This window comes from Diadema setosum, chromosome 18 (genome assembly GCF_964275005.1).
Source record: "Diadema setosum chromosome 18, eeDiaSeto1, whole genome shotgun sequence".
NCBI lineage: Eukaryota > Metazoa > Echinodermata > Echinoidea > Diadematoida > Diadematidae > Diadema > Diadema setosum.
In genome coordinates, this window is record NC_092702.1 from 28,216,927 (window position 1) to 28,361,105 (window position 144,179).

A 144,179-nucleotide genomic window follows, 5' to 3' on the forward strand; every position below is an offset into this window, starting at 1 on the left:
TAGAGTAGATGACCAGATCTGATGTAGAAACTATCCCCTACAAGATTCACATTATTCATATTCATAAAATGGTGATATGTATCCTTATCAAATGATTGACTGAAAGCAACCACTTGACCAGTTGTTCATATTGCCTAACACATCCAGCGGGCATAAGCTTTGCTAATGACCGGTGCTAATGACCATTACTAAAGACCGCTCAGAGACATCATTGCTCAAATAAGTGACTTTGTTCATTCAGTCGTTGCTTTCTCTAATCAAGCTCACTGACTTCACAATTGCATACTTTAGCAGCGTGCGCTCCCTCAGTCACAAGCGCATGCTCAATCACTTATTTATTGTAAACAATTCCTAAGTTTGTATTTAGTGTGTTTGGAACATTTCTTCAAATCATCCTGGCTTATGAGCAAGTTCTACATGTAGCTGACGGTTATTTGCCCGTATACGTAAATGGAAAATAGTTCATAAAGCCATTTTATAGAACAAATAATGCACAGGTTTAAGTTTGGGATGTTATTGGAGATGCAGAGCACTCTCGGATATTCACAATGTTGTGCAATAGTGAATGTTACACCATTGTAAATACCTTCAAGTGTGCTGCATCTCCACTAATGCACTCTAACCTTTGCATTATTTGTAAGCTTAAAGACATAATTTACCATTTGCAGATGAAACAAAAACCCAGCATTAGTGCTTTAAAATAGTTCTAAAATGTGGGTTAGGGATAGAAACAACCACTGTAAAAATTTGAATGCGTAAAATTGATCTTAAGTATTGTTGAATATACAAAACGTGAACAATGGTTATAATAAAAATGTTTCCAGACTTAACCGTCTACAGTTACGGATTATTGAGAAAAATACAGATATCTCCTTATATTTTAGGCTTTATCGAGAAAACTTTATATGATAGGGTGTTTTGTGTCACAACAGACCTACACATATGCAGAGACTCCAACTCTCCCGTTTTCGACGGGAGATCTCCCGCCGAAAACCCATTTTTGCAAAATCTCCCGTTCTCCCGTTTGAGATTTAATTTCTCCCGCCCTGGCTCTGTGTCTCCCGTTTTAAAGGATTTATTACTTATTGCTATTTTACTTGAAAAAAATAAGCCATAGATAGCACCAGAGAGCATCTAGAACCCTAGGAACTTCGCGCTTCGCACACATCAACTTGGAGTCTCCCGTTTGCTAGGGGTTTCAGGCGGGAGAATCTCCAGATCAGAAGGTGCTTTGGGTTGGAGTCTCTGCATATGCATTAATTGTCGTATCTTGAAAATTTTTTAAATCACTGTTCCCAAAGGTAAACTGGAACTTTAAGTAATGATGTGGTTTTTAAGAGATGGTCCTACTCTCTTGTGTCAGAAATTAAGGAAAGGTATCAAGGAACAAAAATTTTCACATCCATAGATCAGGGAGGTGCTAGAGAAGGAGAGGCAACTAAAGCTCTCCTTTGAAGTCATGCGCGGCACCGCCGAGAAGTTATGCGTTCAACTACAGGTGTTACCCATGTGCTTTGACAAAAGAGAGCATCAATAATCGGGACTAGCGCTCTCACATCTAGAAATATTTGCTCCTACTGCAATTCGCTCTCTCTTTCAATATGATGGCAACAATGAATTTGTGTACCTTGAATTGGAGCAGCGAATCAAAATGCAGTGTAAAACTCACAATTTTAACAGCAAATAGTTTATAAACACGCTGGAACACGCTATAACGGAGTACTTTATTTGAAAGATCAAAATATCCCTTATTAAAAGATAGAAAATTAACATATGGAAATGTGCGCATTATAGAAAAAATTAGGTTTTTAAGAGTGCCTAATTTTCATTTCCTTTCGATTTGCGAATTTCAATGAAACTAGAAATACATGTTAATAATATTGAATTCTTTCCTAAACTATTCTAAATCAATTCGAGTATTTCATATAAAATTTTGCGGTGAAATAAAGCTTGTAATTCAACGAAAGGTGAAATGCGTTCTTCGTCTCCGAACTTCGTCTTGCAACTAGAGCGGTGCCGAGCATGACTTCAAAGCGTAATGGAATGCTAGACATCCCATTGTAACGCCTCGAACCCAAACATGTGTTTGCATGAATTACAAAGAGTTGCCACTCCGTCTCTGTAACACCTCCCTGCATAGATTCTGTAATAGCAGCTGGCGTATGGAATGAATGCAGGGCAGTGAGTTGTGGGAATCTGTAGTATGCAGGATTTATTTCTATAGTGAAAGCCAGGTGCAGATCAGATGGCCATTAACTCAAAAGACTCTGCATTATAAATCTGTCTTGTTCACAACAGAGGATACCCCATGCCATCATTGAGCCAACACTCATTCCCCATCAAGCAGTGAGCTACAAGTCTCTGTCCAAGCAGAGGCATCATGCATTTTGACATCAGTCAAAATTTTAATACTACCAATTTGTAAGTTCGTCTTGTGTGAACGCCTTCCTTGTCCATCCAGTTTGCTAGAATTTGGGTTGCCTTCGTCTTATACAATTGCTTCACTCTGTGTAGATGAGCGAGTTGATATATGAGCTGTTATATATTGTGAGGGATTAATTTTTGTGAATTTTGCGATTCACAATTGGATCACGAATTAATTGACACGCGAAAATGTCGCCATGCTCTAGTGCATTTTCGATAGTGTCAGTGTCAATTCATGACAACAGCATCTTGCGAAAATGTCTTTGACCTCCTCATTCTCGAAAATATCATTACGAAAAAATAAGAGCTTATACAGTAGTGATTGCTGCACAAATATTTCTTTCATGGGAACTTAATCTCTTCCCCTTCTCTCCAATACCAGGTAAGGGGATTCTTTTATTCTTTTCTTTGTTTGCCTAATTGTATGCTAGCAATCAAAGCTGTCTCAAGAGTATCAAGCAAAGGATCAAAATCACATCAAATATCACGTCATTGTAATCACACCAGGTCCTCAAATATGCCTCCTTTCTCTCTCTCTCATTTTGATGACGTGCACCACGTTTTACAGTCACGTCATCCATGTGTAAAATCTGCAAGTGGGAGACAGATCTGTGGTAAGGATATGAATGTAAACGCTGAAAGTAACTAGTTTGATATGTATAGAGATATTTGATGTGACCAAAAAAAAAAAAAAAAGCAACCTTACACTAAGAAATGAATGACACAAATTATCAATGGTATTTAAATTTTATGTTATAATTAGTAACTTCCGTGCTTTTAAGACGAAAAAAAAAAAAAAAGAATGAAAAGCACTGACGTAATCATTGAACCTTTCCATCGGGTAATTGTGAATAAAAAGTGTGAAAAAAAAATTATGGTCATGATAGTTCAGGAACTACTGCTTCTTACAAAATATTCTGTTGTTTGAGTAGGATAAGAGAGAAGTGGACATTGCCATCAAAATGAGTTACCCATTTGATTTGCTCATTGCACTTTACTCAAGATCAGTCGCTCTGAGATGAATGTTAGACTTGCTCCATTTCAATAGCATGAGTGTGTCCATGTTAGGAATCTTTATTTTTCCCCCTTTATCAGGTCCCCATAGCCAGCTGCCGTTGTGCCATTTCACAGCTAAGATGTCCAATTGATTGTTTCGTTATACTAGTACTGCATCCCCCCATTCTTTGCTAACAATCATTATGTTCAGTACAAGTCATTATGTTGAGTAATGTCCAGTCATATTCTTTATTAATACTGTAATCATCTTTCATATTTCCCCCTCTGTGCACACTTGACACATTTGCATTGTAAACATTGATTTTATCTTTTCAGTGTCCTTTTTAAATGCTGATGGCATTTGAGTTTTCAACAGAGTAAACCCCAGCAGTGTAATCAGGCCTTGTTTATTGAGTTTATCATTTTAATTTCCTGATCTGCCTGTTTATAGGGCTTACTGTGTGGTTTCATGATGTCAGAGGGCTTGTGCTGTTGCATATGCTTCTTGAATATTTTTTTCCCTAAATTGATTCATTTTAACTCTTTATGTGCCACGTTCGCACGTCCGGCTCAGTCGACGGCGTGCCAACTTCGCATATTCTGCTCAACAAACAAAGCCGCCAAAACCGATCGATAAATCGCTAATCCCGCGGTACAATCAAAGCGTTTCTCGCGCTTTTGTTCCTCTCACATACGGCTTGCATTCTATGTGGTGATTGACGATCAAGCGGTGTTCCCAACTAGATTTGCGTGTACATTCTAAGTTTCTGTCACTATTTTATGTGCAAAAGTCATGCCTTTACAGTAATGTAGCAACTGATAATTCAAAAGAAAAATTGAAAATAGAATTGTTATACATTGTATATAGAAACAAAGTTTGGCATTCCTCTTTAACTTTGCTCACTATTATGTCCAGCTTTACAGAAATTTGTAGAAGTTATACAAATTGGAAAAACAGAATTCTTTCTCAAAGCATGGCTACCTTCGTGTCTCAGAGTAACGTGGCACACAGGGAGTTTCCACCATGGCACATAAAGAGTTAAAGATTACTTGTTGATTTAGTAGGCAAAAAATGATATTGATATGAACTTCATTTTCCATCATAGAAGAGTCTTATTTTAATGAGCTTGATTTAACATATCTTTATCTTGTTTTAAAAAAAGCAACAATGAAATGAAGTATTTAAATGGCTTTGTGTCACACGTCACACTGTTGTTCAGTGTCTGTAATTCTGCAACAAAACCACTCATTCTTTCAGCAATGCCTTCTGAAATTAAAATATCCAAAAGTGCAAAAGAAAAAGAGGAGAAAGAGGTGGAACACATGCTGCTGTTGTTGTTCAAAGAAAAGAGAGCAAATAAACAAAGTGTGTGAATGAATACACGTCAGAGCATAGCGTGTCTGCTGTAGCTAGAAGATTGGTCATTCACTACTGTTAGTTTAATAGCTTGTGTACCTGATACATGTATATTCCATTACTTGTCTCAAGCCAACCAAAGCCATACAAATCTTAATGTGTAATTTTACTGAAATGTTTTCTTTCGTTACAAGCTTTGCTGGTTTTTCTCAGAGTTTGGTGACTTCGATACATTCTCTCTCACATGTCATAGATATGTGCCCAGGAAAGACGGAGAGTGGTCATTGTCCTGTTTATTTAATTCTCCCCAGATATGTTATCCCCTGTGGACAAAACCAGTTACAATGTATTTGTCATGTCTATAATCAAATAAATCCATCAACACTGGACCCAGTTTTTGTGTCCGCATTTGCCAGTTGTGAATGATTAATTTGCTTCTGTGTGAAACCTTAGTGCTCCACGTGACATATATTCAGAGAAAATCTGGACTACAGTGCAAATCTATTCAGTAATTAGTACTATCAGAAATGATGAACCTGCTTTCAGGGTATATTGATTTTTAGCTCACCTGAGCCAAAGGCTCAAGTGAGCTATTGCGATCGCCCTTCGTCCGGCGTCCGTCGTGCGTCGTCCGTCGTGTGTAAACTTTTTACATTTTCATCTTCTTCTTGAAAACCCCAAGACCGATTTTCATCAAACTTGGCAGGTAGCATCCCTAGGGGGTTAGGAACTCAATTTGTTAAAATGGGCACCATGCCCCACCCAGGGGGCCCCCAGGAGGGCCCAAACCCCCCAAAATTAAGGAATCTGTAAAAATCTTCTTCTCTAGAACCAACAGTGATAGAGTTAAGTTAATACTATGAGTTAGTACATTGATGACTGTAGTTTCAAGTTTGTTCAAGGCAGAATCAGGGGTGCCCCCCTTGGGACCCAGGGGAGGGGTCCTAATGGGGCCTAAATTGTGCATTTTCATCTTCTTGAGAACCCCATAACCAATTTTCACCAAACTTGGCAGGTAGCATCCCTAGGGGTTTAGGATCTCAATTTGTTAAAATGGGCACCATGCCCCACCCAGGGGCCCAAGGGGGGCCCCCAACCCCCCCCCCCCAAAAAAAAAAAAAAAAAAAAAAATGAAGGAATCTTTAAAAGTCTTCTCTAGAATCAGAAGTTATAGAGCTAAGATAATACTTTGAGTGAGCACATTAATGACTGTAGTTTCAAGTTTGTTCATAGCAGATCCAGGGGTGCCCCTCTTGGGGGCAGGGGGGGGGGGGGGTTGGGAAGGTCCCAATGGGGGCCTGAATTGTACATTTTTATCTTTTTCCTGAAAACCTCATGATGGATTTTCGTCAAACTTGGCAGTTAGCATCCCTAGGGGGTCAGGATCTCAATTTATCAAAATGGGCACCATGCCCCACCCAGAGGGCCCCAGGGGGCCCCAATCCCCCCAAATTAAGGAATCTTAAAAAATTTGGGCCCTTATTGTACATTTTCATCTTCTACATGACAATGCCTGGTCAAATTTTAGTAGAGCTGTGAATAATTTAGATTAGTGACTGCGTGAAAGGTGAACTTGCGATACTCAGGTGAGCGCTAGACCCGCGGGTCTCTTGTTTAGAAAAGCCAGTGATCTAATAGAATGTTGAAAGATGTTTGTAAAGACAACATGTCCAGATAATGTTACACTTTTGGTAAAAGAATTAAAAAGAAATGCACATATTCCAAGTTAACCTTGCACATCTAAATTTCTATCTTTTTTTTTTCTTTTTTTTTGTATGAAATTGTTAGGCAATGTTATTTTTTTTTTCATAACTATTATAATTTTTTTTGTCTCCAATAAATGAGATATTGCTGTTAGAGCCATGAGAAGCTAACCAAATAGCAGCCAACATTTTGTAACCAGACAGTTTTGTCACCAACCTTTTTTTAGCCCCACTCGAGATATTTAATGTAAGTTTCTCTGAAATCACCTTATAACTGATAGCATAGCAAGTAAGTAGCACATTACATCTCATCAAGTTTCAGAGTGCACCTACCAAGCAAACCAGTTGCTTTGCAGATCAGTGCAGAGTGACGCCAACATGTCGGAATAGATCCAGCATTGTGTCATAAATTTGAGAAGGATTTATTCCTGGACATCATCATTTTTCCAAATCAGGCTGTGTGATCCATTACTAGCGTAATTGCCTTGGCTATCAGAAATTTTCTCATCGTTTACATGTATGTAGTAGTCTAATAACAGTGTCAAAAATTCATGAGTACTGTGATGCAGAGTAAAGTGTATGGACAGTATGTTCAGACTCTGCAGAACTTCTTCCTCAACATATCAAAACAACTTTCAGGTTTCACTAAGGCTTCTCTAGTCTACAGCTCCTCACAAATCCAGACCCTAACTAGCCATCTCCAAATTCACCAATATTGTCTAAGTAGACAGTCTCTCTGGTCCATAGTCTCTCTGTGCGTGTTTATCGTTTTCAATTTTGTGTGTGAAATGCAACAGAATTGCTCTTTTTCACTACCCACCTAGCATGTTACACTCATGTGTTAGACTGCTGCTGAATGAATGGAATGCTAATTTGATTAAATTATCGAACAAATCTATCTGGGAATATGTAAGTCTGGAGGGTTTCTGCATACAGAACTCATTTTCTACCAATGAGAATTCTCTGCCCACACATTTTCTCTTTGCCATGTTCTACAGAACTGCCATGCTTGAATTTTGTAGGCAGCAATTTGTAGGTGTGGGTACTCGCTCTTGAGTCAGACATAAATATATATAGCATAATATGTCACCTTTGATTTCTTGTATGTAAAGATGTCCCATGAAGGAGAAATCTGAGATTATCTATCTTATTTTCTCATATGAACATCGGTAAATGTGACAGTTTGGAAGGGGGGAAATGGTGGCATGTGTCTGATGACAGTAGTACTCATCTAGTTATTGAAAAACAGGGTTATTGACTCTCCAAATTTGTGTAGAATTGCAAGAACATTCACTTGCAAAGCTTGACAAAAGTTTGGTTACCGTGCAGCAACATCTGAACATCTGTTCTGCGAATCCATATGTGCAGATCTAGATTGCTGCAATGGCGACCGTTGTGTTGGCGTCAAGAGCATGTTTTAGACAATCTCACCGGCTGAGAACTGTATTTGCACATGAAGGCCAGCTGTAGAGACAAGGTGTCCACAAAACTGTGGCTGACTGTTGTGTGTGTGTCTATTCAAATTTGGAGATATCAATGGCTCCATAACATTTGCTCGTGCAACAATTGCTCCCGTGGAATGTCTCATGCTAAGCCAAAAACACATTCTACCCACAAACATAACCCTAACCCTAATCCTGATAATCACATCAAACTACACCTTCAACCATATCACAACCCTAACCCTAAGTCCTTGGAGAAAGTAAGACTGGAGCAACTGTCGCAGGAGCAAATGTTGTGTAACCGATATCAGTATCTGCTCTCGGATAAGAGATGCAATCGACAAAGAAGGTTCAATTTCTGGATGCTCAAGTGTGGACTCGAAAGACAGCATTGGGCAAAGGGGAAGTCTTGGACCCCGTTTACAGTGCGAGGCTCGGCCGCGGCCGAGCCCAGCCCCGCTTCAGTGTAAATGCACAAAAGGCCAAATGCGAGGCCAAAATTGGCCTCGCATATGGCCTCGCTCTGGAGGTGGTCTCGGCCGCGGCTGAGCCGCGACCGAGCCCAGCCTCTTCTTGGTGTAAACGCAAACTGGGCCAAATGCGCAGCCAATTTTAGTCTGGCTTCCAGACCCTCTGCCCGTACTATTTCGCTATTCACGATGTTAACCCCCTTAACGTGGAAAACTAGTCTAGTTTAAAGTGGTTTTGTCCTGCAAAGGATTTTTCCTTCGGCAAAGGCCTTTGCCCAAACGGCGACTTCGTCGCCACGGAATCCAGTTGGCAAAGGGTCTGAAAACCAGACAATACCAAATTGCATTTGTTTACAAGCAGAGCGCCACTACGACAACATATTGAAAGGTTTGAATCAAAAGCGTGGCCAAGCCCGGCAGTGTAAACGGACAAAATTGTGGGGCCCGGCCCCGCACTGTAAACGGGGTCTTGGTCTCTATGTGGTCATGAATAGGCCCTGTATATGTTTTTTTTTTTTTTTCTCCTTTGGTCATTGAAATAAAAATGTAATATGACTTTTAAAACTACTAAAGCTAATTTGTCTACTCTGTGCTATGTGGAGCGGTTTAGCTGTCATGTGCATGTGGTCGTTGGCAAGTTTCAAAGTAGAGGTGTCATCATATATATATATATATATATATATATATATATATATATATATATATATATATATATATATATATATATCGTCGCTGGGGTGACAAGACCTTGTATCTCAAATTTTGGTGAAAATGACTTTTTTGCATTAGTGGTCAAATAATCGGTTAAGTGATGTCCTGTCCAAATCCCAGCTGTCTTACCCCAAAAATGAAGCCACCACGGCATGTCAAAGGAACGGCTATCCCATTCAGTATAGTGCTTTGGCCGCTTTTTTTTTTGGCTCTCCTGAACATTTGACATTTTTGAGATACGAGGTCTCGTTGCCCCAGTGACGATATATATATATATATATATATATATATATATACACATACATACATACTTACAGGTACACACACACACACACACACACACACAACCCACACCCAGTGTTATGCATGCATAGAAACATATTTCATCATGCATGCGGGTTCTGTATGAGATTATAAATGTGCAGTTAAACGAAACATATTTTCTAGTCAACCTGCTTATGACAAGGCAAACCATTCATATCTCAAATTATGGCCAGTTTATCTTTGCATAACCTTTTACCACCAACAGAATGTAAGATATTAAAGGTATTAGCCCACATTTGTAAACCTGCAGCAATTGGTCTCATAGTTAGCATGGAGTTTGGGTATGATTGCAGTAACACCTGTGCAAAATTTTGTTCCAATTAGTCCATTACTTTCATAAAAATAAATGAAAATGCACCGTATGCATGCGTATAAAAACGCTCGCTAGCTCCGGTCAACGCGCGTACTACATGCATGCGATACATGTGTAAGTTAATGTATGCAGCTATAGCCTGCGCTCGCAATTCGATTTTGGGTCGGGTTGACCCGGTTTGAAAATTGATTTTAAAACGATGATTTTCTCTCTTTTATCGAATGGTATAGACAAAGAGCAACAGGTGAGGTATGTTACTGTTATAACTTGTACTTGAAGTCATATTGGACCTGTTTTATGCAGTTTTGATTTTCGAGGGTTTGCAAATGTGGGCTAGAGTACCTTTAAAGGACAAGTTCATCTTCATAAACATAAGGATTGAGAGAATGTAGCAATATTAGTAGAACACATCAGTGTAAGTTTGAGGAAAATCGGACAATCCTTTCAAAAGTTATGAATTTTTGAAATTTTCGTGCAGTAACCGCTGGATGAGAAGACTACTGCAGTGTGTGAATAACTTAGATGTCACATGCGTACAACAATATAAGGAAAATATAAAGAGAATTTCACAAAATTTCATCTTTTGAAAAAAGCATGTTTCCCCGACTCGTTACCGACAAATGTTATGGGTAATATTATTCCCCCTGCCTTTAGAAAGAGGCAAGTCAAGTGCTCTTTTATTATGCGAAAAAAGTGAAAATATGTTGAATTTTCTTTACATTTTCTTTACACTGTTGTACGCATATGACTCACAAGCTGTAGTAGTCTCCTCATCCAGCGGTTCCAACACAAAAATTTTAAAAATTCATAACTTTTGCATCGATTGTCCAATTTTCCTCAAATTTTCACTGATGTGTTCTACCAATATTGTTGCATTCTCTCAATCCTTATGTTTTTGAAGGTGAACCTGTCCTTTAAAAGGACACGTAATCCATTTTGAAACTCAGTGGCCCAATCAGGCCACCACAGCATAACTTTTTGCTATCGAGCCCCGGATTTTGATACCAATTTTAATCTAGCAAAGCTGTGGTGATGATTTCCTTTTCATGCAATATTCCCAGCTAATCATTGTAAAGTTTCTCCAGAATTAGCAACATGGATACCACTCAGCAAATCTCTGATAAGTTTGGTGGTACACTGTCACATATCTTCTATAATTCCACAAATTGACACAGACAAAAGGAGATGGTGACATGACATATTTTAACATAAAGTGGCATATATCTTTTTTATTCAGTTTTTTCAATTTTTATTTGTCAAGCCTTGACCTTCACACATAAAACACAATGACATTCACAAAAGGCACATACTCTACAAAAAAGGAAAAAAAAAATCAAACAAATATATTGTACACACATAAATAATTGTACACTTCTGTTCTGTTTCGATGCTACAAGTACAATGACATTTCAGACATAATTTTAGCAAGAGAGAGTCGACACAATATTCCAACATCAGATTCCTCTCTGTATAAAGCAGTGCCCCCAAACAAACAATATCAAAATAAAGTCTGGCTACATGGAATATATCAAATCAAGCCGATGGAAGCCCTCATAAACAAATGAAATATAAAGTAGATCTACACGACATTACAAAAGGAGGAGAATTTAAGTACGATTTGATGAAAATCATAAAGTATGATCATAAAACTCATCGTCGATTACCACTGTATGGGGAGATGCAGAAGTTAACATTTTACTTGCCTTGAATGTAGGAATTGCCATGATGATGAAGAATATAACAGGATGCCTGAAGCATCCTTTGAGATAACATCACAACTTTCACACACACACACACACATTTTGTTGCATTCACAAAATAAGTTCAATATAAGTGCAAACCCTAACAGCCCCCAAATTTGTATGGTATTTCAAACAAGTCACATGGTACCCCTGTGTAAAAAAGAAAGAAAGAAAGAAAGAAAGAATAGAATGAATAAATAAATTTATTAATCTTCAAAACATGCAAACTCATCAGAGCTTCGCATGTTATGTTATGTATGTGGTGGAGATGGTAGGCAGACATAATGTAGCATTACAAACAAAGGGGGAAAAAAGAAGAACTGAAGAGAAAAATCTTCTATTCACGTTTTTTGAGGAACGTATGCCAGCGACCTTCTTTGCCACTTTCATCCATACGTTCACAAGACTTTAATTTAAATTTCAACCTGTTAAAAGGTTTGACTCATTGCATATCTTATGAACAGAACATTTACAGTGTGGTCATTTGAAGGAATCATGTTTGGTTACTGCTTTTGTTGTTTTGACTTCTTTCTAGTCTGAACAGATGCCAGTCAGAAAAAAAAAAACAAACAAACACAAAACAACCCCCCCCCCCACCAAAAAAAACAAAAAACAAAAACAAAAACAAAAACAAAAACAAAAAAAAACCTACTGACTAAACCCGACTATTGTACCGGTCTCTACCGATCTCTCCAACTCGTGAAGCACTTACTGGCCACTTGAGGTTTCCACACAGAATGTGTCTGTTGTTTTCATAGCTGCAAATGTTGAGATTAATTACAAATGATACCACAAAACAACAAAAAATACCAGGTACTAGTTGCGGAGATAACATGAGGTGAAGAAAAACTGAACTTTTCAGCTCACACTGTTGACAAGACCGAATTAGTTGACACAGCTACGCCCGTTAGTCTGATGCCTATGTACACTGCATTTGATACTGTACAACAATCCAGTGACCATCACTATACATAATATATTACATTTGCAACCATGATACATTTACATTTTCTGTGGATACACTACACATTCACAGACAACACATTGCTCAAAATACTCTATGCCAAGGAGATGTGTCCTTTATGGTATCAAAATAGTTTCACAGTCCGCATCTACCTTTGACTCCCTAATTTCTGCAGAAATGGAAATTTCAGCACAATTGGCCCGTCAGATGAGCATGAAACAATACCTCCACAAGACAAATCTCCCCATTTTATTTTCATTGTAAGCTTCCTAAATCCCATGTCCGTTCTCATTTTTCTTGTTGTCCATAAGCACCAAAATTTCTAATTTACATGCAGAGTGAAGTTTTCCCTGTTTACAGTGAATAAATAGTAAGACAACTGTCAGATGCATTCATGGACGGTAAAAAAAAAAAAAAAAAAGCCAGTGTAACAAAAAATGAACCAAAAAATACACAATTTGTCATGGCAATCCAACAATGAAAGGCAAGTCATTTTATTTGGGGAATTGCTCACACCAAAAATAGAAACCAGAAGTGTTGCTAATGATGTCAGTGGAATTTGGATACGTGATACAATTGTAGATTGCAGCAGTGCAGAATCAGTCACACACAGGTCATCGTCACTGTTTTTATTTCATTTTTATTATGCCACACAATTCTGGTGAATGGATGTCTACTCAGTCCACCTTACATAGGTAAAAAAAAACAAAAAAAAAACATATCACATCAGATAATGTTGAAAGTTAACTCATCAAAAACTACAGGTAACAGGGTTTTCCCAGATTTCTGAATGTAATGAGAGAGAGAAAAAAAAAACCCAAAAAACCATCAGCAACATGTGCATATACTATGCCCTTATCAATTTAGGGTGGCGGTGGCTGACGGGGTTGATGTATACATGGAGCATTGGTAGCAATGTCAGCAACTTCTTTATCATACCATTTTTATCATCAGCATCATTATAACCATTACTGTCGGTATTATTATAGGATCATCATTTTCATCATCTTCTTCATATTCATCATCCACGTTTTTGTCATCATCGTCATCATCACCATCATTGGCACCATTGTCATCCTCATTGTCATGATCATCATCATCATCATCGTTACCATCAAGGTCATCATCACCATCATCATCATCATCCTCACTGTCATGGTCGTAGTCATCTTCACCATCATCTCTAAGAGCATCAGCAGCATCAACAACATCAACGTGATCATCGTCCCCCTCTTCACTATCGTGGTTGTCATTATCATCACCTTCATCTCTACGAGCATCAGCAGCATCAACTACATCAACACAATCATCATCGTCATCATTACCAAGGTATCAGTGTTATCACCATCATCACTCTCATCATCAATCTCTGTTTAGAATCTGAGGTGGGATGTTCCTTTTTTTGTAAAGCTAACCGCCAGGCAGTCTACTCTCAGAATGTGATAATAGGATAAGAAAAATTTTCAGCGAAAACTCACACTCTGCTGAATACACATCAACAGCCACAGGTCAATTTTCTTTCTCCTATCCAACATCACAGAAATCACATGGCCTTGCAATGACTATGATGCATCTCTTCTCTCCGAACACTAGAGTTTCCAGACTCTGTATGAATGTGTCCACAGACATAAGTTTACCACAAGCATTCTGTTGTCAAAGCAATGAAACACACACATAAAAGAAATATGTATATTATATACACTGAACGCACACACACACAGAAGCTGTCTAGACGGAGTTGTGATATTGTGACAAAAATCTTGAGTTTACCACCAAGTATCAAAACAAGGTGTTCAATTTTGCACATCCGACATTCAAATGCTGAACTTCGTGGACCGAGTTACAATATCGTCCATCATTATCTTCTTGAAGTTACAACTTTCCATGCCACAAACAAAACAACAACAATATGATGAAGTAGCCCATCAGAATTAAAATCAAAAACTGAAAATAATCAATGATAAAATATACATAGAAATTTACAGTAACCCATCAACTAAGTCTTGCATATTTGGAGAGGTGTGCCGTGTCAGCATTCACAAAAAACAACCTGCATATTATAATGTCTTATTTACATTATGTTGTGTTTGATATCTGATACTAACACACAAGAACATCATCTTTGTGCTCGTATAGTATTGCAAAAACCAAGATGAAAAGGAAAGCAATGAAAAAAAAAATACAATGAAGAGCTTAAAAAGTCTACAAGAGGAAACATCCAATGTACATAATACGAACATAATCTTCTTGATTATCCACATCATAGTTTTTGTATCTTCAAAATATACAAATAATACAGAAACAATGCAAGGCAGCAAGTGAATTCTTGTAAACTCGATTTCACAGAGTAAAAAACAAAGAAACAGACAAAAAGAAAAGACCCTGAACAAAAATAATTCTTATATGCCACGACAGTAAAGGTTAAGTGTTAGTGTACACCAAATACAATGAAACTGAACCCAAATCGTTTTTTTGTTTTTTTCATCCTGTCACACAGGTTTGCAATTTGTTGACAGTTCTCTGGTTAAAAAAAAAAAAAAAAAGTGGGGGGGGGGGGGGGGGGGAGGTTGATACACAATACAGTACAATGATCTCATTTAGCCCTGAAGAGTAGAATATATACTGTACACGCACACTATAAACCTATGCGTGGGACTATTAAGCTGTGTGCAGAAGCATGTGTGTTGAGGGTTCAGGCCTACAACGCTATGATACCACAATGGGAAACACCATCTCCACCTTTAAACAATTCTAGCTGATGTTACAAATGATGATGTGATAGCTACCTCCAATATCTGACATAACTGCCAAGTCCTGTTGTTAGCGAATGCTTTGAAAATTTTTATGAAAATTTTTGAGTTTTTCCCCCTCAGGACTGCACAACCATACAAGCAACAAATCATAGAAGGTTCAAAGGTCAAATATAAAGTTTTGTACAGTTAAATATCTATGAATCATATTCCATTTTGTCGAATGGACACCTCTAAATGTCTACTCTTGTCATCACAGGACTTTCATGTATCTTGCGTAGTACAGTTGTAGTTCTAATTTACTCATGTATGCAGACTTTAGTTTCTTTCAATTTTCCATCCATTAAGTTGTATCCTCTCTCTCAAGAACAAGACTGAGGAGTACAACATACATTGGCTGAGCAGAATCCCAGATAAAACATTCTGGCCTGCATTCACAAAGGTAGTTCAAATCAAACCCAAGGTTTAAATCCAGTCCTTGGGACTATTGAAACAAGCATGAAAAAAGAAGAAAAAAGAAGGGTGTACCGCTATCTCTTACATGTGCGTGTCAGCATGCATTCATTATTGGATGTCTCTGCTGGCACACGCGATTTGACACCCACAGTTACTTTTAGGTATGAAGACAAAATTTGCATAATCCATGGACTCGAAGTAAACTACCTTAGTGAATTTCGGCCTTTGAGAATATGTGGAATTTGGTGAACAGTGGGGAAAAGTCCACGGAAAACTGCTTCCTGGCATGATTATTTTTTTTTTTTTTGGTCTATTTTGAAATGTCAGAAACCACATGGGGTAGTGACAGCAGGCAAGGACATGCATTTAACATTGATCATATTAAAGCAGCAACTGACTGTTCATGCTGGAAGGGTGAGTTGACACAAAACACACACAAGTTCCTACTGCACGTGGGCATACAAGAACCTGACTGCACCGGGTTGGCGCATATCTTGATTGAGCTGTAAAAGGATGCCACCAAGAGGATCAATGCTCCCATGCATACATAATGATATTTGGTTTTTACTTTCATTTGTCTGATTGTTTTGGGGGTTTTTTTGTCTCTCTCTGTCCCTCGTACATTTTGCTGCCTACAGCGATGTTTCGAAATATGGCGGAATATCAGTCCTTTCCTCCTCCGACCCTGTCATATCAGCATCATCCTGCGCTTTGCAAATCACAAGAAAAACAAAATAAACAGGCAGAGTGACAGACAGATAGACAGACAGACAGAGGAAGAGAAGAAGGAACAGGGATGGGGGGAAACAAAACCGACAAAGACTTTATTCGGATGTGAATCGGACAAGTCATCTACAATGAGCACTACATGCATGCATGTTGGCAGGTGCTGCTATGATGTCATAATAAGCAGTGGTCTTATCAGCAGTATGAATGTGGAGGGAATGAAAGAAAGCCAGGACAGGAGATAGATAGCAGAATGCAGTGAACTCCCGCTATAACACACACAGCTATTACCAAATTCTCGTTACAACAAAGTAAAAATTCAGGTCCAAAAATCATCATCTGCATATCTTTATATACTTTACTGTTCTGCTGCAATGACATTTCAATGTAACGAAAGAGATTCGCTGGTCCCGAGGACTTTGTTATATCAGGAGTGCACTGTATTTGGGTGGATGGATGACTAATAAGGTCTGTGAAACTTTACGGACAAGATGACACACAAAGAACACACACATACAAGGGAACAAAGTATCTTGGCTCACTTGCTCAGCAGGTAGGCATGATAAAAATGACAATACTTAAATAGATTCAAATAATGTTAACTAGTCTGGATGCATATACGAATAGATGTCACAGGAACACACAAACATTTTTGTCGACAATGTGACCAGCGTACCCTGGGAGAAGTATCTGGCAACAGCAGAGATGCATCAAGGGTTTCAAAACAGCGATCGTAAATTCACAATCACAACACCCAGTGAATTTATTCTGATATCTGTTTATTTGTTGCAGTACTGGCCTTCCTGGCACCTTTATCTGTCTCAGACACTTCTCATATCTTTTTCAAGTTATATCTACTGCGACATCGACAATTTTTTTTTCTCCAATTTCACCTGCCCTTTGTTGATAGCGAGTACCAGACTCTTCGTTGCATTGTTACTTTATACTGTAGATGTTACACCACTCAAGTAATAAATATATCTACACAATAAAGTGTTTGCAAGTGTATTGGACACAAACGTCTTAAAGATTGCAAATACCGTACCTCTAACAATTTCCTCTTCTACCGGTATTGGAGATGTACATATGTTCTTAGAGAACGCATCGTTGTGTAAATCTTGACGTTTGATTGCATCAGTGCACCATTCCGTATCTATGCTTTCTGAAAAACTGTCATCTCAGTGAATGACGCAGAATCATCTTATCGCATATATATTCACTACTTTACTCACTCTTGGTATCATATCAGAGAGTAAATGCATTTACAGTCCCTCATCCCAAGAGAAACAATACACATCATGTTACAGTAAAATGAGCACCGTTCCATGGTTACGATCAATGATTACCATTAACTTCTTGAATTCCAAGACTTTGCTTGAATGGTCTTTTCTGTATTTCTTTGTTAATTTGCACCAAGCTTAGGTATGATCAATGCTTCCTTCACACTATGATGTATGATATGTGTGTCTTGTTTATTGGTGTACAGAATTAGCAACACCCGAAAAACATAGCTACAACCTCACACACCCTCAGCTGTTCTGTTACTGTATCAAGCATAAACTTTTGACTCTTGCAGAATATGACACGGCACAAAGTCTCAGCTCTCCAAAAATGCAACAAATAATGTTTCCCCCTCATCCTTCTTTGTTGCAAATTGGAAGCATACATTCAGAGCAGAGAATTCAGAGCGAGCAGATTGACCGGAAACTTGTGTAATCAAGTCAAATCACATTTGTGACACTGAAATCCTACAATGTATTTGTGGGTAAATGACTCAAAAAGCGTGACTGAATACAGTTGATCATGTGACAAAACACAGGTTAATCACATGATATCAATCATATTAATAGCCTCCATTTAGACACACTGTAAGTTTGTCTCAGTATTCTCAGTAATCCACCATGACCCATGGGCCCTAATTCACGAAGGTGGTACAAGTGAAACCATGGTTTAAACCATGGACAAAAACCATGGAGCGCCAAGTCTCGCACGGAATATTTCATTACGAAATTGGTCATTTCGTCGACAAAATGACCGTTTTGTTCAACAAAATTATCATTTCGTGGACGAAATGTTCATTTAGTTACAAAATGTTGTCATTTTGTTACAAAATAATCATTTCATCGACGAAATGACTGATTTCGTAACGAAATATTCCATGCGACACTTGGCACTCCATGGTTTTTGTCCATGGTTTAAACCATGGTTTCATTTGTACCACCTTCGTGAATTCGGGCCATGATGGCTATCTAAACTGTATGTAAGCACTTAACCTCATGATTCCTTGCATAATTTCTTACAATGGGTCAGACATTTCCATGACCATTCAATCTTGCTTTCTCGACCTTAGGGCACACATTCAAGGTGAAATACAAATGTCGATCTAAAACTACGTGACCTCATAGGTCAAAAGTTACATAAGGTCAATGACCCCTTAAATACATTAGACCACAAGGGGAAATGTGCGTAATCCACCTAACAGAATTATTTCTAGTACTTTTTCTTCTCTGTGACCCAATGATGACACGATGCGAGACGTAAGGCTCCCCAACTATGCAGCTTCCCCTTTCCACGCAGTCTCCATGGCGATCGCTGCAATATTGCCTGGCATGCCCTACGCACCAAGGGGCAAGGCTTTGCTTCTTCTTTCTTTTTTAGTACGTTCTCCCCCCCCCCCCCCCCTCCCCCAACCCCAGAGATAAGCTAGAGTGTACGATGGCAATTGGGGCTTCCATCGGGAGTATTTTGGGGATTGCTTGGGGATGGGGGTGCCTTGAGCAGAAGGCCGAGAGGGAGCAAGGGGGCAAACAAATGTCATCATCATTTGGGCAAACACTGGCCTGAGTTGAATTTTTGTCTCGACTTGGGGATTATTTGGGGTGTTTTTTGGATGGCGAATGTCTGTCGCTGGGATCACGGTTTGTCATCTGGCGTGTGGAATGGCGAAGTGACCGCGTCATCATCTGAGCATGCAGAAAATAAAAGACCAAAACAAAGAAAAAATAGGGGAAGAGAAAGATAGAAGGGGGACAAAAAGCAAATGAAAAACAAAAAAGAAAGTGAGAGACATGCAAAATAATGCAAATTCGAACGCATATGAAAGAAATCGAAGGAATCGTGTGTTACTGAATGAAATGGAAGTATAGCGTAGAGTGACAAGCAAAGCACAAGCAAGGTGCTGTGAGCTTGCATGGCGTGTCAACTGAACATAAAACAGTTATGCTCTTACTTGTGTGTTTACAGTCAGTGACTGGCATTTAGTAGATATATATGCACTTTGGATACAAAGTTGGTCTTTTAAAAGTTCTACAGGAATACACTGTGAGCCATGATGAAAGTCTCGTCTGTGACAGTTCGAAATTATAAAGCATTGATATATAGAGCTCATGCAACTACCTCACTGTGTCCAGATTCTGAATGGGATACTGAAGAAATGGTTTCACACAGCAGCATACTTTCTCAAGGTTTCCTATTCATATCTTTGACTCATCATTAATACTCTACAGTTCACTACAGCTCATTGCAATAAACTGATGCTGCACTTGTGCTAAGTTGTCTGATTAGCACAGTTCCAAATTTTGGCTGTTATCAGCCATTAGGTTCCGCAAAGTTCATGAGCACCATCTGCAATGTCCACATTTCTATTTGCAGTGATAAAGTTGCATCCTGTTGGCCACAATACCAAAATGAAACTACTGCTGTGAAAACAGAAACTTGATTGCACTCTGTTGCTTTTAATATATATTCAAGCACATCTGCCTCATGCCAGACGTAGCTATAACTAAAAACAAGACTTTCCCTTTAAATAACTCACACAAAACACCTTCCTCAGCTTTTTACATATGAATTCTTCTTGTTAGGCTTGTTTTCTTTTTTTAAAGCAAGCAAGTAAACAATATCATTAGAAGATGGTTTATCACTCAATATATTCCTTGTTTGGATACCTTGTTAAGAAAAGAGAATTCCACAACTGCAATTAGAGCCTGATATCGTGTCACTTCACATTTTCCCCTACCTTACATTATATAGATGATGACTGGCGGGGGAGGGAACATACCGAATGTTCCACCTGAAGGGTTTGAAATGCTATTGAAGGAGGTTATAAGTCCCGAAACGAAGTCGAGGGACTTATAGCCTCCCGAAATAGCATTTCAAGCCCTGAGGGTGGAACGTTTGGTACATGTTCCCGACAACATATGTCATCATCTGTTATATTATATTGGTTAGTCAAATACGTCAAAAATACGCCAACGTCAAACACCAGCAGCACAACGCACTCGATCGCTCGCTCGTTGATCACGCAGAGCCAAATGCACTGTGCGCGCGCGGTCCTAGGCCTTCTGTCATATGTTACGTGAAAATGTTTTCCCATGGGAAAACATTACAAGAATGTTAGCCCATGGGTGAACATAACGAATGTACCTCCATCACGTGACTGTGTTTAGTCAATCACAACCCGGTATTTGACTAACCCATCTAATATTAAATAATAATCACACTGATATGGTCTCTTTAAACAAAGTAGCCACTTCAGTGATATCACTGCTCTTCCCTTGGATCCTGCCATCATTTAATTAATCATTACCCAAACATCACCAGTCATCCATCTGAACACTTGGAACTGAGGGGAGCCATCATGGCCAAAACATCTTGTCCCAATGATGAATGCACTGGGCAGGAATGGAATCCAGAATCTCCTGATATAAAAGAGTGCTCAGCGGCTTTCGTCACTACACCACAAAGCTCCCAACATTATTTCTGCACATAACACCCCTCCTTTAGCTCATCACATATAAGACTTTGCAAGGACTTTTATGCATGTTTGAGATCGCAGAATTCAAATTCCTGCCAAATCACTGACTTTTCAGAAGGGCATTACCCACTTTGTCATTTTTATGGCCTATTTTATGTACATGCAATATAATTCTACTCATTTACACCTATACTTCAGACATGGGAGTATCTTCTATTCAAAACACACTAACACAAGCAGTGATATTCCTACCTGTACAGATGACATTTCCGCACATTTTAGACAAAAGATCCACTGCAGAAGCATCAGAATTTGAAAATGGTGTTATCTCTTCCAGAGATAAACAACATGCAATTGGGGAGACCAATTGGTAAGTTGATGCTTTCGCTCTGTTGTGTGCAGTGCTTGTGAAAGTGAAACTTGGCAGTATGTACATTGCACAGTGTTGTGCCTGCTGCACATATTAGAAATTTTCTCATCCTACCTCTAACACACTCAAAACTTAGGTGCTACAGTCATCGCTATCCATGTTCATTACCTCCTGCCGACGATTCGACTGTCTCCGAGTGAGGTTCTCCGAGGATGCGTAGCGCGCCCTGGACCCAGTGAGGTTCTCGTTGGAGGAGTACCGGCTCGAGCGCGTCGACGACCGCAGCGAGGTGGACCTCCTCAGCGTGGCCGGCCGCTCGATGTCGCTGCTCTCGCTGTCAAACTCCAGGGGCTGCTGGGGCGGGGTGGGCTTGCGGCGGGGCGGGGAGCGCGGCTTGGCCCGGGGCTTGGCTTGGGGCGGCGGACCCATGTAGTGCTCGTGGATGAGGTACTCCTTGTCGGGGCGTTCATCCATGGGGCCCCAGTCGTTGTCAGGCTGCTGATGGATGTCCTCGTGGCCCCAGTCAGCGTCGATGTACTGCTGACGGTCAGGCTCTTTTTCCTCCCGTAACCGGTTGTCCAGACTGTCTAGGCTCTTCAGGAGGGCCCCGTGGGCCGACCCGCCATAGTCGAGGTCATGCACTGTAAAGAAGGGCAAACAATCAGATTACTTCTTGAAAAGTCTCACAGACAGAAATTAAAAAAGAAAAATACTTCCAACTCAAGTAAAGTATGGATGTCATATACTTATCATATAAACAAACATGTTTTGTGGAAAATCACAGAATCTAGATTCCTTGAACTGGCTGTAAAGCTATGCACATCTACATATTTGTTTGTTTCTATTTTGCCTTCAAGATCGCATTGATGGATGTGGACATATAGTAGGTGTAGCCGATGAAAAACCCTGATAGACATTGACAAAAGAAAAAAAATATGAATAAAGATGTCAGGTTAATGGAAGACAGTAGAGAAGGAGTTAAGATTACACATTGTTAAAAAGAAAAAGAAAATGTTATGTGGTGACAGCAAATACTTCTTATCAGGATTTATCTTTGTGTCTGAATGTTAGTTTCACACAAACCTATTAATATCATAGCACAGGAAAGGAAACTGGCATGTTGCCTCGCCGAATAATATCAGAAGGAATTTGAAAGCTACGCGCCAGACACAAATTTCATAAATATTTTAGACGCATCTCAACACACCCTCACCAGTAAGTTCTGCACCTGTTGATGAACTCTAATTATACTTCCTGACACAGCACACATGAGTGGATGACATATCTAGATATTTTGTTATTCAACAATGTCCCTGGAGCAAATATATCCTCCACAAGGCACAAGTCCTACATCAGTGGGGCCTTATCAATGCTATAAATATCAAGGGTCTGGTACCAGTCCTGAACATCTGTGTCAGGTTAAGGGGCCTTGGAAATTTGGATGTCATTTTATCATACCACAGTGTATCCTTGGTATAGTCCAGCACAAAGCATGTTTACATCATGCCAATCTCACTTTGGTAGGGGGGGGGGGGAGGTATCATAAAGGAGAAAGGTTATGATGATAGTTTGCTATGGAGACATTGCAAATACAGCAGGAGATAAGAGGATGACTGATAATGAGACAAGAAAGCACATGACCATCATGATAGAGGGTAGCATGGAACAGCAAATTAAAAGGGAAATAGAACAGAGCAAGGACGAGGAGAAGGTAGAGGAAAAGAGAAATGAAAGAAGAAAAATGAACAAGAAAAGAATGAATGATGATGATAAAAACAGTGTGAGGAGTATATAGAAGAGATGATGATGATGATGATGATGATGATGATGATGATGATGATGATGATGAAGAAGAAGAAGAAGAAGAAGAAGAAGAAGAAGAAGAAGAAGAAGAAGAAGAAGAAGAAGAAGAAGCATGGAAAAGCAAATTAAAGGAAACAGAACAGAGTAAGGAAGAGGAGAAGGTAGAGGAAAAGAGAAATGAAAGAAGAAAAATGAAAAAGAGAATAAATGATGATAAAAACCGTGTGAAAAGTATATAGAAGAGATGATGATGATGAAGAAGAAGAAGAAGGAGAAGAAGAAGAAAAAGAAGAAGCTGATGATGATGATCAATATGAAGGAAAAAAGAAGAGGAGAAGAGGAAGAGGAAAAGCGGAGGAAGAAAATGAAGGAGAAGAAGACGAAAGTGATAGAGAGGAAGAGCAGAAAACACAAAAAGACAGCAGAAGATGAGGAGGAGGACAACAGCAGAGAAGGAAACAAGACAAAAAGAAGTAAGAGAAGACAAAGATAGACAAGAAAATGAAGAACCAAGTGCATCATGGCAGGGAGCCTGCCTTAATGAGACCTCTGTTCCCAAGGAGAGATCGAGCTGCCTTGAATTTTCTGTGCCATGTGCGTGGTCATGGCAGTGATTGGGGCCATATAAAATACCCAGGGATAATGAAAGATTTCCCTCTCCCTCTCTCTTTTTTCCCCCCACTTTGCCAGCTGCCCCCACTCCCTTTTCTTTTCCTTCCTCCTCCAAGGGGGGGGGGGGGGGGGAGCAAACTCATCTTGTCAAAGACAGGCAATGACAACATATGTTGCATTTCCCCCATTTCTTCTCAAAATGTTGTATTTCAAACTCCCCCCACCCCCAGCCCCCCCCCCCCCTCCAAAAAAAAAAAAAAAAAAAAAAAAAAAAGAGAGAGAGGGAGAGAGAAAAGTAGAGGTGACAAGTGTTCTGACAGGGTACTTCACTTCAGGGTTAGTCTGGATTTTGTTATGATTCCAAGTTCTACTTTAACATTTGTTATACATAAAAAAAAAATCACTGTCAATATAATATCATGGCTTTAAAAGAATAAATAAACACACAAACAAACAAAAAATCTACATAAGTATGAAAATGAGGACTCTAGGCCCAGACTTTTAACTTTTGAATTTATGGGAAAGCCAACCTTTTAGCACAATGATAAATATCTACTGGTCTGGAAACAAGACTAAGATGTGCCAGCAAACTCATAACTTAGAATCCATGCTACAAATAAAGAGAACTTACCATTATTGATAAAAGAAACTGTAAAAATCAATAGAATCAATCAAGAAAAGTGAAAGGAAACACCATCTGGTGGGGATAGGTGTTACTTTGGGCCTGTTTCTACTAGCAGAGCCAAACCATGAAATAGAGAAGTTGCGACACTCATGTCGTATGAACACTGCCAAGACAGCGAGAGCATAAGAGAATGAAGGGAAAAACAGAAAATACATTTTGAGATGAAAGAATCAGGAATCTCTTGATGACAAATAGACAGAGGTAAGAAGACAGATACCAATCAGAATGAAGGAGAAAAAAATGTAGAAGAGCACCAAGAACAAGAGGAACGAACAGATAATACACAGACTAAAAGAGTATAAGAGATGTAGACATGCAAAAAATAGATAAATACAAGAGACCCTGGGGTCACGCCCTCACCCGAGTATCGCAATTTCACCTTCCATGCATTCTTGCACACTCTTACCTGAGAACATTGGAAACTTAGGTCTGCACATGGATCCCCCCCCCCCCCCTCAACTCCAGGGTGGGGGGGGGGGGGGGGGGGGCAAGCAGCCCTGGATCTGCAATGAACAAACTTGGAACTAAAGTCATCAATGTACAAACTCATGGTATTAACTATGCTTTATCATTTCTGGTTCTAGAGGAGAAGATTTTAAATATTCCTTAATGTGGGGGGGGGGGGGGGTGGGCCCCCTAGGGGCCCCCCAAGAGGGACATGGTGCCCATTTGAAGGAATTGAGATTCTATCCCCCCAGGGATGCTACCTGCTAAGTTTGGTCAAAATTCATCATGAGGTTTTCAAGAAGAAGATGAACATGTACAATTCAGGCCCCATTACAACTGTAGTGTAGGACTTCTCTCCATCCCCTCTCCTGGGTGTTTGGGCCCCCCTGGGGCCCCCTAGGTGGGCCATGGTGCCCATTTGAACAATTTGAGATCCTATCCCCCTAGGGATGCTACCTGCCAAGTTTGGTAAAAATCGGTCATGGGGTTCTCAAGAAGAAGATGAAAATGTAAAAGTTTACACACGACGGACGACGCACGACGGACAAAGAGCGATCGCAATAGCTCACTTGAGCCTTCGGCTCAGGTGAGCTAAAAAGGCACAGAGCCAATATGTGAATGAGACATTTGCACCAAGAAATAAGCAAGGGAAAGTGGAATAGCCAGAGTGTAGGAAAAAAAAGCAACAACAGAAAGTGGGAAAAAGGCAAGGGAAACCTAGAGGGAATGAGATGGACAGCGAAAGAGAGAAAGGAGAATCCTGATCCCAATGCCCTTTTCTGACGTGCGTGGTTATGGCTGGACAATTCCCCACCCACACAGCTGCCACTCCTCTACTACGTCAATGCTCTAAAAGACACAGCTGGTCTCTCCTAAAAGAATCCATCTAACTTTTTGTCGTTGCCTAGAAATTTAACTTCAATGGGTTAATTGGAGGATTTGATGCCACCAGGGAGATAAAGAGAGGATTTTATCTGCTAGTGATCTGTGACTGGGGGCGGTATCATCTTCATACCTGGATTATCACCCATTTTAATCTCTGTCAGTCAACTAACACACACAAAAAAAGCACACTTAAAGCATTTCAAATATATATTTCCCTCCTGAATATTGATAAGGAATGAGAATGGGGGATGAATTGTCGAGTTGATGTCAACATTTCCTTTAGGCAATCCCTTCATTCTGAGCTCAGTGCAAAACTACAACAAGAACGTACATACATATGTTATACTCTGAATTCCATGAGAAGGATAGAGCGAGGTTGAGGGAATAAGTTTAATCCACATGCAAGGTAAGTTTGCATCAAATGGCATATGAGTGATCGATGATGCTATCAGTATGTCTGGATTTGTCACTTGCGTTCTACGTGGTCTTAGCCCATGATGCAACTGGCTGCTAATTCTGGGGTAAGCATGCGAGGGTCATTCTCAAGTCATATAGTTAAGCCTGTTCCATTTATAGATTCAAAAGGCTTCACATGCCCCCAAGTGATATTTTGTTTTGGGGCAATGTATGAATGGTGGCAAATGAAATTCATTTCTGCATCACTATCCCCTAAAAAAACTAGAAATGTCGCTACGGCGACTGGTGTATGCCTCCGCCATAATACATAGTTCTCCTAATAGGTCTATAGTACAATGTCTTGACAATGTGTGATGACAGTTTCACACAAATGGCAAAATATTAAAATGACAGGTTTGCCACAAATGTGCTGAATGTTCACTTTCCTAGAACTAGGTTCAATTGGATGAATGATTAAAACGTCAGAGTGCAGGTATTTGGGGGAACTGATGATTTTCACTTGACTTTTGACCCTTTTACAAGTTTATGCATTGAGTAATTTTCAAGGTATTGAGAAAAAGTATAATTTCAGTATCAAATGGTAAAATAGTATTATCGAAACCTGGCCTTTGACCTTTGACCCCACAGTTCCAAAGAGAATCACTGTTAGGTAGAACATGCATAAATATGTAAGTTTCATGACAATACCTTGAGTTATTTCTGAGATATGGAGGAAAAAGTGCAATTTAGCACTTTCACTTGACCTTTGACCTTTTGACCTTTGACCTTTTGGCAAGAAACTTCCCACAGAATATATATTGGGTTATACATGCATACATCAAGTCTTAAAAAAATCCTTCAGGCATTGCATAAATATAAGGAAAGTAGTTATATTTTGAGGAGTTGACCTTGACCTTTGACCCCTGACCTTTGACCCATGACCCCCAACTTCCCTAGATAATCACTGCCCATCGGTACAAGCATATATACTAAGTTCCCTGAAGATACCTTGAACCATTTGCGAGATATGGAGAAAAACATGAAATTTCATTTTTTTTTCCACAAAATAACCTGTGACCTTTGACCTTTGACCCTGTGACCCTAAAATCCACATAAAGTATCATCCCCCAAGGATATACCCTCATACCAAGTTTGATGCAAAACCACCACATGGTTCTTGAGATATCGACAAAAACAAAATGGGACGGACGGACGTACAGACGTACGGACGTACGGACGGACGGACGACCCGAAAACATAATGCCTCCGGCCACTTCATTGGCGGAGGCATAAAAAAAACTCTTGTGTGTTGAAGGGTGTAGTCTTGGTAATTTGGAAGGATATACTCAAGAGACGGAAGGTGACAGAATGACAATTTGAAATTCAGGATGAACATGGTGTGATGACCATGGTCTGGTGAGGTCAGAAGTCAGTGTAGAAAGTGAGAAGAAAAAGAATTGTGACGACAAGAAACTTGCTCTGGAATGGATTTCAGCCTATATGCAAGATGTACTCTTAACCTGCGATACGGGAGAGCTGGGGAAAACAACATTTGATAATCATAGAAACTTTAAGCAAGAAGACACGACACCATTTCATGTCAGGCGTCGATCTCCTCACTCACATTCCGGTGTGAGCAGTATGCCCATGTCCTCGTTGTCGGCCTCGTCCTGCGACCTCGCCAGCCCTCGCACGCTCCTCTGCATGACCCCAGCGTCATCGTCAGGCTGGTCGCTGCCGGAGCGGTTCTTGGTCTGCGGTTCCTCCCTCATTCCAGCTGAGCCGGCAGCTATGGCAATCCCAGAGTACGTCTTCAGCTGATCCAGCAGTGAGGTCTGTCCCTAAAGTTGTGATATCAAATGGTTTGGGAAGGAGGACAAAAAGTAGAGCTGGAAATTAGCCATTTATTTCATGTTTTAACCATATTAATTCAACACAGGACGACTTCTTTTTTTTTTTTTTTGTAATCACAAAAGCTGTCATATTAAAGTTTCTCTGAAATAGAATGCTTTGCCATGAAGGGAACTATTTTCATGCAGTGAAGAATATAAAACGGCAAGAAGTACTCCTTAAAATCTCAAAGAGCATCAACAAACCTGGATATAAGTATATGGGACAAGGCAGTGTAAATGAGCCTTCTTATACATGTCACACATCAGTTTTATTACATTGCATAACTTATCACTTGTAAAGCTAAACAAAATATTCAAGCAAATCCTTACATGCATTGACTAAACTGCAGTCTTTGGATAAATTACATTAGAAACACATTTCATAAAATGAGACAGACAGGGAAAAACATGGGTATTCAAAGTAGGAAGGACTCCATGCAGCGAATGCACAAAGATGATTCAAGGGAAAGATTATATTAACATATGATCACTTTGTATGCAGTACAAAAACATTGATACATTCACTGCAATTCACAAATGTGGTTTGCTCAACACCATGTGTCTCTGCCCAGAGGATAAATTGTTCATAATTTGCTTAGTATATAAATATGTGATATATACGTTCACAAGTACTATAAAAAAAAAAAAATTATATAGAATATGAATTTCTGTCATGAACCCAAGTCCCTGTAAATATATGTGATAATGTTTAATGATACTATAAAACCAGATTTTTTGCTAATTTCATGAGGAGCCAAGATTCGCGACATTAAAATGCAAGCAAAAAATTCTTGTCTACACTATACATTGAACGCCAGTAGCAATTAGAGAAAATGTCATGACACGAAAAAGGCCCCAGGGTTCAATTTGCAAAAATTTCAGGCCATGATTATTTTTGGTTTTAAAGTGTATGATTGATTCTTCAAGGGAATCATCAAGTCAACTTCAGATGAACTTCGGCACAGTTCACACACTGAAAACTTTTTTCCCCAAAGTTAGTGTTATGATGGCTGGATCCGAGATCCAAACTCGTGACACAAAGCACTCGGGTCTGAATTTCACAGACTACCCCAAAGTGTAGAATTCTTCCTCCTGTCTCTCTTGGCCCTTCACTATTGATTCCTGTCCAAAATGGATTGCAATTGTGATCCGTAGGTATCACTTTACTGATGGGAGGGCTTCGTTTGGGGGTTGGTGACCGCTGCCGGACACCAGTAATGTGAAAGACTTTCTCTCTATGCCCTTCCTTTAAAAAAAAAAAAAAAAAGTGACATGATCCAAGAACCCCCCCCCCCCAAAAAAAAAAAAGGAAAATGAGACTGGTGATCAGATCACACTCTTAAATGCTCATTGCACATGTTGCTGTATGCAGATCCATACAAAGTGCCTGCCACTTTCATTCTTCACTCCAGATTTAAAAAATTGTGAGTTGTCGCTGATTATAAACCACTGCACACTTACTTTGTCGAACAAGGAACTTCTCATCCAATGAATAAAATGAATCGTGCAAGTTTCTGTTTGCATGAAATATTACACCCGCAAAAAAAAAAAAAAAAGAAGGGAAAAACTATCAAGTCATACCATGCTTTCTTTCATCAGATAAAATGTGTCTTTGTGTTTTTGTATTCATATCTGATTAAAAAATGCCCTAAACATAGCTCAATACAACCACTCACAAATTGTCTTACAAGTCCAGATCGCAAAATACTATACTATACAAACTTAAATGTGTCTGTGTACAGGTGTGTATGTACTTTCTTTTGTATAAAAGAGCTCTGCACTGTCCAATGGATACAGCTGGACTAAAACCCGGACCTGTGCACCTGTGATTCTAAACCGTAAGAAATAATTCCTACGGATTTCCGACATCACTGCCCAGCATCCTGCTGACACAACTCTAAAAGGTTTTTAATGTCAGACCATGAACAGCTCACTTCCTCCCGCAACAAATCGGAGGGAAATAGATCCGTAAAACTGGACACGCGAAATCTCAGTTATGTGACAGCTATTCCAAAAATCCCTTTGAAGGCCAGGTGAAAAAAAACTCAAATAAAAACAAATTTCTAATATTCTCTTTCATTCATTTGTTTGTTTGTTGTTGTTGTTTTTTTGGTTGTTTTAATCTGATATTGTTTTCATCAGATCAACTTTATCCTTTAATAGTATTTTCTTCTTTCTTTATTCCTTTTTTTATGGTACTAGGTGGCAGTGACAGTAGAAATCAGTCTTTCCAAAGTCTTTAAAACTAGGTAGTTTACAGCTAGAAATATCATTATCATACACTTTAGAAGCATACATGGTCAACTATGGTGAATCTTGTATGATGGAACTTTACACTATCAAAAAAGAACTACAAGCATATTACTATTCATAATTTCACTGAGCTTTTCCACATGACTCTATAAGGAAACTATCGTTCCTACAATTCTATTTGTGCACTGTAATTACTCAAAGTGAATTAATCTCAGGAAATCTACAAATAATCTTTTTTTTCCCAAATACATTCCAATGAAGCTGGAGCGAATGCTCCCGACCACAAAATTGTGACTTCCCAAAGATGCACTTTCTCTTTACAGGATGAGGTTAATTTTGCAGAAAATGCTGATGGAATTCTACTTTGAGGAAAGCTCAGAGAAGAAAGGCATCTATATGCCAAGGAATCAATGCATTTAAACAAACTCTCTAATCTATCTGTCTGTCTGTCTGTGAATCTGTCCCTCTGTATATTTGTCGTACCTATCTGGGTATCTATTCATCTATTTCCAGTCCCCATTATAAAATGTCCCGCGTCAAGTAAATGTCTGTCATGACTGATGCATGCTGCATTTAACCAACAAGAGTAATACCTGTTGGTGGTTTTGTGTTCACTGATTACAATAAGCTCAATTGTTTCAAGAAAAGTAAAATGTATTTCACAAAATGATTTCATGTATATATGCGTAAAACATGTTGCTATTGTTTATTCATTAATACATCACTGTCATAAGGTTACGTCATTGGAGAGAAGCTCAGGCTTTCAGTGTTTGAAAGAAAATGATTGTTATTTTTTTTTTTTGTTAGAGGGAGCAAGTGTTCTGAACCCCTGATCCATCCTTAAGCATGCTTATAAGCAAAAAAGTACAGCATGCAAGCATTAGAGCAATGCTAAATATAGTTTAATATATTTTCCATGATAAAAGATGCAACAGCCTGACATTGCCATGAGGTTCAGCTCAAAGGTAGAATCTGCAAAAATTGCCCCCCCCCCCAAAAAAAAAGGAACATCTCCACTGTTTGTCTGTTTTCTTCCACGATGAGTCAAGACAAAAAGAAGCTAGTCATTAAAACCCCCCTTTTCAAGCATCGACGGCCACATCGAGGGGCTATATTTAGGCGGCAAAGGGTACAGGAGGAGGAAGCTGATTTCTCGGTTAATTTGGGACGAGCGATCCGAGGGCTGCTGCTCTCACAGCAATACACGCGCTCCTCACAGACAAGCTTTTCAGACTTACGACAGTCTGTTCCACATTGGGAGCTTTGTGCAATATTCTACAGCTGTTGCTCAGCTCTGCTTTATACATTATCTCTGTTAATATTTGCAACAATAATAGTAACTTTAACAATATTTTTGTCTTATATCTTTCTCATTGTTTATCATTCTGAGAGTAATATAGTGATAAGAATGATGATAACTATCATAACCACACAACTTGCTGTTATAATTATTAAGTTCTATTATCATTATCATCGTTATCATCATCAGCATCACCAATATTATCATTATTACGATTATGATTATAGTCATGAATATGAAGATGATTATCACTTATTACTATTATCACAATTATGATTATAATCATGATTTTGATGATGATGATTATCATTGTTATTATTATTATCATATATCAATAAAATCATTTTAGTATCTTTGGCATTTTGGGGATCTTGAGTAAAATGGTCCAACAAGCAAAACATTTGTAAACTTTTTCTAAATTGTCACTTGTTCCTTTTTGCTGCATGAAAGGGTAATATACCTATCATCCCTTAGGTGCAATGTGATACAGTACACATCATTTCCCTTCCACAACATGCAACAGATGCAACAAAAACTCTGCAAAAAGTTTTTAATTTGTGCAGAGGAAATCTGAGAACAAAAGGGACATTTGAGAAACCTCCAGATTGACTGATTGCGGGATTAGCGCAGTGGAGCCCACCCAGGGAAAGGGTGGGGGACATTCACTACGCCTAGACAGCTCTATCAGCAGCCTAATCCAGCGCGTCGCACGCAACGACAAATGCTGTAACTAACAGCCATGCCATTTTACCCAGCATCTCAGCGAGTCACTTAAAGAGCCTGCTTGTTCACAATCTAAAATGTAGCATGCGTATGTAATCGAGAAAAAACTACACACGTATGAATATGATATCAAAATTTTAAAAGTTAGACTCTACTTGATCAAACTCTTGTATCAAGATAATAAGTGCATAATACAGAGATATATCATAACTGTAGAATTTGAATATAAACACTTAAGCAGCGGTACAGAAATTTGTTGGACTAACATCTGTATTGCATGAAAGAAAAAAAAAAGAGAAAAACTAAGCCCATGTCTACACACACTCCTGCTGTTGGTTAATGGGAATATGTATGACATCATGCTGTGAGAGAGTTTACGTGTAATAAAAAGTGACAAACATTTGAGTTCCTTGATTAGTTAAATTGTGGTCTTTGTTTAACATTTGGATGACTCTTCATTTGCATAAAACTTAACAAATAACAACACTGCACTTTACAGATAAGTCAAATATTGATCTTTCACAATACTTATTTTACATGCAGGAAGTAAAAAAAAAAAAAAAAGATATCAAATAATACTACAGTTCAGTGCCTCAGTCAAAAATTAGTGTGTGTTGTTGGTTTTTTGTTTTTGTTTTTTTGTTTTTTTAGGTCATACTGAAGTGAAAGGTTTAAACCTGTTTCTTTTTTTGTTTTTTTTTACATGAAATGGTACATTAAATGTGTTGTTTTGATCCCTTCATTACATGAAAGGGTTCATTTGTAAGACATGTTTTATAAGGATGGTTTCCTAACACCATACCTACCTTCTAAGTAAAGACCACCTTATATAATATCTAGGGCCTACACAATACTCTGCACACAAGATGCAAGCCGACTTAAGTTTTACAGAATATAGCCCCCCATCACACCCTACATGTCATCATCACTCAACACGTCATGCATGCCATGAATATTACATCCTGTACCACCTGCGTCGTCGTCGCAGCCCCTGGTCATGGGTGCATCTTCCGCCCCCTGCGCCCCCCCCCCCCCAACCATCCATCTCCATATCCAACCCCTCCCCCTTCCCCCTCCCTTGCTACCTCCCCCCCCCCCCCCCTCTCTTCCATCATACCCTCTACACAATTCCTCAGCCCCTGGCTCCCTACTGTTCTCTTCCTTACCACATCCACTTGCAACCCCCCCCCCCCCTTAACCAATGCTCCACTACTTGTGGAAATTATCATAAAATGCGCCTCATGAGAGTTGCGTGACCTATGGCAAGACAAGTTAACATCAATTTTACTGGGTTTTTAGGCCATCATACTGAAGGGGATATGGCAAATGAGCGTTTCAGTGGGATCATCAGTTGCAACATAGAAAAGACGGTTGAGAACTAATTTCAGGTTTCTAACATTTTTTGTGATATAATGAGAAACCTCTTATGAAATATGAAAGAGCATGTAAATCTATGAGGAATTCAACATTTACTAGTATTTGATGAAAATTGGTTTTGAAATGGCTGAGACATCCCAAACAGAGCGATTCCAATAAAGTGTGGGACCCACACTTTATCATGATTGCTTTGTTTTACTATGTTTTTGGATGTTTCAGTCATTCCAAACCCAATTTTCATCAAATAAACTTTGAATTCCTCTTAAAATGGTATGCTCTGTACTATATCATAAGTGTTTTCTTGGTATCTCGCAAAAATGTAAAAGCCCAATTTTCATCTCCACCAATACTGTACCATCCCTTTAAGCAGACAATAATTAATGACGGAGGATTCAGGTATCAATTCCAAAAAAAAAAAAAAAAAAAGTAAATATATTTTATGCTAAATCAAGCTACCAACTAAGGTCTTGGCCCAACACATGACAGCTAAACATAGACGCCTGGCAAACAACCAAGGCACAATTCTGATCATTCAATCAGGACTCCAATCCAATCAGAACTCAACACTAATATTGTATATTTAGGAAATATGCTGAAAATCGTGGCCCTATTTTGACAATTCTCAAATTTCCAAAGCCTTTCCTTAATTAGCATTCTAGTGTCAGGTATCAGAAGCCTGTCCCAAGTTATTCATCTGGACAAAAAGTATTTGCTACTTAAAAATGTATGTATTGTGTTTTTATTTTATTTCTTTTTTTTTCTTTTTTTCTTTTTTTTTTCTTTTTCTTTTTTTTTTTGGGGGGGGGGGGGGGGGGGGGGGGAGGGCTCAACCTATGGAATGAGGCAGCCCAAACTAGAAAAATGATAAGACATGATTATGACAGTCCTTCTGAGATACATGACGGACTGACATAGAAAAACCAGAAACATTAACAACATGAAATCTTTGCGAATTGGAGCCGTCATCTTTTTTTTTTCTGCAAGAAACTTTCATGAATCGGCGACTGGCATTTGATGCGTTGATTAGGCAAAAAAAAAACTTTCTTGTGCATTTTACTTTCCCAAGTCTTGGCTCCTTGCGAAATTTGCAAAAGATTCAAAGACACAAAAACATCTGGTTCTACAGTACAGCTAGCCATTTGCGTGTCAACTCTGAGAGGGGTAAGGAAAAGTTTGTTGAACCCCGAGACAGGATGGGGGGGGGGGGGGGAATAGAGAGAATGTTGTAGCCTGTTGGGTGGCACTGGGACCATATCCAACGTGATGGGTTTACAATCACATTTACGATGACATTAACGCGGACCTGACTGCAAAGAGCCAATTCACAAGCAAGATGTCTGACAATGTCTGGACAGGCACAGCTGTGTAGGGTGTCAGATCATGTAATACGGTAGCCACAAATATACAATTTGTGAATAGTTTAGCAGAGAGAGAAAAAAAATCATGAAAGGTCACATCAGAATTTATAACCTCTATTATTTTTGTTTCACTTTTCCTCACTGTGTTTTTTTTTTTTCTTCTTCTTTGTACATTCGTAGCATTTAAAGCACATTGAAATATCATCCACACTTCATAAAATACTAACCGCTGGAAAATCAAATTAACCTCATAGCACTCACAGCTTAAGCTAAGCCCCAGTATATATCACTATGCAGAAAGTGATACACCCCGATGTTCACATCAAATTACACTGATGAGCTGCTATGCCTAGCTAACTACACAGAGTCACTGCATAGAAAATTACAGAGCAAGAGGGGAAAGTCTTCCTAATTAGCAAGGGGGGGGGGGATGGGTAATAATCTGTTGACTCATTTCGGACTTTTCAAGATTTGCATTCTGGATAGTTAGTTGCATGAGAGGAAGTGTAGTATAAAACATAAATAATCAATTGTCCATTTGCTTCTTAACGAAAGGGCTTTGAACCTTTTTTCCATGCTAATTATGCTAGGCTACCACAGCCATCCCATCCTCCCCGCCCCCATGGGTAGGTAGGGGAGCCATGTAGAATACTCCAAATATATGACATTTCTAGAGGGATCGCAAAAAGTAGCAAAAGCCTGTGGATTACATCTCCAACATTTCTTCACAGTGAAACACTCTAAACAAACAGTACAGCCATTTTGACCATGCCAGTGCTGCATGTGGCATCAAACATAAAGAGCAGAAAAATTTGATTGTTCTGGAGGTTCCAAATTATCATTGCCTTTCAGTCATCGATAAAAACTGCATAATCAGTGAAACCGTGCATATATTCAGGTGTGAGTTTCTTTTCGATTTGTCTCCCTCTACACATTAAAGCAGTTGCAATCTTAACAAATTTAATTTGTAGAGGGAGACATATCGAAGAAACTCACACCTGAACCTTCACCCCTTCTGAACAAGGAAAAGTAGAAATTACGCGGTGCGTAATATATGTCCCCGCCGGAAGTAGCATTTAGTAGCAAAATGTACAATATAGGTAAAAAGATCAAGGTCAAAGGTCAAAGAAGTCAAAGGTCAAAATTCTATGTAGAAGTTTTGAAGCCCTCACCTAGTGCCATCACATAAAGCAAACGGAATCGAAATCGGGTTAGAAATGGCGAAGGAGTAGCATTTTGTAGCCAATGTACAATATAGGTAAAAAATCAAGGTCAAAGGTCAAAGAAGTCAAAGGACAAAATTCTGTGTAGAAGTTTTGAAGCCCTCACCTAGTGCCATCACATAAAGCAAACGGAATCGAAATCGGGTTAGAAATGGCGAAGGAGTAGCATTTAATAGCAAAATGTACAATACAGGTCAAAAATCAAGGTCAGAGGTCAAAGAAGTCAAAGGTCAAAATTCTGTGTAGAAGTTTTGAAGCCCTCACCAAGTGCCATCACTTAAAGCAAACGGAATTGAAATCGGGTTACAAATGGCGAAGGAGTAGCATTTTGTAGCAAAATGTACAATTTAGGTCAAAAATCAAGGTCAAAGGTCAAAGAAGTCAAAGGTCAAAATTCTGTGTAGAAGTTTTGAAGCCCTCACCTAGTGCCATCATATAAAGCAAACGGAATCGAAATCGGGTTAGAAATGGCGAAGGAGTAGCATTTTGTAGCCAATGTACAATATAGGCAAAAAATCAAGGTCAAAGGTCAAAGAAGTCAAAGGTCAAAATTCTGTGTAGAAGTTTTGAAGCCCTCACCTAGTGCCATCATATAAAGCAAACGGAATCAAAATCGGGTTAGAAATGGCGAAGGAGTAGCATTTTGAAGCAAAATGTACAATATAGGTCAAAGGTCAAGGTCAAAGGTCACAACTGAAATTCTTTATAGAAGTTTCAAAGCTCCCATGTAGTGCTATCATATAAAGCAAACAGAATCAAAATCGGGTTAGAAATGGCGAAGGAGTAGCATTTTGAACATTTTGATCACACACGGATGCACGGACGGACGCACGGACGGACGCACGGACGGACACACGGACACACGGACACACACACGTACGGAGCCCGTTTCATAGTCCCCTGCTCGAACTCGTTCGGCGGGGACAATAATATCTTTCTTTCATTCAGTACATATGTTATCATTCTTCACAAAGGCACACTAAAGATTTTAAAAAAAGAAGGAATGTCTGTAAAATTTTGTTTGTGTGAGGGAATCCTGAATTTAAAGGACAAGTTCACCTTCATAAACATAAGGATTGAGAGAATGTAGCAATATTAGTAGAACACATCATTGAAAGTTTGAGGAAAATCAGACAATCAGTTCAAAAGTTATGAATTTTTGAAGTTTTTGTGCAGTAACCGCTGGATGAGAAGACTACTGCAGTGTGTGAATAACTTAGATGTCACATGCGTACAACAATATAAGGAAAATATAGAGAGAATTTCACAAAATTTCATCTTTTGAAAAAAGTACACATTCCCCCGACTCGTTACCGACAAATGTTATGGGTAATATCATTCCCCCTGCCTTTAGAAAGAGGCAAGTCAAGTGCTCTTTTATTATGCGCAAAAAGTGAAAATATGTTGAATTTTCTTTACATTTTCTTTATACTGTTGTACGCATATGACTCACAAGCTGTAGTAGTCTCCTCATCCAGCGGTTCCTACACAAAAATTTTTAAAATTCATAACTTTTGCATCGATTGTCCAATTTTCCTCAAACTTTCACTGATGTGTTCTACTAATATTGTTGCATTCTCTCAATCCTTATGTTTATGAAGGTGAACTTGTCCTTTAATGTAATTCAAAAGGAGAGACATTATGCACTTGCATGTTCCCATAAAAGCATACAGAATGACTTCACCGATGTCAAGGGTATGGGAGAGGGGGGAGAAGGTAATAACATTCACTCGCATTTGCCATAAATGGAGTGAAATAGATGTGTCTCGCCAGCAGAATGTAATAAAAGTACTCTCTGCCACTCTTGTATATCTTCTTCTCCTCCCCTTTTCTCTTACTCTCCTTCTCCTTCTCTTTCTATTTCTCTTCTCTTCGACCCATTTCTTTCAATTTGTCCATTTGGCCGGGTGAAATTAGCCTCGGCTTCACTTTATGGAGAGACAAGGTGGCAACTATCCAGGGGCCTCCAAGGTATGAAATATATATGTTGCATGTACACTGTAGCACGGCCATTTTTTTTTTTTTTATAAATACAATATTTTACAACTAGCAGCACATAGAAGAGTTTCATATGTAGAGAAACAGGTGTCATGCATTTAAAAAATGGATGATAATGATAATTTGATAAAAGTGGGAAGAGCGCACAATAAACAAGGTGGTCAGACGTCTAGTTGAAAATTACCTTATGATGTACTTGTGTTGAATACAGAGGGTCTACGGATTAATGTCTGTGTGTGCATGCATAAAGGTATATGAGTGAGTGTGTATGTGTGTGTGTGTGTGTGTGTGTGTGTGCTCAAAGCATGACTCTGGCAGCTTCGATGCACAGACACATTTAAGCAGTATCACATTCATAGTATGAATATGGATTGAATAATTGATAAAAGTATTGACAATGACACTCACATACAGACCAGACAAAAGAATGTACCAGTAACCTAGTTACCTCGTACCTACAGAGTACACAAGGGAAATACACACAGGGGGATATTTAAGCATTGCATTGGGTAATAATGTATAGAATTACAGTACAAGAACAGCACAAATAAGAACAATGTCAAGAACGTTGATTTCACATATTACAGCAAAAAACAACAGAGCATCCATGCTAATGATGAAAGTGTCAATGTTGGGTGGGGGGGGGGGGAACAAATTGTTCACTGAACAAACTGTGGACAGACTATCCAAAGTCTCGCTTTCACATCTTTAAAACCGTCAATGTAAAACTGCACAATTATAGTCACATTGAACAATGACAAGCAAGCTACAAATACAAATTCTAACCAGACAATACAATATCAACATTCCATAAAATTCTCCTGAGATGTGACAAAACCAAGAGACAAAGACTACAAAGAAAATTAGAATTATTTGGTCTTCACTGTATGAAATGACCATCAAAAGGGAAAAATCAACATAAAAGAAAACCTGTGAACACAGGTGACCTCAGTACACAGGTTCAATAGCATGCAGACTGGTTTGATGTGATTCAAATCAAGAACTTTGTATTTATATGACAGCTTGCCCTCAGGTTCTTGGCATGACAGAGATAATTTCCATAAATTGAGCAATTTCCACAGAGATAGGATCCATGGGTGTTACAAATGACAGACGTATCAGCAAAATCTATATCGGAGCTGAATGCAAACTTTTTTTTTTTCTGCGACTAAAACAAAAAAATATCTTTTCTTTGAATGTGAAATTCTGGTGGCCCGAAAAAGAAATGTATTGGCCCAAAATAAAAGAAATCATGGAATAATTATGAATTTTAGCTGCCCAATCAGGCCACTAAGATACAGCCCTCGTGGAAATTTGGTGGCCTGACTTCAATTTTTGGTCACCCCAGGCCAACTGGCCACTACTAATGTTGAGCCCTGTGGTCAGAAATATGAAGCATTAGCAGGGCTGTATATGCAGATTTGATAAACTTAGTATTAACAAACACACATCACACATGCACATACTAATTCACAAAGTACGGGCACAAAAGTAACACTTTAACATGACATGCTGTGTCTTTGATATATGAATACTGTAGAACCCGAGTATACAAAAAAACAAAAAAAAATCTCCCCATTTTCTTGATTTAATCAATCACATCAAAACAGAAAATGCAAGATAGGAGCAGAAATAAAAACAGCTCATATTCAACGTCACAAGAGCGTCGCCCTTCCATACCCCAACACATGATGCAGAAGGGACTGACAAAAAAAAACAAACAAACAAACAAAGACAACAACACACAAAACCTTATACACAGGCATGGGACAACGGCAACACACAACCACACTTGTACATCTATGACAGCTCAATTGTCATGGCAACTCTGGAAGAGAGAGAAAAAAAAAATGGGGGGAGGAGGAGGAGGAGAAAAAGTGACGGACGTTTTCAAGACATAAATGGCAATGCCTCTCTCACCCTCCTTGCTGGCGACAACTCCTTCAAAACCGACGACGGATTAGCGGAGAGGGTGAAACAGGTTGGATGCAGACAGAATGGAAGTGTAAGTGATGATGTCATTATAATGTATGGAGCGGTGCATTCAAGTACGGGGATGTGGATTAACTGTCGACGGAGGGGACTGTCTTCCAGTACAGCTAAAACTGCATTTCGGCACATGTATTAAAAACGTTCACATTACATATGATCAATTCATTGCATCCATTACTGCCACACAGGTGTACAAGTGCAATCTAATTGCAACAAGAAGAAGTTTTGCTAAATTTGTCGTCTTGAATTCTTTACTCTGCAATCACATATTATTTCAATTCAAAATACAGTAAGGCTATAACTGGACCTTGATGATAATAAACAAGCAATTTATGTGTATGTGGATCACTAGCACACAGTTTCTCTAAAAGCCTGCATGGACATTAAATATTAGGTTTTTAAAAGACATTGCCTTACTAAGAATTGGTAGTTCAAGTCAATTTCACTGGCATTTTGCCTATCTTTGCTGTAATGGAAAAAGAACAATTGGATAATACTTTGTATGGCATTGCAACGATAAAATAAGATATTATTAAGGCACATTTGAATAAGAAACGCATATCCAGTCTAGAATACCCCTCATCATCACCCACCCCCTTAGATCACTTTCTCTGCAACTCATTGACGATTTGTCTCACACACACCCACACAGACATACACACAACACACATATCCGACAAAAGTCTCAGACAACTGCTCAAAGATTGCTATCCCGTACCCCATGGGAAATCAGAGAAGCAACTTTTATGAGACGACACACTATAGAATATCACACAAGCAGTTGGGACCCTGCAAATCCTTTTTTTTTTTTTTTTTTTTTTTCCGCCATATAAGCCTTCCAATCCAAAGATTGGCTCATACGTTGTTCACAGTATATCAAGATGCACTGGGGATACTCGATCCGCTGCTACAAGCTTGTTTTAGGAAACATTAGTCTGCGTTCTAACCATTGGATGAAAAGTGTGTACATGGATCACATACTATTTTACATTTCAAGACAATTTTTCACAAGCTACTATATGCTCAAAGCATGGCCTGACCAATACACTGTATATGCCATATATTTCACAGGGTTTTTATTTTTGTGAATTTTACATGTCAGATGGTATTGGTGACTTATGAAACACACAAAAATATTAACTCTGATCCTGACATGAATATGCCTGCAGGCATGCATTTTGTCGTCTATCACTGTAATCCACAATTGCAAATTTAATTATACAAGAAATTGTACAAAAGTCCTGATTCTCAAGAAAATAGACTAGCCAAATATATGGTGTCTGCAGCACAAACTGATCTGTGTTAGTCTCAACTGTTTCTTCTAATTTATAATGCATGACAAAGTGAGGCATTGACTTTGTTTAGAAATGCAAGGAAAACATTTGAGAAACTAGAACACTGTACGGCAAAATATTCTGCTTTTATGTTATAGGAGTCTGAAAGATGTCAATCAGTATTTAGGGTTGCTACACCAGGGCAGTGTTCACATGAGGACTCAAAATCACAGTGCATGAGTTGTCACGTTTGTTCAATCCTTACAAAGAAATGAAGTAGGTAATGATGACAATGATACATACATGTAACAATGAAGGCTCATTCCCAACCACATTATATATGTCAAGTAAATTCATAGATACTGCGGGTTTAGAGTTAAAATGGGCACTTCATGTCGATCACTCAGGTCATCCATAATGTATTCTGCCGCAGAACTGATTTCACACAAAGGGGCAATGGTCCAGAAAAAGGAGCGTTTAGATCTAGATCTAGACTCATTATGAAATGGTGAAAGAATATCACGAGTTGATAATAAATGAGTTCACATGACCGATTTTGTGTACACTCCTCATTCTTCCATCATGGCCGGTTCAAAAAAAAAAAATAATCTCAAACACTAAACTCACATGACTCCAGTGGCAATATATACCTCTCTTCAAGGGTAGTTAAAGGGATGGTACAGTATTGGTGGAGATGAGAATTGGGCTTTTAACTTTTTGTGAGAAACCAAGAAAACACTTATGATATAGTACGGAGCATACCATTTTAAGAGGAATTTAAAGTTTATATGATGAAAATCGGATTTGGAATGACTGAAACATTCAAAAACAAAGTAAAACAAAGCGATTGTAATAAAGTGTGGGTCCCACACTTTATTAGAATCGCTGGTTTTGGTTTTTTTTGTTGATATCTCAGCCATTTCAAAACCAATTTTCATCAAATAAACATTAAATTCCTCATAGAATTACATGCTCTTTCATATTTCCTAAAAGGTTTCTTATTATCTCACCAAAAAATGTTAGAAACCTGAAATTAGGTCTCAACCAAAACTGTACGATCCCTTTAAAATGATTATTTCTTAGAACAGGTGCCATGGACAATAGACACTTGAATCAATATAGTCACATACATATGATTGATACACTCAGAGGGGTCTTTCAGCAGCCATATTAGCCATGCTTTGGACGGCAGGTGTTGAAAAATGGCAGATCGTTTAGAATCTATGAGAGTCATCAATTTGAGAACTGAGATTGCTGAAGTTTCTCATATTTTGCAGTCTCTTTTGATTATAAAGAAAAGCATGTGTAAAAAAAAAAATAATTTCAATCAATTACACATAAATTTATTATCTATGCATACTCTATGATCAGAAACCCTGTGACTTGGAAAATAGCTAAGACACAGAACAATATTGTTGCTTTTTCTTCTCTTTCTTCTTCTTCTTTCCAATCATCTTGTTTGCTTGCTGTTGACATTTCTAATTCCTAACAGATTTTGAATGAATCTCCACTATAAAATACCTTTCTTGCTATTCAAATCTTTTTTTCAATCTTCGTTAGCTTGGGAGTTTTGGTCTCAGTATTAAAACCCGTTGAATACAAGTTCCGAGTTCTCTCGGGCAGACATCTATGGGAAATGCGTGTTGTCAAACAATCAGCCTGTCCTCAATGGGGTTAAAGGGTTTGGGAAGGAATGGTTGTTAGAGCACACGATACTGATTGAGTTTGGATACTTAAGAGAAATTTCATCATTGTTAAGTTTAGTGTGAGTTGGGTACACTGCCATGCACATTAGGAATAAGACAGGGTGGCATTCAAAGATTGCAAGAGGACAACGTCAAGCATAGTTTAAAAAAACCAAAAAAACCTAAAACTTGCCTGCTCTGACAAATAGCCCTTATATTTGTGGGCCCGTATCAAAATCAACGGCGCCTGAGAAAAGAACAAAGCATAGAGACAAAGAAGGCTTATTTATTCAGGGAATAGCGATTACAATCAAACATGTCTACACATTCCACTGAAATGGCTGTGGTAAAGTGACCACTTAAAAACAGGTGGTCACTGTAGAACATGTTGGTGGCTGCTTTGATATTTTAGCACATACGCTCATACTATCAGCTTCTTATAGTATGCATGTATATCAAAATAAGTATCACATTCTTCACACAACTTTCAAAGAAAGTATCCTACACGATAAGGAATATTTTAAGTCTCTGGTAAGGTTTATTTTCTTTGCCTTTTTTGCAATTTTAGTGTTGGTCTAATCAGTAATATTTCCTTAACTAATGTACTGTATTCTAAACAGCTATATTTTTTTTCTAAAGATAAACTGAGAAAGAAGTATTTCATTTGCATCTTTGCAATATTAGTGTTTTGTCTTATCAGTAATATTCCTTGAATTGCTAAATAAGTGAATCCTAAGTGTACTGGGATCATACTGATTACAAGATCCTATTAAATCAGAGGCTACTGACTGCACACAGTGGCAGGTGTCCACTATACACAGGGTGCATCAGAAAGTATTCCTCACTAAAGAGTTTGAAGGGGTCACTATGAAGAGGTCACTGCTAAAGACAGAAGGAGTCTGGGCCCAGTTTGACTCTATGGGATAACACAATGGCATTGCCCCTTATGCAGAATTATTCACAATTTTCGAATGAACCCTTTCCGATCTTTCAGACTATGAATGTTCCTCTCTCTGTCCTCAGATTGAAGCCCAGTGTCAAGATGACACAGGAGTGAGATATAGGTGCTTGTTGGCTCTTTACAACTTTACACAAAACATGTTCAAACATTTATTAACTATAATGTTATTTCAATGCTGCACACCGGCACTGGTCCGACAGTCCAGGACCAGTAAAAATCACTGTTGGACCAGTAACTTTTTCAGGAATGGACCGGCAAAAAATTGAAAATCTGGTAACCTATTGGTCCAACAGACAGGTTGGACCAGTAGAACAAATGGTTTATTGTGCAGCCCTGCTTATTTGCTGAAGGAATGCGAGACTACCGCAACCCTATGACATGATTATGACATTAGGAAGAAAGCACACTAAGTTATTACTTGGAACACAATATGCACTGTACATCATAAATGAACACTGCTCTCATAACAAGAAAAGTGTCATGGGGAGTGACAATAACTGATGACTCTGGCTAATCATTACATTTAAACAAAATCACTTAATCATTCAATTAATCAATCATTCAATCAATCAGTCAATCAGTCAATCAGTCAATCAATCAATCAATCAATCAATAATCAGGTATATGAATAAGAAATAAATGGAAATGCAAATTTACTCAAAGCAACGGCTGTTCTTCAACATCATGCATAAAAATGTTGTATTCTTCAGTTACATTTTTCGTGCATCCTTGATAGGACTCTGGTGTAAAGGAGAGTACCTAGGCTACTTTCACATCTAATCCAGATCTCGAGTAACTCCATTCCATAACTATTAGTATGGCTACATTTATTTTGTAATACATTACAGGAAAACTGCAGAAACCCACCTCATTGTTTTTATGTGTTTTTCTCTGTTACTCTTCTTTATTTTTCTTTTAAATCAACAACTAGTTTGGGTATCCTTTGAAATATCTTCTGAGCAGTTACATAATAACTTACTGCTTGCTATACAAAAAAGTTCATTAAACGTGAGCGACTAGCAGATTTGGGGAACATTCATTCAGTATGCCAGCACAGAGTACACAATTCACTTTGCACTGCCCTCTTTAAAAAACAAGAACATAAACAAACAAACTGAAAATGGGAAAACAAATGAGGCATTATGCTTGGCTAGTAACTTGTGTGATCAGAATTTATAACTAAGCACATGCACATCTCCACACACTAACACACTAAACATAAGGTAATCTTGGAAATTCATCACTCAAGCTCTAAATTCATCTCAAGCTCTAAATTCATCTCATCAGTGCGGTTCCACTTTTTCCATTATGTACACTGTGAACCCACAGAGAAGAATGGGGGGGGGGGAATAATTTTAACATTAGATTTGGGGGCAGGGGATGAGATAGGATAACATAGCGGGCTCTCACCAAGGACATGAGGCCTGGACTGACATTTCAATTGCATAGTGTGCATCATCAACCAGCGATGGTCTTAGTACTCCGAATCATGCGCATTTTTGCCTGCAAATTACAACATCGACCTTTCCTTCGCCTCACCGCTACGTGGAGATGATCAAATCTGGACTATGAAGACAAGTGCTCGTGATTCATCTGAGCATTTTAATGAGACTGAAATCAAAGTAAATAAGTACACATGTGTCTCCTGCATATTTGAATGTCCTCTAAAACAAGTACTTTCTGTTGCCCAACTGTTGATTGTCTACTTTTATCTTCACACATTTGAAATATTCCCTCTCTAAGACATACTGTGCAAGCATGAAAGCTGATGATGACGAACATCCCATCCCAGTGAGAGGTGCGGCAAGTGGAGGGGAGAAATGGTGGCGGATTATGCCAAGCGGGCAACAAAGAGTCAGACTACTCCCTTCTCACGTATCAAGTGGAGAGAGAAATTGCTGATGGCTTTCCCATTCTCGCCAAATGTGCTTCGGCAATCAGACAGAGAGAGAGAGTAGGGCGAGCGTGTGAGGCGTCCAGTTACAGGGCACGCAGAAAAACGCACCCGTGTCTGACAGCGAGCGCCTGGGCAGAGTTTAGGATTGCGACGTGAATGGGGCTCGTCTGAGCTCCCCTGCTTGAATATGTCCGCGGGTCATATGCACACACAGATGCGACTGCACAAACTCTCCTGTCCGTTGTCTAGCTCTAATTTTCACACCTTGTCCTTCTTGTCAGTTAGCCTAATTAAAACCTAATGGGACACGTTTACTATCTCTCATTAAAACTCTCTCTCTCTCCATAACTAATGTCATGTGTTTCACATACTATCGAGGAGAACATGCTTTTATATCCTAATGAAAGCATTGTTGGAGAGCAATTTAACCTTTTCATTTCAGTTCATTTCAGTTAGAATTCATTTTGCATTTGCATTTCAGGTAGGCCTTCTTTGCTATCACCACATTTCCCCCCCCCTTTTTTTTTTTTTTTTTTAGCCAGAACTTTTAATTTAGGGAAAGTTGTGTATGTGTGTGTTTGTATGTGCATGTTTGGTGTGTATGCATGTGTATGTAATTGCGAGTACAATTGCAAATGTCAAAACAAATCCCTAAACACTCAAGGTGTCATATCTGTTCTTTGGTGGGTTTGGGGTTTGTTTGTTTGTTTGTTTGTTTGTTTTTTGCAGTACCTTGAGGAAAATACTTACAAATGACACAAATTCCTAGCCTTTCCGGGATGTGAAATGCTAAAATATAATGTGGTCCCTCTGGTTCTATTCAATGGGTCAAAGCTCTCTGTGCACTGATAACTCTCATAAGATCCTTTCATATATTTAATGTAGCAATGGCAGCACGGTTCAGGATAACTTAATTTTTGCAGTCTGATCACCCAAATGCTACATTTTGGCAATGCCAGTTAGGCAATAAAAATACAAAAAGAATCTATCTCTTAATTTCCCATTTACTTGTTCATGCCAATGACTGAACATCACTTTTATTTGTATATGATATGTATTTTTTTTTTTCAAATTTGAGAAGGGGTAAGGGGAGGATACTGTGTAACAGCAATGTGGGCAAGCATGGTTTAAATGAAGTGCACAGTGCATGAATTCACATCTCTTAAAGGACAAGTTCACCTTCATAAACATAAGGATTGAGAGAATGTAGCAATATTAGTAGAACACATTATTGAAAGTTTGAGGAAAATCGGACAATCCGTTCAAAAGTTATGCATTTTTGAAGTTTTTGTGCAGTAACCGCTGGATGAGAAGACTACTGCAGTGTATGTCACATGCGTACAACAATATGAGGAAAATGTAAAGAGAATTTCACAAAATTTCATCTTTTGAAAAAAGCACACATTCCCTTGACTTGTTACCGACATATGTTATGGGTGATATTATTCCCCCTGCCTTTAGAAAGAGGCTAGTCAAGTGCTTTTTTATTATGCGAAAAAAGTGAAAATATGTTGAATTTTCTTTACATTTTCTTTATACTGTTGCACGCATACGACATCACAAGCTGTAGTAGTCTCCTCATCCAGCGGTTCCAACACACAAATTTTAAAAATTCATAACTTTTGCATCGATTGTCTGATTTTCCTCAAACTTTCAATGATGTGTTCTACTAATATTGCTGCATTCTCTCAATCCTTATGTTTATGAAGGTGGACTTGTCCTTTAACTTTACTGGAAAAGTGGATACTTTCACAAGGGTAATTTTTCGCACTCACCTGGGTGAGATGAATTCCGCTCACATTCCACGGAATCATGACACAAAATACTGGAACATATGGCAAGCAAAAATGTTTGCGTGCTTTCATTATCGTGGTAGTTTCAGAATACATGAAATGCACTGTTAAACATTTCCACACTGCAAAACTTACAGTATCATGGCTGGAATACATTACTACTGCCTTTATTCTACCCCCCCCCCCCCCAATACACACAGCCATACAACAAACACATTATATTATACGCTGATACTCCTGCATACTTAACACACACACACACTACACATATACACTCAATACCACCCTATTGGATACGCATGATATCCCAAAACACGTGTTACAGACAAACATCCCAACTCACACGTACACACACTTCCATTCCACTACTACAAATGTATTCCGAAGACGCACCACCAAGAGGTTAGTCTCTCTCAGTTTACACTGAACCGCTGTTTTTTTTTTTTCCTTTGGCCTCTCACAGCCAAATATGCCATTAGTGCATTCAAACCAATTTGTTCTTCCATGGAGGTACATCGCATTTGCATCAGTGGAACTCCCGACCTACGCTGCTGCTGACTCAGTTTACATCGTATCAGTGACTGTATTAGTCTTAGTTTCTATGGAGAATTCCTGCTTTACTTGTTTTATTTTTCTCCAGGTACTAAAGGGAAAAATCCAATTTGACACTATGTTGCTTTTATTGTATGAAAACAGACAAATCACAGAAGTTTATCAGTGTGAATTTAAGGGACAATAGGACACAAACATCATATAGAAAGTTAAGAATTGGTAAAGTGCATAAAAGGCAATTTGGCAACTCTGTGTGATCTAGGTGTTAGGCATGTCTCCACTTGTTTTGTATATAAAATATCACTAATTTTCATTTTTCTCAAATATTTGGGCACAGACAGAACTTATCCATTGAGGAGGACATGCAAAATATATCCTATCTAATTATAGACTATCCCAAATAGGTCTGAAAAAAAAAAATCTTGGGGAAAAAAAATAGTGAATTTTTACGTATAAACCAAATGAAAATAATATCTGGATCACACAGAGTTGCAAATTTGTCTTACTCTCTACACAGCTGATAATTCCTTTTATATGTCTTGATTTTTCCCCAAAATTTTCACTGATCTATTTCTCTGATTTTTCTGTTAAAAAAAAAAAAGCAACATAATATCAGAATGGAATTTCCCTTTAATCTCACATAGTCAATGGAAAGCACACTTGGGAGCAAAACTTTATTTCTTGCCTTTTCCTCTGGTTTTTTTTTCTGAAAGAGGGGAAATGAACAAAGTATTTTAACAAATGAATGTTTTATTTTTCCAAATGAATGTTTCTTGCTGAGATATATTGCTGATGTATGTCTCAGCAAAATTTTGACTGACGAGAAACAAGGGTCAAATTTGTGAAAGTCAAATTTGTGGCTGCAGACACTGACCTTGATCTCTGGCACTCAATACCTAACCTCTCTCCATCCCTTTTGCCCCCCCCCCCCCCCCAAAAAAAAAAAAAAGAAGAAAAAAAAAGATTTTATAACTAAATCACTGTACAGTATGTTGCACCCACTTATCTGTGCCAACAAATAGAATTCAGCAGCAGGGGACAATTGTTGACCGTCCTTGTCAACATTAGATCCATGTTATAGGCACACTGTCATTCCCCTTATTTGCTCAGAATGCGCTGACGGAAGCGTCATGTTTGCCATAGTCTGATCGAGCGAGAAGGGGGTTCCTAGAGATTTGGGTAAGGGTTAGAAAAAGCAATCTTCTCTTGTCAGCGAGCTTTCAGCAAACATAATGACATGCTGTTGGATGTTTCCCAAACTCAACAGTATTGATATCAAAGGCAGAATTTGAATGGTGTTTTTTTTTTTCAGTGTTTGTATGTGCATTGCCATCTTTCATAAATATCCATGTTATGTTTGTTCCGAGTTTGGAGAGAAACATGAATATTGCATATTAACCATTATGAGGATTAAAATCAAATTTCTGATTCAAATGAAATTTCCAACTCGGCCTTCATAATACTTCGCTTTTGGCCTCATTTCCACATATCTAATCCCTGTTATAGCTCATTATGCGATTTTTCTTTCAGCAAATGAAAAACACCCCCTTCCCCACCCCCAAAAAGGAATATTTCTCAGGACATCACAAGCTGTTGTTTCAAATTGAGTCAGAAATGCAGAAATGCACCTTAGCAGAGTAAGGTTGAAATGTGCAATTTCTACATTTCATGCTCTCGGATATAAGATATCAGAGCACGGAGGGTTGTGGGGGGATTTCCTATCATTCTATCCACAGTGGCACAGCACAGCCCATCAATCACCCTTTCCCAAGGATGCTGCTAGGCAGGATTTGAAAGAGAAATGCCCCTCAACATATGACACTCCTTGGAGAAAAGGTCACATATTTGTAACCCATAACCAGACCTATCAATCAAGCGATTCAAACAGAAAGCAAATCATATTGTTTCTTGAATGCATATCACAATATAAACATATTAAACAGGTATTCAGCAGAGAGATTTTTTTTTAGTTATTTTTTACTACCCAATTTTTTAAAACTAATATTCAACAGTGCAGAAAACATTTGATCTTTTCTGACAAAAAGAAACAAGTGATAAGAGAGTTCATTTTTAGAAACAAGGAAAGCATTTACTGTCATTTCTACTGACATCAGTGCCATAAAGCAGTACTCAGTTACCTACCAAAAAGACAAGTGTTTTTGCTTTAAAAACCTGGCATCCTAATACGACATGTCGAGTATAATCTTAAAATATAAAATTAGATTTGGATACATTTCTTCTTTTTTTGCCGCCTACTTCCTGATGCTATTATTGGCCAGATGTGCCATACATACTCTTGAATATTGTGAAAGCCAACTTGGCAGGGTTTGTCATTATCATCTTAGCTATGAATTGGATGGCACATCTGAAGCACATCAAGTCAAGTAAAAACAGGCTGTTGAATCATAGGCATGACATGAAAATATATCTGTAAGAGTAATACACCATTCTGTTACAAATCCATTAAAAAATTTTTTTTTACACGGTACATTACCACTGCTTTCGCTTCTCCCCAGCTCTGGTGCCTCGCTACCTCCAGATCTGAGCATAAATTATGAGATTTAATGGGTGCACCATCCCATCAATTACGATCTTTAGTGACTCATGCTCCTTGCTTGATATCATAAATACTTAATATCATCCGTACGTATGGGGTTTTGACTATGAGTGGATGGTGAAAAATCACAACATCTGCAGCCTGCTAAGAGGCAGTTTATACACATACTATAAGAGATTGCATTACAGAGACAGCATGAGCAAAATCACTGATACCTTTTTCCTTTTATACTCAGGGCATGTATTTTCACCAGATTAGGAATATGCACCACTAGTGCACACACACGATAAATTCCTAACCTCACTGTAGTTCTATCTCATATCTCATTCTGTATCATTACTATGTCATGGCATGGCACATTTTTCTCAATCACTATTCTGTCTTCAATATAGCAATATTATGTTTAGTTACATGGTGCCATTTAGACCAATCTACCAAATAGGATTTCTTCAATGTGTGAAGAAATTGATTAATTGTATAAGATTGCCATATTTTCCTATTATTATTCCCAAATTCTTCACAGTAATGCCAACATTGCTGCTCTCAAGGAAGCTAACGATATAAAATCCCTTGGCTCACAAACTAATAATACATACCCCCTCCACAGGCATTATCATCCCAAGCCCCATCAACAAAAAATGGCACAGCAGCAGATATAAATTCACACACTATATGACTGCAATCACCCATCCAAAATGTAGACGTGGCACAATTCATATCTGCATTAGATCTGGATATACTGCCACAAATGGGTTGGGGGAGGGGAAGGGGAGGGGAGGCAGAGGTTGACAGGAATTGTTTGCAGCCATCATTGTTTGCTGTGGAAACCAACGAGGTGAAGCAGGTGCATACTTGTCACTCCTCTTCCCCCCAGGGAGGAGCAGGGCATGGTGGAGGTCATGCCCACTGCAGTGCCCCTGCCATGGAAGGCTGATGTGTTTGTTTACAAGGATATTGGGGGGGGGGGGAGGGAGCTGTGGCATTGCCTTAACCATACTTTTTCCCTTGGAATCAATAATATCTTACCAGAAGAGGACAGATAGAGAATATAAAATCATTTAAATGTCAGTTTTTCACTTCTGCATTTACCTCCTTATATGCATCTATGGAGGAAACTATAATGAGACAAGCGATTGTGTATTTTATGATAAAGTGCACTAGACTGTAGTTGTTGTCTGAAGTCAGTTGGCAATACACTAGCAAACTCCTCATGGTATTGTGCTATGATTGTTTTTTTTTTCCATTAAAATCTCTCATTTGAAGGCCACTGAATTATCGAGAGGCAAGTGTACTGTACTCTGCCCAGGTGTTGTGTATATCAGGAAGATGCCACATTTGCCGAATGCATTACAAAATGAAGTTGTCAATGCAAAGACTATATCACACTAAATATAACAGTTCATCACTTGTTAAATATAAATTTTGGGTGACAAAGAATATACATAACTATATAAAGAAAACTTAAGCTAAATTATGACATACGAAAATTTGTTTAATTAGTGCAGGTCTATTTGTAAAATTTCCCAATGCCCTATTGTTTCTCTGAGACAAAAACAAAATGCCCGATGCAGATATGCAAAGGTGGGACTAGTTCAGAGTGATTTTACACAGCCAAACAGTGATCTGTACATCTCTTATTGTATTTGAAGCAACATTAGCTTCAATCTCCACTTCAAAATACTGCATCTCACAGTAAGAAACATCCACACAGCAAGCAGCAAAACATCAAAATGTTGAAAATATGTTTTCTTCTATGCAGCACAAGTGCATTTCAAGCCACAAAATGGCCCAGTAACTGCGCAACACCTAAAGGTCTATTTGACTAGTGCTAGAGTGGCAGCCCCTTTAGACTCAGAATCCCCCCTGATAATGTGGGCATGTCTAACTTGAATCCACTCATAACATGCCCCCATGCGGGTACGTCTTGTGTTCATAGAAACGTGAGAGGCAATGTACACACTCGGTGCAGTCGCCTCACGCTGGGCTCTTTTGATGTGCTGGCGGACGTGTGAGAGGCGAAACTGATATAAGCGACATGCATCCGGCGTGACAACAAACCCATCTTCGCATGATGCACACACACTTTAGAAACAAAAGAGATGTAGAGATACATGTAGGAAGGACTGCCAAATCATTATGCATGTTGAAATTTGACATTTGAATTCAAACAGCGGGAGATAGAGATACTTCATCTATGCAAATGAGTTATGATGCCTTTCTGAGAATGTGCACGCCTGTGATTCGGCTTGACATGGTTCCTTTCATAACTTAATTACCAATGCCATAAAATTCCAGTGACGCCTCCTCCAGCTAATATTGGTATAATTCCTGAGTCATAACCTATATTACTGTCACTGTTTATTATTGTATGAGCTTTTGCTTTCTGTTTACACATCTGACTAGTTTCCAATTTGGTACACAACATCCTAGCTTCCTACTAATTCTATATAACCTGATCAAGAACAGATGTTCAATTTGTATGCTGTAAGGGTGTGGCAAGGTTTATTAACTATGCATTTTAATTGTCCAGCACCGCTTCTCAACTTTTTTTAACCTGCGGCCCACTCTGGCTCCTACAAAATGTTTTTGAGGCCTAATTACATGGAATGATCCAATACAAATCTTTTTTATCTTTATTTTGGGAAGATATCAACAATTCTTGGGGACATTCCGCAGCCTTTCTCGTACCTGTGACACTTCAATCTTATATTTATTACAAGAGGTGACACTGTCAAACATGCGAATTTTGCATTATACACAAATACAGTGTACAATCGAAATCCTTCTGTACTACCCAAATACTACATGCACTTGTGCATTACATTGTATTTCTTAATCTTTCTTTCTCTTTCTCAATACCAATTATGGGTAGTGTTTAGGTATAGCTCTTTCCTTTTTCTTCCATCTACACCTTCAAGTCTTTCTGGGAGCCTTTAATACCCTATGTAATGTCTTTATACCTTTGACACACTTGGATGCTTATAGGCAAAGCCACAACCCATTCCTCCATACATGGAGCACATTAAAGTCGCTTCCACAAGCAGTGAGTCATACATGCACATCCAGCTATACACCATTGCACACTCACTCTATCTCTCTCATACATGCACATACATAGTATACAAACTCACATAAACACACACACACATACCTCACACTATCTCTCCCTCTCTCTCTCAGTCTCTCACATTATGCGATATACTCAGACACATACTCAATTCTCTCTTTTCATCTCTTACTTTCTCCTCCGTATATGCAAATACACACACACACACACAATATCTAACATACAAAAATGTACATACACACATCCCCCCCCCCATACAAACAAAATTTAACACATCCAGAACACTGACAAACACTCATACACCTGAGTACCTCTGCCACGCGTAATATGTTCAACTAGCAGTCGCAGAAGTGTCGCATATTACCCACCCAATTACCTACCAGTACTTTATCTCATGCCTAATGTTACACCTATACACATGATATAACCCCCGAGGACATCTAGACTTATATTATATATCACAGGAAATTTCAAACCCCACAAGAGATGGCAGCATTATGTCCATGCAATGAAAAAATGAAAAATGTCAGTGACAGACAATTCAGGACCAGATCTCTATTGTTTATCTGAACAAAATTCTACGAGATGACAGAAACCACGTCTCTTGTATATCACTGAAACTTTGAGAGAGGTACGCTAAAAACAACTTTTGGTCACATTTGCAGAACATGCTCATCACACCTTAGTTTGATGACTTTGTGCCTACTGACACCATTTTTGAAAAAAAGAACGAAAAAAATGCGAAATCCAGGGTGCCCCGGCCAAAATCGTAAAAATCCAAGATGGCCGCCGTTTCGGCTTAAAAAAGACATTTTTTGCTATAACTCGGCTATTTTTTGGTCAATTGTGATGGTTTTGGTGTCTAACCCCATGTTTTAGGGGTCAAGGAAGTGGATTATAATAATAATTTTAGTGTAAAACCAGATCTTCCACATGATACTAACCTTTCTCCCATATTTAAGGTTAGATTTTCCTTGTCCTTTACCCCTACCCCAACCGCCATTTTTTGCACTTTTTTCTGTATTTTTTCAAGTTGTGTTGACTACCATACTCTTAATATCAAGTTCTAGCTATCAATCTGGTGTTTTCTACCAATAATACAGCAAGAAATATACAAATAACTTACGTTATACGTGTATGTGTCATGCAGGTACCGGTATGTGGCTGGTGCATTCAGGATGCATGGTCACTGTGAAGCCAGTGGCGAAACTGTATGGTATCTGCTTTATTAACATTTGGTCTTTAGACGTGTAGTCATACACTGTATTGTACAGTTCTACTGTAACTTTCAGTCACAGAGAGTGAGATGATGACTCTACCATTATGATGCTATAGATGTGAGGAACATACATTGTACATAACATTTGTTTGTCATAGAACTGGTTGGATAATCACTCAAATGCTATCAAATTTCCCATGAAACGCGAGGACTCTTGCTTTGTAAAAGTACAGCAATATACCATACATGGTAGGGAAAAGCAGCCATGAGAAATAAGGGACCAAGTGGTGATGGAGAAACACAAAAACTAGGCTTAAAGATGAAAAAATGACTGAGTTATGGTAAAAAATGTGTTTTCTAGGCAAGACGGCAGATACAATGTACATCATCCAGTCAAGTACCTTTGTGCAGGACAATTGGCATATATATAGAAGGCTTATTCAAGTCATTTTACAAAATTGTACACCTACAGTAGAATTGTACACTTTGACTATTGTTAAAGTCTAATGACCAAATGTCAATAGGCACCATAAAGCAGATACAGTATTAGCACTGGCTGCACAGTTACCATGCATCCTGAATGTACCAGCCACATACCGGTATCTGCATGACACATACACATATAACGTAAGTTATTTGTATATTTCTTGTTGTATCGTTGGTAGAAAATACCAGATTGATAGCTAGAACTTGTTATTAAGAGTATGGTAGATAACATGACTTTAAAAAATACAGAAAAAAGTGCAAAAATGGCGGGTGGGGTAGGGGTTAAAGGACAAGGAAAATTTAACCCTAAATATGGGGAAAAGCTTAGTATCATGTGGAAGATCTGGTTTTACACTAAAATCATCATTATATTCCATTTCCTTGACCCCTAAAACATGGGGTTAGACACCAAAACTATCACAATTGACCAAAAAATAGCCGAGTTATAGCCAAAAATGTCTTTTTAAAGCCGAAACGGCGGCCATCTTGGATTTTTAACGATTTCGGCCGGGGCACCCTGGATTTCGCATTTTTTTTATTCTTTTTTTCAAAAATGGTGTCAGTAGGCACAAAGTCATCCAACTAAGGTGTGATGAGCATGTTCTGAAAATGTCACCCTCTATAGCCCACCTCTATTTAAATATATATTGTATATATCGGCCAAATTATCGGCAAGAATTTGAGAGTTACACATCTGACAAAGACAACCTGTATTCTATAATGGTGAAATTTTGAGACATTATATACGACAAAGGCCATATCTGTTGTGTATCGCTGAGAATTGAAGACCTACAATGTATATATATGACAAAGACCATCTGTATTATGATATAATCGTATTTGGTTAACATTTGCGAAACAGAAGACAGACAGAATCTCCTTTGCATATATAGGTGAAAATTTGAGACATATTTAAAGACAAAGACCATTTCTACTGTCTGTGAATTATTTCTGACAGCATCTTACATGCACAGTCAAAGGAACTGTTTTTGTCCTGTGACCTATGATGTCCTTGGCATAACCAATCTCGAAGCAAATAGCATTCTTGCTAAAATTTGTTTTCTCATTCATAGAGAATTAAATCTTTCGTTCATTATACCAAAAACCATTCTTTGTGTCCCTTCGCCAACAAAGTACATGACAAATGCCACGCAAATGGCACAAAAGTCATCACATCAGTTGATACAGCAATGTTGAGGTGCTACAATCTGCTATGTAAACTGCCTGAGTTTCAACTACTATATACACCATATATTTCAAAAGGTTTTTATTTTCGCCAATTTTGCAAGTTGGGTGCTTTTCATGAATTTAATAGTTTTAAAAGTGAAAATATCAACTTTGATTCCTGTTTGAATAATACATACACGCATATGTTTTTTCATCCGCTGGTGTATTCCACAATCACAAATGTATCCACTCTTCCACTATTGTAAATGTCGGGAAATCCTGATTTGCGAAAAATTAACCTCACTAAACATTATTATGGTGCATACAGTAGATCATTCATTCTCAATCAGCTGTTTAGATTTCTTCCTTGAAATTTTCCCTGAACTCTTTCCTCTACAAAACTTTTCCCCCTTCATCCCTTCCCCTTTCAAAACCGAAGAGAATAATGTCTCCTGGGAAAGATTCTCATTACGCGACTAGAAAGGAAGCACATATGGTCCTTACCCAAGGCAACATTTTGAGGATAGAATGGTCTACCATCACCATCGTACTCCGTGTGTGTGAGCCCTAGGGATGATGGAAGACTCGTACACGTCAATCACCCTACTGACATTTCGGTGCCCATCAGACTATGAAATGGTTGTGACCTTTGCCCTCATTCTTAATTTCGTTTCTTGTTTGTTACTTGACTGTTGTTGGGTTTTTTTCTGCTTCTCATAAAAGGATTATAGCGTACATCATGACTTGATGAATTGACGCTTATCTACAGGTGCATATTATGTTGGCATAATTGCTTTTTCATATGAGCAACCTCAAATGTGGGAGAATATGTCCCACCACCATTTTTCATTTTGGTCAAATTTCTTGATCATATGCAATGAGTGTCTGGTATAATGTGTCTTTCCAAGACAGCATATGCAGAGAATATGACTCTGAAACAGCTTCCAGTGGAAAGTCCAGCGCAGTGAAAATATCCATGGAAACAGTATGATAATAGTAGCTGTGGGCATGTGTTTTCTTTTTTGTTTATTTTTTCAAAAAGTGTGCAATCAATATATCACAACATCATGGTTCTACGACCTACAGGTAACATTATTATATTCTACTGGATCCGAGATGTTAAATCACATTGTTCACTGTTGATCGATCACTACACTGTCTGAATAACATACACGTCATCCGAGATAGCAAAGCTAACAAGAAATTCCCCAATACAGTATCGGATGAAAACCACTGCTTTTATGCAGGCAGAATATCAGCTCAATGGGCATACTCTCACTTTCACACTGACATCAGCCTGCCAACAAGACACAGTTATACCACTTGCACTCTCATGACCTTGATCCCAGCCTAAGAAGTGCATTGTACAGTCACCCAACAGTAAAAAAATACACAAGAACAAAAAATGCACAAATGGAATCATTCGCACTGCTGACATTCTTAAAAATTGTAATTTTACTATAATGATAGTCTCCACACGAAGATTTTGAATGTAGTATCACACATGAAGGACATACGACCCCTGCCTTATCATTACACACTCCTCTCATAAACTGTACATCATCTCCTTGCACTTGAAAATGTTTCAAGGGGTCAGCAAAGTAACCTCCTGACCTCAGTCAGTTGAAATGTTCAAGGCCCAGCTTACATGAACAGTTGATAACTAACAGTAATTCTATATATCTCTCTTAACCTCAGTACTGTAACTTCACAAAGTGAATTCAAACCTGTATTTCACCCATCTGATGATTTGACCTTTGACACCGAGCTTGGGTTCATTTGACTTACCTTGATTGCAGAGGTCATAACAGCATTGGCGGCCAGCGTCATTCCGTCCCTTCCCACTCGTTTGAGGGCCTCATAACCCCTAGTACTTGCTTGGTTGATGTACTCATCAATTTCCTTGAGGGTGATAGTGGAAAATGACAGATTGAAATAAAGAATACCAACACAGATACTTTTCTAGACTGTTTTTTTACAAAATCTCAGACACCATCAATTAGGAATGTGAGTTGAAATGAGAAATGATTCTTACATAAGGAAGGAGAAGCAAACTTGGAAACTTTAAAGGCCTTGAAATCACCATTCAGATATCAATATGCAACATTTCAATCTATATCATGTAATCAATCTAGCATTACATATCATCAATTTGTGCATCTACTTTGGTTGAAATGGTTACACTTCCAGTTTATACAAATTTGTATTTTTTATGCAAGTCTTAGCAAACATCACAGGTCAACATTTTTGCATTTTGCAAAATGTATCTGATCACCAGCATATTTCTACATAAACAAGAGGTAGCTGTTTGCTTCTCATCAGCTTTCCACAGCTTGGGGCAATCGGGAGAAAAAGGAACAACTCTCGCAAACATGTAAATATTTCTCTGTAGCTGCACATATGATATCCTGTCTTGTTTGGAGGATGGACAAGGGATAAACAAGAAATTATACAGTGTCAGAGTTTACACGGAAAGAGCTCCGGGGCTTAAACAATTCATACAGGGCACTGAAAATCTGATACTCCCCGCTGCTGTTGGAACAATTTCAGCAATTCGCCATTTAAGAGGCTTACACCGGCACCTTGGGAGTAGCGGTGAACAGAATGTACCCTTGCATGCCTCAAGAAAGGATCGGATCAGTATCTTGTGGAGCTAAAAGCTAGATAGAAGAGGGTCTGATTGCAAAAACACAACCCCATTTCCCTCTGGAGTGTATTTTCTGTTTGTTTCTTCCTTTTTCTCTGCTTTGTTCCGAATTCTGGGTGTAAACATGATCAGTACTCACTTCAACTTGGTTTTCATATCTAAAATTAATACAGCTCTCAAGAATTGACACAACAGGATGGCAAAAACAAAATTTCAACTGTCCTTATCACATTTGAATGAATTTTTGCATTGCCCCCTCAGTGTTTTGTTGTTGTTGTTGTTGTTGTTGTTGTTGTTGTTGTTGTTGTTGTTGTTCAGAAAGCAAGCTAAAATTTGCTGCTTTGTTTTTTAGGTATCTTTCAGACTGGTATTTCATATACTGCAATATAGTCAGTTTGAAAAAAAAAAAAAAAACTTAAATGTTAAACAAAGATTCTCATACTGATACATATTTCTGATATGGATTTCCATAGAGCTTAAAAAGTAGCAGGTCTCATTCCTATATTACAGAACTCATGTATTACCAAAGCTGAATGCCTGATGTTTTACAGGATCTCCTTTTAGCAAACTACTTCATACCAAAAGCTTATTAGATAGGCTTAAGGTTTAATGTTTTGATCATGGGACATACATGTGTTCCACTAATATCCTTTTGCCTTTGCTTAGAACAACATCTTACAGTTACATAAAAACAGAACTATTTTGATTTTAGATGTAAATAATGTTGACTCGCGACCCTTTGTGTGGGAAAGAGGCCCAAGTGATGCTTACAAAAAGAGTGCAACCATCAAACAAATAACAAATAATAAATTTGCTTGAGAAGGAAATAAAGTAAATGACAGTAATCAGCAGTTCATCTTCCAACTTTGCGGATGACCCTTATCTTGACAATCCTGGAGGCGACCATACATCGAGATGACATTAGGGAAGCTCAAACTCAAAGCCCATAAATCACACTCGCACAAATTCTATTTTGAGGGCATGGTATCTTAATTGGTATAATTGTCATCTCGTTTCACCTCCTCCGACTCCGTACTCCTGGTGTCTTGGTCATTTTGTGTTCCTCTGTGTGTGTGTGTGTGTGTGTGTGTGTGTGTTTGTATGTGTGTGGGTGAGTGCATGAACATGTTTCACATTATTCTGCTCCCATGAAATTTCTGTCCCCTTTCACTCTTCTATAGATGCATATCCATCCCACGCATCTTCCTTCAGTTCAATTCGCAATAATGCTTCTTTAAAAAAAAACAAAAAAATCCTAAAAATAACCTTCATGTGCCTTTGATACACTGATCACTTATCAGCGCTCTTCTCTCAAGCAAATTAAAACTCGCAACCTTGGGAACAAGTTCAGCAGTTTCTAAATTTGGTATCATCACCATGATCAGGTAAGGAAGGGTCTGGATGTGTAGACTAGCCGATGCCTTGCTTCTCCCCTGTGGCATCTTGCAGAGAGGGATGCGTATATTGCATGTGATTAATTGTAAATATCTCTGCACCAAAGACATCTACATCAGTGATTTGTGTTTCACCACTCCCTCTCTCCCTCTCTCTCTCTAAGCTGATGCCGCACCATCTCTGCTAATTTTCGACTCGTGACACAAGCAGCTGCGGTGATGCAGGTGTCTGAACTTTTCTCTTCATGTTCGTGTGTGAATCATCTTATTGGAAATAATGTGGTGGTCACATTCAACTTAACTTTCAGAAAATAATTTTTTTTCCCCCTGAGTATATTTGTGACTCATGCAATGAGTTGACTATGAGTTATAACTTACGCAACCTACTGAATGCAGAGTGAATAGCAATACTGGCACATGATACAGAAAGTCATGGAGAAATTCAAACAATTTGATATTGGCCTGCCAGTTAGTGGCAAAGTGATGGAGAGTATAGTCCTAAGCTTCTTTGGAAACAAGAGTGACCCCATCAAAATGAGACAAATATATTCAAAAATAAAAGTATTTCAGTGGCATTTCAAAATATCTGCATTGGTCACTTGCAGAAATCACCATTTTGATAACAGTAAGATAGCAATTGAGAAAGAAGGATAGATCATCTAAAAGATAAAACTTACCTACAGCAATAAGTTTCCCTCACCACAATATACTGCTCTTTTTAAGTGGAATGTTGTACTATTTAGCTTTTGCATTACAGTACTTTTGTCCACTTTAAAGCCCAAACAAAGTTCTGGTATGCCTGCAAAAGTTGTCAAATTTTGCTCCAAAATGTGAACGTATGCCTAGGAAATGTGCGGAATAACGCTGTAATAACAAGATATTCGATGGGTAAGGACGAAAATGGGATATATTAACCAAAAACATTCAGTCTCGGAACTTACCCGAACGGGGTCAGGCTAGACTCGGACTCGGGGATAACTCGGCCTCGCTTTGCTTGACGGCGGGATGAGTTGTACTGCTACTGGTTTTCCCTCTGGATTGTACAGTACCGTTAGTGCACCAGTTTTCATCAGGACCCAGATTTCGACACCCAGCAGATAATTCTTATAAAATTTTATACTCAATACAAACGTCTGACTTCAGCAATCAACCAAGTTATCAATCACATTTCTAGTCTTATATAAACACCGTTTGTCACTTGTCATCATAATCCAACGGTAGAATATTTAGGAGAAAAGCAACACAGTGTCAGCAGAAATGTTAATGTCAGCCATTTTTAGGGGTTCAAAACAATATGACGCATTTTGTATACATCGCCGTAAAATTAAATTCACCCGTGCCGGTTATCTTGCTTTAGTATCAGTTTGTTTGCCAAATCTTGATGTTTGATTTCATAATCGTCTTTAGTAATTTCATGGCTGAATTCGTGATAAATGAGCAAACTTGTAGAAAGAGTTGGCTTTGAGAATGTGGCACCAGATTTCGACATTCCCATATCAAGACACGTTATAGAGGAAACAACAAGCTCTTGCGCCGGTATGATTGCTAGTTTGCGTCCACAATGCAGTGTACGCGTACTGTACGCGCCATGTGATTTCTGTGTGATGCGCGCTGTGATTGTGTCGAAAAATGATGCTGGGTGTCGAAATCTGATGCCAGCGACGGCGTGGCGGAAATCGCTTAAAAATTGAACGCGAGTGCATTCAAATGGGAATTCGTTTAAGGCATATTATTATTGGCCTTTGTAGCTCAACTTCATATCGAAATTCCGAGATAAAACAGTGCAGTATTGATGGTAAACAAGGAAATGTGCTAAAGTGTCGAAAACCGGTACCCTTACTGTACTATGCATACGGGAGCGGCCTGTATAAACTACATTGTAGCGTTCTGGCTACTCGCAGTAATGGTCCGAGTTGTTACAACACGCGCATCAAAAACCTCTTTGGCGCGCATGCAAAATTAGTGTGCGCCTCTCAAGCACCTCTAAAAACAATCAAAGACAATTGATAAACAACAACAAAAACTTCAAAGACCGCGCGTCTCAGCAACTGAGGTGATGTGCGTATTATAAAGCGTCTTTGCTAGTAGGCTTGAGGACCGCGCGCTGTCCATTTGTTTTAGTACAGGATTAGCACGCACTTTCCTGTCTGCTCAGTAAGGCCTCGTTTGGCCGGTGCCCGTAGTATTATAGAGTACTGATGAACATGGCGATCACGAACTGTGTGTAAATTGTCTGAAATAGGGTCGAGTTTTCCCTGAGACCGAGTTAGTCTGGAGCCTTCTGGAATAAAAGTCGGTTTACAGACTTTTATTATTTTTCTCAAAATACTCCAAAACGACTCATCATTCCGGCAAACCGCGTCAGCCAGGTAAGTTTCTTTGTAGACTCTTTCGATATATTGCAAGCAAATATGAAATGGTGCCAGACGGGTTCTCAAGCCCTTACCAGAACTTAGTTTTCACTTTAATTCTGACTCTAATATCTGGGTATGTAGTTGTTCAGTCATTACTTCAATTGGCATTGCATGATTCTGTTTTGTTTCTGTTTTGTTATGTCCTTTTTTGTTTTTGTTTTTTTCGCTGTTGTTGGTGGGTTTTTTTTTTTGGGGGGGGGGGGGAGGGTGGGGAAGGATTTTCCTACTTGACTTGAAACTCTAAACCTTAGCCTCATTTACCCACAACAGGTTATACATGACCAAGCTTTTAGGATTTATTTCATCCACTTCAAATACCCTTGCAGCTCACCTGCTCTTTTTTACTTAACGTCGGATGGATGCATTTCCGGTATAAATAGGTGGAGCCCTTTGTCCAGGGTGAGATGAGCCAGAATATGAAGAGGATCTTGATTTCATAGTAAAATGGCAATCTGTGGAAGGAAACAAACAAATGAGAGGAGGAAATCCTGAGTTAGAAACTGGTAAAGAGATGGGAGTAAACAGAAAGTCTGTCAAAAATGTGAAGCATTACAGAACAGGATGTGTGAAGGAGTATTATACCTAATAAGTTACTTACCTCGAGTCAATGTGTATATTTGCTCAATACCAATAAGGATTAAAAGTTTTAGAACTTCAATGTTTGTAAAACTCTCTTAACAACTGCCCCCCCCCCCCAAGAAAAAATAAAAACAACCAATGATAAATAAATAGAGTACTTTCTCTAATATTGACCTTCTAAAGAACACTACATACATAGCTATAATATCAATTGGATCTTTATTGGAATGCATTGTGGTACGGTGGGTATGACTATGGCCCCCCGAAATAGGGGACTATAGGTTCAAGCCTTGCCTGGTGGGTCCACCCTCCCACGATACCTTTTACCTACTGTGATCCACTAGATTCTTGTATCAAAAAAAAAAAAAAGGAACCCTATGACAGCAGGGCCCTTGGCAGAGTCTACCCAGGGTAAACAATACCACGTTGTCACTACCATCTGCATTCACCGCTTGTCTGGCCAGCTCTCTCATGAAACAATTTGGGACTGCTCCGGCCAAGTAGCTTTGATGCCTATATTGCTTCATCCTAATCAAAATTATCCTGCACAAATTGCTCTTGGCAGCTGTGTAGACGACTATAGGGCCAGTGCAGGTGAACAACGGGTTTGATTGCTCTGTGGATCTTCCCCCGATGTACTTACACAGTACACACGAGGTACACAGCATAGAATATCAGCTGAAAGGATAATTGCAAGGCATTACGTGAATTAGTAAATTTTTTCCATGCTGGGGATTCAGGCAAGAACTCCACACTGTACACACACAAACATCCCTTCAGTTCATTTGCCCAACAGTGAGTATTAATTGCCCTGTGCAAAGAGGCAGAGTTTGAAGCACCTCATATGTATACTGGTAATACAGAGCTACTACATATCTGGAATGAAGTATTGTAAAGCTATCTCTTTTGCAGAGCAGATGACTTTTCATCTGTAGTCTAGATCCTGAAGGCGCCGCCTGACTGAAGTCTGGCTTTTATCTTCGGTGTGTTTAACTCTATCAAAGCAACAACGACAATAGGAATGACACTTTCAGAGAGGAAATATCATCCTGTATCATGGCAAATAAAGCAGGGTGCTACAAAGCCACTTGCCCACCTGCCCTTGCCGAAATGGCCATTCATACTGTAAGTGATAGAAATATATTGTTGTTGTTGTTGTTGTTGTTGAAATGCCATGTCAGGGATTGTTCACAGCACTGGATCGAATCATTGAATAAACTGATCCATCCAAATCCCAATCCCCCCTTTCTTTTTTTTCTCTCTCTCATTTCCATGAAGCATTAGTGACAATTGCCACTTGACTGATGCAATCGCATGTGCTTTTATGAAGTGGAGCCCTGCTCCTGTTTCAAATCATGGCTAATGTCTCACTGTCATCACAGGAGACTGGTCTTCACATTTGCATCATGAGTGATACGGGATCGACCCGACTGCAGCTCGGGTAGCTAGGGACATTTTGAGCCACCGTCACGCATAATGTGGCTCCTCCAAGACTTGCACCAGCTGAAATATTCAGGATTGCAAGATTCCTTGTGAACATGAGAGGAGAGAGAGCGTTTTCCCCCATGGGTAAAAATTCATCATCTCGGAGACTTCATGGTTTATTCACGAAAATTGATGCCCACTGAATAATGGCGAGAGTTGTCCAAGTACAGGCATGGCTTACTACAAGCAGCCTACAAGTTTTCGCTCAAGTATATTCAGTGTTCCTTTTGTGCTCCATTGGCTCGCCACCATTAGATTTAGGCAGTTTTCAGCAACTTTTTTTTTTTGCTACAGTATACATTGCATTATATTGTGTTCCTCAATTTCATGTATTTTTCCCCCTCATTCATTTTGTTAATTATGTAGCTGGATCAAAATGTTTTGGTTATGGAGAGACATGCACCTTGAAGCACAAAGAAGCTTGTGTGGCTGATTCACGGTCAAAATCTATGAACGTGTCCATAGGGCCTAGAAAAGATTTGACGGAAGAAGGATGATCAAGCAATTGTCAATGGGGCATATTTTGAATTGTGACTTTACAAAAATTCATAACTAGTCCATGAATTCTTTTCCATCTGGTCAATGCAAGAAAGGAAAAAAAGTTTAGAATGCCAGGCTGTGGATTTTATGGTGTATGAAGAATGAGAATAGATGCTTGTTTACTGTAATGCACAAAATTTTCGTGGCATGATATTTTCGCGAATGGGAGCCTACACACGGCCTTATTCGCAGCATGACATTTTCGCGAGTTGCCTCTTTATGATATCAATGCATGTGATTCCCAATGCTCAGAGGATGTATCAATGGTCATTGAATCTAATAACGCAAATGATATGAATGTAGGACTATAACATAAGGTGGAAATCACAATATTAGTGAAAATGTGCTGTTTGGCATAGGTCTGCCCTCTCCCACATGCTTTTGTAGTTCTGCATGGTTCCTCCTATACCAGTCATTAGCGAACTTTAGATCTGCAATGCGAATGCCAAGAGTGACAACACAGCCTCCAAGTTTGGACAATGGAAACAGCTGTGTCGCCCACGTGCAGAACACCATTTTCGGCCTATTTAGTGTCATCTTAGCATTTGCGTCGCAGATCTAAAATTCAATTCAATTCATTTTTAATCATCCAACAAATGACACTACAGGAAATTCAAGCTTAGTATTATTTACACTATATGTCATCATCCTCACGTGACGCTCAGTACATAATTGAGGGCATTTGGCCCGACGGTCGCCATCACCTTTCTCTGCGGCTAAATGTTTGGCTCGTTTTCGCAATCACATTGCCGTTAATTGATCTCAAGATTGCTCCAGGGTATTATTACACCAGCATAGATTTCAGGAGAGTAGACCACCCTTGTATTCTCTGTAAAGGGAAGATCCACAACTACACTCAAGTGTTCTACACCTGCTCAAAGCCTATCTTCATGACAGCACTTTAATACTCTGCTTATGACGTTTCCTCTATACGTAGTGAGAGATTCCTATTTCAACGAGGCAGCAAATCAGTTGTTTTTTTTTACAGCTTGAACACTAGAGGGATGCTGATCGAGTCCTTGGCACATATAGACACAACACAATTGCACACACACACACACACACACTAAAAAAAAAAAAATGCTGTGTGACTGAATGCATTTCAATACGATAAGTATCATGAGCATGGATGGTATGACTATTACCTTCAGCGATACAATGAGTGTCAGTGATACATTAGCATACCTATGGGGTAGTGGTATGACAATCAGTATCGGCAGTGTATTATCATGGCCTTGATGGCTGCTAATCCAGAGTGCCATAACCTTCAAATCAGCGACCCACTTTCCCCAACAGATAGATAAAAAAGTGAAAGTAACCTTCATCATCTCTGATGCCCTTCAAACGTCTCTGATGCTCACTGCATCAACTGCGCTTGGGCCTTTCAGTATACCTGTGGTCTTAAAGTGTATGGTATATAAGATGCAATTCCACTACTCAGTATTGGTTTGCCAAATCTGTTGCATGAATGCACAATGCAGTGCTACTACATTCATGATTTTAAAATGAACACAAGCAATCTCGGGATTCATCTACACCATATATCTACGTCAGTCATTAATTGATAAAAGTCGTAAATACTGGTTAGCTCTTGATGACCATACCTTTTATATTTCATGCTTTAGAATAAATATAAAACTGTATAGCATAGATGCTGGGAAACTATGACACTCAATAGATAAATACAAATTATTTTTCAGGCACCGAAGTAGGCATCTGAATAATAATTCAACTGACGCCTGACATAATTGACAGCATTCTTAATATTATGTGCCACATTTTGAAAAGTGCCTTGGTTGCTTTAATGGTTCACATGACACAGTTTGAGTAAAAAAGGGAATTAATAAGCGTTCAAGAGAGCAGATGCAGGTAAATCATTGATCAAGTGGTATATTAAAGGACATCAGATTCACCTGTCTCCAATGTTAAGCTCTTGATAAATGGGACATACTTACATCGACGCAAATATATCTGCTACTGTTTCCACGCAGCTGAATAATGCAAACACTATCCAGTACATCATCCATTTTACCTGTAACAAGACAAGAGTGTGAGACAGTGAAGAGAGAAATGGTTTATCAGCAATTATACCAAATAATAAGACATGTTTTTCCAAGGATAAGGTCTGTCAGAATGTTGTTTTAGTAGATCACTTTTTTTTCTTTATCAAACAATATATGACAGTATGTCATTACACTTCTATCATCTATTCACTCAATACATTTCAAAGGTTGCTGGGGGTAAAATATAGCTTATTTCATTTTCTCCTTTCTTTTGGAGCAAGATTGTTTCTCACAAAAATATGCAAATACCAACATCATGACATGATGGACCTGTCACATGGAAGTTGAGATCAAACATGTCAGAAAATCAAACATGAGTCTCTAAATGCTCAATTCTGATTGGACTTTATATAACGCCTGGAGAGATCCTTGTCATTTGATTGGTTGTTTGACATTGGTCATTCGGCCCATTTCACTATGACATCATCATTCGTGCAATTGTGGCTCCATTTACTGTGCAATTTTGGATCCATACGATTTGGTCCATTGCACTCTCGCTGAGAGCCCAGCACACACACGGTAAAACGCTTGCGTTTGCAGTGTGTGTACTAGGTACATGTAGTACTGTACGAGCTGAAATTTTCGCGGTGGTTTTATTTTCGCGAATTTCGCGTCTCGTCTTTGAACCGCGAAAATAACAACAAGCGAAGAGTTCAGTAAGACCCTCGCAACCGTGAAATTAACAACATGCGAAAATGTCCTCCAAATAGCAATTCGCGAAAATATCTGTACGTGAAAATTTCAGCTCGTACAGTATGTTATACAGCGCGCTAGAAGCTTGCGTTTGCAGTGTGTGTATGCGACAGTGCGCTAGCGCAAAGCGCTCAACGAGCACTCTCGCGATTTTAGATTCTCTCTTTGTTTCTAAATGAATAAAACATCAAATGACAAGGATCTATTTTAGGCGTTATATAAAACAAATAATAAATGTTTTTCATTCGTGCGATGGACAGAATATTTCATTCGGTGAAAGATGAGATGTTTGATCCATTCAACGAGGCGCAGCCTCGTTGAATGGATCATTTCATCTTTCACCTCATGAAATATTCTGTCCATCGCACTCATAAACATTTATTATTTGTATAATAGCTGATACCTGACTTAAGTTTGATTTTCTGATTGATGTCTGAGTCCATCTTTTTATGCAACAGGGCCTGCATTTCCATCATATCAGATATCACTGAAATTTGTAGCAAGTAACAGCAGAGCATGAGAGTAAGCATGGGATATATATATATTTTTTTTTTTTGGACAATGAACTATTAAAGATTACTCACAAAAATGTCATTTTACTCAGTACTCTGATATTACAAACCTTTTGCAGGCTTCACCTCTAGAGAGACCGTGGCACATGGAATCACCTAGCACTTTCAGAATTCAATCACTTCTCTCTTTTGTTTGGTTATATCCACTTTCTATTTTTCCCTATCAATTCCCAAACTTTCAGAGTGTTTAATCTCACTGCATTCACTGAATTCATATCATTTGTGGTGACTTCCCCCTTTAAAGGCAGAAATACAAGATATAGAGGGAGAGAGGACAAAAGAGGAAGAGAGACAGGGAGAGAGTTAGACACTGGTTTTAAAGGTCCTGTAGCATGGGGAGACATGGGTGGCCTGATCAATCAATTCATTCGCTGCTCATTAGGGTACATTTGAAAACCATGAAGAGTGCGAGTCGGCGAATATGTGCATGGAAGTGTATGCTCAATGTTAACGATTGACTTCAGTCGGGATTCTTCAGCTGTGTGTGCGTGTGTGTGTCTGTGTGTGTGTCTGTGTCTGTGTGTCTGTGTGTGTGTTTACGTAGAGATCAGTGATAAAGCTGCACACCAGGGCTGCACATTAACCCATTGTTTCTACTGGCCCGACCTAGCTGTCTGTAGGACCAGTAGGCACCCAGTTTTTCAATTTTTTACTAGTCCATTCCTGGAAAAGTTACTGGTCCAACATGGATTTTTACTGGTCCTGGACCACCAGACCAGTGCCAGTGTACACAATCTGTTTCAAGGATTCTCAAATAATCTGAGCCAGGGTGAGCCTTCCCACTCCATGGTATCCCCAAGCTACTGCGTCTTTAAGATGTCACCTCATAAACTCTCCTTTACTCAGCTCCACCTAGCCTGATAAGGAATGCCTCTTGACATTTTCATGACAGGGCGGTCTCTGGCTTTCGACGAGCAGCGAAGCATCGAAAGCAAAGACTTACAAAAGACAAGGCAAACACCCACACACTGTCCATTCTGTGCTCCAGAAAGACGAGAAATTTGAACAGGCTGAAGTCGAGATCCCAGATGCTGGAGAATTATATTTGCAGTTTAAATACTGTTCGATACCCTCTTTACTCCAGCCCCACACTATTCAAGTATTAAACATGCTGTCAAGGAATTCAGACACACATCCCCTCCCCTTCCCCCTCCCCCCCCCCCCCCCCCGCATCTTCATGACATGTCATATTAGTGCAAATTAATTTAAAAAGGCATCAAAAGTCGAGCATTATGCAAGAAATAATATTTCACATGTTTATAAAAATAGAAATTGTGGACTGTAACATATCTTACATAATACCAACAAAATACACTGGAAACATTTATGCCCAGTCAGTTTCATTGTACTTTCTTTGTTGCTGGAATTTTGGTTAACCCATTGAGGATAAGTTGATTTTGTTATATCACACATTTCTCATACACATCTGGCTAAGTATACTCAGGACTAGTCTTCAACGGGTTAAAGAAAACCAAGTCTGACTTACACTATGTCTTGAATTCAGAAAAGAGATTGGTCACCATTTTTTCATCTGTTTTTTTGAATGCACAAGACATTCTATCTTGAATTATTTTACAGACTAGAAGCTCTCGACGACAAAAGTGTTTTCAAAGACAGGTATCAAGAGCAGAAATTTTTGACGGATGGCACTTTCACATTACTGGACATCATAATGGAAAGCTCATGTTGGGACTTTCCTGCCATTTTGCAGTCTCTGTTAAGTCTGTTAAAAATGAAGAAAGCTCCCCACAAATAATGTATTCTACACGGAGGAACCGAGATAAAGAATGTACTCATGCAAGATGACGAAGATGAATTTCTGGCCGACCGCGGCTTATGTGTCTTTTATGTCCCAGGGCAAAGAGAGCCAAAATTCATGTATAAGTGGGAAGGATGTGCGCTCTTCACACATAGTTTTCCATACATCCCACATCAAAGCCAATCAGAAATGCGGGAGCTTGCATCACCGTTGCATGCTCACTCTGTTGTCTGCATACAGCATCTCTAGATCCTTGTCCTGCTTGCTCTGAGCTCAAAATGCAGGGCCCTGACAGCATGACGGATTTGTCATCAGTCACATGACGCATAATTTGTGATCTAGCTCTCTCTCTCTAAAAAAAAAGCAAAATGAAATAAATAAAAACCCACAAACAACATGACTTCATGTTTGTGGTGGTAAAGGACCGCAAATGGCTCTGATACAAATGTGTTATCCATGTTTTAACAGTTGTCTGGGTTGCAAAACCAGTCTTGCATGCACTAGCACCCTTCAGACTAACTATGGGTGTGTTCGAGCGCTCTCCTAAAGCGAACTGTAACGTACCGTACCCGCGCCAGAGGGCCGTACTGTACCAAGCCAAAAGTGGACCACTTCCCGATGTGCTCCAAAAGCATACCAAAAGCGTACCAAAAGTTCGCTGTAAGCATGTGCGTATCATGCGCATACGTCACAATGCAAAAACATCATTCTCTTTGTTCGGGACAGCTGTAAGTAGTTCAAACGCCAGGTGGATGACATTCTTGCTACAAAAATGCGTGACCTTTTCTAAAAATAACTCGCGAGGTACGCTTTCTTGACAGAGCGCTCGAACGCTCCACATCTGGCACAGTTCGGTATGGTAAGCTTCGGTTCAGTTCGCTTTGGTTCACTTTAGAGCGCTCGAACGCACCCAAAGCGACATGTTTCCAGTACAGCAATAGGACAGAGCATGTGTCCAGCTAAAACTTGCTCACAAGCATCTTTCTAACAGTCAACATACAAGACTTAACCACTATCTTTTTTTTTTTTTTTTTGGGGGGGGGGGGGGGGAGAAGGTTCAACATTCAAAACTGCTGATTTTAGTGATAACCCAATTCAGCCAATCTCTTTGTGAGGAAGAGAAAGATATGTGAACATGGTTGTACTCTCATTGATGAAATGTCATCTACTCAAAAAACTAGTGAACAGCAGCCCCTCTGGTCCAATGCGAGGAAAGTGCAGGGTAGCCGTCAACACCGCCGCGATCGGAACTATTCAATGCGGGCGCAGCGGAGAAGTGCAGGAAGCCGCACTCCGCGAGCCCTCTGAGGGTCATCTCCACTCTTCCTCACTTCCTCCACTCTCCAGCGAAGAGACAGAGCCCATATCGGCACACACCGGTGGACTGTGTGCACGGAGCAGATAAGCCGTATCCAGGGCTGCTCCACCTAGCACTCACCGGTCCATTTCTCCAGGAAGCTCTGATCAACCACGCTACCGCTTCACCAAAGAGCTGATCGCAACAAGTCCCTACATGAAACTGTTTTCGTGGAATTTCAAATTTTTCAAGAACCTCCATCATCCATTCATTAACTTACAGCAAAATATTTTTTTTTTCCCCACTGCATCAGTGGTTTACAAAGTTCACTGCAGCAAGTCCCTACATGAAAGTGTCTAGTAAGAATTTCACTCCAAGAAACAATGCAGCTATGTTTTCTTAATTTTGTGATAGACAAAGGAAATAAGTCCTACCGGTATTCAGTTGTCTTTAGAGGTTTTACACCAAGGTGTCTGCCCATGCCTATACATGCCACAAGTCTTGTTTAATATCATGACCTAATTACAGCATGGAAATTTCTACTGCAGCTGGCTGAAATGAGAGGAAATAAATATTTCCGTGTTACCACAGCAACAGCTTCGTGAGGTTATTCTGACACTGCTGTGTGTAGAGAAAAAAAAATAGGTGTTACCTCTCCTGCATCCTGCATAGCTAGAACTGTGTGCTATCATAAGTTCCAAATTTATTATTCATGACTATCTGGACACCCACATCGTAAAGCAATGAAAAAAAGAGCAAGATTTCAAGGGGCTAAAATTTAACGAGAAAATAATTCCAAACATTTTTTCGTTTGTCATTGTGCGTGGTACCAAGCATATTCTCATGAAATTTAGTGGAAATTTGAGAGAATGAGTAGAGGGTTATTGCCTCGAAGATGCAAAATTTGTAAAAGCCCCCTTAAGGTGACTACATTTAATGCATTTAATCAATGTCTTTTTTTTTTTCTATACACACGAATGACCACCAAAGGATATTTTCCTCAAATCCTGTTTGCACTATCAATGTGTAAACATCTGAGTAATTCTGAACAAGGCGCCAGAAATTATCATTGCATGCACTGATTAGAATTTTGTTATTGACTGCCAGTCAAAACGAGATAGCAGGTCAAAACACAACTTTTTATCTCCCTACCAAGTTTTAGAGGCTTACTCTCAGAATTTTCCTGCAACTATCGATCCCAGTGTTTTACATAACAGGTTCAGCACAAAAGTCCGTCACAAAAAATACTCCTTACGTACAAAAATGGGTCAATATATCTCACAAATATCATCAGGCATTGCGAGGCCAACAAAATACAACTGCATTCAAATTCATGAAATACAACTGCAGCTGCATTATAAATATTTTCAATCCAACTTGAACACATTTTTTATCAAGTATTTCCTTTCTATCACTGAAAGTCACTTACAGAAAGTTCACAGTTTGTCAAAACCAAAAAACTAAAGAAAAACAGAGTAACAGGAGAAAAGAGTAAAAAAAGAGAAGAGTAAAATCCACACCACAAGCCAGGAAGTTAGAATCAGTTGACCTGGGCCTCTCTCAAACTTATGCAATTAACTGCCAGGTTGCAGTTTATTTGACCCAACAATACCCAGAGAGCCTGAAAGTCGTCAAACATACATTGTACCCAAAAAAACTTTTGCTGGGGGTTGGGTTCCCAATGTCCAATTTTCAAATCAATTTCACTTTCTGCCCACATAATATCCATTTGCATTTCATAAGATCAGCAAAGATTGCATTTCCTTTTCTTTAAATCTTGGTTGTTGTTGTTTTTTTTAATCTGAGTATGATATACTTCATTTACACAGTTCCTTGATTATTTCTTGTCTCTTGTGGCTAACTACTAGAGGGGACAATCTTGATTAATTCTTTGAAAGGATACACTCATGAAGCAATGTGTCAACTTGTCATACCAAATCGAATCCAGGAGCCACGAACTGAACTCTAGGCACTTCCCTTCCAAAACAAGCTCTAACCTATCAATGAAATGTCCCTACCAGATGTATAGAGCTCTGTATTACAATTGCAGATCAATTCACAGCCTAGACTAGATGACAACTTCAATTTATATTCATTGCTTATCATCTTGATGAAAGGAGAAAATAACAAACAAACAAAATACATGTGGTATTGATGAAATTTTGCGGATTCACAGCCCAGACTAGATGGAACTTTCATTTATATTCACTGCTTATCATCTTGATGAAAGGAAAAAATAACAAACAAACAAAATACATGTGGTATTGATGAAATTTTGGGGACTGGCTCCTAAATATACTCACATATTCTTTGACGTTTCTCGTCTTGACTGCCTTGTAGGAGTAGTACGCGGGGTAGAGGGTTCCAAACACCAGTCTGTGATGAGACAGAAGTAAGAGGAAATGATCAATCACATCATTCATTCCACACTCATCAAGCACTGAGAATTATCACAGGCTATTTGTTTGTCCTGTCATCTCTTAGTACAGCAGAATTTCTCCAAGACATACTGTACACTGTGTAGAACAAACATTTCATTGAATGCTGTCTTGTAAATCATCTGCTAAGTACTGTACAACATCCTTATTTTTTGTGCAAAAACATATATTGCAGGTTCTTAAATTTGAACAGTGCAAGCGCTTGATATTCAGGTAGGTTTTCATGAGATTCACATGATTTGATTTGATAATGTCAGGCACGAAAATCAATGTACTAGCACTGTATACAAATAGTGAATGGTCATGAGTATGATGGTGCAAGACTTTGCTTGAGATAAAAGACAGAGGCACTCTTATAAAACGAAGCAAAGTTGAGTTGAATAGTGCACGTCATCTTTTACTGAGTGCAAAATCTTGTTCCATTGCATAAGTAAAGATGATGCACTTCTTGCTTCAAACAATGCAGATGCTGTCCACACAGATTCTTGAATTCAGTACAGAAATAGCAACCATTTTTTGCGTGTGAAAGGCGATTGGGTGGCACAGTCCAGTCAGTCGCACATGAAAGCGATCGGTTGAAGTTGTGGACAGTAAAACAAGTATCTGAAGGCACGTTTGTAACTGTTGAGTGCGCATGGAAAAGGCTTATCTATTGTGATGTCAGAAGCGTGCAATGGAACAAAAACTATGAGTTGACTGTCAGTTTAACACTCGAGTCCATCTGAATTGGTGACACCAGCCACGCTCTATCCATTTTTGCTAAAACAGAATTGCTCAGCTCAACAGCGACAGAGTGCAAAAACGTCAATACACCATACACTAGCATGGACATGCTGAGGTGAATGCAGAGTCCATACCTGATTTTATTGTTTTTGTTGATACATCAACCCAACTTTACTGATTCCCTCTGCATAAATAAGGTAGACACTGCATATCTAACCAATCTTCACTTTGAAATTTGTCTCAATTGTTCTAATAAAAAAAAAAACAACACTGAAGCCAGCTTAAAGCCACTAGGATTGAGCAAAGTCAGCAAACTGGCCTTTCCAGTTCTGACTTGCCCCATCATGCACCCACCAAAAAAGAAGCTATGCCAGACAAAATCTGGGTCACCCGGTTTCATTCTGGGTCTCCCTGTTCCATTCTGGGTCTGGCCGGCAAACCTTGTATTGAAGAACTTGTATTGATTTCCTCGCGACTCTGCCTAAATGCAGTAACGTCATCAGGACGAAAACCTTGTGATTTATGCAGACTTTACTTAAAAGCTGTAAAACAACTCCCTCGTGGCCTCATAAACTTGTTCCTGGTTGCTGTAAGCAACAGGGCAAAATCCAATTCTCAACAAAACAAGAGACTACAGGCACAAAATTAAAGCCAAGGTGGAGCGCTATAATGAAATCTTCCAAACTCATTGAGCTTAATAGTACAGTCAATTTAGCGTTACCAGTGAGACCTGCATGACTCAGAAATAAGTTAACTATTGGATGTACCGCGTCATGGCTCCACATTGTTTCAGTTTGTGTGGAATTCCAAATCCCTCAAAAAAGATCCTATAACTTAAAGACAAAAATAAGGCAAGAAAAAAGTTGCTCTATGCAGTTGAAAAACATGAATTTCTCCTGACAAATCCACTGATATCATTCCCATGCTCAACAGTTTTCATTTTGTAATCAAGGAATCTTCGAGCCGTGTCCTCGTCCAGTGGAGGTGTGGATGTGTTGAATTATTAGTACACCCCCACACGGATTGAATGTCATAGCTTGGAACCTTCATTTCAAGAGCAGTTTGCCCGCCACCCTCAGAGAAAGACTTACCTTCTACACTTGACCTCTGATAGGTCATGCAGTTTACAATTACGAGAACTGGCCTTGAGGCTGATGTCCCATTTTTTTTTTTGACATACATGTATCACAAACGTCCTCCAAACAGATGAACACCCTAACCGATGTCATCATCACTATTTGTAATAAAAACAGGTTTTAAAGCTTATCCTTAACATCAGAATATCGTAGAATACAACTGTCAGAGGACTGCGGCCTTTGCAAGAAACATGTGGGCAGAACTGCAACACTTTCATCCAACACATAAAGTTACATTAGGGCAACTGCGACCTGCTTTGAGAACTAAAAAGATGGAAAGAGCTATTCATAGGATTTCAGAATTTATATCCAAATGAGAAATACAGCTAGATATTCACACAACAGGCAACATGCAAGTTTCTGACTGAATCGCCACATTCATATTACAAGTGTTTGGAGCAAAGTTATACCACATTATAATTTTTAAATAGCTTCCACTTGTTTTTGCTAGGACACTGTTTACCATTCTAAGATGCATTATTTATCTTCAGTAGATCTGAGATGACTGTGTATGTGTAGGCATCCTCTGCCATTAATGTGTCCCACATGCAATTGTGAGTCAGAGTCCAGCATACATGTACATAAAATATGAACAAGGGGAAAAATGTGTAAGAAGATGGAAAGAGCTGATTATCTCTACAACCAGCCCTAACATCTGGCAACCAGCAAGATGTTTGTTTGCAAGAAAACACCGTCCTTCTCACAAAAGCATGACAAAACTGAAGAAAAGGACAACCCAGAAAGAAAAAGGGGCATCCTGCCATTAGAAAATCAAGACGAGTTTATCGTTTTCCTGCGCTACATGCCACGGCAGCTGTGCCATCACATTAATGAAGCGTACATAGCTAAGGCTCCAGCGGTGCGGGGGAGACATGAATCATGTCACTCAAGACATCTCGGAGGCAAAGCAACACAGGGAGTCTGGATGAAGTTCAAATAAACTACAGAAACATACAATAATAACAATGTGTGTGTGCTGCGCATATGTGTGCATGTCGTCAAACATTCATCCTTGAGACAGGGGGGGGGGCAGGGAAGAAAAAGAGATATAGTAATAGGAAGAGAAAGAAATATAGTGACGAAAGCAAGACATATAGACAGACACACACAAAGAGAGAAAAAAGGCAGATTTTCTGGCCTCTCAAATCAATACCTGTCAATATTGCCCTGTGCAATACAACTTGACAAGTATGGCACACATGGCCAAGGAACAGCTATGCCTTTTGATAATTGAATTGCTTTGATTCCTTGAAGAAAAAATCAGTAACAGACATAATGCTAGATACTGCAATATATTCAAATCATTTTCGAGTCTGCTAAGAGTGAATTTGAACACATAAAAACAACCTCACATCTGAACCTCGCTTCAAGATGTGCACACTTATTTCTAATGACATAAAGTCTTGTGATCGTGATATCATCAACATCAACAGTGGTTGTTGTTGTTTTGAAGAATGCGTGTCTTGCCTAAAAGTACGCAAATATCAACCTTTTCACTGCCATAAATGATTACTTTCTTATTTTACAGCCGTTTTCAAGGACTCTATGAAAAAATTGTATAATGTACAGAACAAATAGGCAGCTGACTCCTCCAACGCGATGGATAAACTGACGCCTTATAAACTAATACAGCCATGGCATGATCCCAAAGCTTTCGACCTAAAACAATGGCTGGATACAGCAATAAACACACACACACACACACACATGCACACACACACATACACGCACATAGGTTTTATTCAATACAGCCATCATGAAGAACTTTATTAGGGAAAAAAATATATATATATATTTGCCTCGACAACTCTTGTTTACAACATCATAATTTTACAAGGATATGAGGCACAAATACTGCATATGTCAATAATCTCTCTCTGAGCCAATAGAGATCAAGGACATTTTTTTATTCCCAGCCGTCTCAAAACAACTTGTTAAAATAAATCCCCCCCCCCCACAGCGTGAAAATTTGTTGACAGCACCTGCCACACGATATCCTGAAGCCAGTGAAGTATTGGGTAATCTTCTCTGAGGGTCTGAGACAGTTTGAAACTGACATGCATAACATTAATGTCAATTTCACTACCCTCAGTGACATTCACTTAAAGGAAGTTACTGATTAGGCACCCAGCACGGAAAGAAATCCCATGACGATCTCGGCTGGATGGAGAGATATTTGCCTTGTTCAAATCAAAACAGAAGAAAGATTTCTTATATCCTGGAAAAAATGCCAAGAAATGAATTAATATATTGCATTAAAACAAAATTACATGGGTAGGTTTGCTGAAATAAAAATGAATATATATTCATTTAGTAGGGCCTATCTATCAAATAATAAGATATTTTTGGCTATCAAAGGCATAATTTACCAACTGCATTTGAAACAAAACCCAGCTTTAGTGCTTCAAAATAGTTCTAAAATGTGCGTTAGTGATAGAAACAACCAATTCATGTATAAATTTGTAATAAGTAATGTTGAATATACAAAAGGTGAACAACAGATATAATAAAAATGTTTCTAGAATAAACTGTCTACAGTTATGGTTTATTGAGAAAAATAGTGATATCTCCTTACACTTTAGGGCTTTATTGCAATATTTTTACATGGTAGGATGTTTTGATACAACTGACCTACACACATGTACATGCATCAAATGAGATATCTCAAACATTTTTTAAATCATTACTCCCAAAGGTAAATTGTACCTTTAACTCTTTGTGCACCACAATATTCTGAGACCAAGAGGTATGAGCACTTTTGGAAAACATTCTGTTTTTCAAAGCCAGTAAATCCTCACAGAGGCATTTATGCTGGAGATGCACTACGGCAAAGTTGTGGAGAAAATTGCAAGCTTTGCTGTAATATCAGTTTTATGACAAAAGCTATGGCTATTATGATTTCTATACAGGGGCTTATTACAATTTATCGATGGCGTGTGCATGGTTGTGCATTTTAGCAAATATGTGAAGTTGAGTAACTGTCGCCTGGAGGTGGACATACGAACATGGCACACCAGGAGCTCAGGAGATCACCGTTCTCACATTTATACCAAAAGAAAATAATAATAAAACATGATCTTCCCTGAGTACATTACTGGACTAGAAAGACTGCACAGTACGGTTGAATGTCTCGGATCAAATTTCACATCAGATTTAAAACAAAAGAACTTTCAAAAGTGATACAAGTACATTGTATTTGAAATATGGTATGACTGATGCCTCGATTTATGCAGATAGTATTAGAAATCGATAAAATCATAGCAGACAAAGTGAGTAAGCATGCAGTATATATGTATATCAATAGGTTGTTGCCAGCAGGCGTGTGAAATCTGTACATCTCATCCAGGAAATCTCTGAGGGACACGGGAGATCACAGAGAGTCTGGACTGAAGGCTACACTCCCTGCTGTTTACATTTTCAGTTGATAGGAATGTAATGGGCTTGCCCCAGACTGGCAATGATAAGGGATGATGACCCAGTACTATCCTTTGTGAGCTTATGGGATAATAACCTACTTGCCTTCGGGCGGCACATTATTGATGCTGAAAGGGGAACGGAGGGGAGGAGAGGGTATCTATCTCCCCTACACTCAAAAGGTTTCATGCTGGTGAAAAACCTTTCGGTGACAACATTTACAGCTTTTCTTACGATACTCATTCTTTGCAGAATTAACCCGACAGCTCCTGGCACTAAACATTCAGCTGGCCAAGTTTCTGCCTGAGTCTCTCACCGATTCCCGCTATCATCATCACCGTGGATACAATCTTGAAGGGATGATGGTTGCCTGATACATCTCTCCTCCTTGAGATGATAATAACACTGTATCCTCCTTGAGCCACTGGTGCCCGTTTTAACTGACCAGCCTGTGAATGTTAGCATGCACCCAACTTATAAATGCAGTTCCTAGAAAACTCATTCTGATAAGGTGCTTGATTACACATGTATCTTCACGTCTCAGTTTGTTTGTTTGTTTGTTTGTTTGTTTTTTTGTTAGACTTTGTTTACACAAGCATGAGCTGTTGCTATGTTGCTTGGAGTAAGATGCAATTTAAAGACCTTATGAATTCCCTGTAGTTGCTATGAATGACATTTGAGAAACGGAGCTTGTGACAGAACAGCTACTGAATGAAATGTTTTTCAGCAGTTGGGAATTGGCTAAGAGACTTATTTCGGTGTCTGAACACTAAGGGCCCTTTCAGACATATCCACTTTTTTATATTCGTACAACATATATGGATATAAGACATATTGATATGAGTCTATTCAGACGCAGCACCCCGTTATTCGACCATCGTATGGGAGCATTCAGACACTGCACTCCGCTGCACTTTCACGGGAAGCTCATTATGTGTACGAGTCTCTCCGCTGCGCAGTACAAACTTTGTGCAGGCTTTGCTCTTCGTGTTTATACTTTGTGCTGGACTCGTCTGTAGTAGAGGCCAGGCCCTAAGTGTGCATTGTGAATAAGCCCCACCTACTTATAGGACATACGCAAGAGCTTTCAGAAAAAAAAAAAAGACAAAAAAAAACTGTCATATTACATGGATATAGTAGAATCGAACAAAACGATGCTCAAAACATTGTTTTGAAAAATGTATGGAAACCATGTATTGATATGAGGGCATTCAGACGGGAAATAAACATCCTATATCCGTACAAGAATTCTCTCATCTGAAGCAGGGAGGCAATCTCACTTTTAGAACACTTCACAAAAATATGAGAGCAAACATATTCATACACAAGTGTGAAATGCTTCCATATCTCTCTCCCTCTGAACCCTAAATGACAGGCATTGTATATCTCTCAGTCATCATGGCATTCCATCAAACCCTGGGCCCTCCTCTTCTCTGAAAGGTAGATGGCTGGTTTGACATTACAGTCTCATTCATCTTACCTATTGATTATGATCCCACCAGGTGTTGGGTCCTCTCCATCCCCCAGTGACACATGAACACAGTCACAGACATACAGACACACATACACCTGCACACATACAGAGAGAGAGAGACACACACACACATACACACACACACTGTCACACATACACACACACACACACACACACACAAACATGCACGCTTGTCTGCGCCTATGTCTACCCCAAGCTACGACTGTGAACTCATCGTCACCTTCAGGCACCTTTGCAATTTGATCATCTATCGCCGATGACTGTGCTTGAAACAATCTTCCTGTAATTACAATTAATTTGGACAGAGGGCTGCCAGGACCTGTCGTTATCCATGGTAAGCATACACCCTGCATCTACTTTTGAATGGCAAACTAAAAGACCTGGCACTTGGTGTGAGTCTATTCAAGAAGACTTTGTTTCTAAATTGGATCAGTCTTTCCACCTCCCTGCTGGATTCACTGAATTTTCATTTGAACAAATCACTTGAACACAAGAAATGAAAGTGCCGCACTTCCACTACCATACAAACAACAGCTTTAAATTTTGAACATAGATGGGATACGTGTGAAAAAAAAAAGAAAACACATTGGGGTATAACAAGATTAATGATAGCAGGACACAATGTTTATATTAGCCCGTTGAGGACAAGTCCTGAGTATACTCGGGCAGGTGGGTATGGGAAATGCGTGTTGTAGCAAAATCAGCACGTCCTCAATGGGTTAGCAGGGCTCCGAGTTAAATGGTGGCTGGTATTGATGCAAGCAAATCATTTAATATCCCATTATCTATGAATGCTAGCATAATGCCATCCTATTTTCCTGTCCTACTGCCCAGCGGCAAATGTTCAGGCTGTGCAATTGGCATTTAATAACCTATCTAGGATTTGTTAGAAATGACCGTTCCATTAAAAGGAAATGAAAAACCCCTGTGATTATATCTCTGGATTTAGTTATCATTTTCAGACACTAATCAAGGAAAATGGAAATGATGCAGTCAAAATATATTCCAAAAGAAGCAGAATGCACGTTCCAATGAAGATAAGAATACCATGCAAGAAAAAAATATATTGGTTATACTCTTTGTAAAATGTCTTTGCACATAGGCAGTGTTCCTGCTATTGAGTCCTGATTACAAATGTATCAGATGAGAACTATATTGCTTTTTTAATGTGACACTGAATGTCTTGCACTTAGTCAGTGTTCTCGCTTAAATAGCAGTTTGCAATTATCAGGTGAGTACTATACTTGCAAATTGTGCATATGTTGACAAGATCTATATGTGCACTTGTAAAATTCCTGCATAGATTATCTCTCCCTCTCTTGCTCCCTCTATCTCTCCCCCCTCTCTCTCTCTCTCTCTCTCTCTCTCTCTCTCTCTCTCTCTCTTTCTTTCCCTATGGAGAGATTGAAGCAAGTGCATCTAGAAAACGAGTTTACACAGATCTGATTTTGAACATCCCTGGAGCAAACACCTGCCTGGAGTGTGGGCAAATATATTTTCGAGTCGATGTTTACATATATATCTGTACCCTTCTGACCAGACGCTGAGATCGCGCCGACACATGTCACACAATGTACTCAACTGCATAATATATAGGTCATATTCAGGGTATGGAAAATTTGGTTGCTGTTGTTGTTGTTGGTTTTTTTTGGGGGGGGGTTGGGGGAGCTTGTTAATTTCTCTCATTTTTTTTTTCTGGGAATGAAAGTAAAATGTTGTGATTTGAAAGTCACAAAAATGTCCTGGAAGCATGCAATTATAGCCTTTTCACTGTATTTGAAGAAACATGTATTGTCATATTGCAAATTCCTAGTCTCTATTATTGCTAGGCAATGTAAAAAACTTCCTTCTTTTTTTTTTTGTTCTATGGTCTGCCATATTCTCAACAAATTAGAATGTAAACACCAAGCTAAATGTCTTCTGACATGAAATTTAAGTTTGATTCAACTTAAATTTCATCCAGTAGAAAATCTAATGTCTACATTAATTTTGCACAATTTTCAGGCCGACTGTAAATCAAATTGATAATGATAATAATATGACCTATTGCTTTACAGCAAGATGGCAGTATGTGACATTAACGTCCCTAGGAAAGTTTAAAAGCCACCTTTTCTTATTTCCATTTGTCAAACTAAGTGACAAACATATCTCATAAGTAGGTATCAAATGTCTGTGGATATCCATCTGTACAGCAAAGTGACAACTACATCTCGTGCCTACGTGTCTAATGTTCATGGATAATATCTCACAATCTTGAAGACAAGAAAACGACGATACAAAAGAATTCTGAAAAAAGTCTTGACATGCGATATTGGTTTCTTATGTGCATGATGAAGCATGAAATATACTGCGAAGCTACTCTTCCGAGGAGCAGACATGTATCACAACCAATACCCAAATGTTTTGCTGCTGGCAAAACGCAACCTTTCAATCACGGCTTATTTTGAAACTGCCACAGGGAACTACTTCCCGTGCTTGTCATAGCATGAAATATTTATGATCGACACAAGAACCACACCAGCATCTGCTTACAACAAAGCAACCAAACTACACAGCCAATTGCAACATACCTCAGTTTAAAGGATGATATCAGGAACCCAATAATAAAACTAGTGCCATCATTGAACAGAAAAGCTGTGGATCAATCAACGTCATAAATATGAACTCAGGTCAAAGACAGATTTCAAACCATTTTCAAACTTTAACATCTCAGGTGGCTATCAACCCTACCCAAAGCATGGCTGTACACATCTCATGTACATGCAGTACATTTTCGCTTTGTTTTCAATTTCATGAATTTCATGAAGCCAACCATTATTCACCAAATTAACAATGTGTAAAAGTATTGCCTCCAGTAATTCAAGTGCATTACATATCATATCTCCAGTAAGAAATTGCTACTTTTGTCAATGTGGATCTTAATCGTGAACTCACCCACTCACGAAATTGTCCTAAAAGTCCTAAAAGTCCTAAAAGTCCGTAGCTCTCCTTCCTCTAAAACTGGTGAAATATACTATTAAGTATTCATGATGTACACAGAATTCCTCAACCCAACATCCCCCCTCCAAAAAAAAAAAAAAAAAAGAAGAAGAGAGTGATACATAACGAGAGTAGTATTAAAAGCAATGTTTCACAGTCTAATCTATAAGACTATAATCAAACAGAAAAATTTCAGAAGTTTCAGCGATAAAGGGCATATATTACAAAACTCTACTCTGAAGAATGTGATATCTGATGAACGGAAATGACAGAACCCACGTGATAAGTAACACCTTTCTGCTTTGCTCATCTCGCCTCTAATCTATTCTAAAGCGATACCCTGGAATCAAGCTGCACCCTGTGTTTTTACATATCTTAAAGGGGTCCCTTGCCTTTTTCTCCCTGTTTTTACACTGTGCACATATGCTAGGATGCTATGACAAGTGTTATCAACAATCGACAACAGCCAGTGATGACGATCAATCTAGAATGTGGGAGAAGAAAGGAGGGTTCACAGATATTGGGCCACTACCCTCAGGCATCCCGATTCTCTCTGACTCCTGTGAATGTGATGGGCCGCAATATGACAGAATACCTTAATGGCATGTCAAAACTGGTGGCAGCCCACCAAATAGCAGCCACACAAGCTTCTTCAATCGCTGGTGCAAGCAGCACGCTGTGGTTTAGGGTTGGGGATAAAACTAGAAGTGTGCTTTGCACTATTAGTGCTCATTTGGGGGGGGGGGGGGGGGGGAAGAGGAGGATCTCCGGCATATTGGTAGCACCCACGAATCAAATTGGCAAGCACGCTCAAGACATTTTGCAAGCAACTGGTGCATGGCATATATAGCGCAACAGTTGTACTGTGCTGGGGGGGGGGGGGGGGCAATGAACTGCATACACAGGATCAGATATTAAGAGAATGCATAATTTCATTTGAAGTCTGGGGTAGGTGGGAGGGGATGTGAAAATACAGGTGATGAATCATGAATTTTGCATGATATTGTCTTCATCGCTAAGTCAGGTAAGTAACACAAATAGCCAGAGACGTGGCCATGGGTAATGCATGAAGTAGTTGTATGCACTGATTTGCATTTAATCTTCCTCCTAATTGGACAATGGAACAATTGTGCCCATTTTGTAAAAGAATTCAACACTTTGCAAGAAAGTGTCACAAAGGTACACACAAGTAGTTATGTACATGTATCAAGGCTGTATGCATGGTTGTTTAATGTGTATGTACACAGGGTGACCAGATTAATGGAGAACATTCTATATGATATAGATATAGTACATACAGGCTGACCAGATCAGTGGAGAATTTTCTACAGGGTATACAATGTAGCTACAGTACATGTATGCATGTGACAGGAAATACATTATAGCTCACTCAATCTAGAATGATTTAACCCATTCCAGAAAATTCTAGGAAGTGCTGGCTGAGTGAGGCACTGCCCTTGTAACCCAATGTGATTGGTAGTTAATTTTGGCAATGATGTTATGCACATATTAGGCAGTGAGTCATCCAGGATTCCTGGAATTTGGACTTGCTAGTATGTTCAGGTACGTGGCCCCAGGTTGGAGAAAATTACAGAATGTACTAGAAAGGGGTGAATGGATAGTATATAAGCAGGAGAAATTCTGAGGTAGGCAGAGTACCCAACACCTCTGCTCTGAGAGTTACGTCACTTCTGGCTCTGAAGCGACTTGTTATAGTCAGTCCTGTGTTACCTGCTGACCTGCTATACAAACTGTGTTTGTGGAGATAAGGCCTGGGAGACATTTTGCCTGCTGACATTTTGCCTGCAGAGAATTAATTTGCCTACGTTGGAGATAGACTCCATATTTTAGTGTCAACGGACATTATTACGGCAAAGCTGTTGACGGGCTGGTTTCTTTGCTGGACATTATAAAGTGAATCATCATTCAACGCATCAACTGGACGTGGTCGTCATAACGTTTGGATTTTGCACGTTTCGCCGTGGACATACACCTTGTTTATCGTGGGCTTTACCCTGGATTTATAAAGTGGATTATTGCAACCAGTGCCTTTGGAGTTACGTCGGAGGAACCATTCATCGGTGCGTCAAGGATCATTCATCGGTGCATCGAACATCGTATCTGGACACTATCAAAGGATTACTTGCTTTCAAATTTGGCTGTAAGTGATTTCACTACCGATTTATAATTGTTTTATTGATCATTATTGTACTGATGTGAAAACCGATTACGAGTCTGTACCCACAATATCACTGTTAATAAACCGCCTGAACATTAGTTGATTGTTTCTTTTGTGCGATCATTCTCAGAGTGATTTTGGTCGTAACAAAAGAACATAAAAAAAAAATCAAAATAAAGATACTACCTCCTTCAATGAAAGACTAAAGGAGAATATCACCACGAACTTACAGAATTTCTCCTTTCTCGACTGGCATCAAAACATGTGGATATGAATGACCCGATTATAATAATTGATATGATTTATATAGCGCCAAATCCACTCTGCAGAGTGCTCTAGGCGCGGAAGGAAGAGAAAGTGAAGGAGATAAAGGACATAGTGCATGTAATGAGTAGTCAAATTGAGGCTTTAAACAAGTGAGTTTTTAGACTGCTTTTAAAGGAGTCTGATGAAGAACAATTTTTTTACGGCTGAAGGTAAGTTATTCCATAAGGTGGGAGCAGCATGGCCAAAGGCACCTGTGCCCCATATTGTAGTGAATCTTGGAATTATCAGAGAACCGGAGTTGGATGAGCGTAAAGATCTAGCAGGGATGTAATTATGGAGTAAGTCAATGTTATACTGAGGAGCAGCGCCCTGAATGCAATGAAAAGTCAAAAGTAAAATCTTAAAAATAATGCGATCTTTGACTGGTAACCAATGAAGTGATCTCAAAATAGGGGTGATGTGAGTGTGCTTCTTGGATAGTGTGATGATGCGTGCTGCCGCATTTTGAAGCCTCTGTAGCATGGAGAGCTGAGTTTGTGGTAAGTTAAATAAGACAGAGTTTCCAAAATCGAGCCTAGAGGATATCAAGGCATGGACTAATTTTTCGGTAGAAGAGCGGTTCAAATATTTTCTAATGAAGCCGATATTACGAAGTTGGTATCTTACAGATCTACAAATGCTAGAAACTTGATGAGACATAGTCATATTACAATCTAGCATTACACCCAGGTTGCGACAGGTTTGGGACACACTAATTGACATGCCGGAAAAGGAGATAAAATTAATGTCAAGTTTACCTAATTGTGTCTTCGGACCAAACATTAAAAACTCAGATTTATCCGTATTCAATTTCAAAGAATGTGAGTTTAGCCATGAATAAACATCGTTCATTGCATTCTCAAGCTGACTCAAAGCATGTAAGGCATCGGCCTGGTTAGGTTTGAAAGACGAATACAATTGAATGTCATCAGCGTATATGTGATAATTAATTTTGTGCTGGCACAATACTGTACGAGCTGAAATTTTCACGGTGGTTTTATTTTCGCGAATTTCGCGAATCGCCTTTGAACCGCGAAAATAACAACACGCGAAAATAACAACGCGCAAATAGTTATGTTCAGTTAGACCGTCGCAACCGCGAAATTAACAACACGCGCAAATGTCCTCCAAGTAGCAATTCGCGAAAATATCTGTACGCGAAAAATTCAGCTCGTACAGTATGTGTCCCAGGCTAATAAGATAGATGGAAAACAAGGTGGGCCCGCCCACAGAGCCCTGTGGAACACCGCATTTGAGAGGCATAGCATTTGATTTACAGCTGTTGACACACACTGCCTGTGAATGGCATGAAAGGTAAGATTTAAACCATTCGTATGCCTGACCCTTTACACCAAGAGATTGGAGGGTGTTTAACAAAATTGCATGATTAACAGTATCGAAGGCGGAGGACAAATCAAGTAAAATCAAAGCAGTGACATTTCCACGATCCATTTCCTGTAGGATGAAGTTCGACACATTGAGGAGAAGGGTTTCTACGCTATGGTAAGGACGATATGCGGATTGAAAAGGATCGAATAAATTATTAACCAAGAGATAATCTGTAAGTCTGGAGAAAACAATCCTCTCCAAAATTTTAAACAAAAATGGAAGGTTACCACACAAAAATTCAATTTTTCTGAGCACTATAAAAGTCAAGTGCAAAACATTTTATTTTTCCTGGCTGAATAGCTTCAAAATAGTAATCAGTCAGCTATGTTAGGATTTGAGACTGGTGCATACAATGCAATTGGATTTGAACTTTATAAAATAAATGCATAAATAAAAAGAAAAAAAATGGAAATTTTAAGATTTTGCATATACACTGCATGGCAAATTGTTAGGCAATGACACAATCAATGCTTTGAAAATGCATTTTGCATATGCTTTGAAATACATTTTGCATATACACTGCATGGCAAATTGTTAGGCAATGACACAATCAATTCACTTATTTGACTATTCCTACTGAGTGTTCAAGAGCTGTTCAGTGAAAATTAGTGAAACTTCCAAATTTTATAACTTCATAGTTTTTCTATTCTAATTTCGATCAAACGTTTGTAGTTATGCTTTGAAATACAATTTTACTCATATTTCTTATAAGACCACTTTTAACTGGTCCAAAGACCTCTGTAATTTACTTTGGACGGTCACAAGAAAATGTTTAACAAATTCCTGCTTCATTGTTACATTATATTCTTGATATCAATTTGTGCTGTGTTTTAAATGTAGATATTTGGTTTAAAAACTGTGTCCCAGTAAAGTCCAAACACAAGCTTCCTTTTCTGCACATGTGTTGTTGGATGCTGCATATAATGCTGGCTGATATCAAGCTGCTATTGCATGGAGTGCAATGACTGTATGCTTGACTTTACTGCAAGGTTACTATCCACTTAGCAGTTCTTTGCTTATTAATCGCTCAGCCGTATACTTGGTCACCTTAAGGTCACTCACAAAGAAAAACTCCATCCCTTTTATCCTTTCAAGAGTCCTAGAGACAATTCCATCCACCAAAACAGCAAACACACCCCTATACACACAAAGGCATTAAAAAAAAGAGCCTTTTCACTTCAGTGCGTCCAAACACACAATCACACATGTTGATCTGGCGATTTATCTAGGCACAATAGGATTTTTGAACACCCCTATGATACAAGAAGACCCTTTTTAATCACATATTTTCTTCCACTGCTGCCCCCCTAACAATTGTCACCTACCCACACAACAGGGGAAAAAACAACTTGTAATATTAGCCAAAGGGTTCAGCACAACAAAACACAAACTTTTTTGAAGATGCCTTTCTCCTGAACTATTTTACACTCAACTACAACAGGGTTTTATAGTAAAGGTTTGGCAGACAACTTACTGCCAAGTTCTGTATTTTCACATGTTTTCACAGTTCCATGTAAATTTTCCTTGATTGCATATAATTGCAGCCATTGGCATCTGCCACTTACACCATGTAATGGTCATGCTGTTTTGCTGCAATGTGCTATTTCATTCCCTGTTGCAATATGATTATATGCAATGGTGTAATAATATAATAACACTCTGAAAAAGGCGCTGCCTGACTCTTAGTCTCTTCCAACTCATCAATGCATAATTGAAAGTAAGAGAATATTACATAGAGAGGTGAAGGCTGAGGTGTGAATTTTCTTCAATTTGTCTCCCTCTAACAAATGAAATGGTTCCTTTTTCTGACATGTTTGTCTAATTACAAATCAGCAGTTGCGATCTTACAAATTTCATTTGCTGGAGAAAATTCACACGTCATTTCATCATTGATGTGTAATGGAGTGCAAGGCAGCCATGATCATAGACATCATTTGTCAAACAACCCAGACAGTGAACGCATTCCATGGGATACTATATAGGGCTCACACCCGTAAATACAAGGGAATGCCCCAGGCCCCTTCACAAATTCGTACCAAAGATACCAAAATAAATGAAGAAAAAAATTAATTAAAAATCAATGATGTAGTTTGGCAAAAAACTGAATAGCTGTAGATATTGAGTATGAATTCCTCTACAAATTGCATTTTGGTTAGAAGATGAAAGCTTTTCTGGTGGAATTTGAGGGGACTATATTTCATTGGGTACGTGTACGGAAAATGGGTGACTTTTTGAGTGACAAGAACTCGTAGTCTGGCTTTTCGGACCCCTGAACAGAATTTGAACTGAACTATCCAACCTGAGAATTTGATGGATGAAAGGGTACATCTAACTTATCCAGGTTAGTGAAGCTGAAACACCTCATTTCTCCCAGCTATTTTACAGAATTTTTTGAAATTTGATTTTTAACACACGTCCCTATGGGGAAATATTTATGGGTGTGAGCCCTATAGAGGATGCATGCAATGCACACAAGTCTATGGGAAGTATTCATCCCATACAAAATCTGCTGGTTTATGTTGATGTATTGTGTCAGATCTCTTCCTCCCTCCCCCTTCCCCTTCCTACCCCCCCCCCCCTCTCTCTCTCTCTCCTCTACCCCCCCCCCCCAACTCTGTTTGGCTATAATTTGTTTTCTTATTATGTTGTTGTGTTGTTGTGGTATAGATAGATCTTTGTACATAGCAGTCATCAGTATCACACAACTTTGAATGACTGTGTTATTTTAATGTATTTCTTTGTTTGACTACCACTGGAACAGGTCAAAATTCATAAAGTTAGTCTGTTTGACAAAACAAAGTCTTTTCAAGTATTTTGTAGGCAATAATGTGATGATGACACCCCCATAATCAAAGATTACTGCCTGCATCTAGGTATTCATCTTATGAAGAACTGATCAACACTACATTTTTATTTTTTTAAAAAACCTCAAAGGGTGTGAGTTTCAAAAGTGTCCCTTTGAGAAGCTTTATAACCCTAGAATGTGTAATTTCCCATATGATGTAGGTGCAAATATCATCAAAAACACATTTATAATGTTTAAAAGTCAAATGAGAAATATGACCTTCACTATAGGGCTCACACCCGTAAATACAAGGGAATGCCCCAGGCCCCTTCACAAATTCGTACCAAAGATACCAAAATAAATGAAGAAAAAAATTAATTAAAAATCAATGATGTAGTTTGGCAAAAAACTGAATAGCTGTAGATATTGAGTATGAATTCCTCTACAAATTGCATTTTGGTTAGAAGATGAAAGCTTTTCTGGTGGAATTTGAGGGGACTATATTTCATTGGGTACGTGTACGGAAAATGGGTGACTTTTTGAGTGACAAGAACTCGTAGTCTGGCTTTTCGGACCCCTGAACAGAATTTGAACTGAACTATCCAACCTGAGAATTTGATGGATGAAAGGGTACATCTAACTTATCCAGGTTAGTGAAGCTGAAACACCTCATTTCTCCCAGCTATTTTACAGAATTTTTTGAAATTTGATTTTTAACACACGTCCCTATGGGGAAATATTTATGGGTGTGAGCCCTATAGAGGATGCATGCAATGCACACAAGTCTATGGGAAGTATTCATCCCATACAAAATCTGCTGGTTTATGTTGATGTATTGTGTCAGATCTCTTCCTCCCTCCCCCTTCCCCTTCCTACCCCCCCCCCCCTCTCTCTCTCTCTCCTCTACCCCCCCCCCCCCCAACTCTGTTTGGCTATAATTTGTTTTCTTATTATGTTGTTGTGTTGTTGTGGTATAGATAGATCTTTGTACATAGCAGTCATCAGTATCACACAACTTTGAATGACTGTGTTATTTTAATGTATTTCTTTGTTTGACTACCACTGGAACAGGTCAAAATTCATAAAGTTAGTCTGTTTGACAAAACAAAGTCTTTTCAAGTATTTTGTAGGCAATAATGTGATGATGACACCCCCATAATCAAAGATTACTGCCTGCATCTAGGTATTCATCTTATGAAGAACTGATCAACACTACATTTTTATTTTTTTAAAAAACCTCAAAGGGTGTGAGTTTCAAAAGTGTCCCTTTGAGAAGCTTTATAACCCTAGAATGTGTAATTTCCCATATGATGTAGGTGCAAATATCATCAAAAACACATTTATAATGTTTAAAAGTCAAATGAGAAATATGACCTTCACTATAGGGCTCACACCCGTAAATACAAGGGAATGCCCCAGGCCCCTTCACAAATTCGTACCAAAGATACCAAAATAAATGAAGAAAAAAATTAATTCAAAATCAATGATGTAGTTTGGCAAAAAACTGAATAGCTGTAGATATTGAGTATGAATTCCTCTACAAATTGCATTTTGGTTAGAAGATGAAAGCTTTTCTGGTGGAATTTGAGGGGACTATATTTCATTGGGTACGTGTACGGAAAATGGGTGACTTTTTGAGTGACAAGAACTCGTAGTCTGGCTTTTCGGACCCCTGAACAGAATTTGAACTGAACTATCCAACCTGAGAATTTGATGGATGAAAGGGTACATCTAACTTATCCAGGTTAGTGAAGCTGAAACACCTCATTTCTCCCAGCTATTTTACAGAATTTTTTGAAATTTGATTTTTAACACACGTCCCTATGGGGAAATATTTATGGGTGTGAGCCCTATAGAGGATGCATGCAATGCACACAAGTCTATGGGAAGTATTCATCCCATACAAAATCTGCTGGTTTATGTTGATGTATTGTGTCAGATCTCTTCCTCCCTCCCCCTTCCCCTTCCTACCCCCCCCCCCCCCTCTCTCTCTCTCTCCTCTACCCCCCCCCCCCCAACTCTGTTTGGCTATAATTTGTTTTCTTATTATGTTGTTGTGTTGTTGTGGTATAGATAGATCTTTGTACATAGCAGTCATCAGTATCACACAACTTTGAATGACTGTGTTATTTTAATGTATTTCTTTGTTTGACTACCACTGGAACAGGTCAAAATTCATAAAGTTAGTCTGTTTGACAAAACAAAGTCTTTTCAAGTATTTTGTAGGCAATAATGTGATGATGACACCCCCATAATCAAAGATTACTGCCTGCATCTAGGTATTCATCTTATGAAGAACTGATCAACACTACATTTTTATTTTTTTAAAAAACCTCAAAGGGTGTGAGTTTCAAAAGTGTCCCTTTGAGAAGCTTTATAACCCTAGAATGTGTAATTTCCCATATGATGTAGGTGCAAATATCATCAAAAACACATTTATAATGTTTAAAAGTCAAATGAGAAATATGACCTTCACTATAGGGCTCACACCCGTAAATACAAGGGAATGCCCCAGGCCCCTTCACAAATTCGTACCAAAGATACCAAAATAAATGAAGAAAAAAATTAATTAAAAATCAATGATGTAGTTTGGCAAAAAACTGAATAGCTGTAGATATTGAGTATGAATTCCTCTACAAATTGCATTTTGGTTAGAAGATGAAAGCTTTTCTGGTGGAATTTGAGGGGACTATATTTCATTGGGTACGTGTACGGAAAATGGGTGACTTTTTGAGTGACAAGAACTCGTAGTCTGGCTTTTCGGACCCCTGAACAGAATTTGAACTGAACTATCCAACCTGAGAATTTGATGGATGAAAGGGTACATCTAACTTATCCAGGTTAGTGAAGCTGAAACACCTCATTTCTCCCAGCTATTTTACAGAATTTTTTGAAATTTGATTTTTAACACACGTCCCTATGGGGAAATATTTATGGGTGTGAGCCCTATATTTGCAAAGTGCCAAATGAACTGCATTTGAATGTACAGACCTGCCGGAGTGTCATGTACCATTACACGAGAATTAAAGGAGACCTCCGGATGATTTTCAAATTTTTACATTTGAACATATATAAATTAGTTATACTGGGTACAGAGTTTCAGGATTTATAATGATTGGGATGAAAAATAAGAATGTTTTTGAAGTTTATAACAAATTGCAATGAACAAGGATGATGACATGGCAGCCTCACCATAAGAATGCATGAGATGTGGCTCAAGGAAGCAGCAAAAAAGAAGAAGGCATGCATAGATTACACACAGGTGAGCTTGCAAGCATGCAGTATTGTAATGGAATGACACTGCTACATTTCTGAGATATGTGAGGCTCCTATGTCATCATCTTTGTTCAGTGTAATTTGTTTAAGGTTTTTGAAAGTACTGTTTCTCTGCTCAAGAACCACAATAAATTCTACAAATCTATACATGAAGCTGTTGATTTATGTACTACATGATGTGAAATTATGAAAATCGTCCGGAATGCCCCTTTAAAAGGGCTCCGACGTTCTGCAAAGTCTGCAGCGTGTTTACATACGCACCCTGCTGGTTCATAACCAACAATGCTTTCGGTGTGTACTGTCAATGTCAAACTTCTGATGTGCCACATCATCAAGAAAAATATACGGTCAAATCATCATTAGCAAACAGACCACATCACTGATACCAAATTTAGATCACTTTTCAGTCAAGTCTTGAAAAGATCAGGGATGCTCTGCAAACGGCAACATTGTATCAAACTTTGCAAGTCTCTAACTCAATAAAGAAGAATGATACTTTCTCTATTTGCACCTGCCTTTAGGGGGGCATGTCCTTCTCACCCTAATTTCCTCCTCAGTTCCTCCCACAGTCATTATCACCTCTCTTCCACTGATGCAAGTGATTGTTCCACTGGGTAAATTGACCTTTAGCGGGATGGTAAGGTGCCATCATTACATTAGCAGTTGCTCGAACATACTTGCACCTTGTTCAGACACAAGACGTTTATATTGAAACTCAATAAAGAAATGTTCAGCATCAAATTTTCATAGTATAGCCTATACCATACAGTTCAGACACATCTACTGTATATCTTTACCAATTGGGTAAAAAAAAAAAAAAAAAGTATAGATGTGCAGTTTTCCACTGTGCATGATTTTATGGTCTCTGCTGGAAATGAGACATGAGGTAAGGTCACCTTTCACACATGTTCACATTAAGCCCCGCCCAGTTACACTGTTCTATGATAGCCGCATGTTCAGACACTCAAGAAAAGGTGATTCATTATCAAGTTTTAGTTCGAAATGTTGCTCTGACTCATTTCATTTCGTTTCCTTACATTATGTGTCGTTACTCAGCATTCAGACACATAATAAATACATGTAGTATGTATCCAGATATATTTGTAGCATGAAATTTTCGCAATCTGGAGGTGACAGCCTTGTTCATTGCATGAAACTTGTGAATTGCCACTGATATTCAATGCATTTAGTGTAGACAAGAACTTTTGTGAGAATTTCAATTTAATGAATCTTGGCTCCTCAAAAAATTCATGAAAATTTTTGTGTCTGAACGCCCTGCTTTGGCGAGTAACTTCACTGCATGAGCACTCACTGGCACTCCCAGTGCAAAGCCCTCCAAATTTCTTCAAAGTGTCATGTCAGTTGGCACATTTAATCAGTGTTCAAGTGCTAGCACTTGTCCAATTTTATTGAGCAGTCTACTAACAGGTCAAACAGAGTGAGAAAGTATATCTATTCCTTGCATTTCATCCTTATTCTTCTTCTTCTTCCTGAGAGCCATCTGCATATGGCCTAGAGAGAAAAAAAGTGCAATCCTGTACATGTAAATGCTACCTCTTGACTTTGCATTGTTTCCTGCAGTATTTATGCCACCACATGAGTTGCCGTCTGGGGTATACCTAAATCATTTTTTTGTCCTTCTTCTTCAAGAAACCATGGAGATGACAACATGCAGACAATGAACACTGCTACCTCACGACAGACTGGAATAATCGCAGTGTCAACATTTGCACAATTCTGCAATGCTGTACACGGACGGTCATGCCTACAAGTGAAGACAAGGCCTCTGGAAGTGCTACAGATTCAGCCCGCTGTTGTCGAATCACAGACTATGCCTGGGATACAGAGGAAATGGGATATTAATATTTTCCCCATCCAAATGCTCCTTTGAGAAGCATTAAAGGAACCTCACAGCATATATTTGCGTCTACATTCCAAGTCAACAAACTGACAGGATGCAGTTATGACAAATCATCCACTCCATTACTCCCATAACTTCTCCGTCTGAATGACATGATAATAATTTAAATATCATTGAATATGAACAGCATAATACCAAGATAATGTCAACCAAATTCATGTGATGAATAGCACAATTGTATCTTGTATCTTTTTTCTTGATGTGTCATGAATTACTTGAAAGAAACAGCTGTAACACTAGCATTTCATACTAAAATCTGATGAATATACCCAGTGTTTTACTTACTTATCACACATGCATACACACACACACAAACAAACAAACAGATACGGATGGCTGGCTGGTATAATTAATCTTTTTAACAGCTAATGTCAATCACTGTCACCGACTTGACATGAACTGCATACAGCATAACCTGTCCCTGGCACTTCAAGAGAGAGTTCCTTCCTATTCAGTATCATTTGCGTTCATCACACAGGATTCTTGGCAATCAACACAAGCTAGCCCCAAAATAATTCAATTCACCTAGCCAAATTATACATAGCTTTGGTTCATCTGTCAGCATGGTCAGCGGCATGGTCAAGATAGGTCAAATCTGGCACATGCTCACATCAAGGCTTTCAACACGGAACGTCACAGATCAATTGTGAGCTCTTTGTGTGTGTGTGTTTGAACATCACTCTGTTATACATTGTTTTGACAAACTAGGTTTGTCAGTGCAAGTTAATGCAAATCTATACTGGAAATTTGAGTAACTTTGTGTCAGACTAATCCATTAATTGTGCCACTGACAAATATATTTCACTGCCTTTATTGCAGACTTGTGGCACTGTCACACACCTCTGAAATATTTCCACAGCACTGCCAGTACAAGTTAAGCCCTGACAATACTGAATATATGATATCAGTGAAGTCTGACACAATGCATTTAATTACACAAATCTCAATTATATTGCACCCTCTGCCAATTTCAAGAACTCCTCTGCATTCATCATGCATTAACTGAAGATCACTTTAAAGGGAAGGTAAACCCAAAGAGCAATGTGGATTGAGTGAAAGCAGCAACATTAGCAGAACACATCAGTGAAAGTTTGAGGAAAATCGGACAGTCGATGCAAAAGTTATGAATTTTTTAAGTTTTGGTGTTGGAACCGCTGGATGAGGAGACTACTAGAGGATATGACGTATGAGTGGACAACAATACAAAGAAAATATAAAGGAAATTCGACAAAAATTCACTTTTCTAGAATAATGAAAGAGCAATGGACCAACCGCTTCCAGAAAGCAGGGGGAATAATTGCTACCCTTAACATATGGCAATATCAAGTTGATGGAATTTGTAATTTTCATGAAAAATGGATTTTTATAGTATTTTCTTTATATTTTCTTGGTATTCTTGTCCACTTATACGTCATAACCTCTAGTAGTCTCCTCATCCAGCGGTTCAAACACCAAAACTTTAAAAATTCATAACTTTTGCATCGATTGTCAGATCTTCTTCAAACTTTCACTGATGTGTTCTACTAATGTTGCTGCTTTCACTCAATCCACATTGCTCTTGGGGTTTATCTTCCCTTTAATGAGAAATATCTCAATTCACTGAATTTTCTTCGACTGTACTATTACATGTCAAAGTTGTGTATTTGACACAAATTATGCAATCTCACACCTTGGATCTTTGCAGCCACATGGAATAATTAGTACTTGATGCTTATTGGCTGATTTAGAATAACAATTGCTTGCTTCTAGTCTGTGATTGGTTCCTGTATTTTTACATAATTTCTATGCTCAGCTATCAATTTTACTCTTCTCACTGTATAGATATTAAAGTAGAAAACATGATTTGATACACTGAACTATATCAGAATTGGACTGGACATCTCCACTGTGGAACACAAGCACTGTTTACACTGCATTTTATATAAGAAAAAAAAATGCAGAATTTGATTTCATCATCCACCCTCCTTCGCTGCACATATCAAACTAACTGAAGTGAGCTGTCGGATCACAGGACTGACCGGTTTTCATCTGCCCAAATCACCGAGGCGGGCACTAGCTGTCAAATCACATGCATGCGCGCGGTTCAGGACGAATGACGTCACCCGTCCCAGTATACACTCAGCATGGGGTCCGCGGTTCATTTTTGCAGAGCAGAATACAGATGAAAGGGACTGTTCAATGTTTTAAATTGTCGCAGGAGCTACCAATCAGTCAGGAATGTTTTCACACTGCTCAGTACTATCTGTAATTTGAAGATTAGTTAACACCCCATTACAAAAGACAGCATACACCAAATGGTGCAAAACTTCTTTCCTGGTGAGAATGTTCCCTAGGAAAAACAAAAACTGTACATCAGGAACATAATGTATGCAAGCAATGAAAATACGTTCACTCATACTGAAGAAAAAAAGTCACTGAATTGTGACCATATTCATGACAGTATAGACCAATTCAGTTTGGGTACTGTTTTTTATGGTCATTTTTACAATGTGACTGGGGGCTTCAAATATGCCTAACAAAAGATACTTTATACACTGCGATAGCAATGCACCTTGCTCATTGCATAACCCATTGACAGTGTTTTTGATCTTCTTCGGAAGCCCCCCAGTTATGGCCATCATACATCAGTTACATTGCTCTGAAGTCAATCATTCATTTATACAGTGTACCAACATGATTTTGATTGGCTCCTCAAAGCTGTGGTGTTGCCTTATGAGGTTGTATTATCATCTTCCTATGACATGATATTCTCAATTTTTGTCCATGACAACTCAAAAGCACCCCAACTTTATTGAAAGACACATTTCCTATTTAGAATCTAGCTCAAGAGAAAAGCATGGATACCTCTTTCTTCTACAAGAGAGTCGTGCTGATTCTTAAATATAATGATTTATGCCATTCCTGGCTGGTCTCTTCATTGAGATTGAAGGGCTTGCTTACAAGGAGTGCAAAGGAGTTCTATCTAGAAATTTTAAAGTATCTTATATCTAGAAATTTTAGAGTACAGTAAGAATGATGACATTCCTTTTCCTTGTCCCTTCATGCCAAATGTATTCTCCATGCAAGTTGTCAAGGCCATCAGTTTAGAAATGTCAGATCAAACTTCCCTTTTCAGATGCACAAAATGTGGCCAAATATTATAAAAAAAATTACAAACCACGAAAGTGCTAGCTCTCAGCAGAATGTGCAATCTCTACCACAATGCAAACAATAAACTACCGGCCCTACAGTTATCACTTCAAAGTGTTCTTTTTAACTTGAGTGCACAAAATAAACAATCTTGTCTATTTCCCTCTTGATGATCCACATCTTCTGCTATGTAATTAGAAAGCCACTGACAATAACCAGGGAGGTGGAATTTCCACCTCCCTGCAATAACTGAAACTTTATGCAATGTGATTTAGTTAATACTAAATGGGAAATCTGTGGGCGACTTTTACCTTGTGCGATTGGAAACTAAAACAGCACTTTGATGCAATATGATTTGACTCAATGCGATTTGACGCAATGTGATCAAGAATATACATTGTAGTCACTTCTGCACGGGAAATCTGTGGGTGAGTTTCACCTTGTGCAACTGGAAACTAAAAACCAGGACTTTGATATACTCTGGTCACTCAGTAATCACCCAGATTACACACAGTTATCATTCCTTGTCACATCGAAACTAACCTCTTACTAATGACAACTTCTGATAACCACAAAACAACCCAGTGCTCTGTTGTTCTCTGCTCTTTTTATCACAGCACACAATGACAGGAAATGCACAAATGTCAGTGGTACACAGACAAACATACCACCTTAATGGCCCGAATTCACGAAGGTGGTACAAATGAAACCATGGTTTAAACCATGGACAAAAACCATGGAGCGCCAAGTGTCGCACGGAATATTTCGCTACGAAATTGGTCATTTCGTCGACAAAATGACCGCTTCGTTAACTAAATTATTATTTTTTGGACGAAATGTTCATTTAGTTATAAAATGTTGTTATTTCGTTACAAAATAATCATTTCATCGACGAAATGACTGATTTCGTAACGAAATATTCCATGCGACACCTGGCGCTCCATGGTTTAAACCATGGTTTCATTTGCACCACCTTCGTGAATTCGGGCCAATGAGTTGTGATCACCCACGAGGGCTAACAAATGGCATAGACTTGAGATAAAAGCCACTGGTGATGTCAAACCTGCCAAACTCATCAAAACAAAATAAAAAGAAAGAAGAAAGTTTACTAAACATTCATGAGAGGTGCAGGTCAGAACTTGTCAAGTTGTCTTCCTCTATCCCTTATTGTGGTCTGATATCTGATAACTGGCAAGATAAACATGTTTTGTGGAAGCAACACCATCACTGGAGCTGCTCCCCTGATCAAAACATCCTCCACGTCACAGTGAGCACACAGAGTTCAAAATGTGGCTGCATTGGCATTTCGTGGAGTCACATCCTGTAGCAGTGATTTATATATGACAATGGTTCTCTGTCTTTCTCTCCATCCGAGGTCACCACATGTCAGGCAGAGCTACTGTTATCAACTGATTCAAGATGTTTTTCATTCGTGGGCACATAATTATAAGCATTACAATGCTAGTTTCCATTTTAAAATTTGCTTTGTAGTGGGCATTAACGTCAGACTCAGAATGGCAACTTGGCATAGTGGAATGACATCATTTGGAAAGTGAAATCCACATAAAGAATTTATTCAAAGTGTAAACTAATGGTCATGTGATTCATTTTGGAAGAAATGACTGCAATAATGACTTGAAATTTGTTTAAGTCTACCAATCTCCCAATACCATGTTACAGTAGTTAATACTCCAAAGGATTGAAATGTGTAGCTTGTCCTACAACATAACACTGGTCAGCAGGGAATTAATGAAACCCAGTAGAACTTTGTAAACCAAGCTTTAGGAATGACTCAGGAGCATGGCATATGTGCCATCATCTCGGTGAAAATAGTGGATAAGATTCATCTGTATCTGTACAATCTCAAATGTATGAGAGATTGAATGACAGTAGACGTTAACATCCTTTACCAAACAAGCAATCTGGCACATTTGAAAAAGCCAGTGTATAAATGCATTAAACACAACTTTAACACGACCTGACCATATGTTCAATCTACTAATCTTGGCTTTCATTCATGGTCAATAAATAAAGCAAACTATGCTTGAGAAAAGTAAATGTGAAGGGGGGATAATTGTTGTCATCAGTTCATGCAAATAAACCTCAAGAATGCTGGAGAGATACTTGCCCATTACCAAGGAGACTTGTGAGGTACTGTCATTACTTATCAATGGCTTCTACCCTGTATAGAACTATTAAAGGGAACGTAAACCCAAAGAGCAATGTGGATTGAGTGAAAGCAGCAACATTAGCAGGACACATCAGTGAAGGTTTGAGGAAAATCTGACAATCGATGCAAAAGTTATGAATTTTTAAAGTTTTGGTGTTGGAACCGCTGGATGAGAAGACTACTAGAGGTTATGACGTATGAGTGGACAACAATACAAAGAAAATATAAATGAAATTCAACAAAAATTCACTTTTCTAGCATTGCGAAAGAGCACTTGACTAACCGCTTTCAGAAAGCAGGGGGAATATTGCTACCCTCACATTATGTCGGTATCAAGATGATGGAATGTGTAATTTTGATGAAAAATGATTTTTTGTGGAATTTTCTTTATATTTTCTTGATATTGTTGTCTACTCATACGTCATAACCTCTAATAGTCTCCTCATCCAGCTGTTCCAATACGAAAACTGTAAAAATTCATAACTTTTGCATCGATTGTCCGATTTTCTTCAAACTTTCACTGATGCGTTCTACTAATGTTACTGTTTTCACTCAATCCACATTGCTTTTTGGGTTTACCTTCCCTTTAATACAATTCAGAGTTGGATTGGTAAGATGCAAATGATTATTGGACAACACCATCAATATGACATTAATCAGATAGCTAAAGTTTTGAAAGTGACAAATCAATTTTGACTACTATAAATCTTGCTTTATTTCCACGGATAAATTAGGCTTCTTCCCAGCCTAAGCACAGACGTAGTCAATAAAATGAATAAGGTAAGTTTGAAAAAAAAAAAATAAGAGATACGCTGATTTGCTGAATACACAAAGACAGAACCAACAGGTAAAAGGAACAGATTGATATTGACACAAAACCCAACAAAACAATAACATGTAATAACAACTAACACCTTCCTTGGGATTAGGTAGCATTATATCAGATGAGAGGACCCCCCACCCCCCCCCCCCCAAAAAAAAAAAAGTTATTTAATTTCATTCTGCTAACCCTCATATTAAACATCTTACTGGGTTCATGCACAATGTACGATGTACCTACATGTATAGAAAAATAACATTGCAAAATCCTTGATGTCTAGTTTTATCACTTCTTAATTCTTGCTCAAGTGAAACAAAACTCCTCTGGTGGATATGTTTTGGACATTTGGTCATTCATAGGTCATTCAATCTCATTCACATGTTAGTAAATATTCCATCCCCCCCCCCCCATAACATCATACCAGTACCATCAGTTTCCCTAACACAAGGCAGTCACTGTAAACAACTAACCCTCATCCTCCTTCCTCTATACCACAAGAAGGATTGAAAGCATATTTCCTAGACAGTATCCAAACATATATACCGCCCTCACTGCTTAGTCATCCCTTATTTGTAGAAACACTTTTGTTAACCGAGGTACATATAATAACTATCAACTGTGACAATGTCATAACAATCACAAGATGCAGCCTTGACATTCTTGCCTAAATTACAAATGATAGGGCCACCACACATATATTCCAAAAACACCCACTTTCAAAATAAGCTTCATTGTCTTGCATCTTTCCATAACAAAGGATACCCATGAATGTCGCAATACTTAATATGGTAATGCTTATATGTGAAGCATAATGCAAAGGAAAATGGATGATTGCAACAGCACAAAAAAAATAGAGTCATATCAATGCATGACAGTCTAAAATTATTCTTTCAAAAACATCAAATCCGGTCTCGAAATTCTAGGTTTCCTACTATCTGATGTCAACGACAAATGCACTCATAACATGTAAATCAGATGTTGTGTATGACTTTGGACATCATCAACCTTTAATCTTAGGACAAATAAAACAGCACTCCCTCAAGAAAAAAAAATAGAATAAAATAAACAACACAAACACACACATACACACCGTATCTGGCGTTAAGTTTCATCCTTCCATATATTTATATCTTTATGTCAATATTGAAAACAAAAGAACTGGGACATCTATGGTACATATGACAAATTATTTAAATTTCAATTGCCTAACTGGACATTCCCTACAGATTATACTACTGCATTGAACTTTAAGAGTTCTAAAAGCTAGCTAGTAATTGAATACTTACTATAGGCATTCCAAACAAACATGCGCACACACACACACAGACACACTGCACAGAGAAATGGAGTGTACTGGATTCCCTTACCTTAGGTAAAATGTTTTGTCAATGTAAGTTATGATAACAGGGTATGTATACACCAGGGTTCTAGTCACCAGGAGGGGTGACTGGGCCTTTGTGGATTATGAAAACACATCTGTAGATTACATTGTACATTGTATCTGTCTAGCTCAGCAGACAGCATTCATGATCAGTTCTTTAAAGGTCGTCCTTTCTCTACCGTACAAAGTCAGTGAACCAACTGCCATTTAATTTGCAGTGCCTGTACATGTATGATGGTGTGTGCAGTTTTGGGCTGTGGTTGCAGGTGAATCATCAAAATACTCTCTACAGACAATCCCAGTCAGCAGACAAATAACCACTTCACACCTACAGACTGGAGGACAGGCTTGAAATTAGTTTCATAATTTTGTGTCTTTTTGTGAGTGTGTTTTTTTTTTTTTTCTTCAAGAAATCAATGTACAAGATGAACACTGTAGGCCTACATGCTGACATCATTAATTTAACACTGTTTAATGACACTGCTTCAAAATGAATACAGGACCATTTCTAGTAAATTCGCCAACTCCTTAGTTTTGACAACTTCAAAGATATTAATACTTTGTATCTTGTATGTGAAGTACACATTAGAAGGGTATCTTTATATTGATTTGAAAGAGGAAACAAGCAAACAAATTAATTGGGTGCATCTGTCTAGCACAGTCTGCATACGCTTTAATGGTGAAGGCTTTTCCAACTACAGTACGTGGTGTGGGTTTGAGCAATTAATACATGAATTTGCACTTATCCCAATAAATGTTGACTTTTCAGGTTGACACATCTAATAGGATAGATATATTGATGGTCGAACAGTTCAGTGAAAGGTTACTACAGAGACCCCATAGTATAGCTTCCCGCTTTTCGTTATAAGTGATTTTATTTTTGTGTAGTAATAAAAATTTACATTAATGGCATTAAGTTCACAAACAAACCTATTTCTGTATGATATGAATGTATTATCTACTTTCTTCACTAATCTCGTTTCACTATTCCTAAAATTCTACGCCAGCTCTCTGCGCTAACCTGAAGATACATTAAGTGGCAATAGTGATTACCGGAATGTGATGCTTAGCATTAAAGCAGTTTGTAACATCCCTTCAATTAAGGACTGTTTCCACCTACTCAGAGGTGTGAAAAATGCCCTGAGCATCCCACGCAACAGGTTTTCTTGTCTGCTACTTGGTGAGAAGTGAAATACATATGTGGGCGAGGACGCCATGCCTTGTGACGGGTGACTGCAGGTACATAATGACATCCATGGACTTGAACCAATGGCCAATCAAGCATACCTGTAAACTAGCTCTGTGGTCTCAGTCACATTCAAATTGCTAAACGCTACATTCAACAACAAATATGATCTGATCATTACTTCAAAAGTAGGCTGAAGAAAAGGTGGGGCATGGATATGTGTTAGTTGTGGTCACAAACAAAGTAATTCAGAATAAGGAAATTCTTTCAATGTTAACAAAAAAAAATGAAACAAAATAAGGACATTGACTAGATCTTTAAATGGATCTTCTGGAAGCAGTTTTAAGAGCACTTCACTTTCAGATGAACATTAAAAAACATCCCTCTTGGGTTGCATGATGCTTTGCATGTGTGTCCTATCATGGAATCAAAACATAATACAATCTTCACAAGCATATATAATGATTTCCTGGACAGTTGTCATGTTTTGATACACATTTAAAATCTGACAACATGATGGCTGCGTATTGTGATAGATCTGACATTAAAAATGTACCGACGGTCCATACAAAAGTGTACCTCATATTACTGTACCGACAACAATTTCAAAATGAGCCAAATACAGATGTGTGCTTTCATACATCTTCATTCTTCTTTGTGCAGTGGGAAAGGCATCCTTTGTCTGCACTACGACAGTAACCTTTCATTAGACAAACTGAATTGCAAATGTTTAAAAGCAGGATGGCAACTGATATCTCAGTTGACATTAGATGTAATACAACATTGTATCAAACACACTTCAACGCTTCCCACACTCATGTGACACCTTGAATGCATCACAGAGATTTTTCATTCTTCTTCTTCCTCTTCGGCTTCTCAGTCATCATTTTCAACCACAATGTCACCGGTAGTCACGGAAATAGAAAGAGTTTGCAAAATGCCTGGTTACTTTTTAGAAAAGGCTATCATCTCTCAATTTATAAGTGACATTGACAGCGGCGTGCTGAACACGACGGAAATATGCAGGGCCGACGTCCATCTCAACTTTTGTCAAACACGGGAAAAGAATTTGAAAGAGGATGGCATAGTGGTCTATTCAAGATATGTTGATGAATGAGTCACGGTGCCCAGAAACAAATAAGAACATGATGATATCATGTTTTTTTTTTTTCCTTTTAGACATGTATACCCCATTTTGACACAAATCCTCTGACTTTGTTCATACAGAGAATCACCACTCGCTGAGACCACACGCAAAGTGGATGAGAGGGGCATACATCGTAAATGTCACGCCCCTGCACATCATCAAATAAACTTCTAACACGTAAACTGTATTCACAAAGTGCAGCACCACTTCTGGAGCATTTAAATTATTGGTGACTATTCAAATACAGAGTTTACAGACTTTCAAAAGTATTCCTGAACCTGGCCTCGAGCCCTGTACTCAAGTGCTTGCATCCAGAAAAACAAAGAAAGATGAAATAATATCCTCAAGGCATGAATGAGGCAGCGAAGAATAACAACCTGATCCCAAGATTTAAAATATATGTTCTCTCATTGTCACACAGGAAGTGAAATATTACACTAGGCAGTAAGTAAATTGTACACATACATGTATGAGAATCTATCACATGTAAAGATTTTGTTTTGTGATCATGGTTCATCTTGTTTATCCCTTGAACAAATGCTCCCTGTTAATGATTCTATCAGTCACAAACTGTCGTTTCTCACTGACACTCTCATTACGCTTTCTGCTTGAACATCACCACTCCTTTGTCACCTGAACTACATACAGTGAAGAAGTAAACAAACCCAAAATGGTTGCTATGATCTCTCATTTTGCCAAAGATTAAACTGTCTACTAACATCCATGTCACACTAAAACATGACATCACATCAACATCAAAGCTTTACACTTTTTGATGTACTCTTGAAGTTGTAGATGTAAATCTGAACACAATTCAGGGCACACATCACATTCCCACCATATGAAGAACCGTGGTCCTCGATATGATTTATATCCCAAAAGCGTGTATCTACAAATTCTGCAAAGGTAAGCCATCCAGAGACCAGGATAAATTTTTCTCCCCCCCCCCCCCCATTGTAGGGATTTATTTTGAACCATTTATTACCAGTGTATCCCCTTCTGTTATAACAGGTACCACCCCTCTACACACCAATACATCAACCCACACCACATACATATTCACAGTCACACATGCATCCACGCACCCTACTTATCACAGACACACCACATATCACATGACATTTTCCCGCTCTTTCACTCCTCACCCATTGGTCCCTGTAATACTGAAAACATGCAAAAATCACCCAAGCCTACACATCATTTACATATTGTGAATATTTAGTTTTAACCTTTGTTTCCTTATTTGCATGTTTTGTTTGATGATGTTGTATATGAATATTTATGTTACAACCCAGATTTACCTGTAAACCCATGCCAAATTATGTGAAGAATAAACTGGCTACAAGGCAGTTAGCCAGGGGACTCCTTCCAAGTAACACGTGTGTGCTGCCCTAGTCTGCTTTTGGTGTGATGAGTGCTAGAGAGCTATTAGCGAACCCGAGCCCTACTCCATCAATTTTACAAGTTTCAACTGCAGTGAGTCCTATCTTCTGTGATGATCTGCCATCAAAAAAAAATTCTGTCAATATGATAACTGATCTAAAAACATATATTACACAGAAAAAAAAATTGAAGACATAGTACATCAACCAAACATCTGACAAACAATAAATTACAAATATATTGATATGTGCATCACAGTAGTCTTTCCTGTACAGGTATGTAAGTGAAACTCTTGCGCTGCATTGCAGTAGATACCACACACTACCGGGTAGCATGCAGATCAGTAGCTTGCAGGCATGCTCCAGCCACAAGTGTCCTAATACATGATGAACAGAATACAGCATGCCAAGCCTAGCACCAGTGCTGCTTGTGCAAGTGACGAGTCACACTCTCTGCACATGAATTATTGCAAAATAGGAGCCAGTACACACCAAGGAAATGTCACAATAAACATTTGTAAGAAAATTGAAATGACGAAGAAATTAGGTAAACATTAAAAGAAAAAGGGTAAACATTAAACAAAAAAGATGAAACATCTTGCTTTCAATACACTTTGTAAGTCAGGAGTTGTGGAAACTCTTATAATGTATGCATGGATTGGAATCCATAGTCTTGTCAGTGAGGACATAGACGCATCACATTAATTGCCAATATACACTGTAGACATTTTGTACATCTACATGTACAACATACAACTTTACTGGCCTAGGGTAACACCTCCAGTATTCGGTCACTTAAGCTTTTTTTGCAATATTTTTCAAACTGAAATAATACATACATACATCATATCTACAACAGCAATGTGAAATATATCAAATTTCTTTAATCTCAATTTTCATTAAATTGTTGAATATCACACAGAATTTCACAAAATCCCAAAACATATCACCTTGAAAATTCCCCAGAATACGGTCACACAAAATCCCAAAACATATCACCTTGAAAATTCCCCAGAATACGATCACCGCGACCAGTATTCGGTCATGCGATATGCGCGTTCAAAGCCAGCGCATGTTCAAGGCAGCTGAAAAATGCGCCGTGTGCTACCTCGTTGGCGCAAAATTGCATCGGCAATGTTGCGGCACCCATTGGTGACCGAATACTGGGGAATCGACACTTGCATTCAACCCTTGTACATTGAGACACTGTATCGGCACGTACGGAAATTTTGTTTTTCTTTTGCGTTTTTGAGGATACCATCACAGTCCAAGCTTGCGATAAGCAAAAAATCCCGCGAAAGAACGGCGTATTTCTCTCTATTTAGCGCTTTTTCAGCGACCCGTACTCTTAAAACTGGGCTCAATCCGCGCGCGCTTTTGGAAAGTAGCGCCGATTCTGCACTTTTGACAGTAAAATTTGGGATTTTGGATTGATTTTTGGAGGGGGCTAAGGGAGTTTCCTGTTGTGAATGAGTGTGCAAGTATGTGAATCGATGTGATTTGCGCGTGTTGTGACAGTTGAACTTACTGGCTGGTGACAAGTGATAAGTGACCGAATACCGGTAGCTGACCGAATACTGGTAGGGTTGGACCTACTACTAATCGACCGCCTAATGTTTATTTGCTTGATAAGAATATTTAACACTGAAATTCACGTAAAAAACTTGACCTACGTGATTGAAAAAATCCAGCTCTATCAAATGCCGTTGTTCCCTTTTCGATTCGAAGTTTCAGTGCAAAAATATCGCCGACGAACTTGCGTGGCCTCGTTTCAGCTCCCCGCGGTAAATCGCGTTTTTAGGATCGACCGCTGATTTTGCATTGACAATGCACGTAAACCGAGTTGTATTGAACACCGTGTTGTACGAAGCTTTTTAGAAGCCTTTTAGAAACTTCCATAGACATTACATTGTGCTGTCATTACGATTCGGTGAAAATATTCATTCGAAATTTTGTCCTTGATTAAAACCATTAATGAACAGTGAATATTCGCGTTTTCCCACACCATCCTAATCTACATTCAAAGCCAATCTATTTTTATGTGCTTTGCGCGCAGAAAAGTGCGTACTAAGTGTTCAGTGCGCGAATTATACGCGGTCGGTTTCAATAAGGGTGGTCGATATGTAGTAGGGCTACTATACCCTTACCCTATAGAAATATGGCTAAAGAGTGGTCAAGAGTACAAAAATGGATGAATGATAGGGGCGACTATGTGATGTAGTGCATGGGGTCTGAGTGAAAATGCATTAGGCCCCTTTTACATACGTATATCATTAGGGATATAAAGTATCATCGGCTCTAAGTACTTTCCTATGAATATGATCCATATAATACTAGAGTGGCTAGAAATTAAATTAGGGTTTCTAGTTATTTCAAATTACGCACAGCACCAAATTACACCGAAATGACAGGAAATATACAGATCCTACCTTATTTTCAATCACTCACATAAATTTCGAACCAAATCCATGGTTGGGAAGTATTGATATCAACATCGATTTTCATGTGGTTGCTCAAAACAACTTACGACTACGTTAGGGCCTACTTTTCGCAAGCAATTACGGTGTACGTTGCCTGCACAATCTGAAACTGAGGATAGCCAGCGCCAGCTCATTATCTACAGAGCACAGAGTTGTATGTGACATATCAGTTCAAGCAAAGTTAACCGAGAGCTAAAAATCATTGTAGAATCTACAATGATTATGGCAGGTCTAAAAACGCAATGTAAAATCTGAAAGTTTTATGATCGTGGCAGTTTAGAAATCACTGCAAGAAGAGTTGGGTTAGACAAGTCTATCGAACAGTTACACTAAATTTACAACTTTTCCAAGGCGGGCAAGGAGAGCATTTACTGTTTTGTTCCTATCCGAACACAGTGCTCTTAGAGTCTTACAGCTGTATAGCTCTTTGCAGCATGTAGTGTACGAGTATGGTTCTTATCAATAGGGTCTTTGGAGGCATACATCACCGCAGCGTTAGCAGCAGGCCGGGCGGGCAGCCAGCCAGCATGTGCCATGAAACAGCCGGGTAGCTGTTTCGCCAGCTGTATGTACCCGACCTCAGCCTAGCGATGCACAACGGGCGCTTACATACACAGATGACGTCTGCAGCGCAAATAAATATTTCAAAATGCCAGTAAAGTGATACTTACACGACAATTCTGGATAAAAGATAGGCCACCATTATGAAGCTTTACACGACGTGTCTAAGTAATCCTGCCTAAACGTCTGGTTCTTATTTCGGTGTGTCGGGAATTACGACAGAGGCTGCCAAGCACTTTGTTTTTTTCAAATCGAAGAACGTTCGTTAGCTTCTTGTCGAAGCCATCTTGCTGTTGTTGACCGTTTGCGCATGCTCAATGTCATTATTACTGTACAGTGTATTTCGTTTGCGTCTCCACTGTTTACATGCTGCCATGCGAAGTCGCCAACCTACGCTTCATTTAGATTACAAGTACATTTGAGTCAAACTTCCTCGCACGTTTACACACCAGTTATGCAGTCCACTAGTAAAACATAAAACATAAAAGTCCATGGATGGCTTTTCAATCAACAGATATCCGGGGTGAATCCACATTATTATTGCCCCCAAAACTTTTTGTGTGGGGGTTGTGTATCCAAGAACCTGTTATGGTTTTCTCATATGTAAACCCAACAGAACGAAAATGAGTTTACCTATATATTGTTTTACCTTGGTTGGTTTGAAAATGATTTGATAATTCCATGTATGTTTCTTTGTTTGTTCATCGGCCTTCTTCAAATTTCTATTTCTTTTTCTTTCTTTCTTTTTGTCACGTACTTCACCGGCATTGTTCTTGCTCTCGTTTTTGTATGATAAATGATTTTGTTTCCCTTATTTTGTTGGGTGCTGTTCATTATTCCGAAGGTTCGCTATTCCGAAGGTTCGTTATTCCGAAGGTTCGTTGATCCGAAACACAAAAATTCCCTATACCTAAAGGTTCGTTAATCCGGAAATGTAAAAGGGTTCGTTAACCCGAACATTTGTGGCGTTATTGCGGAAGTTCGTTATTCCGAAGATTTGTTAATCCGAAAATGAAATTCGGAATAACGAACCTTCGGAATAACGAATCTTCGGAGTGAAGAGCCTTCGGAATAACGAACATTCGGAATAACGAGCTGTAACCGTTTTGTTTTGGTGTTGTTTAACTTTTTGTTGTTTTGGGGTTTTTTGTGTGTTTGTTTTTGTCTGTCTATTTGTTTGTTTTTGTTTTTCTGGAGGATATCGATTTACATTTCAGGTGAGTTTGTCTTCTAACATTGCTTTTCAGCTGTTTCATAATTTCAAAGGGAGACTTACAGGATTTTTATGGTTTGTAAGTCGCTGTTTTTTTCTCTATAAGATCAAAACTTATCTCTTATTGGGCTAGTACATCAGTCATGGGGAGAATGACACGATGTGTGATCCTGTTCCGAACTTGAACTTATTCTCCGATTGGTGTCAACTTTGTCAAGATATCAAGTGCAGTTGTCCACAAAAGCCTTAAAAACGTAGGCCTACAAGCAAAATCATGCTACAGTTTAAATTCTAAAAGTTGTGGCATCTTCACTAACTTCTAGAAGTTCACTCGCTTTTGTAGACACTCTTGGATGTAATGTTGTTTCCACAGATTATTTCAGGCGTGTATAACTGCTCTCCTTTGATTCATGTGAAGAGTCATCTACATCTCCCGCAAAGATCTACAAAGATATCTTCCAGTTTCCTAATCCTAACCCTTATCCTATATAGACATTACCACTGACGCAACTAATTTCAGATTGTGCTGTATTAGAGCACCATGGCGGGCGAAATGGATATAGGAATTATGATATGGATGGACGAATATCTTTTGTAACTATATTCAGAAAATGACCCGTGACGGAAAACATGATCACATCATTTTGTTTAATGACCGCGATCAAACATTTACACACGAAATGAAGTATATAATCGGTTCTGCCTTAAAAAGACAACAACAAACTTCAACTCAAGACGAAAGACAGGTTTTTCACCCAAGTTTGGAAAACATCCAAAGAGAGAAGAAAACAAGGGTATTTGTTTGCTGACTTAATCATGAGCGCATGCACATTGTTATTGATTAATCTGAGCGTAGAACCAGATAAACCGAAGGATTATCAACTAGAAAAGCACTCCGAGAGCGCAGACCTCCGCCAAGCAATTACTTTCCACCAATGATTTTGCTCTTCCATAGAGATCAGTGATTTCCACCCACTGAAAAATCGCCCGATTTCCCAATATAGAAGCCTTTGTTACGTCATAAACCCTCAGATGCGCGGCGCGCCTCGCCCCATAGAGCACGCACTTTAGTGCGCGCATGAAAACTTCAAAAATGCGCAGCTTGAACTCCCAAGTTCATTGACCCTGCCTGGCAAAATACCGAAAATCCTTCAGAAAATCCATAAAAATTTCCTGATCACTACCAAAATTTAATCATTTTTTTTTTACTTGTGTCATTCTCAACCTTTCCTGCAAGTTTCATCCAAATCCGTGCACAACTTTTTGAGTTATTTTGCACACGGACAAACTAACTAACTATCAAACAAACCAACGGTCACGAACCAGGCCCTTGGCGGCGGAGGTAACTAACAAATTCAAACAAACCAACGGTAACGAAAAAAAGTAACCTCCTCCCTTTGCGGAGGTAATAGGTAGTGTCGATGTGAACGCTCATGGAGTTACGCTGTAGTATCTTCATGAAATGCGCATCTTCTCCACCGAACTAAAACATAGTGGAATGCGTGTCCCTATTCCCAACATACACGAGACCGTGCAGCCAAATTAACGTGTTCCGTCGCCATCTTCTTAGGGCATTTTTTCCTTATATGGAGTGCACGCTTAGGCGCGGTCAGACTGGGCCACTGGTACGCGCGCAAGCAAGAGTACGCCGTCCAGTGGCTAGTGATTATGACGTAACAATGCACGTTTGTATATGACAATGGCTTTTACGCTTCGGAGACACAGCCCGCACTCCATATACATGTGTAACTAAGGAAAAATTGACCTAACAAAATGGCGGTGGTAGCAAGTTTTGGTGGCTGCGCATTTCCTGGGTGAACACGCATTCCACATCTTCTCTTTCCGGATCCGATAGGTCACAACTACCGGGTAGTTTGTCAAGAGATGGCGCAATTCCCAATTACAATTTTTGTATCGTCTGCACTCGAGCTGACATTACACTTCTTCTTACTTCTTCTTACAAAAAAAAAAAAAAAAAAAAAAAACTCAGTCAAGCTAACAATCAATAAATCATTTTCATGTAACATACTAAACAAGGTTTTCATTTCGTAAAAATCTAATATTTCATTAATTGTTATTAAAGGTTGATGATAAGGTATAAGTTTATTGTGAACTAAATTGAAGGTTTTTGTACTATTGGTGTATCTTGATTTTTTCCAGTATACAAAATCATTGGAGAACCTCAATTAGCACTTGAACTAACTTTTGGTTCTCCCTTTAGCAGCGTTTCTCCCCTTCCCCACCCCACCCCCACTCCCACCCCACCCCTCTCTCTCCCTCTCCCTCCCTCTCTCAACAATCAAGGTAAATATTATGATTATGTATGCATGTACATTATTACCTCCTCCAAGAGAGGAGGTTATGTTTTCGTTACCGTTGGTTTGTGTGTGTGTTCGTTAGTAAAGTTAGTTTGTCTGTGTGCAAAATAACTCAAAAAGTAATTAACGGATTGGGATGAAACTTGCAGGAAAGGGTGAGAATGACACAAGTAACAAATGATTAACTTTTGGTAGTGATCCGAGAATTTGGGGGGAATTTATGAAGGATTTTTTTTTTTATATTTTGTCAGGTAGGGTCAATGAACTTGGGAGTTCAGGCTGCGCGTATATGAGGAGTGCCTGCGCGCACTAAAGTGCGTGCTCTAGTTTCTGCTGGGGCGAGGCGCGCCGTGCAGCTGAGGGTTTATGACGTAACAAAGGCTTCTTTATTGGGAAATCAGGCAACTTTCAGCACACAATGCTATAAGTACGTATGAGTGGAAATCACTGATATCTCTATGGAAGAACGAGATCAGGGGGGCATTTCATGAAGCGTTTTGGTCGGATATTTTTCTGACAGACTGTTATAAGCTACTGAAATCCTTGCATCTGATTGGCTGAGAGCAAATTTGTCCGACAACTTCGTCGGACAAAATGCTTCATGAAATGCCCCCTGGTGAAAATGATTTGCTTGCTTGGCGGAGGTCAGCGCTCTCAGAGTGCTTCTCTATGCTGTGTTTATATTGTCACGCTTGCATACTCATGCAAAATACGTACCTTATGTATTTATATTCTCATGCAAACATGTTTTGCTGTAAATAAACCAAAACTCAAAGTCATAATTTATTTGTTTGTTGTTGTTGTCGTTTGTTTGTTTGTTTGTTTGTTTGTGTGGTTTGTTTTTTGGTTTGTTTTTTTTGGTCCAAAATCTAGCCGGCAGATGCTAATGGTGGCTGACTTTTGTATTTTTTTTTTAGCATTTATAATTTCATTTGGAAGTCTTCCACTGCAACGGGAAAGCATTTCCAAACCACAATAAGCCAAACTATACTTGGATCTGACGGTGAGAAATGTCGTATTATCTTTCACAATACCTCAATGTTTTAATCACCTTCGAGATACATTCGATTGGCATATGATGTCTAAATCTTAGTTTATGTCGACAAAGTGATATTCGGATTACATGATTTGAATGATGCAATTTATTCAGAAAAAATTCGTAACTCATAAATTCTCAACTTATGTCTCTCCGGACACATTCTTTAATGACTAGCCAATGAATTTCCTGCTTTTGACAATTATGGCAAGCAGTCTTGCAGAGACAATATCTGTGATTTCGCTAAGTCAATGATGGTGTGATCTTGAAAAGAATTTGTTGTGTTCAGACGACTGAAAGGAAGCCTAAACACTCAAGGCAAATAAAATATAATCCCATAGATTAGAATCCAATCAATACCTTCTCATTTGCGAATTTACATCGGGAGGCAATCAGAACTTCGGTTTGAGCAATATACCAGCTAATTTCTATGTGCTGCCAATGTTATTCATAAAATTCCGAATTACCATGAACAATTTGATATTTCTTCATGCATTTCATACCAATGTGTTCATATGAAAACAACATTTTATTCACCTTTCAAGAATAATGCTGAGTGTGACTTATATTATTCATTTTTCATATTTTCCTTTTATATGTAGATAGATACTCAACAGCAGTGGAACTTCATGATGTATGATTGTGTAGGCACGAAACCAAATTTAATACAAAAAAAAATATCTACAACGTTTCATTAGATGATATTTTCGTTAGGTGTGATGCGTGATTCCATTATCTTTACAGACTGGAATCATAAGTAAAGCACATGAAATTAATTTCAGATGATAGACTGTATTCTGAGTAAATAACTCACCTCAGTTGATTTACTCCATATACATGTATGAATGAATTAGTGCAAACTACACATCAAATCGTGGCACACTGTTAAACCAAGGAGGTGCTAGAGAATGGAGTCACAACCGTCTTATTTCCTTTGCTAGATGTTCGAAGCCGCCGCTCAAAAATATTTGATGCATGGTGATGTGCAAAACAGGATCTGCCTAGGAAGACAATTGACTCATGTCTCATGCATAATCACTAGCCACTTTCAAAGGAAGATATTTCTTTGTGATGGTAATTACTTTTCGCTATCCCTTCTTATAAAAGGTAGGTGGTACAGACATGAGGATGCGCGAAGAGAAATTGAGCAAAAAAAAAATGCTGAAATGAAGATGAAAATTACTCGACTGGGCATACGCGGGCACTAATCTGATATATCTATCAATAAAGAATTATACTTGAAGATCATTCCATATTAGTTTCATTTGTGGAAACTAAGCGGAAAAGTGATTAAACCAGCTTTCCAGGATGGTACAGTTTTAAACATTTTCACATGATACAGCTCAGATTTACACTTTTGCCCAAAATCTTCAGAATGCTGAGCAAGACGGCGGCAAGGATCATCGATCATCAAAGGCACAAGTGCACCTGTGGAATTCCTTTGTACATCAATAGAAATCTGACAACTGTTCGAATAATCACAGCCAGTTGGAACTCCAATGTAAAAAACCTCCTTGGTTTAAACTATACAACAATATCTAGATTGTGGGGCAGGTACAACAACATGCACAGCGACCTCTATGGGCGAAGCCATGACAGCACTAGAAGAAAAATAAAAAAACATGCCGTAATTCTCATGATCATGTTTGATAATGAAACATTACAATCAGAAAGATACTAACATGAATGAATACTTGGTATTTTGCTTTGCATGCCTTCAGTACTATAGTAAACGTTACACTCGTGCTATTGAATACTTTATTCTGTAGTGAAGAAATTGTACAGTACTTATGTCAGTACTCGGGTAATTCATCATAATTTATTATGTAAAGCAGGAACGGCGCAGTGTTTTCAAAAGTGTGGGGGCCCACTTCCGGGTTTCATGAGCTAACAAAGTGATGACACCTTATGTATTCCTTTGTATGGTGCACAAAAAGTGGCCCTGTAAAGTACTAAAATATACTCACATATCAATCTAGTTCACAGATATGGGCATTAGACGGTTGAAATACATGTTTTATTATGACTTTTTTCTTCAAATAGTATCGATGCAACTGTACCGAGAGAGAAGTGAGAGAATTGCGTATGATTGTTTTATTAAATATCGTGCATCTAACCACCTCAATATTTATTGTTTATGTCATATTTCGATGTAATCATGTAGAATATGTGTATTATCTTTTATATGTTTTGTACATTTACATTCTTTTTTAAGATGAAAATAAATGAAATGAACTTAAATTAATGAGGTTAAACATGATTATAAATAACGGCAATTCAAAAAGAACTGTTTAAACGTAAGAGCATGATATAATATTCAATTCAAGTGATTTTATTTCCACATAAAGTAATACAAACCAATATATATAACGCTTACATGAATACATAATATTTCAATCAACTTTGAATCACATCAATTTCAACAAAACATGGATACAATTATATTGATATCAACTTTGTTTTTAGATAAATAGACAAGTAAGCAATACAAACTTATTTTGTAACTCTATGGAAAAGAGGAATTCACAAGAGAAGCATAGTTTGTAAATTGATATTATCATATTTTATATTGATAATGATCATTATCGTTATTCTTCTCTTCCTCCTCCTTTTATTGTTATTATTATTATTATTATTATTATTATTATTATTATTAATTTTATTATTATCATCATCATTAATATTGTTGTTGTTGGTGGTGGTGTTGTTATTATTATTATCATCACATCATCATCATAAGTATTATCAATATTACTATCCTCAGCATGATTACGATCATTACTCGTACTTCTAGTAATACTACTAATACCAGTACCACTACTACGTACAATACTACTACTACTACTACTACTACCACTACTACTACTACTACTACTACTACTACTACTACTACTACTACTACTACTACTACCACTACTACTACTACTACTACTACTACTACTACTACTACTACTACTACTACTACTACTACTACTACTACTACTACTACTACTACTACTACTACTATTTGTACTACTGCTACTATGTTGGCATTTTGGTAATCACCATTATTGTCTGAAAACTGAAATTCTTAAGAAAATGAACATGCAAACTGACACATAATACACAAGAGACAGAGAATACAAAAGAAAGGCATAGAAAACAAAGTAACAAAGAGGGAGTGGATACTGTCAACAAAAAGGAAAAGGCGACTGAGGGGGAAAAAAAGTGACAAAGATGCCATAAAGCAGACAGCGACAAAAATACTGACTGAAAAGCGCGATAGTTAGGATTGAAGGAAAGGTATACGTCATAACAAAGGTATTTACGTCATCAATTAAAATAAAAGTAAGGCTGTATACCTATTCTTTGCAAATTCCTTCTCATCGGCGTCAATATAAGAACACTACCCTGTACCCCCCCCCCCCCACTTAAGGACTCTCGTATCTATTCAATGTCGATACTCTTTTTCCAATAGATATATTACAGCCATTCTACCCATCCCCTCAGAATTCTCAAAGATGAGTCGTACTCCGCTACATAACAAAGCTAAGGGTATCGTCTGCCGAGGCGTTGATCTTTCGACCTGTTTCTTTCGATCGCGATAAGAGCTCAGGATCGCGCACGATTGTATCGTTCACACGCGACTGCACATTTCACCGGCGAATCGTGGCTCGATCGAGTCACGGCGGATTGGCAGGATAGTCTCCTTGTACATCTGGTGGCGAGGCTTGGGATTTCTTTTTGACTGTCTTTGTTTTCCCTTGTTTAAGTCGTTTAATGTGGGAACATTACAACACCAATGAAACGAGTTAGCGAATGGATTCATATAAATAAGTACAAGGCACGGATCTAATAGGACGTGTGCTGACAATCAAACGCGACAAACCTCCAGATCGTGGCATGGATTTCCTCGAGTTTGACATGACGAAGCTTTGATATCAAGACGGTTGGATTAAGAGCGGGTATGTATACTCTTTTAGGTTTGTGTACGTGCTTCCAGAATAGGGCCTAATGTTTAGATGTCCTAACGAGTTTAATAAAGCGTCGAAAACAGTATGGCATATGCTATTAGTTTGCCAAAGTGAAGGCGAATCTCAAGATTTTGCAATTTCCGCCTTCAGAACGTGACTTAAATAATCCATTGTATGAATGTAAACGAACCAAATCCGTAATGCAATGTATGTGAGTGTGTATCGCATGCACACACCCACATATCCACACACGCACAAACACACACACACACACACACACAATATATATATATATATATATATATATGTATATATATATAGAGAGAGAGAGAGAGAGAGAGAAAGAGAAAAAAAATATGTTGACCTGCACGTGATGCAGGTATATGATTATATATATATATATATATATATATATATATATATATATATATATATATATAATTATTATGTACAATTGAATACCTGAATATAAAATTACCCAAGTCCATTTCAGAAGATTTAGAAAAAAAAATAGAAATCATTAAATAATTTCCGAATGTTTTTATTTGTTTCAGTTAGTGGAATGTTAATTATACAAATTTAAATGTAAAACATTCATTTGACTGATTATCTATATTATGACTTCGTAAAGGGTCTCCTAAGATGATAGCAACATTTGGACTTGGGTCGTTTTATATTCAGGTGTGTGTATGCGAGTGTGTGTTTTTGTGAAAGAAAAAAGTGAAGACATGACGGTGTACATGGAACAATAAACTAATCACAACCAAAAGCAAGTCAGTAAAGAATAGGCAAATGTTTCTTTCCTGGATTTCTCTTCTACGACGCATGTGCGAATCAAAAATAAAAGCGAGAGAGCAGTGTTTGCGTTATTAACCCAAGTCCAAGAGCACCTAGAATCGGCGATTTATTGAATTAGTCGTTTTTCCATCCATGAGAAAGAGGAATCGATCCTTTTTTAGTATTTCATTTCTCTTTCCTTTCTGTCATAGTGGGCGGGAGTGGTAGAATAAATCAAATTTGCATAGATGAATAGATTGAAGAAAACAGATTGATTTGATTCATAGCAGTATTTTCATGACCAAGTAGAGATCGACTGATACAAAAATAATAACAATTATTAAAAAACACCGAAAGGACGGGTGAAATTCTTTAGTATGTTATCTCCTCGGGCTGTTTTTCGGACTTCAAAAAGGCTAAAAACCATAGACCTTCCATCGCTTCACTCGCCCAAATTCCTGCTATAAGGTCACTAAGTATACAAATATAATTTTCATGTTGTCATAGTAACAAAGAGAGACAGAGACCATTTTGCCTATAGGTATATGGATGATATATTATAATAAATATACGAATGGCTGGATAGCTAGATAGATATATAGATGGATTAAGATATAATAGATGGATAAACAGATAGATATAATGATAGATATACACTCTAAAAGATGTAAAAGTGAATCAAAATTTTAAATGTTGCACTCCTCCAACTATTGTGTAAAAAAATGTAGATGTAACACTCGAAATATTAGATTTACTATTATTCTGAAATTGTAGTTCAACATTTTGAGTGTTATTCAACATTTTAACAAACGGTTGGAGGAATGGCAACATATTTTAAGATGTTGATTTACCATTTCATCTTATATCAAATTATCTATCTATAGATAGATAGATGGATAGATAGATAGATAGATAATAGATATATAGATGCACATAAATAGATAATAAATTAGATAGATAGATTAATATGATAGATGTAATATACATGATTGACAGATATGAGATAGATAGGTAGATGATTATGATAGATAGGTAGATAGATATGATATGATAGGTAGATAGATAGATATGATAGATATAATAGATAGATAGATATGATAGATATAACAGAGAGAGAGAGAGAGAGAAAGAGAGACAGAGAGTGAGGGAGAAGGGAAAACAAGAAGAAGAGGGAAAAAGGAGGGCGAGAGAAAAGAAAGAAATATGAGAATCGAAAATATGTTCATTAAAGGCGTTGTAAAGACATTAAGAAAATTGAAGGGAGTCGTGGTATAGAATACTGCAATTCATTTCCAGGATTGAAGCCCTTGAAAACGAAAAGTGTACAGCACGTGTACATGAGTGTTTCTGTGCGTATCTGCAGGTGTATTATGATTTACTATGTGTTTTTATGTGTGTTCGTACAAATTGCTCTCGTTCTCTTGTATGGTATTGCGTATCGGTGCTAAATATCATGCACCCCTTTCTTGCTCTCCCTCCCCCCCCCCGCAAAAATATTAGAAGAACCCATCAGTGAAGAAGTTTGTGGGAAAATTGGACAATCCCATTGGGTTACTTATGTACCATCATCGCTCGATGACAAAACTGCAACCGTCCGTGATGTCATAGGAGGGGAACGACAAGGAAATATAGAGAAAATTAGACAAACTTCCCCTACCTTACTGATGGGAGTTAATAATGAGCTCTTTCGTTGTGGTGGAAAATACATTGACAAATATGGAATGCTCTTTGTGTTTTCAATTATATCGCTCCGCTACTTGTGATTTGCATAATCTATATTTATGAGCCTTCTTCGAGACGGGTGTCTTATCCAGGTTTCAATCAAAATTTTAAAAATTCATAATTTCTGATTGGATTTCTCAAACTTCACGGGTCCTAAGTAACACTACTTTATTAATGTAAATTATTATACATGTACAATAGTTGGGGTTATACTGCAATTTCCCCTTAACCTAAAGTCCAGGCGACATTATCTTTTTGTGGGGCCGTCGAATTGATTCTCCGGTCGTTATTGTCGCCCTGTATTTGCGCGGGAAATTAATCTTTTTGCCTTGATTTGAAGGCACTTCCGTTAGCTCTCATCTGCTCTCGATTCTCGGTATACACGCACTCATGACTTTTAGAAATGGGTCAGCCTAATTACCCGTGAATATATCGTCTTTTGAGCTTTTCGTCCTTTCGAAATCACCAACGACAGAGTGGTAAAAAAAAAATGCTTAAATCTATTTCTGGCAAGTGCATTTAGGCAGCTGCCTCTAAATCTGCAGGTTTGGGTTATTCTTCATTTTTCTTTTTTTCTTTTTTGTTATCATAATTCTAAATTATAGTGAAGCATAAATCATATTAGATATATAAAAGTAGACACACAAAACACACATTATAATAAGTATACTCGATTAAACAGATTAAATTACGAACTGAAAGGAAGAACTGAGATAGGAGATATTGATAAGAGATGAGAAGAAACGTAAAAATCAGAGAAAGAGAAAGAAAAAAAAAGAGAGCAGAAAAGCAGCGAATGAAAATTCGCATTATTGATTCAATTGTCATATGGTAGTATGAAAAATTGTGACATTTTGATATTCTTCAGCTATTGCAGGTAACTCTGAATTGCATACTTTATAGTAACCACCGAATAGGCTACTTCTCAAGGCAAGTTATGATGCGGCAAGTTCCTGAAGATGATTTATCAACATATGATGAGGTGACTGTTCAAACATAGTCGAGCGATGGAAATGGTATCCAATCTCGAAAGCAGGCATTAAAAAAATGAGGCAAAGGAAATTGTCTCTCGATTAGGAACTTCCCTTCGTCATATCAATGCCATACCACGCGAAATGTCATAGGGATTTTATTTGAGAGGGAACTGGGTGTGGGTGGAAGGGAGGCGGTGTGAATGAGTATAAAAGGAGAAGAGGACGGGGGGGGGGGGGTGGGCGTTAAATGGAAGCCGTCCTATCATAGGAGCTCGATTCTTAATAATACCCACGGTCACTGAAATTATATGAGTCTTGATTTCTATATGCCTTCTAGCGGACGACTCTCAAAAACGTACAACGTCTTCCAAACACATATAAAGTAACAGGAAATCATTTCCCCCGTGTGCATGCTTTTCCTCTTCTTCTTCTTCTTCTTCTGCTTCTGCTTCTTCTTTAGATTGTGTTAGGTCGAGAAAGCTTGCCTCACTTACAGTATGTGTATCACAAGCCGTGTATAATTGATAAATTTGTTGTTTTTTTTACAATGATTTCTTCAAAGTTAAAGGCGACTACTCAACATTATAGGAGCAGTGATGAAAAAAAGAAATATTCGAATCATAACATTTGATGCGTACCTGTAGTTCAGGTGTATAAACAAAACACCCCACTTGCAAAAATAAAGTTGCAAATATAAGAATATTTTACTATTTTTCTCAATAAACGTTGGCGGTTTATTCTAAAGAAAAGTCTTTGTTTCTTTCTTTCTTTTTGATAAAATCATTGTTAACGTTTTGTATATTCAGCAATACTTAGCAATGATTAAACATGACTAACACTTTCATGTTAGTTATTATATCCCTGACTCATATCTTAGAACTAATTTGAAGCACCAAAGCTGGATTTTTCGTCAGCAAGTGTTAGCAAGGGGCTTTGAACGTGTCATGTAACACACATAAACGTGAAGCCAATGAGTACCAAACTTATTTTGAATTTAAAAAGTCAATCTTCAGAACATTTTCACAATGTTTAACTAACAGCAAATTTTGAATCAGAGGGCACAGTCAATTACATTTTGTGGCATCTAGATGTTAAAAATGAGTGTTATTACTCATTGAGAAGGAGTAATGAATGCCGTTCTTGTAACAAGTTCATCAAATAATTATATGAGAAAATGTATGAAATTAACAAATAGGAAGCCATTCCCAAACAATACTAAGAAGGGAAAGAGATATACCAGCATAGACAATAAACGACCAAAATTGATATGGGCTTTCTTATGTTAGAAGTGATTGAAATGATTATGCAGTGAAAAAAAAAAATCAACTTGATAGATATAGTGCATTATAATGATCTTTATTTATTATTAATTGAAGTTTATTGTTCACAATGAATATCTCAAATTAACAAACCTTAGCTATTTATGGGCAAATGACAATGGTATAAGGAAACACGCACACAGATTCAAGGGAAGTAATATAAGAGCATTCGATAATTATTTTACAAAGTGTACAAAAATTAAGAACTCTTTTACACAGGCAGAATAATGTGATTCAAACAGAATCATTGCGATTATTTTTTTTTTTATTCAAATCTAAGTTGCGATTATGCATGCATAAACAAAGTTTATGATGTTGATGGAGTGGTGTTAATGGTCTGACATAAGAGTTACTAGTACATCCCTTTGTCAGACAATATGTTATGGTGTAGCAGGTGCAGCCAAGGAGAAGGGGGTGGGGTTGGGGAGGAAGAGAAATGAAGTTGAGAGAGAGAGAGGGAAGAGGGAGGAGGGGACCTTTTTTTTCAGAGGATGCTTACCAGATCTCTTTTCATTTCCCCAAAAGGAGAATCCCGATGAAGCAACCAATGATCCTGGACGAAACTCAAATACCAGATATACCTAAGTCTCACTATGTGCATCACACAATATTCATGACTGTGTAAACATTGTAAACAACACAGGCACATACATATCACAGGCAGCACAATCTTTATGTTAATTGCGATCGACGATTGACTCTGCATTATAGGTTCAAGGTGTGCGGTGAATACACGTGTACTATATAAACTCATTCTTGCCTGCTATGTGTCCTTGTCTTCTAAAGATAGGGATTCGCTCACCCTACAGTTTATAGAAAGTTCAGAAATTTAATGGTTCATGGCAAGGCTATACACAGTCATGTAAGCCCTGGAATTACCCACACGTGTTCATAATATGTAAATATAGGTGTATATATATATATATATATATATATATATATATATATATTTGTGTGTGTGTTTGTGTGTGTGTGTGTGTACATATATATGTATACATATATATATATGTATATATATGTATATATATCTAGGGCTTTCAATAGCTCAGTCGGTAGAGCACCGGTCTAGTAATCCGGAGGTCTCGGGTTCGAATCCCGATGAAAACCCATTTTCTTTGCTCAAAGTTTTCGCCATTTATTATTTGTTTCTGGTCAGTTTTCCCTTTCTTGTTTCAATTTGTATTACATATATATATATATATATAAATTATATACAATTCACGAGTTTGGAGGGCTTATATAAGTATTAATTGTTGATTGATAACGTATATCCATTAATAATACACTAACTTATCTGATAATCATTTACATTGAGGTTAAATGAGTTTCCTTTTAAAGAGGTCTAGTAGGAAACCTGCTATTAATTCCTGAATAAAATGATATTAGGACATTATTGTTGCCTGATAAAGGTGAATTGCTTTTAGAAGTATATCAAAAAAATGACTAGATATACAGTTAACGAGTAAATTGAAGATTGCGGTACATGTTTACAACGCCCGCCTCCCATCTCTCTCTCTCTCTCTCTCTCTCTCTCCTTTTATTTCCCTGTATTCTCAGAAATCAGCCTTTAGGTATAATTGGTTAATTACACTACTTTAAGTTCAATACATTTCATAGTGCATCCTGATAGTAATAATGTTGCTAACGTAGTGAATATTCTGTACTCTTCACAGGTATAATGTATAGGCCTACCCTGAAATGCTCTGTAAACCCTGTATCACTGTACACTCTAAAAACACAAATGTTGAATTAGCATTTAAAAGGGCCGAGGAGTGACAACATTTTGAAAGTGTTGGTTTTCCTGCTAGATTCAACATTTAAAATGTTATTATAAAAGTTGGATGCAACACTTCAAAAAATGCTGTCACTCCTCGGCCCTTTTAAATGTTGATTCAACATTTGCGTTTTTAGAGTGTATGTTTGACGCACCCGCGTTATGCACACAAAAATGCAACGGGCATGCATGGTCGTGATGAAAACAATACATGTTCTTTCTTTCATCGTGTTGCGATGAAAACATAATAGAAGGACATAAAAATCTAAAGAAAAGAATAGTGGGTATACTTTGGTTGGTTTTGAGTTGGTATTTGTTTTGCCGCGATGTATTATTATATGTTTTTTTTGAGAAATATGAAAATATAGGAATCCTGAAAACTGAAATTAAATTTAAAAAAAAATAAAATACTTTCAACCGCATTTTGTCATACCTTCGTATAAAAAATAATTAATAAAAAAAGATACCACAGACATTGGCATCGTATAGGATAATGCGGGCAGTCATGAAACCGTCCAGCATATCGTCCTTTTATTGTGGTTATATATATATATATATATATATATATATATATATATATATATATATATATATATCTTTCATTTCTGGGCGGGTTATGTTTTTTTTTCTTTCCCAGAAGAGGTTTATTTTTTAAGACTTGCATTAGAATAATATGAATATCGAGTGTCAGTTAGTACTTAACCGTAGCATAAAAGTTGAAATTGTTGCGGGTAAGTCGATTTCAGAATATGTAAATATATTAGAAGATCACGGGTAAGAAATCCATTCTTCTGATGAAGTCAATCTCTAAATAGTATTAAGTCATGTTTAAAGTCATTCCGCAATGTCAAAACTGAAGAACAAGGTAAAACCTGAGATCTAGACTCTACCTATCAATATCATTTTGAACAGCATATAACATGTCTCATTCCTGCGTTGAGTTTCTCTGATCGGGGGCGCGTCGGTGAAAATGTGGAAGGGTGGAAGCTTAGACGTGACTCCATGATAGTGGTGCTAACTCGGCTTGTATATAACGTGCACTTCTTCATGAGCTCATGAATCGATGCTAAAATTTTAAATCTGTATGGTCACGAAATAATTCATACAATGATAGGGAGTAGAGGAAGGAACAGCTTCATTGAAAGAGAGAGGCATCTTGACAACATGCAAATGCAACCGATTATCAGTGACAAGTGTGGGCGAAACAATATAATAATATTGCCACAGTGTAGGAAAATGACTATTAGAGAGATACTACGTGGAAGGTGTAACGATGGGTGCGTTGCAAGAAAGTTGCAATCAATTTTAGACCCTCAAAATCAATCGCAAGTCTTGCGATTGATTTGCAATTGATATTTGCAATCGATTCCATCTCGATTTTCCTGCAACGCCCTATTTTGTTCATCTTACAGAGCGCACCTGTATATCGGTCACAATCTAGAGACGCGTAGATGCAGTTATTTGATGTTTTAACCTTTCTCTCTATGATCACAAATCAGACATTTCCTCCATATAGAAAACAGTTAGTGTCTGCATATCATAATGTACAGTATTCAACAGAAGTGAGTACACCCCACATGAGCATTAATTGAAAATTCGAATGTAATTCTTCAAGTTGTTGATTTCAAATAACAAGTCTCATAGAGATTGTAAAAAGGACCTGGCGTGATAGGAATTGAGGCAAAAACTAGTATTCATAACCTTAATTATGAAATAATATGCATATTTCATGAAAATAGTGGCAATAAAAGTGAGTACACCACGTGTAATATTTGCACTGAAATATGATCAAATGTGGAGTGTTATATGGTCCCAGCATTTGCCATTATTTTCCTTAGCATGAAAAACATGTTGATATTACATGGTAGTGACCTTGAGTTTGTGTTCCATGCATGTAACTGCTTTTCTGAAAAGTTAGCAAGGGAGTCAGTTGCATGTTCGATGATTTCTCCTGACCACACTAGTCACACTAGTAGTAATGCACAGAGGAATACAAGAATTAAAGTGAGTCAAACCCTGACAACTCCAAGAAGTCATCAAACAGGAGTGAAACACAGATAAAAGAATGCAGATGGACATTCATTATAAGGCAGTGCCATGTCATATCAACATGTTTTTTGTGCTATGGAAAATTATGACCAGTGCTGTTGACCATAAAACTCCAGATTTAACCATGTTTCCATGCAAATATTACACAGGGTGTACTCACTTTTGTTGCCATTATTTTCTCGAGTATGCATAATATTTCAAAATTAAGGTTATAAATACTAGTTTTCTGTCTCAAGTCATACCATTCAATGCCATTTTTACAATCTCTGTGAGACTTGTGAGATAAAACAAACAATTTAAAGAATTACATTCAAATTTGTAAACGTTCAGGATGTACTCACTTCTGTTGTATTATATATATGTAAGTGCGTGTGTGTGAGTGTGTGTGTGTGTGTTTCAAATCTTAAAGAAAAAATTACAATGTTGTACAGAAGCCATACACTTCTTGGAAAAACCAATACCACATTGATTCATAGAGGCAAATTTGAGTAAGATCCTGGTGTGTAATACACTTTTGATCCTTTCTTTGCATAAAATCAAAAGATTGGGGGTGGAGGAGGGAGCATCCCGGATTGGAAAATGGCGATAATATTATAATCATGTACACTAAGATGCTCAGTTTTTGTTTTACGCAGAGATCAAACCTGATTAAAAGTCGAACCGAATTCAACATTTTGAAAGATTAATTTAATACTGGATAAATCACAGTCCATTAGTACTCATCCCATCAAATGTCTTTCTCTTTCCCAGTTTCCTATCGCTGTATCCCAGTCCACAAAATGGTATTGCGTATAGTATTCATGAACCTTGTTTTCATGTTTTATTGTTTGTTTAATTTTTTTTCTGTGACATAATTTTCATATAAGAATCAAATTTCTTTTCAGTAGTATAACAGAACGTCAAAACGCAATGTACATCATCGAAGAAAGCAAATAACAATGTCAACATGAATTACGTTTTTACAAAATTTATATCATATTTCCAAAGTAGTAAATAGTTCACGGTTCATTGATTATTTCCCTGACGTTGTTATTGTTTGTTTGTTTGTTTGTTTGCGTATGATTATAATGATGACAGAATGACTTCATAGATGCAGGTTAGTTACACGGGGGCAATCATGATTCCTTGCTCCCCCTCCCCCCCCCTTCTCTTTCTCCCTCCCTCCCCCCCCCCCCCCCCCCCTCTCTCTCTCTCTCTCTCTCTCTTTCTCTTTTGTCTTTGCAGGAAGTATTACATATTCGGTGTCGAAAATCGTTTCGTCCAATGGACAATTTCCGGAACTGAAATTTGCAAAACCATCCGCAGTGGTCTTACTTTGTCAATGTTTGTTGTATAGATTATAATTTTATTCTCTCACCGTCCCCGAGAGGGCTCAATCGAACGTCAACAGAGCGTGTAATCAGATCGACGTAAACAATAATGTTCTTATACCTGGCTTAAAGACATTGGGTGGTAACATTTAGGTGGCCAGTAAGAAAACATTTAATTAATTGCAACAAAAAATGGTCGAACTTCGCTAAGTGAGCAGTGTATAATATTATATACGATGATGCAGGATGCAGAAACACTCAACATCTCAAGAGTGACGTTGTTGGTCTGAATTTTTGTCATCTATGACTAAATGTTGCTGTAAAGGGCTCAGTGGGATTTGTTTCTTCTTGCACGGCTACTGTATTGAGGGAATTTTAGTGTTGTGACTCACGCCACATACAGATTTTAAATTTCTTGAAGCATAAAACAGGGTTGCCGCGATGTATTATTATATGTTTTTTTTTTTTTGAGAAATATGAAAATATAGGAATCCTGAAAACTGAAATTAAATTAAGAAAATAAAATATTTTCAACCGCATTTTGTCATACCTTCGTATAAAAAATAATTAATAAAAAAGATACCGCAGACATTGACATCGTATAGGATAATGCCATGTTTCTGTTTTGTTTTTGTTTTTGTCACAAGGTACGTAAAAGTAATGTTAAATAATGCCTTTAAGTCATTATCCTCTTGGTTGAGTGGGGAAAAATTCCTTCAGTAAGACACTCTACCTGTTCGCTCGTACGTGAACCTCGTTTCGCAAACACGCATGAATAATAGATTTTGTCCGCGACAGGATTTCGGTTGGCTCGAATTAACATTATGCCAGTGAAGTAAAACAACGACAACAATAAGATAATAAATGAACAGCCATTTCATTGCGATTTACACGCTGACTCAAAGGATGTGAATCGCATGCCACACATGATTATTTTTTGCCGTAGAATGGGTCAAGTTCGCAGAATGCATGGTCAAGCAGGAAACGACGAAGTAGGGTCATATTCAAATCAAAGTGTAAAAAAAGTAACCAAACTATATAGGCCAGTGACATTACTGGTGACATTCCTTTTACTAGTACTAATTTTTCTTTGGTCGTTATTGTATTTAGGCCCTATCTCCTATACTCTAGTAATCAGAGCAAATTTTGATGTCAGTAATTAAGCAATATGGACTGAAAGAGAGAAAGACTACATTCAATCTTAAGCTTTACAGTTACTGTATGATGATGTAAACAAGCTATATAGCTAAGCATTGCTACTGGCAGACTGAATATTACACCAGACAGTATTGGTATTTGACTATGATGGATTACACGCCAATAGTTAAAGGTTAATCAATGCATTATCGATGCAGATAATGGGCGTTCTCAGATATTGGCTTATTTCTTTGGTCCTTTCTTGTCAAGATGCTCAATAATGTAATTCTTTCAGCCGTCACTGGATATTTATTATTATTTCACCAGAAGTCGAGTTTTCGCACGGTGCGACTGTCGTTTAGCGTCTGTCCTCATAGGGTCGAATTACCGCGAGCCTGCACGCTGCTGCGGCTAGTCAAATCAATGTCGGCCCGATCGATCAGCTTGGCGCGAAGTCAAATTTTGGAAGACCTCTTGTAGGCTGAAAGTGGTCAAACCTCACCAGGGTCTTATTGCATAAAATGCAATATGCGATCAAGCATAAATGATATCAAATGCAACTTTCGGTTAAACATAGTGAATATAGAATGCGCTGCGTGAATGTATTTTGGGTCAATATATATATATATATATATATACATACATATATATATATATGTATATATATATATATATATAAAAGTAATACAAGTTCGATATTTTTGTTTTCATTCTCATTTTCAGTAAAGAACATCATCATTAAAAAAGTAATTCTTTACATATTCTAAATATTATATAGTGTAAGTACACAATTAAAATAGGTTGTGACCCCAAGATGCATGATTTTTCCACTAAATAATGTTGAAAATAAAGGGGAAGCTGAAAAGCAGGGCTTGTAATATGCGTTCACCTTAGAGGCAGAAACGTATTAATAAGGTTTCATACAGAAAAAAACAATTGGCTACATCCAGAGAAACTCAAGGTCACCTTCTTACAGCAAGGAATGGGGCGGGGGGGGGGGGGGGAGTAGGAAGGAGTCATGAGTTGAGTTTGAAACGGATCATTTTGAACTGGTAAAGGAAATTGTTAATGAAAAGAAACTAAACCTCGCAGAAAACACAAATTTCACAGATAGAAGAAATACGCGCCATGGGTGCAGCATCAGAATTGGATTGGACCAATTCTGTCAATCAAAACGTAAACAACCCGTAAAAATACTTGAATGATTAAAAATTTCTAGGTTGAAGATGGTTCTGTTGATGACTCATTATAGGAACTTAAAACAACACCAAAGATTTCCGCTTAGATTTTAATGATGTAATACTTGGTGCAGATTTAATACAGTCAAGTATTACTATCGAGACGCGGGTTGGATATTCTAGAACTTATTTGTTTGCTTGTTGTTGTTTTTTTACGTGTCAGACAAATAGGAGGCGGAGTTTGATAATCTAGCTTGTATATAAATTGACTTAAAGGGGATGGCTAGTAACTGGGAATCAGTGGGAATGGTGGGGGATGATTGTTCCAATCCTTGTAGGATTCATTTAAGAGTACAAACATTATATCTATTGTTGTGTGAAAATTATTTACTTCAGAATGGTCTCATATTCAAGTAATGTGCAGTTTAGTGTTTCCAGGTTAGCATGCCTGTACAGTGACGGGGCGATCGTTAACGATCGCCCCGACACTGTACAGCAATTGAACTGCACATTGCTTGAATATGAGACCATTCTGAAGCAAATAATTTTCACACAACAATAGATACATAATGTACTCTTAAATGGATCCCACAAGGATTGGAACAATCATCCCCCAGCATTCCCACTGATTAGTTACTAGCCATCCCCTTTAATGATGAAATAAATCAAAGATTTTGTTTGTGCCTTATTAAAAAAAAAAAATCAGTATGAGCTCTCCAAAGACGTATGACAAATTATTCGCAGATAATTTTTTTTCTTCTGTTGGAGAAATATTCTATCGCGATATGTTGAATGTGTGTGATCCCGTGCGAAAATACCATAATTTAAGTATAAGGGAAAAATCAAAATGGAGTACAAAATTACAAGGATGGATGGATGATGGAAAATAATATTTTAATTTATTAATGATTCCTTGCGTTTGGATATATAGGTGTTATGTCTCAGTGGATTAGACACTGTCAACCATTGTTTGTGATACACGAATATCCGCACACATCTGTATGCGTGACCCACGGTTCTTCTATAGCGCCATTTGTAATCAATGTCATTCGCTTGCCATGATAGCAGCCATGTATACGTTATTATCATACTTGACCGAAATGCATCATGAACATTCCAGAGGAGATATCACATTTCAAAGTATCCCACAGGGTATTTATAGAAACTCATAAAACTGTTACAAATCAGCTACAATTGACGAGTTATGCATAGATTCCAGGCGAATTTTCGCATTTTTATCTATTTATCTTTTTGGAGGGAGGAGAAGAATAGAACGTGAAATTATTGGTACACTATCCCAATTGTATCTTCTCACCAGAAAACTAACGCGATAGGAATGACTGCTGGGAGAAGAAGTAAATAACCCTTAAGAAAGAGATGATGCTGAAAATTAAGCGGGCTTTATGACGTCAGAAGTCAGTGAATATAACCATCGACAGAGAATTTGCTTTTATGGAAAGACAGACAAACCTGACGGATAGATCATGTATAGGAAAATGACAAGTTAAGTCCACCGAACATTTTATATTCTCTGTTTGTAATAATCTTATGTACGTTTCTTTGTTTGTTGCGCGCGTGTGTGTGTGTATGTGTGCGTGTGTGGCATTTTAAATTGTCATTAATGTAATTATCAACATTTTTCGTTGCACAATGCCCTAACCATATAGTCTATAAATCTTAATTGCACATATGTTTTTTTATGATGTCTGCAGTCAAAGCCCCGCAGAACCAAATCGAAGTTCTGCCATTTTGTTTGTTCTCAGTTCCCAAGCTAAATAAGGATTTCATGTAACAAGGATGAAATCACACAACATTTAATGGAACTTGTATATTGTCCAAACTTCAGCCGCAATTAGGCCGGAAAAATAACGCAGCTGCATAAAATGAAACCTTCTGAAGAAGGAAAAAAAAAAAAAGATTCAAGAAGGGGGGAACGTAAAGCTGTCATGGATTTCTTTTTTCGATAAATCGTTGAGAACAGATGACAAATAGCACGTTTTCTGATTTGTGGTCTGTCGCTCCCAGTACGAATCTCATAATTTCGCCCGCTTTCATGGCGATTTGTGTGTCACGCACCTGCAATGTCTAAGTCCGTACCCCCAGGGATGGCGCCACCGAGCGAATTTTAATGGTTAATGCCAGATTACAAGTATTAGAAATAGCTGTATCTGGAGAAAACAAAATGACTCGAGTGTATGCGAATGACACGTCGTACTATGACTACCCGCTCACCTTCACTTTGATAGCATGGTAACCGTTATAGTGTGTGTGTGTGTGTGTGTGTGTGCGTGTGTGTGTGTCCGTGTCCGTGTCCGTGTCTGTGTGTGTGTGTGTGTGTGTGTCCGTGTCCGTGTCTGTGTGTGTGTGTGTGTGTGTGTCCGTGTCCGTGTCTGTGTGTGTGTGTGCGTGTGTGTGTGTGTATGTATGTATGTGTGTGTGTGTGTGGGTGCATGTGTGTTTGTATGTGTACATTCGATAGAGTGACAGGAGGCTTTCAGTCATACAAACAAGGATACACTGGATTCTTACTACAGTGTGAAATAATCTGTTCATTTTAGGAGTGAGAAAAGAAAACAATGATGCTCATGAATATGTTGCTTTACATTTGCTCTTTTCCTTAATATCTAGAGTTGAAATATTTGTCATTGTAAGCACTAAACTATCGCTTATTATGTGGGTGCTGTTTGTACAGTACAGTACAGTACAATAAATATACTACATAGTGAAAGGAAGAGGAGGCTGAATTCCTTTTTCCTTGTTCCAGTTGAGTAAGAGAACCCAGTTCTTGCTTCAACCTCGGCGTATTGCGAATCTTTACCATCGGAATCATCGCTGATCCGCTTCTGCAGACGACACGAAGGAGGTCGATGTATCGTGAAGTCAAGAGTGCGACTGGGTACATTCACCGATACCTCCGGTGTCCGATACACTGGCCGACTTCTCGACCGGCGCCAAATCGGTATTTTCCCTTATCGCTTTTCCCCATGGTCTCCTTGGAGATGCAAAGTGTTTCACAAGAGTCTGTCCTCCGTGGTCGCATATTGTCCATCATGCCTTGGCTGCTGTTTTGACTTGAAAGCGTGTTGATCAATAGGTGTGGGATATAGAGAAATGATAATAGGACATTATCTTTTGATTATGCAAGGTGAAAGGTGATTGTCATTACGATCTATATAGCGTGTATTTCTTAACGTGTGTTTGTGTGTTTCTAAGTGTGTGTCCGTGTATGGTATACTCAGTATTCGTTAATGTTTGTTTATTCGTGTATTTGTTTGTTTTAGTGTGTTTGTCTGGTATGACACGGAAAAGCGACTAACTCCGGAGATGTTGGTTGCCCTTGTTTGTTTCTGGTTGTGTTTGCTGTTGTTGTTGGTTTTGGGGTTTTTTTTTTGTTTTTTGGGTTTTTTTTGCTGGCGCTTGGAAAACACTCACTATCTTGGAGTGAATATGGTTTTAAATCGATGCACGTGGTGTGAAATAAGAGTGTCCTGGCAGCATTGTAAATAGAAGTGTGATTTGAAATGTAAATTTATGATAACACTTAACCATCTTGTTTTTACCACTTTATGGGCAGACTCCAACCAATAAACATCACGACCACATTTTGCAAGCCTGAGCATCATTAAAACCAATCCCTTCATCTGGGATTATGGATTTAAAAGTTGGCAAGGACCTCTAATGCGACTCAGCGATGATTACAAGGCAGACACGAAACAAATCTGAGCGTTTTGGGATAAGTGAAGTCAAGGCGTATAAAACGTTGAGCCTTAAAATGTCAAATGAGTGCGCCTATATCAGGATATATAAAGCGGCCATTTTCGCTGTTTTATGAGGTATATATCTTATGCTCATATCATTATGTTTAATGTTTATTAAGTTTACTGTCGGATGGGTTTTATTTGTTGTTTGCTCGTTTTAGTATAAGTATTTGGAAAAACAAACAAACAAAATTGATGTATATAGTCATGATAACATTGCTGAATAAGAGATTGCGCTGGCCCATTTTATACAGAACGAAATGATCGTTATATAGCACACGGAGATAGTAACCCCTCCCCCCCCCCCCGTCTCGAATAGTTGTATTATGATACATCATAGACAGCATTTAGCATTCGTCATTATCACATTCTATTGTTATCGGAGCTCATCATAGAAATCTTTCCTCGGTGTATCCATGTGCTGTACGTATAATATATGGAGCCGCAAGTTTTTAGCAATTTGAAGCCAGATTATCAAATTGATATTAACTACCTGATTGAAAACCGAGCATCACAGATCATGATAGTGCATGAGGATATCTGATGAGACCCTTTTCGCGGACATGAAAAGCCAAGGCATGATTGATGTATGGTTTTGCAACTGAATTGACGATCATAATTTCACCTCCACTTTTAAGTCGTTGTGTGTGCTTTTTGTACACGTGGCTTGATGAAAGTGAAAACTCCTTTTAACCCCCAAAGGACAGGTGGTTTGCAAAATCATTATTGCATCCTGGGCGGTGTAGTCGCCAATGGTCCTGACAGATTTACCGAGCTGAGAGGAGGGCGCGAAGGCGTCCCTTTACGAATGTTTAATCCGCTTAATCAGTGGCCGTCAACTTTAACGGGGATGGCGGGGGGGGGGGGGGCCTCCCCCCCCCCCCCCGCACACACACACACACAAAAAAAAACTCTTCCCCCCCCCCCCCGTTCTTAACCCAGATTTCACACAAGGTATTAATAGAACTCATTCGACATGACCCCGTTTACTCTGAGAGTCACTCTTGTATAAAGTATAATCCTCCTTGGCAGGACATCGTATTGGGATTTATTTTTAGGGGCTTTTGGACGATAAGTTACCACTGAAGATGCTTGTATGCGAGTTGTGAAACTTAATGTTTAACAGCACACTTTACATCCGAGGCTAAATCTCGTCTGCTAAAGTCTTGTTTGCCCAAAGTCTCACTGTTATCATAACAGGAGAATGACTTGCGTAAGTACGACTCCATATCGAACATTATGGGTATTCGTTTCTTTCTCGGAATTGCGGAGGAAAACATAAACAAGTTGTGTATTAACCAGAATGGTGCTCTTCACAGTCAGGTCGGACCTGTTGTGGCCAATGGGATTAAGACCACGGAATATCCACCACGAACTCTCCGTCTATATTTATTAGTATCATGTCTAAGAGGAGTGCACTCTTAAGGAAAATGGGATCAACTTTGCACCTTTACCTTTTGGTTTTGAAATGGCAGATACATCCAAACCAAAACGTTCCTAATAAAAGGTGGGACCCACCTTTTATTAGGATCGCTTTGTTTTACTTTGGTGTCTTTTTTTTTTATATCAGCCATTCAAAACCGTTCTTCATCAAAACAAGAAACTTTGAATTCCTCTTATAGAATAGTATGCTCTTTAACATGGGAAAGTGGTTTCTAAGTATCTGGCAAAAAGTTAAAAACTGAATCATCACCTCAACCAATACCATCCCTTTACGTAATGAAAGTAATAGTTACAGTATTTGTATGATGAATTGAGGGAATGCTCACTTAAATCTACCTTTCTAGGGCAAAAGAAAAATATTTATGTAATAGTTCGTTGCTATCTAGCGATTCAACTGGAGTGTTCAAAAAACGTTTAGAATTAGAATGTTGTTTAGAAAAACATAAACATTGCTTAATGTGAAACTACATTACCTGATAATCTATTAGGTAAAGCTATATCATCCTGATGTAAGGCTCATCATAGAAGTCATAAAAAACACCGTCAATTTCGATGCATAGAGCTAACATTATTTGAATACGTTCATATCTTATGCAGATGAGTCTTACCATTTCCTCTTGACGATTTATTGTGCATTAAAATCTTCACCAAATCAAAAAAAAAATTTTTTTTGATTTCACCAAATCAAAAACAAAAAAAAATTTTATCACTTATTTTACATTATGAAATCCAGATTGCTTGCGTCCACGATGGCACATGCTGTAGTTCCCTCTTTTTTCTCCCTTTTTTTCCTCTTTTTTTCCTCTTTTGCTTTCCTTTCCTTTTCTCTCTTTTTCCTCTTCCCAATCATTTTGATGTCAGTTGACATCGGTTCGTTTATTGTGTTTTATATTGAAGTTTTGTGTATTTTTCTGAGGGTCCCATATCGTACAAGCTTTGCTTCTTAGTGGGACCCTCCACTTCCATCCTCATCCTTAGTTGACTTGTATTATACGCTTTATGTATTTAACAAAGATGTAATCACATCTACTTTTCATTTTCATAATTTTCTTATGTACCTTTTCAAATTTTGTTCTATATCACAAATATCCCGTGTATATGCAATGTAAATAAATTTCTTTGTTCATTTTGATGGAGGTGAAAATAAAGTTGAAAGTTGAAAGTTGAAAAAAAAAAAGAAGAAAAAAAGCAAGCTAACAAATTCTATACCGAGAAAGAACATCACCACCCCCAACAACAGCAACAACTTAAATTTCCTTAAAGGCCAATCAGGTCATGATAAGTTTGCACTGGACGTTGTCGGCGTCCTAATGAAGGATTACTTCGGCTACCGCGGCTATCACAACCTGGTGGCTTTTCTTTTCTTCTTTTTTTTTTCTATTCCGAGATGATCCCTTGCCGGTTTCTTACGCATTGCAGGCACATCAGCCTATCATTCCTCGTTAATTTCGTAAGTGCTTGTTATCTTTGCATGACTGGTTGATGGTTGTTTGTAAGCACTAAGAGGTTTGGGTGTTTGTTTGTGTCTGTGTGTCATCTTTGTGTGTTGTTTACAACACTTAGCGCTATATACTTAAAGGAGACCTCCGGATGATTTTCAGATTTTTACATTTGAACAACTTTATAATCTATACTGAGGACAGAGTTTCAGAATATATGATAATCGGGATGAAGAATAAGAATATTTTCAAAATTTAGAACAAATTGGAATGAACAAGGATGATGACATGGCAGAGTCACCATAAGACCATAAGAATGCATGAGTTGGGGCTCAAGATTCAGCAGAACAAAAGGAGAAGGCATGCATAGATTATACACAGGTGAACTCGCAAGCAAGCGGTATAGTAGTGGAATGTGGAATTAAACTGCTACAAGCTTCTGAAATATGTGAGCCTCATCACATGTTATGTCATCATCCTTGTTCAGTGCAATTTGTTTAAGGCTTTTCAAAGTATTGTTTCTGTGCTCAAGAACCACAATAAATTCCACAAATTAATACATGGGGTTGACGATTTATGTAGACCTATTACATGATGTGAAATTATGAAAATCGTCTGGAGTGCCCCTTTAAGAATAAGCCCAAAACGGACTTAACGAAGGAACGAAATACAGCATCACAATTGATTTGTGTGAGTGTCATCAACAGTGCGTGTTGTGTTATCTTTGTGTGTTGTTTAACAACACTTACTTGAGCCTAAACCCAAAACGGACAAAACGAAGGAACGAAATACGAGCATCACAATTCATTGATTTGCTGTTTTTGTACGCGTTCTTATTCTACATGCAAGACTTATGTTTCCAGTGGTACGGTTCACAAAGTTTATTGGCAATATCACTAATACTAAGGAACGTTCCTCCACCAGCCCATGTGCACCCAACGTTTCCTCCCGTGCATGCTCCCCCATCTCCCTATCTCCCCCCCCCCCCCTCTCTCTATCTCTCTGTCTTGTCTCTCTTTCTCTTGGTTTAGCATGACGAGAAAATCGTAACGAATATTCAACGGAGATATCAGCGCCCACGGCGATCATTATAATCGTTTATGAATGCAAAAGCCGATTCCCGAAAGACGTAGGTAGTGAAGGTGGTTTATATTTACCGGCAAGCACATGAGCTACTCGGGGGAAGGAGTGGGAGGGGGGTGGGGTACTGGGAGTTTTATGCTTGTTTGCTTGCTCCCACGCACTATTTCTTCCTTGATTCCTTCAATACGGTGTCAGTTACAAAATGCATTTCTATGTCATCGCGTCCGACTAGTAATGATCTCTGGAGAAAAGTGATAATGCGGGCATTACCATCACCATCAGCACCAGCCTGGTAATTCCTCGAGTTCTCTTAAAGAAACGGGATGACATCAAACGGTGTACTTGAATTTTGAAAGCGAACCGTTTCTACGGTGATATTTTTCGCTCTGTATAGCTCGTGAACAAGAGATAGAATGTTCCAACGGGAGTATATCGCTCATTTTGTATTGTTGTTGCGCGTCGAGTCGTCTCGCCTGCATTCATCGCTGGTATTAAGCAATAATCAAGCATAAAGTTCTTGTTGATTGTTGTTGTTAGTGTTGTTATTGTTGTTCATAATGATGATTTTTTTTTTAAGCTGTCGTTTACATCCGTGCATGTTCACGGCAGGAGGACGAGTAATAGGCCTACTTTGAAGAACAGATGCTGATAGTTAGTGATAAAATCAATCATCCGCCTGCAAGGAGTATTTATGGGTCCTACATTGGATGCGTGTGCAATCTTTTCAGTATCATTTAAGAGCATTCCCAAGTAGTGCCTACAATGCGTCATGCAGCCTTTCTCATTAATGATCTTGAATGCGTCATTATGTACCTGTGTTGTCAAAGCCTTGTGGTACTCCAAAATCAGAATGGAGAAAGCTCTGAGTTAGAAAAGGGTTTTTCTGACTGCACCTAATCTCGAAACGATCTCGAAACGAACACCGAGTTTCAATCAACCCGATTAGCGGGCCCCGTTGGACGAATTTGTCACGTTTTATTAGGTTGTATATCGATGCAAGCAACTTGTATAATTCAAGCTCCCTTTTTGTAAGATACAGTGCTAGTTTGCCTGTGGTATGCTACTTCCAACAGCCTGTCCTGGTGCGAAGAGCGACGGAGGTTGGGTTGCATGTTGTTATCATCGCTTTCTGACAAAAAAAAAAAAAAAAGAAAAGAAAAAAAGATAGCTGTTTAGAAGCATTTGTATGGTGTTCTCTTAAACACGCACACTATGTCTATACTGATATACGTCTTATAAAGAAATGTGCACACACAAACACAGACACACTTGCACATGAACACGTACGTGCCCTAATTTGCACATACAGACACACTCACGCACAACAGCACGACAACACTGTCTCTAAAATTTATGGAGCGAAGGACTGCAACTGGGAAGGAAGTTTGTCTCACCATTACCATCATGAACGAAATATTAACGGTGTAAGATCGTTGAGGCTAAACGGCGTAGCTCTACTTACCAGTGCAGGGGTGGATCCAGGAATTCCGTAAAGGGGAGGCGCCTTTACAAAATTAAAGGGGTGGGGGCGCACGTGCTCCTTTTTTTCTTTTTATTTCTTTTGTTTTAACAAAAAATAAAAAATAAAGAGGGGGCGCGCGCCCTCTTTGCCCCCTCTGATGGATCCGCCACTGCAGTGGTATTTCTTTGAAGGGGATGGGGTAGGGAAGGAATGGGGATGAACGAAGGATTAATTTTCCACATGTTCTTTCCTTGAAGTTGGGACAGTCCCCTCGACCTTATTCCCTTGTATGGCTCTTAACGAGCTCTGAGAAGAAGCTGGCCAAGCAGTAAACATCTACAGTGAGGGTTTTCCCCCTCCAGAGTTCTTTGGTCTTTCCTCTTTCTCTCATTACAAGAGAGCTGTCTCGTGTTTGTTAATGTGTCTGCATTATTGTGTGTACTTCGTCTCTGACTTGCTGTACTCTCTTCACATCGTTTTATTAGTTTTGTAACTACATTTTTTTTTAATGAGGGGACTGCAAACTACAAGCTTTTTAGCAGTCCCCTTCATTTCCAACTCTTTTTTTTTTCTGTACTCTTCTTGAAATTATAAAATTGTATTATGATTCATTGTTTGTTTTCCATTGCATTATTGTGCAGTATAGGCTTATGTGTATTCAAATGTAAGCATGTGTTGGAAATGAAATAAAACAAAACGAAAGTTGAATGCCATTCGTATGTGGTTACATAATATTGAAGGGCACAATATTATGACTATTAAAGAGCTGGATTAAAAGGCGTTGTTATTTTGCCGGTTGCCGTTCAGGAGACGGTCATCATTGATAGCATATTAGTGGACACCTCTCCTTATACTCCTCGCTGCTTCTTTTTCCGTTTCGTTCGATTTATGTTCTATGAAATAAGAAAATTCCCCTCCATCATCTTGTCCTATTATTGTGGCATGTCGCGCCAATTATGAGGGATCTGATAGGTTTACCACCATCCCTCATATCGAGTCGCGCTTAATTCCTGTTAGAATTGCGGTTAGGTTGACATGGAAAAATGTAACTGTATTGATGGTATCCTCTAATCCATAAATTCGGCCTGTTGAGACACAATGTTTGTTATAATTGTTTCATGCTTTCTGTAGTCCCCGCCTTCGTAGCGTCTGTAATGGTTTTTATTCCCATCCATTATTCCTTCTCTCGCTCTCTCCCCCTCTATCCCTCTTATCATTTTGTATTATCTTGTCTTATGTTGTCTCATCATGTCTTCCGTCCGTAGTGACGTAACTATGTATGAAATATATTCTGTTTATTCCAAAGGGTTATACAGTTCGTTATTCCGAAAAACCGTAATACACGTACATTGTGTAAGGTTTGTTATCCCGAAGGTTAATCCGAAAACGAAAAACAGGTTGGTGATTCCTAAGGTTCGGTAGTGTAGACACACCGTCTTTTCTTCATTGAATGCAGCGCGTTTTTTGTTTGTTTGTTTGTTTGTTTTTAGGCTGACAATTTAAGATAAAAAGAGTTAAGAAAATTCTTTTGTGAAATGTTAACATCTCTTTTCAGCAAAGGAATTTGAAGATCCCATTGGTTAAAAAAAAAATATAAAACTTATATAATGGTTGAAATTGAATTTACACGTTACGACTTTTTAGAGTCCGCTTCATGCCGGCTGTTTGTAGGTCCTATTAAGGGATTGAGATATGAGCAGTGCGCATGCGCCCATCGGCAAGAGTGAGAGACTAGTATCCATGACGTATCTGGGATATAAAAGCGCCACTGAGAACCGTGTGCTACAAGTGTAATCACTTAAACATGTTAAAGATGTATCCATTAATTTCCGCCCGAGGATATCCATGCACTTTATCGACACACAGTACGATGGGAAACCGTGGCACAGAAAGAAGCAGTGCGACGTCTTTGGATTTCGTGCGGAAGTAACGTCAGATTGCTTGAATATTCCAGAGAGAGAGAGAGAGAGGGGGGGGGGGGGAGGGAGGGAAGGAGATGGGGAAGAGGGAGTTGACGAGGAGGGAGGGGGAGGGGGTTCAATTTATCTTCTCAATGACTCGGAGGGATAACTTCTATCGTAAATTGGGAACACAATCTTCGCAATTTCTTCTGATGCAGCATGTGCAGCTTTATATTTTTCCTTTTCTTTCGTTTCTGTTTATTTGGTGGTTGGTTGTTTTTATTTGGACTTTTTACTCAAAAAGCGTTAACAAATAAACAAAAAAGCAAGCATAGTTATTAAGCACAAGTTACGTGAACTTATAATTAGAAAATTTATCTGCTGAATTCTGAGATACTTGATATACAATAATACCATGATATTTTCAAGTTCATAAAATTCTTTAGACGAGCTGTTTTATTTACGTCGATACAGGCACTTTGCCATCATTTGTAATTACGATAGTCATTGCATCTGGCCAAAGCAGAACAAAAAGAAAACAAACAAACAAACAAACAAACACATGAAGCAAAGCTTATCTGGGACGGTGGCTTCGCAATAATACATGATCATAGTGCTTCTATATCAGTCTTTTCATGGGAAAGTCATTCTACTGGTATGCAGTAGGCATTTTTAGCCTTGCAATCGTTATACGTAATACCTATGACTTATTGTGAATTTTCAACGCAAATTCCAGCCCTTATGCCCACAATCACGCATGACTTTTTAGGCACTTACTATACGATTTAAATCCCCGTGAAGAAAAGAGTTTGAAGTCCCACGCTTACTTATAAATGAGTTTGCCACTTGTCTTATGCATTCTCTTTCTTATCCCACTCCACCATCCCATCCCAATCATATTGATCTAACTTAAAAAAACAACCCCCCAAAAAAAAGAGAAGAATGTAACGATATATCGGTAGAGGTATACGCTATTCCGCCATTACTCTGATCGAGCCCGTCTGTATTCGAACAGGATATAATTATGTTTGTCACAGTGTTTGAATGTGCCCAAGGGGCTTTCAGCACGCCTATAATGTTGGACTATTACTTACCTGACTGGATAAAAAAATAAAAAAAACAAAAAAAAAAACGACAGACCTGATGTCCATAATACTGCATGAGACATAATTCTCATGTGTACATTTATAACAATGATGATGATGATGATAATAATAATAATAATAATAATGATTATGATGATGATAATAATAATAATAACAATAATAACAATAATAATAATAATGATAATAATAATAATAATAATAATAATGATAATAATAATATAATAATAATAATAATAATAATAATAATAATAATATAATAATAATAATAATAATAATAATAATAATAATAATAATGATAATGATAATAATGATAATAATGATAATAATCGTGATGATGATAATAATAGTAATAACAACAATAATATTGAGTATGCCTGACATGTG

General features: G+C 38.3%; 1 protein-coding gene across 1 annotated transcript; it reads right to left on the reverse strand.

The window, feature by feature from the left end:
• Positions 1–19,131: 19,131 nt before the first annotated feature.
• On the reverse strand, positions 19,132–111,119 carry LOC140241789 (receptor expression-enhancing protein 2-like). Its single transcript, XM_072321540.1, has 8 exons — positions 110,954–111,119; positions 74,850–74,922; positions 68,118–68,194; positions 63,890–64,010; positions 58,892–59,005; positions 27,954–28,170; positions 21,670–22,142; positions 19,132–19,341 (listed from the first exon to the last, which is right to left on the reverse strand). The coding sequence occupies exons 1-8, from the start codon at positions 110,983–110,985 to the stop codon at positions 19,249–19,251; spliced, it is 1,200 nt and encodes a 399-aa protein (XP_072177641.1). The 5' UTR covers positions 110,986–111,119; the 3' UTR covers positions 19,132–19,248.
• Between the last annotated feature and the right edge of the window lie 33,060 nt (positions 111,120–144,179).

Coding starts and splice junctions, on each gene's coding strand:
- LOC140241789 (XM_072321540.1), bottom strand. CDS start 110,985: ATGGTGGCCTATCTTTTATCCAGAATTGTCGT. Junction 28,171..58,891: donor TTATGACCTCTGCAATCAAG/GTAAGTCAAATG, acceptor TCACAACTTTAG/GGACAGACCTCACTGCTGGA. Junction 19,342..21,669: donor AGTCGAATCGTCGGCAGGAG/GTAATGAACATG, acceptor CTGCATGCTCAG/ATGATGACGCGGTCACTTCG.